This window comes from Diadema antillarum, unplaced genomic scaffold, assembly GCF_040938485.1.
Source record: "Diadema antillarum isolate AM-2024a unplaced genomic scaffold, OU_Dant_1.0 seq00001204_RagTag, whole genome shotgun sequence".
Taxonomy (NCBI): Eukaryota; Metazoa; Echinodermata; class Echinoidea; order Diadematoida; family Diadematidae; genus Diadema; species Diadema antillarum.
In genome coordinates, this window is record NW_027271997.1 from 606,380 (window position 1) to 750,558 (window position 144,179).

The following is a 144,179-nucleotide window of genomic DNA, read 5'->3' on the forward strand; positions in this document are numbered from 1 at the left end:
AAAGATTTGAATCTGCATGCAAGTTTGTGTGTAATCTACAAACATGCATTGTAAAGCACCCTTTTGCAAAAAGAAAAGGCATTTTTCTTTTGTTATACAAATTGTAAGCCTTTCTTGCACGTTGCCTCTTTGTCTATATATCTCTCGGCTCTCAATCTCTTTCACTGTTCACAACGCTTCACTGTTTTCATTAATTCATTATAGAACTCTATAAGTTTTCATCTTGTTGTTTAAGAGTGTTGCTATCCTTACAGTGATTCAACTGAATTCTCACATTTTACGGTACTCACACACTCATTACTGGAAAAACAGCCCCAACAACTACAAACATAGATGAGAAACAGGGTTAGGGGACAGATTGTTAATTTGTGTTTATGGGCTAAAAAGAAATTCAATTCAATAGTTTATTCATTTCCATCAAAGAAGAAAAGGAAATCATGATTCAAAGCGGTACATGTTATCAATTTGACTTTCATTCATCTGATAAGGACAGTTCGTCGAACACAATTATAAGGTATAATATATATGCACGAATGATGTTGTATAAAAAAAAGAAACAATGCCCACTTTGTCCTTGTTAACAAAAAGAAAAGTAAGTAATTATAACGATAGAAAAGAGTGTTCCACTGAAAAGTCAAACTTGTAGGACGTGGAACACTGGAATGGAAACAACGACAGCACCAATATACCAATGAAATATATTCATATCAAATTCATCTATATAGTATATGCCATTGTACATTTGCTCACTGATAAGATGCTGATAATACAAGCATACTATAAACAATACTTACTATGATTTTAGAATGCATTCATATAAAATATATCATAACATAGCAAAATTTGGCACAGACACTATTTGGCCGTGAATTGAAAAAAAGAAAGGAATGTGTATAAAAGAAAAAAAAAGAAATGATGTGGTTTGTCGTTCCCCCATCAAAGTGATCAGTCATGATTAACCTCTTGTGTACAAGACTATATCTGGGGTTTTCTGCGTCGAGCGACACTCATCCCTTTAGCACACAAAGGATTAAAGAGCCTTGGGATAATTTAGATTCTGTTCTGATTGAAAAGGCAAGTTTCTTAAAATTCAATGTTTAATTGTCGCTCTGATTACTGGAATTATCTTTGTGTACTTTGTGTACTTTGTGCGTTAGTAAGCTTTGTTACAAACTTTTGTTATATGTTTCCATGAACTCTGTATCATTTCTTAGTACATTAAGTAACTTATTACTATCATCATCAAACATTATCGACATTCTGTTTCTTTCGTTATTTTTCGTGATTAATACGTTGTAGCAAACTCTTAAAATCATTACTTCGGAACGTAAATTTTTTTGCATACTTCTGCTTTTTATGGTTCCTCTACGGGTTAATTATCATTTGCTGCTGAATGATGTACATGTTTGTTTATTTGTTTTTTTAATCTGAAATTAGGTATTTTGTGAAAATATTTTGTGAAATTATATGAAATGTGGAATATGGAACAGTAATGATGATGATGATGATGATGGATGATGATAATGATAATAATAATAATAATAATAATAATAATAATAATATAAAGCACACTTCCGCCTCCCGTTGCTGACACTGCGTCACCTAATAAATACTTTATAATTGCCGAAAAAAATGGACTCCGTAATGATATTCCTTGACAGCCAATTTTCACTGGTCGTCAACCGTGTGCCATAATAAACACTCTTATGATAGAAGAAACAAAATAATATATTACATCCGGATGTGGCGGGGAGAAATACAAAATGTTCCTCATGCAACTTTTTCATATCTGGAATGTCTCAAAAAGACTTAACAGTCAGTATGGAATAATGTTGACTTCTCGTGTTCAGGTTTACTCACTGACAAAAATCAAATTACTGTTAACGATTCATGTGGCATATATAGATTGATACATTAAAACCAGAAAGGAGCGTAAAATAATTCATTGTCATTGAAACGAGAAAACAAAAATCACGAAAGTTGTGGATTTTTTAAAGTTAAACAATCACTACAATGTGCTTATCATAATATATGTATGTGATAGTGGTCTCACATTTGCTTTTATGCTCATTATCTTCAAGCAAGGACATTTTTTTTCGAAGAGAGAAGATTTAGTTGCTGAAATTATTATAAAGATGTCTTACAAAATAATTCCCAATGAGCGGGAGAGTTGTTAAGCAATGCCATAATAACCTCAAAATGATCAAATATATTGCACATGCAATTGTCAAATCTCAGATTTGTGAAAGCGATATGAAATTCAAAATTTCTGAGTTTTTGTGCCCATGACATTGTTATTGTGTTGAGCGTGAATTTGGAAGTTGTAACTTCATTCTATTTCTCATATTTCTCAAGATAAGGAAAAAAAATATTTGTGATAGTGTGAGAAGCACATAATTTTAGCACTATAAAACCAGAAAGAAAAAAATGCGTTTCTATAGCCATTATCGTTATTTTGTGTCGATGTTGTATGGTAAAAAAGCAAATGGAAACAAGACAAACATGATGAAGCCTCCATGAAAGTGAATTCGTAAAGCTGTGCAAAGGAAGCAAAATTAGGAAATGATGACCAATTGATACGGGGAGTGTAAATATCGTTTGACACAAAGTGAATAAACATTGAAATTTTTCATTCAATATAGATGAGAAGAAAGGGGAATTCACACCCAAAACAAAAACAATGATATAACAACCATAATCGCATTGGTTTAAAATCTTTATTGAGAATTCAAAAAGGTGACAATGTTCCCAATTGAGGAGTAACAATGAAGAAACAAATTTGTATAATTATATAACTGTTTTGAGAGAAAACATTCTAGCTAGCCGTGTTTATGTTGACTTGCCTTTTCTTAACGAATCCAGCTTAAAGGGAATGTATAGTTTTGGTTGAGACCCAGGTTGAAACCTAACTTCAGGTTTCTAACATTTTGGGGTGAGATAATGAGAAACCTCTTATGAAATATGAAAGAGCATGTAATTCCAAGAGGAGTTCAATATTCATTAGATGAAAATTGGTTTTGAAATGGATGAGATACCCAAAACATAGCAATTTCATATTCTTTTATTACGATAGCTTTGTTTTACTTTGTTTTTGGACGTCTCAGACATTCCAAAATCGATTTTCATCGAGTAGACTTTGAATTCCTCTTAGAATGGTATGCCTTGTACAATGTCATAAGTGCTTTCTTGGTACCTCACAAAAAAAAATAGAAGCCCAATTTTCTTCATCACCATTGCTATATACCATCCCTTTAAACACAACGATCTATATTTCCTTAATTGCCTCCTTGGTTACCATCTGCCATGGTAGTTGAATAATGTAATATCAATCGTGTTTCAGACTTGTGGTCCTTGTGAGTTGCAAGTGACAGTGACCTCTCATCCCTCATTAACCTCGTTTATATAATCATTTTCACTGATACAAACTAAATTTGTAACAACTATTTTCATTGAGGGATACCTCAATAGATGACGATTAGAAGTATTTCATTGTTCTCCTCATTGATAAACAAGTGGGTGTGCCGTTTGCTTTCGTGTCTGCATGAGTACAGAAATAAAACAAAACAAAACAAAACAAAACAAAAACAGATTTGTTCCCCTGAGATGAACATAATGTAATCTTTCGGCTATTCCAAGGCCTTCCTCGAATCCCAGAACGCTAAAGCCTTTGTTTCGAAAAGTTCGTGATTAATAGTTGTGACAAAGACCTTGGAGTGTTCCAGATTTGCACCATCGGCGTATGATTTGTAAAATTGAGCAATTCAGCAGCATATTCGATTAGAGATACAAAATAGCACCACAATCAAATGCTCCGGGCTGAAATTATCTACAAGAATCTTATATAGTATATCGTAATAATAATAAAGAATAACAATGAAGAACTTTGCATTTCGAGGGGACAATTCTCTCAAAAGATTTAGGAAACACAAGGAACAATTGACATTCATTTTGAGAGAAAATTTTTCATATAAATATATTTGATCGTAAGAAAACAATCAAGGTATACCATAGGAGCCAAAGCGTTTCTTAGGGACTTCATTTTGACTCTTGTAGCAATGAACAAATGGGGAAAAATGTCAAAGGAAACCTGACTTACTGGATTGTTTCGTTCCTAGTATGGAAATGGAAGACGGGTGCACGTCACGAGACCGACACTCACGAGTCATACAGCCCACGAGTCATACAGCTCACAAGTCACACAGCCCATGAGTTATACAGCTCACCAGTCATACAGCCCATTAGTTCGAAACTAAGCTAACAAGGCCCACGAGACCGACACATTAAGCCCCGTGTTGTATCTGTCGAACTCGTGGGCTGTTTTTACCTATCGTCAAACTCATGGGCTTTATTTGCCTAGTGTCGAACTCATGGGCTGTAAGACCCGTGAGCTGTATGACTCATGGACCTTTTTTCAATGTTGAACTCGTGGGCTGTATGACTCGTGGGTGTCGGTCTAAGTGGGATGACCCCGGGAAAACCAGCTAGTCCCAACATTCTCTATTATTGTTATCGTCATCATCACCATCATCATCACCACCACCATCATCACATCATCATTTAGGCCCTTCTCTGATTTCCTACAAGAAGCTCGACACAATTGCGTGAAATTATGATGTAACAATAATTGAGAATATAACGAGATTTTGATAATTGAAGGCATTATTTACCATTTGCAGTTGAAACAAAACCTAGTTTTAGTGCTTCAAAATAGTTCTAAATGTGAGTTAGGGATAGAAACGACCAATGTAAAAATTTCAACCAGAATAATCGATGTTACGTATTGTTAAATATACAGAATGTGAATAGTTAATAATAAAAATGTTGTTCCACACTAAACCGTCTACAATTATGGTTTAATGAGAAAAATAGTGATATCTCCTTATATTTTAAGCTTTATTGCAAAAATTTCATATGGTGGGATGTTTTGTGATACAACCGACCAACACATAAGCATCAAAAGTAATATCTTGAACGTTTTTTATAAATCACTGCTCCCAAAGGTATACACAGGACCTTCAAGGAGTAACATGCGATAAGGGTAAGACTTTCAAATGAACCTCCAACATTAGAGATCAAGAAGACACCAAAAACCATTGTTCAATACTCCAGCATAGTCTTTCTTTTTTTGCTTCATTTGAACGAATCTGAAATTATCACTTCTTAAGAAAACACCAAATTAGCACATATAGTGAAGAAATAGTGACATTAATGACTGAGATCTTCATGCCGGATGGTGACTTTATTTTCTTGACGTCCGTGATCCTTTTGGGTGAAAACAAACAAATGAACACCCAGGATGAAGAAGAATCTAAGACCGTCGTTTTTCAGTGGTCGAGAATTTGTGAGACACATTTAGCCACTATTGTGAAACAAATTTGTATCCATCAATAATGTAATCTTTTAAGGTAAAGTTGAAGGACAAACTATGACTTATTAGCATTTTCATTTGCTCAGGTCAGACGAAGGAAATATGAATGGACATTCCTGCTATAAATTGATAGGCGAAAATGTCTTACTTTCCAGTGAAATACTGCCATCTGCGTTCAGCGTGGCACAGTCGGCAAACTCGTGCATATCGAGCTGCGCGATTTCGAGTAAGAGAGGAGAGAATGTGATTCGCGGATACATTCGATTATTAAACGCCCGCCGTCTAACAAGGTCATGGATTATCAGGGATGCTCAGCAGCCTCATACAAAATAACAACTCTTAAAAAAAGATTAACACAGATATTGAAATAAGCTTTTATCACCATAACTCCTCGTTGTGGGATACTGTCAATTCGTCCGCTCTTCTTTCTTTTCTTTTTCGTTCTTTTCCTTTTATCGCTCATGAGATTAAGACGTCCGTGTGATTAACACAGCCGTTATTACTCACTGTCTCGATTCAAATAGAGTAACTGCAAATTTTACATATCCCTCATACATAGTCACACTCGTCTAGAAGTCTAGGAGATATAGAGGAGCCAATGTGAAGAGTTCGAGCCATCAAAACTAATTACATGGCTGAGAGAGTGACGTTCTACAGCAAAAGGCGTGTGTTCTGATGTGTCTCCGATGATGTATTAAGAAAACTAAAAACAAACTCGATACTCTCGATCAGCAAATCCTTTCCAGTCTGTAAACTAAATTTATCACATGACCACTTACGTTCGTTTGAACACATGGTGCAGTTCATATATCATCTGTTTGTATATAGCTAAGTATACCACGAAAAACATTTCCTTTACTTCTTTATACTCTGGAAATGCTCAATTAATTTCTCGAAGTAAATAGGAGCTATATCATACAGAAATACGGAAAAAAATTTGACTTTAATAAAGAGGGTCTCCACTCACTTACAGTACTAATCATTTTGTGTCACTTATTTTTTTTTGTCACTTCTCTAAGAAGATAGGTGAAAAAATACGCAATAATAATTTGTGATTTGACGAGGAACTTTGTTATGACGAATTTGTGCCAGAAAAATAATCCCGCCATGCGATATGGACGAGAGTCCGAGAAGTTGGCGGGAAAATAATCACAATTACAGTATACGGTGTACCATAGTGAGTCGTGCATGCCTTTGACATGCGTGTCCAGATCAGCAGCCAGTATCCGGGTGCGTGGGCGTGACAGATTGTAGGGGCGTGGCTTTAGGGGGTGCTTACATCGCCCACCTTCTCTTATTCGTTTATTTTTTTCTCACTTTCTCTCTCTTGGAATCGTCTTGAAGTTGTGGACATTTTCATACAGAAAATAATCATCTTGGAAGATCGTGCCGATTCCTCTTTATGACGTCGTTCATAATATTTCTGTCCATTACACGTCTAGCTCGGAACTATGTTCAGGTAGATCACTTGACTGAAACTGGAAGAAGCTTTGAAACACCATCAAATTAAGCTGATTCATGATGGTGTGAATCAATCAATCAATCAATCAATCAATCAATCAGTTTTGGCACCGCCTCCCTTCCAGAAAAATCAGTCATCACTCCCGAAACTTACCTTATTAGGGAATGTGAAAAACCAATGAAAGAGAAAACACAGAGTAATATGAATAATAACAACAAAGAAATCCCTTTGCTCTTATACAGTTCCATGACTTTTCGTAGGTCGTTATAGATGAAGAAAAGAAGAAGATAGAAACAGTGTTATATTCCACTTTCGTGTTTGATATGAGAATAAACCATATTCATTTATCGCTTTTATTGAAATTCAAAATTATAGCCAGATAGGATGCACAATATGTTATTATATAGGGGCCTGGCTATTATATAGGTTACAGGGGAGACACGTTCCATGAAGTATCCCAGAATGTAAATTATGAAATTTAAACAACACACACACACACACACACACACACACACACACACACACACACACACATACACACACACACACACACACACACACACACACACACACACACACACACACACAAACACACACACACACACACACACACTTTACAATATAAAAATGTATAAGAATATTGTGTATAAGAATTAAAGTACTGCCAGTCGAATATCCTGTGTTTTATATGCATCAGGAATCCCTCGCTAAACAGGCCGCTTTTTTTTTTTTCCGGATTACAATGTATTTATGATTCCTTTTATAAAGAAAGAGAAGACCTTTGATTGTATATAAGAAAACCAAATAATGCAACTATAAGTTTTTAGATCTGTCACCTTAATGATGAGAAACATCAAAACATAAAGACTGTGCTCGGAAATCTATGAAAAAAAGTGGTTTGTTTTAAATTTTGCAGCAACATCATGCAATAGTAATTTTCCTCTAAAACAAATTGAAATGAAAATATTGTTATAAACTCATTTCAAATGATACAAGTAAATAGAAAAAGAGGGATCGATATACACGGAACGAGAAATGAGATCTCCATATTTCAATGTTCAATAGGAATCCCTCATAATTGCAGGTATCATGCATGCAGGGAGTCCTTCCGGAACGGTGCGACGTCTATCACCGTAATTGCTATTCGGTATTTGATGTCCAAAGAAATAGTAATGAGATTTTAGGTAAAATGTTTTCAAAGGAATGGTACTTAAATTTGAGGTAAAATGTTTCCAAAGAAATGATACTTAAATTTTCGGTAAAAATTTTTCCAAAGAAATGATACTCAGAATTTCGGGAAATTAATGTTTCCAAAGAAATGGTAGGCCTAGTATATACTTGAATCCCGAAAGGAAGTGCGACACTCGGATGACCCACTGTATGCATGCAGGTGTATCAAGTCGAACAGTGACAGATGGTTATGTTACGTGGTCTCCAAGAGATCAAATGACTGGACAACAAAAAATACTGTATTCGAAATCTTACTGAAGGGAAATCAGTGAGTTTCGTTCCTGTATATGCTTAAACAATAAGGTGATTTTGACAATTTTTGGGTCATAGCCTTTAATCGATTGCAGTGAAGTATGTAATAGGTCTATATTTATGACTATTGTGTCGAACAGATGGTTATTGTGAAGTGGTCACAATGATTTCCAAGTCATATCATGACTGGACAAAAACCATTCAAAATCTTATTTTTATTAAAGGTGGGAAAGAGTGTTTCTGTGGACAGGGTGATGTTGATATTTTCTTGATCGTATACTGTAATCGAAATTGCAGTGAAGAAAGTTACTTAAGATAATAACAAGAATAACAACAACAACAAAGCCCTCCAGTCAAGGAATATCATGACATATACTTTTACTCGCTCAATCAGACTCCTGGTGCCTACGTACAAACCGCACACGCTTCCTGCACTGGCCCTTCGTGCATTCAACCTAACTCACAATTTAGGAGAGTAAACCCTCTGTCATCATCGCACGGCGCCACGAATGCCGCGCCCTACCCTTCACCAATCTGTCCTGAAAAAACTTATTTAGAAATAGATCATGATCTAGATCTTTTTTTCCAAAATATAGTATATTACATTTGGAGAATTTTGTGAAACTATTTCATATACCATGCAGACCAAGATTATTCTGGAAGTGATCGATATAAAGTTACGTTATTGCGTGTTCATTGTGTAGTGTCTGTGCAATATTGGGGGGTAAAGCATAATGTGGACGCTTTTAAAACCGATGTACATTTTGTAACTCATGCCTGATGGTGGTGGAACCCCCCCTCCCACCCCCCTAGTTTTAGGTCACGCACAACGAGTGCCCCTTCCCTTTGAAAGCACCCCTTTATATCTCAGGACTTGCTACCAACGTATATATATATATATATATATATATATATATATATATATATATATATTATTTGCTTTGGAAATTAAGGGGTTGCACCGGGCGCAACTGCTGGCAGTTGCTGGCAGTAACATCAGGAAAATTGCATAACGATTAAATGCGAGCGAGCGAAGCGAGCGAGCTTGAAATTTTGACATGAAATTTTTACAGTCCCCAAATAGTAGCTATATTTTTTCGCTTTGGAAATTAAGGGGAGGGGGCGCACCGGGCGCAAGTGCTGGCAATTACTGACAGCAACATCAGGAGAATTGCATAACGATTAAATGCGAGCGAGCTTGAAGATTTTGACATTTTGCAGTCCAAAAACTGCCGTTTTTAGCTATATTTTTCGCTTTGGAAATTATGGGGAGGGGGCGCACCGGCTTACCGGGCGCAACTGCTGGCAAGCTATACTTCTTCGCTTTGGAAATTAAGGAGAGGGGGCGCACTGGGCGCAACTGCTGGCACTTGCTGGCAGTATAACATCAGGAGAATGGCATAACGATTGAATGCGAGCGAGCGAAGCGAGCGAGCTTGAAAATTTTGACATTTTTACAGTCCAAAAACTGCCGTTTGTACCTGTTTTCTTCGCTTTGGAAATTAAGGAGAGGGGGCGCACCGGGCGCAACTGCTGGCAATTGCTGGCAGTGAGCGAAGCGAGCGAGCTTGAAAATTTTGACATTTTACAGTCCCCAAACTGCCATTTGTAGCTATATTTTTTCGCTTTGGAAATTCATGGGGGGGGGGGGGGGCGCACCAGGCGCAACTGCTGGCAATTGCTGGCAGTAACATCGGGAGAATGGCATATTATAACGGTTACATGCGAGCGAGCGAAGCGAGCGAGCTTGAAAATGTTGACATTTTACAGTCCCAAAACTGTCGTTTGTAGCTTCATGTATATATATATATATATATATATATATATATATATATATATATATTCACTTTGGAGGGAGGGGGCGCCCGGTGCGCCCCCTGGATCCGCCACTGGTAGTCAAGGGTGTCGGTTTATGTTCATGACTGGGGAGGGACCAGCGAGGGGGCGTTGAAGTGACCAAGCGCGAGAAGGATGTCCAAATCTGCACTTTATAATATGGAGCGTCCCCTAATTTGCTTGTGTTTGTGAGTGTGTGTGTTTCATATAGATGGAAAAGTTAGGAAATAGCCAAGGTCAAGTCTTATTATGGCAATGCAAGGCATTTAATATAGACTAGTATGTAAAGCAACACTGCAAAATCAATGATCAAGCTCTGATAGCAAATGTGCACAATCTATCAAACATCACATTGCGTAACATTGCAGCGACTCTTTTTTTGTCATTCCGATGTTCTGAGTACACTGCGCACATCCTGTTTATATATTCAAAATGCCAACCAGGAATCACGCTGAATCACAATCTTTTGTCGTCTCCGGGCTTTTTGAACAATGTTTCACTATGATACCTCTTTAATTATATGGTTAAAAGAAATCTTAGAAAAATATCTTTTTTTCTAAATTGATCATCCTTTCATGTCGATTTCAAAAGCAGTTTACTAATTCAACCCTTGAATTACCATTTTGGTAGTTACTATTATTATTATTATTTTTTTTTTTACCAGCGGATGGGGGGGGGGGGGGGGGGGCACGTGCCCCCATGCACCCCCCCCTCCGTAGTTACGCCACTGTATAGCACCAACCCGACCAGGATAAAGAGATGACGATCTAACTTTGATCTGTTAACTTCATTCTGTTCATAACAACTGTAGGACAAATCCTACACGATATCAGGTGTAATCATATGGAATGAAATAAAGGTATTTCATTGAGCTTCCTCTGCAAAGTTCATCTTAATCTGTATCGAATCTCGAGTTTGCTAGGCTGGGATGCAAGCTTTCTACGTCAATATCGATCACAATTTTATTGATCACACAATGCGCTACTAGTATTCAAGACCCACCAAACTTGCGTTCTTCTGACACACCATCTCGTCTGTAGAGCTGATTCTACCACCACTCACACGCCATGCTTACGGCGGGCTCGTGGTTCGGTACGCTGTTTGATCGGCAGCACGTACAGCAGCACTACATGCTGTGTGCGCCGCTTGTGCTTGTACTAAGAATAAGATTATTCGTTGCAAAAGATATCAATAAGCAAATATCGGTACTATACGTGGTTACGGTTGGGGAGGAGATGGTCTTCCGTAGGAAATTTTTCAAAGTTCGCGATGACAATATCAGTGAGAACAATATTCTACTGACTGTAACAGCGTGAGAAACGAGTCATAAAGGTGAGATATAATTAGTGATTCTAGCTGTCAAAAAGAAAAGAAAGTCAACAAAAGTTGATTTTGAGTTGGGTAATCTCCTTTTGCTTGTCTGGCTTTACAGAGCCCTCTGCGAGTAGGCATGGCACATCACAGCTGTGTACGAACGGGCTCCCACCCGCTCAGTTCGCCCGCAGCTTTCCGGCAAGTAACGTCGTTAATACTCCTTACACTAGATTGTACCAGGCCAGGTGGACCAGGCCCTCCAAATTGTGTTGAGGGACTTGAGGTTATCTTCTTCTTTAACGATCTAGAAACTGGGGTCTAACGTTAGATTCTATGTGAAGTTTTGTGGATGCATTATGAGTGACACATACGTTCATAACATTTGATTTATTGCGAATTGAAATAACGTTAGTCGTTAGAACCTATTCTGGTTCTGTGACTGATTTTCACAGGTTACCAGCTGTATCAATGATTCAGTGTCTTCAGATTAAATCATTTTGGCTTTGTGGCCACACGTCCACTGCAGACAGTGTTTAAGGAGCTTTGGAGCTTCTTGGTTTACTGTAAAAGTATGAAAGAGTCCTCTTGGCCTGTCCCTGTGAATAGAACACAATTTCATTTAGGCCCTAACGTTAGATCTAGGTCTTGGGTTTGGGGTCTATTGTATTGACCAGTGAGTGTAACTAACGTTTAAGTGTACGTAGATATCTCCCCGAATTTTAACTGCTTGAATGGAGAATAAAGCTCATTGATTAATAATATGATTGAGTGATTGCAGCAGTATTTAAAGGACAAGTTCACCTTCATAAACATAAGGATTGAGAAAATGCAACAATATTAGTAGAACACATCAGTGAAAGTTTGAGGAAAATTGGACAATCGATGCAAAAGTTATGAATTTTTTAAATTTTTGTGTTGGAACTGCTGGATGAGGAGACTACTACAGCTTGTGAGTCATATGCGTACAACAGTATAAAGAAAATATAAAAGAAAATTCAACATATTTTCACTTTTTTCGCATAATAAAAGAGCAATTGACTTGCCTCTTTCTAAAGGCAGGGGGAATTATATTACCCATAACATTTATCGGTAACGAGTCAGGGGAATGTGTTCTTTTTTCAAAAGATGGAATTTTGTGAAATTCTCTTTATATTTTCCTTATATTGTTGTACGCATGTGACATCTAACTTATTCATACACTGCAGTAGTCTTCTCATCCAGCAGGTACTGCACAAAAACTTCAAAAATTCATAACTTTTGAATGGATTGTCTGATTTTCCTCAAACTTTCAATGATGTGTTCTACTAATATTGCTACATTCTCTCAATCCTTATGTTTATGAAGGTGAACTTGTCCTTTAATTGCTTGAACATATTGATGTTAGAGGAAAACCAAATAGCTCTAATCCGTTCCAAAGTTAGACTTAGAATTTTTAAATTTTTGATGCTGCCATAGCTGGATGAAAAGACTGATATCATACATGTAGACAACAATATAAAAAAGAATTTGAATTTAGACCCTACACCTTAATGAAAAGGCATACAATGTATGACTTATTGTATACCTCTTTCAGAAAACAGGGAATCTTATTATGTAATCTACCATGTGATTGTGTCGGTATGAAGAAAAAGGATGTGTATGGCAGGGGCCCTACTTACACACACACACACACACACACACACGCACGCACAAAAAAAAATATTATGTATATTTGAATTATCGTTCTGTTTTGCAAACTTGTCCAGTTGTGTCCTCTCATGTCAGCATGTTAGACTTCTCATCCAGTGATGGAAACACAAAAACTGGTTCTAGATTCATAGTTTTTTAACAGATTGTCCTATTTTCCTCAAACTCTCTTGATAAGTTTTTAAATATCAACCACATCCACATGCTGAAAAAATTGTGTTATGTGCAGACCCCCCTTTTTTTTCAACTTGAAGAAATGATGCAAACCCCCAGAGTGACAAGCTGAGTTATCCTGCCCTACTTTTCCATAACCTACTGTATATTTTTGCAGATTTAAAATCAAATGTTTGTTACACTACAGGCAGAACATGCACTCTCTCCCTGTCTACCATGCAAAGGCCGTTACTTTCTATCCATACATAAATTTGAGTTTTGTACAAATTGAAAGGCTCACCTACACTACACATTGCGATTGTATCCCTGGACACCAGGCAAAACCCTTGATGAAAATCGACCTGTCTTTACTTTGGGTAGCACCTGTCATTCAAGTACATTGTATTGCTGTAATGGAATCATCTAAACAACCACAGGTGTTATCTTTTGTGTGAGAAAAGCTACCAGTATAGTGTAGTCCTATAAGTTGTACATTTTGTTTGAATGTCTTGAATCCCAATTCTTCATTGTATAGAGTTAATTCTGTGAGGGTGCTTTAATATTGCATATTAGTGCTTTTCTGACATGAAATCTCACAATGCATGATGTCAATTTTGCCATGTCAGAGAAAACAAGTGACATATCATTTGCTTTAGAATAACTGACCCATTGACATGACCAAATAATTGTCATTTTAAACTTGAAGTTGAAGATGAAGTTAAAGCTACCTCATAATGTAGATTCACATTGTCCTTGGCAATTTCTTTCCAATTCAGGCAAAATGTTGGGATAGAATTATGTTAATGCATACAAACTGACCTGCAGTGTACGTGGATAGTAATAGTCCATCACCTCTTGTGTGACTTTGCTATGAAAGATACATTGTGCTTATATGTTGTTTTTATTCGTATGGTGATTCCTTTGCAAATATATATGCGTGATTTTTTGTCTGTCTTATAAGCAAAACTGTGCAGCTGTACAATTTGTGAAGAAGTGAATTCAAAGAAGCAATTACAGTGCCGCACATGATTGAGTATAAACAAGCTACTGTTCAGAAAAACAGCAAGAAATAAAAATATTTCCAGTCTGCCCTTTCATTTCCTACATTGTGTGAGACATAGGCTCATTTTTAACAGTTACGGTACTCTTTGACTTTGAATTGATAATTGTTATGACAGTCATCAATTTTCCATTTGTATTGCTGGTAGAGAATTCATTTATCCATGTACAGCTCTTGAGGGTAAAGGCTACTGTCTTTAAAAATCTACCACTGGTGACTAACCATAGAACTCAATCTTAAAAAGGCAAGTTTCATAGACATTAATGCCTTGAGTAAATCTACCACTATTGACTGCCATAAAAATCAACCTCAGAAGGCAGTTATAGACATTCTTCCTATTGAGACATGTATTCATCTCATGACATTGAACCTTCTTGCAACAAATTTCAGTAATATGATTTTGTTTGATTTATGGCGTAATATCATACTGATCCCATATGAGAGCTTGTATAACTTTATTCTGCAACTACTCAGATTACATATATTGAAAGATGTAGATTTTACTATTTGTAGTTGCTCAATCTCAACTATTATTCATAGGTTGCTGAATAAAAAGTTTTCAATTCTCCCATACTGATTGAAGGGTTGCAGAAAGCTCCACCCACATTAAGTTTGTAGAAAGTTGATTGGCTAGCTCAGTGCTCTGCAGGGTTGGGGGTGTGGCGAAGCCTGTTGCAGGATTGCAGTTCCATAACAATGGTTTGCCGTGTGCAGAATAATGAACACCACGATCGTAGACTTCTATGGTGCATGCATGGAGCTACAGTGATTTCTCACTACCATAATAGGCTACGTGTTGGCTTCTTGACGTCAGACTTACTAGAAGACAGAAGATTATTTGGACGCAATTCGGCCTGTGTGTATTTTGGAAGCACATGTAGTAAAGACAACATAAAGTGATTAACTTTTGACAGCTGAGATTGTTGTGTGAAATACATAAGCCGCAGACTGCTGAAAGGATAACATTTGTTGTTTGTTCTCAGGTGTGCCACTAGTACCTTCAGCGTTGCAGTTGAGGAAGAATATTGAAGCGTAATAGGAAGGACATAGAAGAGAGATTCAAGAGCTGGTGCTGCTACAGAATCCCGTACAGAAGGGTACTTTAGGGGGGTTGCCGCAGTGTGGAAACTTGGAAGAAAGACTGGGGATCACAGAGGCAGAATGAAGGCGCTTGGGTTGTTGGGAGTGTTATGTTTCCTCGTGGCAGCTGTCCACCCATCATTGCAGCAAGTTGGCAGGTGAGTAGGGCCACAAGTTTCTTGTCTATGTCAGTTTAAAAATGATTTGATGGAAGTATAAAGGAGAGTGTTAATTTGGGATCACAGTGTAATAGTTTTGATTATTAAGATGGGGGTGTTGTTTCTTGGCGTTGAATAAGAACAATATTCTGAGAAAGGCGTCATGTCTAGTTCATTGTGATGCTCTGTAGATACTTACTATGACTGTGCTTTTATACATGTAATCTATTATGTGAGCATGACAGTATGTAGTGTTTCTAATGCTGGAGTATTATCATCATTGTTTTTGAGAAAAACAAAAACACTCTCCACAATCCAAACTGGTATGAATATGAATTGCATTATTGTATGTAGCTGCACCCAGTAGAGAGATAGATCTGGAGAAAGAGATATATAGAGAAAGAAAATGTTCAAAATCATGCATAAACCTCTCAGAAAAAATGCTTTGGAAAGAATAGGAATGACAGTGAAGCCACAAGTCTAAAGATATTCAATGAAATTAGACACATGAAGAAAGTCAATACGCATTTGAAAGTTATACTAATTGATGATGGTACAGTTCTATATCTGTCAAAAATAAAAAGAACAACAAGCTCAAATGACCACCTTACCATAATGTCACTTGTGTTGTATTTTTCTTGAGTGCATCTTGACTTTAAAGTAATTGCACACACTAATTCAACCCTAGTTTGATTGATATTTCTTTTTCAAATTTTTGGAATGGAACATTTTTGTGTTTTTGATTCACCTTCTATGGGATCAAGGAAATGTATTTAGATGGGAAACCTAGTGACACTTTAGATAGTGCATGAAAGTATGAGGAGTCTTTAAACAAGTCATGCTTTAATAGCAGGCATGTTTGCCTGATTGATCTCCCTCAGTCCATCTTTAATGACGCATATGAAAGCCTATTAAAGTTTATTAATTTGATAAACATGCTACCTCCATGCACGTCAGATTTGTTCAGAGTTTTGATAATCTGTTGCTGTCATCGTGATCATTATGACTTTGTGTTTCTAAAGGAGGCCTTCTCCTTCCATTGTAGTTCCTATTTTTTGAGCACCTCCCTGATTATAGACAAAACCTGTGGGTTCTGTACAATTGGGCGAGTCCAGTGAGTACATTTATCACAACTTAGGGAAAGAAAATATGTTTTGTGCAACAGAATTAGAGTGGATATCACTGCCGAGGAAAACACTGAAATAATATGAATAATGGATGACTTGGTGTACAACTATCATGACAGTACATAGTGGAATATTTACACTGATTACACACATATCCCACAGAAAGGACGGAAGTGCTATTGTTCTTCAGAGATAAGCCATCATACAATAGGGAAAGAATTTGCCCTGGGGCTTTGAAACGGAATTATATCCCCCACAGGCATGAGGAAATCAATACAATTGATTTATAGCATTGCAGGTTTATTCGTGTGCATGTTGTATGCATCATGAATTAATGTTAAATACTTACATTAGTTACATGTCTGTCTCTTCAAGGGTCTCATTGATGCGAATTTTAGTATTATTCTGATTTTTTTTGTTTCAGTTTTAAAACCTATTGTAAAACAAGGTTTAAAACAGAATTAGTGTAAACTGGAATCTTCATTCAGTTTTTGAAGAATCTTCAGGTAGCATCTTCACTAGTTTGCTTTTCTAGCTCCACAAGAATTTCCAATGGCAAAAGTGGTATCATCTTTGATTTGGAAAGGAATCAAACGAATGAGTAAAACTAAGATGCATCATTAAATTCTATTCTTTGATTTTTTTTTTTGTTGATATCCTGTCTTTTGTATCAAAGCATAGATGTAGAGTGTAGCCCATCTTATTGCATTGGAGCCTAATTACTAAAAAGTAGTTGTTTGTTGCATGTTAAGAAGATGATATAATTTTCCCTCAGCTAGAAGACAGCATTGTTGGGTAAAATTTCTTGTTTTTACTGGTTAACTAGTATTCTCAACTTTTCTTGAAAGCCAACCTGTAGGATTTGATATCGATGACTACAGTAGGTAGACCTGAAGGTGAATACAACTGATATTGTTTCTTTCCTCATAGATTGAAATACAGAAATTAAAGGGAGATTGTAAAAAACAGTTACTCTTTTTTTTTTTGTCTGTAGTACCAGTAAATGCCTTTATTTCTCAAGCTGGAAATTAACACATGCTGTTGTTTATTCTCTTGGCTGAACATTTTGAAACCAGTTCATAAAAAAATGTGATGATTCACAGGATGAAAAATGAAACTTAATTGACAAAGGACTGGCTGACTGAACTTGACTGTTTAATGAAGTTATGACTTGTTTGAAAAATGTGTTTAAGATGTGTTCCCCTCTCTCATTTATGGTATATGGTCACACAAATGGATCATTTTTATTTTTTTTTCTAAATGTTCCCAGGGAGGAGCATGTCAAAGCAATAGAAGTATCTTTATCATTGAACAGCTCTTGCGACACTACTATATTCTACTCTTCCGACATGGCTGTATTCTACTCTGTTTTCTTCACTTTCTAGCCATGCTCACATTTCTGGTTTCTTAAGGGCTTTTTACACTTGTAAATTTTTGCTTAGCCCCAGACCAACGGTGGGGCTAAGGGGGGGGGGGGGGGCCTTAGCCCCACCGTTGGTACGGGACTATCCTTAGCCCACTTTCTGTTTACACTCGTTTTTGCCAAAGTGGGCTAGCCCCACCGATAGTACGGTACTATCTGGCCCTGCAAAATAGCAGGGGTTAGCACCGTAATTGCGGTGCTAGCACCGCAATTGCGGTGCCAAGCAAGTGAGTGTAAACAGAACGAAAAAATAATCCTGGGCTAAGCGACGGAGATGAAGTCCGACCCTCACTGACCAATCAGAAACGAGGTAATCAAGTGCTGCCGGTGCGTGCGTGTACGTGTACAGTACACAGCGTAATTATGAATATTCATGTGGTTTGGAAAGTCCGGGGCTAAGAAATACGAGTGTAAAAAGGTCAGTTTTCTCCTTAGCCCCGGACAAGAGATAGTACGGGACTAATTGGCGAGTGTAAAAAGCTGAAAAAATTGGTACGGGACTAACGATAGTCCTGGGTCAGAGAAAGTCCGGGGTTAAGAAACACAAGTGTAAAAAGCCCTTTTGTAAACTTGGTTTTTCATACTGCCTCCTATGTATGTTTCTATTATCAGCCGACCTCAATTGACCCTTGCCGTCTCCCCTCCATATGGAACAGATAGAGGGTTCACAGAGGGTGTCCTGGTAACCTTCTGTTTCTGGTTCCCACCAAGATCCACCTGTTTTCTCAGACTTGCTAACCGTTACCTTTTCATCATCTATTTGATTTTCTCTTTTATGGGGAATGTAGTGATTTCCACAGTTCAGCTTTCGCCTAAAATCACATCAATGCCAGTGGGAGGCACTTGAGATGTTCATTTATGGGAGGCAAATAACTGATCGAAGTCTGTGTGCATTTTCCTCCATTCTATGAAGGAGAGCGCTGCGTATTGTTTCAATCGAAAGGAAGCATTAAAACCTTTCTGTACACTATATGAAGTATAGAGAACTTTTACTGTAAATTTTAAGGGTTGTTTTTCAAGTGCTTTATGCAAAGGGTTATTTGCACCACAGAGCAGAGTTGCCATGAGCTGAACTCTTCATTTTGCTTGCTGATCATTGGCTGAACACTTTCACTTTTCGGTCAAGGAAGCAGAACTTTTAAATTGTGAAGGATTGAATTGAGCATTTTGATTAAAGCATATTTGGATTTGAAATAACGTAGAAGCCACTGTAAGTTTTTTTTTTTTCATAGTAAAGCAGGCAAATGAGGCTACATGTAACACGACAATAACAAAGTAAGAATATAAAGTATGAACTGTTAGCTATTAAAATGTGTTGTATAGGAGAGAATTATTCACAATATGCCAGTTGATATTCCTCTTGTATAGTTACAGTTTAAGGTCTGAAGCCAGAAGATTTCCTACAGAACAAATATAGATTCTAGGAATAACAGGGAGAGGAGCTAATAGATTGGACAAGTGAGGCTTCAGTCATAAAAGGTATCGGCAATATGCTTAAAATGTTTTGTTAACCTCATGGTTGAATCTGTATTGCATTTTCTGTGTTTGGCCTATTTGGTTTTATCTGTCCAAGTAGGCCTACCGACAGATTATCTCCCCCTAAATAAGTAAATAAAAGGGACAGTTACACCAGCTAGGTTGAGCTTTGTTCATACAGGATGAGTGATGATAGGCCTACATGGTAATATGGCTAGGACAGTTGATTTAACCTCGCCTCGAGCCATTCCATTGACCAACCTTTCCAATATTCTTCTCCTTTGTGTAACTAATACCCGGCTTTAGTTCAAGCAAGAAAGAGTTTGGAAAACTGAGTAAACGTTTTATTGCAGTGTGGTGTGCCTAAAGGCCTTTTTATTGGAGGATATACAATTGTAGTGCTTTTTGTCCCCCCCAAATGTCTAGTCTGTCTGTGTTCCCACCACTCCACAGAGCAGAACCAGTCCCACTGAGGAGGTACGAGGCGAGCATTGTATTGTGTTTCTCAATGGGGTACTTCTCATTCGCCTGCAACACTAGCTTGACGCAGCTAGAACAGTCTGTAGTCTGTGATTTGTGGACACTGACAGCATGGGGCACTCAGAAAATTGACTTTGCGGCGAATTTCAAAAGAATTCATTGAATTGTGGCTTTACAGTAAACTACAATCTGTCACTTCAGTGAGAAGTTATAGAAGTATTTCACTTTCTGAATAGATACAATAGATAGGAAATACTCCAATTGACAAAAACCTTGAAAGTTGATACCACCATATGAAGCTGGTATGCAAGTTCTTGTACTGCTAGGTTTCTTTCCTGTCTTTAGTACATATATAGCTATTCTGTTAAGGGCTTTTTACACTTGTAAATTTTTGCTTAGCCCCGGACCAACGGTGGGGCTAAGGGGGGGCCTTAGCCCCACCGTTGGTACGGGACTATCCTTAGCCCACTTTCTGTTTACACTCATTTTTGCCAAAGTGGGCTAGCCCCACCGATAGTACGGTACTATCTGGCCCTGCAAAATAGCAGGGGTTAGCACCGCAATTGCGGTGCCAAGCAAGTGAGTGTAAACAGAACGAAAAAATAATCCTGGGCTAAGCGAAGGAGGCGAAATCCGACCCTCACTGACCAATCAGAAACGAGGTAATCAAGTGCTGCCGGTGCGTGCGTGTACGTGTACAGTACACAGCGTAATTATGAATATTCATGTGGTTTGGAAAGTCCGGGGCTAAGAAATACGAGTGTAAAAAGGTCAGTTTTCTCCTTAGCCCCGGACAAGAGATAGTACGGGACTAATTGGCGAGTGTAAAAAGCTGAAAAAATTGGTACGGGACTAACGATAGTCCTGGTTCAGAGAAAGTCCGGGGTTAAGAAACACAAGTGTAAAAAGCCCTTAAGTGTAATTTGCTGAAGCAATAAGAATAGATTTTATAGTACAATGTATCTTTGAACTCTATTCTAGAATGGAATGTAAGAGCACTAGCAATACTGTTGAATGATAAAATCTTCTGAAACCTTTGTACTTTCAGGCCTTGAGTGAGATTTGGTCTAATTTTTCTGATTAAAAAAACAAACAAACATACAGAAGTATTTTCTCTTTTCAGTGCCCTGGAAAAATATTTGTAGACATGTGAAGCAAAATCCATCAGTTCAAGATAATGAACATTACTTCTACACTGTAGCTAGTTAAAGGCATCTACAGTAGTCCTTTGTAGATGAAAAAAAAGGTTGGGTAAATTACTCAGAAAAAAACCCAGAATGGCACTGTGACATAAAAAGGTTTGTTACATTTTAGAAATTGAGATACATTCTACCTTGAGACAAGTATGCTATAACTGTTTGTAAAAGCAAAAATCTCCGTGAATCATTCCTTGATGTTTACAAGTTATTGGGTTGTTCTTGTAGTTATTCAACACATTATTCAATGCAGCTTCAGCCAAGTTCAATATAATTCCTGCTTCCATGTTAATGATTCAGCAAAATCTTTCCTCACATTTTTCAACAACATCTGTGGAATTACCAATGTCATTTCATGGTATGTTGTTACAGTTACTCAGATTTGTGTGATTTTCCATTCCTACCTAAATACAGTGTAATACAAGTTTGAAGAGAAGAGTATCATACATGCATGACTGTGGTATTTGTATACCCAGTATTCTGTTCAGCTCAGTGATCAGTGAAGTGTGATCTTGTACTATTTGTCTGGATCAGCATGAATAGGTGCTTACTAATTACAGTAGCAAGCACAGATTTTATCTACCAAGTTTGCTTTGTAGTGTCCTCCAATGCCAATCCTGACAGATCTGACACAGTGTTCCCATGAGAAATACATGTACTTCTTTGCTTGCTGATCACTCCCATGTTATAATGTTTGGTTATATCCATCTTGCATGCTTCTTTGCACTTATCAAGACATTAGTCATTACTGTCTTTCTCTTGTATTTCATTGTGACATGGTATGAAGCATTATTACAACCACAACTTTTTGTTTCATGTGAAGCTCCTGTGAAGTGTTTTTCTGGCAAGAGACAAACTTAAAGGGGAATTCCAGTGCAGTTGAAAGTTAGTCTGAAAAGAAGAAGTAAAATTTTTGTAGCACAGGTATGAAAAATTCATCAAATTTGGATGAAAAATTCATAAAATTTGGATGAAAAATAAGGAAGTTAGGACATTTTGAAGTTTTGATATTTTTTTTTTTCAGAAAATAGTCAATATGAATGCAAATGGTGAAGTGATGATGTTATCCCCTCACAACTTTTCATATAGTTATCCCTTAATTTTTCATTCAGATGCTGTTATGCCCAAGTCTCAAATCCTGATTTTGTTCTGAAGTTATTCAACCAGGAATAATCATGTTTCACATTTCCTTCGTGTTTGCGCCTTGAGCACTCTACAGAATGGATTTGGTGCAATATTTCAATAACAGAAACATTTAATTTCGTCATTTTTTTTTGGCCATGGTCATTGGAAAATTGTGAGGTGATAACATCATCAGCTCACTCATTTGCATACAAACTGCAGAAATTAGTGAAACTTCATAATTTCATAACTTCCATAATTTCCGTCCGATTTTGATCTAATTTTCACTGTTGTACTCGTAAGATTTTACTCTTTCTTATCAGGCTAACTTACACTGTAAAACACGATATATTCGCGGCATGAAATTTGCGCAAATTGCCACTGGCATTCAATGCATATAGTGTAGGTAAGAACTTTCACATGCATTTTAATTTCCCGAATTTTGGCTAAAATGCACGCCAACATTCTTCGTTTTACAGTAATTGGACTGAAATTCATCTTTGAGATGTGAGACCAGTTGTAACTTTTAAGGCCATTAATATGTCGGGATGACCATATCTTTCTATGTACAGAAATGTTTTTTATTTCATTGCCATTGTTATTGTCATGAGTATTTCTTTTTATTGTGCAATGATGATGATTATTATTATCATCAACAGTATTAATAACACTTATTATTGGTGTTATGATTTCAATATTTAGTTAATATTACTATATCTCAGGTTTATCATTATTGATATTGATATTAATATTGATTTACAGTGTATTATGATTTTTTTTTATCCCCAAGAAAAGCCAAAAAAAAAGAAAGAAGAAGAACTAAAATAACTGGAGTATTGTATAACTACATTAAACTGATATTAGAATTGATAGCACGTGGCTTGTTCAGTCAATAGTTAGCTGCCTAACTGGATCTTCCAATGTGCACTTTGAATTCAGGAAGCATTCTGTAAAACACAATATTTTCGCGGCATGAAATTTTTGCGAATTGGAGCTGACAGCCTTTTTCATGGCATGAAATTTCGTGGGTTGCCTCTAACATTCAACGCATATATAGCGTAAACAAGAACTTTTGCGTGCATTTTAATTTCGCGAATCTTGGCTCTCGCGCAATTAAAATGCACGCAAACATTCCTTGTCTTACAGTATAGTGGAGTTCAATCAAATACTGAACCAAGATTTGCGAAGGTATCAAGCCGGCGCTGTTTAGCGATTGATATCTAAACAGACTTCGTGAAATCAGAGGCAGAGATGGATATAAGATTGATTATTTTCTGTCTCCGAAGAGTTTTTCAAGTATTTGATGCAAGCTAATCAAGCTACAATGTACCTGTCAGCAAATGATTTGGTACACTTTTATGGATTTTTTTTTTTTTTTTTTTTTTGGGTCGGGTAGAAGGTAGTGAAAGTAAAAAAAAAGAAAAAAAGAAGGAAAATGAAAGCACTGAAGCTCAGTGAAACAGTATGAAATCAGATACATGTGATTAAACAGTATGATTGCACTTGAGTACTGCTCTGTAAGGTACATTCTATTGGCATCTGGGTATTTGGTATTACTAGTGTGAATGGTCTGGTGATTCTTTTTCTTTAAATATAAGTTTACAGAGATTACAGTTTCTTTAGTGAAAGTGGCATAGCATCTTTTGTGATGTGTGACTTGATATAGGGTCTGCACTTTATTAGGGTATCTATAGTAATTGTATAGGGCCTACCTCTTGAGGGTTTGTCAAGGACAGATTATGTTTGTGTACCATCAAAATTACCAGGTACAATTCAGTTGTACCTGATAATTCTGATGGTACACAAACACAATCTGTAGAAAGGAATTGAATTGAATGACAAAGTCATCATGATCATGTCGTGGAAACTTGAGCATAATAAAGAAAACAATATTTTTTTTTTTACCATAGTATGCTTAATGAGAAATGTTTTATCACTTTTATTTGCCACTAAACTCATATTTTGGCAATAGCTTTTGCTGAACTTGGCTCAAATCAGAACTTTTAGAGGCCTGGTATGACTTCAACCAATGGTAGTCATACAGCATAAAGTCTATGAATATGTTAGAAGATACATTTTGACTTGTATTTTTTCCCCTTCCAGTATGATATGAAATGGACCTAATTTTGCTTCTGAGATACTGCTTCACAATATTGCACCTGCTATGAATGAGTTGATTCATAATAACTCATGACTGCTTGTGTATTATTTTTTTTTACCCCAGGGAGAAGATCGTCATCACGGCTCCTAATGTATTCAGGGTGGGGGTGAATGAGACGGTCACAGTGGCTGTGTTCAACACCAATGAAGACATCTCAGTGACGATTTACTTGGAGAAACGAGAACAGAGCTTAGCATGGCCATACTCGTCTTCAACCGTTACAGTAAGACATGGTGAGTCAGACTTTTTTAAAAATCAAATCATGACCAGCCAGTACATATAATGACTTTGACTCTTACTTTCAAATCACCCACACCATCAAAGAAATTGTATGGAAGCCTCTTTTATTTCCTTTTGCTATGAGTTGTTGTAATTTTGAAATAGATACCCAATAGTAGAGGAGCATCACCTTGTATGAGAAGTCTACAAGGTGCAGGGGTTAATGTAATATCAGAGCTATCAGATACCAGCTACAGTTGTAAGTGATGAAACCTAATGCAGGTTGCAGAGGGATTTGGCGGTTGCTTTTTGTGAAGACCCGATGTTCTGAAGAGAGCAAACTGTAGGAGAAGATGAAGGTCAATTGAATTTTGTGGAAGTAGGTCTGGGTTGCTGCTTCTTTGCCTTCTGCAAATCACACCGCAGAGAGAGGAGCACTTGGTAGCAGAGAGGATCCCTAGAGTAGATTGGAAAAATGTCAGAGGTGGGCATGGGCTCCCGCCTCACAGTTCTGGTAGGACAGCTCTCTGATATCAAATGGTGGCTTTTTCAAAAGTACTAGTTTCTACTGCAAACTCTGTATGACTCCATAAATTAGTATTTCATTCTTGAATGGCATGTAGGCATGAAGATGTTCTTCTGTAAATTTTATATTACTGGTCTCTAATATCAGTGATAATCATAGACTCCTCATTGTAAGTACACATTATTTCTGTTCTTCCTTTAATGCATGATTACCCTGTAGTCTGTTACCACCAAAATATTAAACAAAACAAGCAAGCTTTAGCAATAAAAGAGCAGAGCAACGTTTACCCATGCATTAGTTTATTTGACAGTATTACACTTTTCAAGGCATAATGTAATTGAAGTTGCATTGAAAATGAGTATTTAAATTCTGTTGAGAGAGTGTTCTGATTAAAGTAGCAACAAGAAGAAGCCAAAGGTTAGCTAAAAAAAAAATGAGTGAAAGCTGATGAATTATGAATTATGAAAGTCAGGACCAGTTGAATATATTATAATCCAGTAAGTTGCCGGAGCATAGCTAAAAAAGGGAAGAAATATTCCATATAACTTGTGAAATCTATAGGGCCTACACATTTGTACATAACAAAATGAATGACTAAATTTTGAAATGTAATTCAGTATCATCAAGAAATTGGTCTTTCAATTTTAGTGTAAAGCAAACTTTTTATTTGATAAACATCAGTGCAGAGAGTGATGGGCCTTGTATTCATTCAATGGTATTAAAACACTTCATATTTTTATGAAATCATAAGGCTAATCTCTCATGTGGCTGCTCTGAGGATCCCCCCTCCCTCTCAAATGTTTGAGGATTATTAAGTACACTCTTGAAGAATATTGAAAGAATAACTTGCTCGATTTTAAGACTAAAGTCTTGCCTTTTGGCACGTAGATTTGTCAAATTCCATGGCTGCCTCGCAAAAGGTCATTTTGGTTAACCCAGCCTAGTAACAGAGAATTCTGCGTAGAATTGTGTCTGCGCAAAAATCACAGGGCCAAATCACAAAAATAAACATTTTTCGGCATGTTTTAAATTGAATTACATTTTGCCAATGACGTCAATTGGTGTGAGGACTCTGGGAAACTAGGAACTTCTGGAGGCTAGCTGAATTTCTGAAGTTCTCCAAGAGTGATTCACATTTCCCCTGAAACAAGAATGATTTTTATACCCATGATTTTTCGTATCCTTCTCCAAAACTAGATAATTGTACTTGAGACCTATTTGCATGTAAGGTCTCAGTGATGACATCTAAATTTGGGTAATGGTGAGTGTCCCTTTTTTTTTCTTTTTTTTTGAGATTGAGTTCATGACTTTTTGTTCAGTTAGCACTGTACAATTCCAAATTTGCTTTATTTCCAATTGATGATTTTTTCCTTTCATTTTTTTATTTTGTTTGTGAAAAGTTGTTACTTGTCTGTTATTATGAGACATAATTTAATGTTGATCATCCTCAATGAGTTGGAAGATTAGATATTTAGTTCTGTGTAAAGTTCAAATATGATCAGAATTGAAAGAAATTACCTGTGTATTTTGATATCCAACAAATATTACTGAATATGTTTGTGTGTGTGTATGCATGCATCACTGTGTACGGGAGCCTGCAGGGCATATTTTTCATGATGCAAATTATACATTTTTGATAGGGATAGAAAATACAATGTAGCATGTTTAATGAGTTTTCTTGTATTCAGTAATATAATGGTAATGTCTTCTTGCTGAAAGATGGAAAAGATGAATATCATCTTTTTAAATGGGATACAATTATCATAAATCTAGTATATTCATGGGGGGGGGGGGGTGGTATCTTCACTGTATCCAGCAGATCTGATCTTTTGAAAGACCCCCTGTCTCCCTGTGCAAATTGGGACTACTCCTTTCTTAGAAACCCTCTTGAATAAATTTGGTTCTATTTACGTTGTTTTGATCTGATTTGTGTGCTTAAACTCCTCGATTTGGTAAAATATATCTTCAGCAGTTTTAGGTTTTGGAATGTGAGCCCCCTACCCCCCCCCCCCCCAAAAAAAAAAAAAAAAAAAAAAATCCCCCAAAACTAGGGGAAAAGAGTTTGCCTATTGGAGTATGTGATTGTGAGTGATGCATGTACTGGATGTTAAGTATCAAAACATCAAATACAAAAGAGTTTACTGCATCATGTTGATTCTTTATTGGTTTTTGCTTATTCTTCTCCTACCCCCAAGGATCACCGGTAACAACCACAGTCAAGGTGGAGCCGGAGCACATGCCTGCCCAGCAGGAGAATGGCGAGCAGTACGTCTACTTGGTGGCAAGATCCACGGATCTCAACAACTTCCAGGAGGAGAAGCAGATCCTTGTAAGCTCCAGGGCCGGATACCTTCTGGTGCAGACGGACAAGCCAATCTATACCCCAAACCAAGAAGGTTAGAAATCTCCACCTATTGATGCAGAATGGAAGAAAAGGAAGCTCTGTTGTAGTCACTATGGGACCACCAATAAGGAGAAAGCTATGTGCCCACTGTATGCAAGTGCTATGGATTAAAATCCTTCATTGAAATCTTTCAACAAGAGTAGTGGTCCCCTTAGAAGTGAAGAAAGGTTTTTTTTTTTAAATTTTTTTATTTACCCTGAGTGCTGCAATTGTATATTTACCTATTCACCCATCTAATTTACCCTTTAAAGTATATAATGTCAAGTAGTTTCCTTATTCAAGGCCACTTGAAAAAAACAACAACTCAGTGTCGACAAAGAAATGAAGATATCTGCAGGAAGAAAAAAAAAATACCGGTACATTGAACAAATTGCCATTCACCAGAACATGCCTTACCCATTGAGGACGGGCGGATTTTGCTACAACACATGAATTATTTCCCATAGACACTTGCCCAAGTATACTCGGACTCGTCCTTAGCGGGTTGAAAGTGGCTTCTATGAACTTTTACTGTGTGGGAAATGCATTCAGAATTTGAAAATATCTGTTACCAAAATGGGTGGCCCAGGAAGATTTGCACTGTACTTTGACACAGCACAGGCACAATACCTTTCTATCCCCACCTGACTGTGGTCCAGCCCATCTCCTTTTCAGATTGACATCACCTTCTGAAAAGTGTGGAAATATGTTAAATGATTTATTATGGCAAGTAGGATCGCAATGGTGAAATGTTGTTTTTGAGTTTTGTCAATCTCCATGAATTGTTTTTATGGTGGTACTGTCCCTGAAAAAGAAAACAGCAACAACAAAAACAAAATATATAGAGGAGGCAGGGATAGATGAATAAAGAGAGAGAGAAAAAAAGATTAGCAGAGAAAGGAATGATTTTCTAAGCATAAAGGGTATTATAGCAGTGGGGAAATCCAACATCTGCCCTGTCAGGGTCGTGGGGTCAAACACAGTTGTTAAGGTGCAGATGTGCAGAGCAAGTGTATGTGAACACCGGTTGGCTGACAGGAAGAATGTGTACCTGTCCCTGTTTTGAAAGGTAATGTAATAGATGCCAACATAAGATTGGAGGTGCTTGATACAGTAGTCTGCAGGGGAAAGTCCCCTGTGAAATTCTGCAAAATCCAGAATGCATCAAGATAGCAAGATGTAGCAAGAAAAACACAGGAAGTATTCTTTGTTAGGTTAAGATATTACAAAATATTAGTTTTCAGTGGAGCAAGGATTTGTTCAAACAGTCTTCTGACTACTCACCTAGGTGAACCAAACGTTCTCTTGTTAGTCGCCAGCTGATAAAAAAACTTTTACTTTTACAAAGTATAACGTCTTGGGACATGGAGGAAAGACATTCTTTCAGACTGTTAGATAAATATTTGTTCCCACATCCCAGAGGTAAGGTGTTTGTGCCATGTCTCTTGCCTGCCTCATGAGAGGCATAGACTGGCTCAAAGCCAACTCTAAGGAACCCCAGACTGCATCCTCCCTGGTGGAAAGTATGTGCTTTGTGAAAACTGTTCTAAAGTGTACAAGTGTTTCTAGATACATTTGTTCATATAATTTGAAATATCCAATATGTCCTTTAAATGGCATTAAGTAGGGAAAAAATGTGTGAAAGAGGAAAGAGATCAAGTGCATTTCACTTTCTGATGAATGCACCCCCTCACTGTGATGATATTGTGGTAAAAAATAAAATGTATGCAATCCTAATTCTTTGTGGTCATACATGGAAACCAGACTGAACATACAAGTACCAACCGGACACGGGACCAGATCAGTTTCCCACATTATGTGGTAGCTTTGGACTAATATGAGGGTGACCCAGTTTGGTGCGTCATGTTGCCGGCTACCTTGACTCCAGGATTCTGGTTGTTTCCAGTCATGTGATTTGGATGGGAAGGGTGTTCATTGGTTGAATGAATGGGAGCGGGTGTTATGGTATGGTAGTGTTAACTGATTGGTTGAGATGAGAAGAATGAGAATGGGGTTCACTAATGCATGATGATGATGATGATTGTGATTGCAGCAACAAATTTGTGAACAAAGAAAGTTACTTTTAAAAAAGTCATCTGTATACACATAGGAGAATAGAGTTGAAGCAACACAATTTTTAGTTTATGAAAGGTCTAATGTTCACATGTGAAATTATTGGCTGCGGTGCGGTGTATTTCGTTTAAAAGTGCAAGTTTTTGGAAATTTTACATACGATCTGTATTTGAACGTTGCGTGAGCGTTTCCGTGAATGCAATGTAACCAAAGACTCAATAATGCCCTCCAGTGCATTCTTTCCGTGGAATATACTCAAGTGTGGTCTGAGAGTCTTTGTATATCCATTGTTAGATTAGCAAGCGAATATGCAGTGGTTGAATTAAGTACCGGTAATCTTGCTGGTGAGGGGGAGATTTGAATTCAAAAGCCATGCTTTTGTGTGCCTGCCAACAAGCCAGATTGGTCCGACTGTTCCACTGGTTACTGGTATTAAGTTTAAAGGCACCTGAAATATTGAAGGAAGAGGGGGTGGGATTTAGTTTAGTTGGAAAGGACAATCATCCTTAAAAAAACAACCCGACATTAGTCCATGATTGTATGATACCATTCACACTTGTATATGATGAGTATGATTATATGGTATGCATGAAGAGCAAACTTATACAAGACCTCTTCAGCAGTTTACATCTGAAGTTTTACTGTCAGTTCATTTGTTCTCGTTGTTGCCATGGCAATACATGGACTTTTGATAGCTAGTTGGAAACTGCTCAAGAAATGTTTGTATCCTCATGCTATTTGTGAAGTGAACTTTGATTGATGGAGAAGACCAAATGGGATTAGTGCAAATGGGATTATACCAAGCTGGATTATAACCAAGTGGAATTAGAACCAAGTGGTGTTAAACCACAAGACCATAGGGGTTTATTGAGAGGAATGCTCCTAGGAAGCATCTCCCAGTGTGGATTTGTTGATCCCTTCACGAATGTTAGGTGTCAAGCAGCCTTATTTTTTCATTGTGATTGGGTCCATGTCACTGTGACCCTGTAGACAAGAATGCAAGTGTGATGGGATTTGGTCTGATAAACACATTGAAAAGGGGGATTAAAAGCCGCCGAGGAAATGCAGAGTGATGAGGCTACAGCAGGGCCATGTTTCAGGAATGCATGGTCACTCCTTTTTACTGTTTCATATTGTATTCCATTGTAAAATGGTCATGCCTGCATGGTTTGCCGGTTTTCACATCACAACAGAGCTCTGTGTTGTCAAGGTATGATATCCCAGGAAAAGTTGACAGTGTCGTGACAGATGCATCTATCTACTGTTATGACACTTTGATACTTCCTAGACGCTGTAGTATATTCCATCTGAATTAGTAATAATAAATGACATTTATATAGCACTTGATACAAAGGTTTTTCAGCACTTGTAAAGATGTAAAAAAAGCACATTTATATTGTCTAAAGATATATATTGAAATTAACACAAAAGATACTTCAGTCATTCATTGAAGGTCCAATGTTTGACCGAACTGGTTGATGACATTGGATCTACACCAGTGTGATTTCAAATGATTAGAAAGTGTGTAATTGCAATTTGATTGTAACCACTCTTGAATAATGTTAAAGTTTTATAGACACAGTATGAAAGTTCAGGTGACATTTTGTTTAGGTCTATGTGACTCAAAAAGTTTAGTTTGATAGTGCAAGCATATTGCATGTGAAATTTTTGTAAACACTTCTTGAATGACATTTGAAGTCTTGTAGGTGATATTTTGTGTACGTGACTCCAGAAGTTTATTTTGATAGTAAACTTGTTATTTCTGTAAGACTGCCTGGGCTGACCCCTTGACTCTGACAAATTAGTGATTTAGTGCCCATCCTAGTTCTGTGTCACTACTCCAGTTTTGCATGAAGGTATAAACAAGTCTAGTATCCTCTCTCCACTGGACATTTTCATAATGGCAAACGGGAAGTAAGTATACAAGTGTATCAATTACACAGAATCCAGTGACTAGTTTACTGACCGTTCTGATGATCACATGATGATCTTGTTGTTTTGTGGGAGACAACTTTATCTGAGGCTTGTGGTGATGAGTTAAAGGGACTCAAGAATTATTATCCATAAGGGATCTTTCATCTGGGCTCAGGTCCACTTTGCGACTTTCTGTGACTTTTCTATGCTGAAGCAAATGCAGCGTGCACTGAATAATTGCTTAGTCCCTTTACTCTTTGAAGCTGGATACTACACAGAGCCCTGGTTAACATTACAAACAGTAGTATAAAATGTAGTAGTGTTTCACAATTGAGACATTTCTGCTAAAGTAGTAGTGGTGGTAACAGTATTTCTTCTCTATTCATGATGTCTTTTTTCTTTCCAGTGACCTGAATTTTCTAAACTAAAAGTAACTGCACTTTCTGCAGCAATCACCTATATAAAAAATTGACCCATGACCCAAGCAACCCCCCATCCCACTTACAAACATTCTGCAGCCCCTGTTCCCCCTTGTACATTAGAAGGTGAAAACATGACTAGATTCAAATCTGCTTCAAATCAGCATGAAAACTGGAAGTAGGTTTGTACTTTTGACCCTAGCGGTAAATTTAGCTTGGAGTAACTTCAACACTAGAAGCACTAGGGGAGAGGAGAGAGTAAACCTTCACTTTGGCCATAGGGTCAATAATGCCTTAGAACTGTATGTGCCTCCTTCTAAACCTTGGATCCGGATGTCATGATTAAAATCACTACCCAAAACTGATTACTTGGTATTTTTGTCACAACAGACCTATTCTGAAAATTCATTTTGAATCCTTTCAAAACCTCTCTGAGTAATATTCGTAATAGGAGCGACAAACAAACAAAAATCACTGGCAACAGTAAGTTAAAGTAACATCCATTGCAGAGGCAATTACAACTGCAATACTTATCGGGTATACAAAGGAATGAAAAGTATTCCAATAAGCACATTATAAAGTGTAGTTTGCAAATGTGAGAGAGATTCAGTGATGAAAAGGCAGGGAAATCAATGGATAGATAGATGGATAAATTAAAGGAAAAAGAGAAGGAGAGATAGAGCGGAAGAGAGAGGAAGGAAGCAGTTGGGGTATTATTATTACCTTTTATTTTTAATACTTCCTCTTTGTGTTTACATGAGGAAGTGATAAAGCTTGTATTCCGGTGACCATTCAGACATGGCAGGGAGCTTGCGTCTACTCTTTCTGTTCCTCACCGGTTCAGGTTACAAAAATTATTGCTGACTGTGTCACAGAAATTAGCAAATGTGTCGTGTGTTTGTCTATCTTGAATATGGCTAACGGTATCCAGCATAAGTATTGAGTACACTGCTTAGTTTATCCTTTAAACTGTAATTTCTGGTACTTCACACCATTCATTTTTATGGAAAATATGAATGATATGTCAGTTGGTGCATTGCTGTTTGTGAAAGCTCATAAAATGAACAGTGTGAATCCACTGCTTTTGCTGCATATCACTCTGACCATCAAGAATTGGCCTTCAAGAGTTGACCATCAAGGAGTAGTCCACTTTGATATCAGGAGGTAAACAGGATATATGGTCACTGTTGTTAGCATGTGGTATGGTGATATAGTATGTATGTATGTATGTATGTATATGAAGATACTATCAACAATCTTATTCAGCCCCTGGCAATTGTGTGTGCATGGTCAGTACTTTGAAACAAGTCAACATAACTGGGTACGATCAAATTGTACATTTAAGCCTAAGATTTTAATGTGTAGACTTGACACATACTGATTTTTTTTTTCATCAATGCCAGCTGAAGGAATAGGCTATTTTATATATAAGTATTTAAATTCACCCTTGTTTTCGTGGTTATTTTTTTTTCTATTGTGCTGTCTTCCCTCTTGATTTCCTCACACTTTTGCCCCATCTTCTTTTCAGCTCTGTGCATATAGTAGGCATCTCGCTTTTCTACTTCATGCTCTAGTCACTCTTTCTGTTTGATCTGTCTGTCCATTTCTCCCTCTGACATTTGTTCACATTATAATCTCCCTTTTGTCTTTTCCCATTTTCCATTTCTTCCTCCCACTATGTAAATGCAAGCACACACATTATCCAGCTAGAAAGCCTCCTACTCTCTCTCCCTTTTATCCCAGTCACATGACTCCTTCCCCACTTTCCCCCTCACTCTCTTGTCTGTCATGGGCCTCACTGCCTGCCTCTCGGCCTGCCTCTGTGCCTACCCTCTGTCCCTGTTCCGAAAATTATGTCTTATGTATCGTCCGACAGGACCACATGATTGGTGTGGGAGATGGTGATGTCACAGGTGCGTAAATGTTCGGCCTGCCTGGCAGTGGAGCACGATTCCTGTGCCTCCCTCTTAGCTGCACAACATCAACATTCTGTAGCCCCACAGTCCTCCTTTGTTGCTGGTTAAGGGGCACATCTCCCAATCTCCTGTGTTTAGTTCATATGGTTGAAGTGCTCTCACTGTCAAGGTCGTGACCCCATAGTGGAATATCTGCTGATGACTGGGTGGTATTTCATCACTAACTTAGTAGTATATACCATGTATCAGTCACTCTCCATCCCTTTCTCTTTCTTATTACAGGCCTACAAGGCATTTCCTCATGAATCAGAGAGTATAATGTAGATTTTGTTTTTGTTTTTGATGTGGAAAGCTACAAAATGTATATAGGGTGCTCCCTCAAAGTGGCATTGTATGGTTTGCGTTACTGCACAAAACATATAAATTTACTAATGATGATGATTATAGCTTCCCACTCCTTCATGTTATGTGCCAATGACTATTATAGTGGAGGAAATTACATTTTTTTCACACCCAATTACTCACCTACTTAAAACAAAGCAAGGCTCAGTCACAAATTCCACTGATATTCATTGAAGCAGGTACTTTTACTACTAATACACCTGATTACACATAAAAGGGTGTTCAGTACTTGTGATAATAATAGTACTAATAAAAAAAAGAAAGCAACGTATAGAGTGCTCTTGAATGTGTGTAGTTCATTTTTTTTTTGTGTGTGTGTGTATGGAACTCACTACTTTACCTCAGTTATCATTTTTCTCCTGTTTTCATGTCATGATATTTAGGGATACTCAAGTAAAGACAAAGTGAAACATAATGAAAATAGATCTTTGCATTCCATGTTGTCTGTGGCATAATGTTACAGTGTATCAATCTCTGCCGTTGACTTTCATTTTCATTTTCAAAGAAATAAGATTATAAACACTTTAAAGAGGAAAAGTAGTGAGGATGATACATTGATTTATGTTATGCACATCATGTTAAAAGAAGACAAAGTAACCCGGTAGGTGATTTCATTTCTTTGGCATGGATAGTACCAGTGGTAATACATTACAGCATTTTCACAGGGATAAGGAAAAATTGTTGTGAAGGACCTTGGATAGAATTCTTTGTACAGACCATTGTAATCTATTTAGCAGAGATCCACGTGTCGTTGGTCTGAAGTTATTACATTGAAAGCAAAGTATTCATGTTTCTTTTTTGTCTTGTTGTTCATGGTTACATTTGTACATGTGGGCATGACAAATGCTACTAGTGTGAACATGACAAATGCTTCCAGTGTGAACATATTGTAAATTCTCACTATGTGATGCCTCCCAACATTCATAGGGGATGGTTGCATTGTCTTCCTTCCCTAAATTTAATTTCCAGAATCTGGGTGCCGACTTACCCTGTGACCTCTTAATTCATATATTATGTCCATTGGGATTCTTTTCCTCAAACCCTCCCCTCCCCTACTTTGTTTCCTGTAGATTTTTACACTCCGCTTAACTCATTCAGGACCAGAAACCTCCTATAAGTTGTAATTTGTGTAAAGTTCAATTGTGTCTGTATTCTGGCATTATATATTTACCTAGAATCTTTGTCAATGTTTATATTTCTTTGTCCAGCAATGAAGAGATTGATTAATTAATTCCATTGGATCAGTATTTCAAGGTATAACTGGATATTACAAAAATTAAGAATCTTGTTATGGCTTGGGAGATTAGTCTGTTTTCTAGTTGTTATGGTTTATATGGCGGAGTCTGTGATCAAACCTTTAAAGTTTGACAGGAAAAGCATGTGACGAACAATGCCTTTTTCTCTGTTTGTCATTCCAGTGAAAATACGTGTGGTGGCAGTTGACCAAGAAATGAGGCCTTCTTCTGAGCTGGTAAGTCTGGAAAAATGTTTTGATAGTGATGAAACTGCAATTGTAGTAGAGGGCTCAAGAAGAACATGTCACTACAATTTTGTTTGTCCTCTCACAAAGTGCATTTTTCCTTTCGCAGGGAGATTGGATTGACATGATGCACCAACAACAGCATTATAGCATGCTACTCTTTTGTCAATGGTAGTGGTGGTGTTACCAAGCTGGAAGGGGAGTGGTTTTAGCCGCCAGATAGCCAGAGAATGTTTTTTTTTTTTTTTTTATAGTTTTTTTTTAATTTTTTTTTTTTTTTTGGGGGGGGGGCATGAAGTCATGTTGAAGCACAAACAGGATAAGATTTTATCTGTACAATTATGTCAGAATATTCTTGCTGTCAATTGTGAAAGGTTTGCATTTACATCTGTTCTCAAAGCAAAAGTAAAAAAAAAGTTGCAATATGATGAAATTTTGATGTGGCTAGAAACCACTGTCTTGATTCACAGAAATGTGACAAATTATGCCACTGAAGGGGAAGAAGTGGGATTGTCCCCAACATGTTGAGCATGGTCTGTGGTAGCAGGTGCATTGTAAGTTGATCTTTAGATTAATGTGCAAATCTGTTTCTGGGCACAGACATAAGAGTTATACAGTTTGTGGGTACCACTGGAGTACCATTACTGTAACTTGTATTCAGAACATTTATTTACCGGTAGTCATATTCACTCAAATTTTGCAAAGCAGGATTTGTAGAAGGGACTAATTGCAAACTGTATCCTTACAGTAATATTCTAACGTAATCGTAATTCTATTGATCAGGAATTTCAAGTAAAAAAAACCCTTTTGTGTATATCAATATGTATGCAACAATATGCAAAAAGACAAAAGAAAAAGAAGAAAAATAGTTAAAATCTCAGTAAAACTGAGGGAAATTAGGATAGAATATTTCAAGTTTTTGTTAATTTCAAGTCCCCCACTTTCTGGATGTCAATTCATCGACAATATTTGATGTTACAGTAATGTAACTATCCAGAATATGTCAAAATGAGTACCAATGTAAGTATGTGAATTTCCCCATTTCCACGTGAAGTATACCTTCACTTACTAATTCACTGGACAAAAAGGTAAAAATTTCCAATCTGAATCTGAAAATGCAAATTGGGACTTGTAAACTTTTCTTTTTAATTCATTAGAATCATTCTGTTTGTATGGTTTGTGATGTACATGTATGTTTGTCCATTCCTGTACATTGCCCATTATCTTTTACACTGATCTTGAAGTGATTAAGTAAAACTTTGTTGAAATATTTGACAATTTTACAGGCCTTTGAGGCATTCAAGAGCTTCACTGTGTTGATTGTCTCTAACTGGTTGAATAGGTCATTCATTATTCTTGGGACTAAAGAGTCTGTGGAATAATTTGCATTTTTCTGGTGATGTTTGTAACTTTTAACAATTGCCAGTTGATGTGTTTTATATTCTTAAAAAAAATGAAAAAAGCCTTCATGCACTAGTATCCAACTATGATAAAATATGTACTGAATTGTAGGAGAGTGAATGGATTAAAGGGAACTTAGGTGAGCATCAATGCTAACCCAGTCAGTCAATTAAGGCTTTGGAAAAGAATTCAATCTTTCCATTCTGTTTCTGTTCCAGCTTCAGTAAGGTCATTGATTTTGTCCGAGAATAATTCACTCATGTGTGCCACAGCACTGAGTTCATAAGGGGTGATAATATTCTGGAATGCAATATTTTGAGTGGAGAAGAACTTGTAGGTTATCTGTCAAGCATAGTCGATGTGAATTTAGTTTTTGATGAAAATAAATGAGAAATTGTGGAGCAATACCTGATAAACCGTAGTACAAATGTAGCTTTGGAGATGATTTTTGATAGTGTAAATTCATTTACCATTACCGCAAGTGTCCAAATAATAAATATATGTCAGACAAATATCATAAACTTCACCAGAGAATAGTTGAATAGAGATTGCTCTTGAAATTTTACATTAGTACTATTTGGGGCTCTAGGGCTTATTTTATTATTATCTTTTTTTTTTGTCTAGTTGCATTTGGTTTAATAAATGTGTAGAAAATGTTGTAGAAGAATCTTGTTTGAGATGGCTTTTGCATGAGAAGAATGTTCAGTAGAATGTTCAGTCTTGCATATCAATTGTTGTCAATTTTAAACTGTAGTGATCTTCTCCTTGAGTTACATGCAAGTTGCTCACTGCTGATAGATGGAGTCAACTGTGCTCGAAAGGAGCCCAGACAGCGTGGGGGGCTGTGTCGCGCAATGTCTGCTCGTAGCATTGAGAGTCAGTCAACCAGGCGAGCGTCTTGGCTTTTCAGCGCAGCTTCACTGGCGGCAACAATCTCCCGTTTGCCTCCATGAAGGATGCCATCCAAACATAGTTACCTGCAGCTGTGGAACTCCTGTTTGTGCTCTGGGGCATGTCTAAGTCAGGACATACAATGCACATAATATCTGTGTGTCCCTCTGCCATGGTCTCAGGTGCCCCCGAAATGTGGATTAACCTGTCATCTCTATGCAGTGTGTCACCTCAACATGCTCGTTAAAATCGGTCTAGTCATTGGAACAAGAAGAGGGGTGGGGGGGGGGGGGGGGGAGTGGGGAGAGGCATGTGAGAAAAGTTCTATCAACTCAAACAAGTGTTTTCCTGAGCTCTCTCCTCTCTCTCTAGCAAAGATATGGGAAAAGTCAATGAATTAGTAGGGGTGCTCATTAGTGACTTGAAGGCTATGTATGTTGACAACATGTATAATGTAATGAGTAAGAGCTGCTCCGAAAGGGTGTCATATTTCTCTGGAGTGTGACTGAGTAGTTGTGGAGGAGCAACTGTGTCCACTCAAAGACTAGAAATTAATGTCTGGGATATCCTATGCCATGGTCCTACTCGTTGAGTTCATCAAAGGTGCAGACTTGGTGCGGAGCGTCATGAATGCCTGTCAGTGCATGCATGCTGACTTCTGTCGAGCAGAGTGCCGGTGGGTCCGCGGAGTTGGGGAAATAAGCACCAGTGGTCCATTGATGACTGTGTGATGAAAGTGCAAGCATGTATGATCATATGCCCCTGTCATGTCTCTGTTTAGAAAGCTGTGATCACAGGCTTTTTTTCATTCCCGGGGGCCTACAGACTGTTGCCACTACTCTGCCACAGTTGCTGAAATTTGTGGAGGCAATTGTGCACACTGGATTCATTTGCGCAGTAAAATGTAGGCCTATATTTTGTCATGACCCCACTCATTCCGTATGATTAGTTTCAAGTAAAATGTTTTTGAAGACCATGGCCCCATTTTATCAAAAGATAGATCGATTGTAAATTCCCTTACCACACAGGCTGGCATAGGCAAATATGATAGAATCAATCATATAATCAATCATAACTCTGCATTAAACAGGGCTCATACATATGTTTTGAATCAAAGATGATGGATGTTTAGATGTAGGCCTGAATATAAGAGCCTGTATTTCTGTTCAACTTTGCCCATTAAAGATGTAGTTCAGATTATTGTTTCTCGTAGGCAAAGACACAGGATTGCATGTGATGACCAATTTAGAGCTAGTGTGTGGACATGGATGAAACATTACTTGTTGAAATGCAACTTAAATTTCCTTTTGGTTCGGGGGGTGGGGAGTGCAGTAACTGTGGTTGTCACCCAATATAGATCTGTCTATACTTGTTCTGCTTTTCTCTTTTCTATAGAATTCCAAGACAATCCTTTGAACAACTTCGAACAAAAGAGATTAGGCACAGTCTCTGCTTTTTCATATCACACATGCTTTTTTGCGTGTTTCTGTGTGATGTGGAGGATAACTTTAGGTATTGGCAGTCTCATGTTTTGCCACATGAGATAGCATGCTGTGACAGACTTAGTCACAAAAGATATGCAAACCTGGAAAATTCCAGCTATAACAAAAACCCAATATGCTGCATCCATTTTTTTCTTAATGGCATTGTGGGCTCCCTGTTATCAGGTTCTCATTATGATGAACCTGAATGTTGACCCAAGCATCGTAAACCCAATTAGATTAGTAAGACTCCATGTAACCTAATTCTCCCCAACTGTTGTGTCCTTGACACTATTTCTCTGGACTTGTGCTGTACTTGATGTTGAGGTATCCTACTACTTTCCAGTCACACAGTAGAAGCATATAGGGGCCTAGGTCCATGGTAGAAGCTTGGCTTGTGATTCAGACTTTGTAGGTACATGCATGTACCTGTACATGATTGTGAAAAATTCTCACACCTGGGCCCCGTTGCTAGAAACTTTGTGTTTAAACGCAACTTGCAACTGATTGTCACTGGCCAATCAAAATCATTGTTGCATGCATGTCTTCTTAATAGAGCACACCCTGAGCCAATCAGAATGGTTGTTTCAAAATTAGCAATTATTTGCAATTGATTGCAACTTTCTTGCAACGGGGCCCAGGTAGTGTGGGAATACCATGCAGTGGGAAGTCTGGCCTGGCTCAGAAATATTAGAGAATCCCTGTTCCAAATTGTGTCTGTTCAACTTTATCACTGATCTCAACATACAGGTGTAAGTACATACACAGCTGAAGAATCTCCTCTAAAGTTGAACATTGAATAACAATGAGCATACGCTTTGATGCACATAGTTCTCTGATGGGCAGTTCTATTCTAGCAGGGCTGTACTAGTTGTGGTTCTTAAAAGGACCCCGATGGGCAGTGAATGAAGGTGGATTCAATTTTCAGTATTGCCAATGGGCAGAAAACTTCAGTGCATGCTGAAGCGCCCTGTCACAGATGCACTGTTGGATTCCTTGGGAGCATTGTCACTTCTGGTTGTTTTGTGCATTTCTCAGTTCCCATGCGATTCTGTGCAGTTTTTGTCTGCTTTTCTTTCATTGCTCCTTTTTTCTTCGGTCAAAATCAAGCCATTAAAAAATAAAAGAAGAGTTCAAAACTTTTAATTTTTCAGATTTGCGGTCACTAGAGTCATGGTTCGCTACTGCAAGGCTTCAATGTGATGGTCACATGATGGAAAGAAAAGAAATCTTCAACAAAAAAATACCCCCTGATTAAAGACAGAATGTGACCTGAATGCTTTTGCAGCCGAAACGGGATGCAACTTTGTCCTTTGAGAGCTACTCCATAATGCATCTAAAATGCTGCTTGCTGCACGGCACCCAGGAATTGGTGATATGTGTACCAAGAATTGGGTCAACCTTCTCTTCCCACACTACAGGGTCTTTAAGCAGAAAACCAGTCTCAAGGGCACAAAAAGTTTTATAAAAGTCTAATTTTAAGTATTATAAATGGCAAGATTTCCTTTTTGCCAAATAATAAAGACAAAGTACAAATAAAATAAAATGTCATGGAATTTTGAAACTTGACTACTTGTACCACTCACAAATTTAAATAGATTGCAAATATGTAGGCGCATAGGTTCATGTCTGCTCATAGGTACAAGTATCTGATCAAATATGATATGTTTAATGTGTGATTTGTATTTTGTTTCACCCTTTTCTTGGATGGAAATTAATGATGATTGAATTGAATTGATTTAGAAGTGACCTGATACTTCGTAAGAAAAAGGGAAAGAGAGAGAGAGAGAGAGAGAGAGGGAGAGGGAGATGGGGGTGGGGGTGGGGGAGGGGTGGAGAGGTGGAGGGGAGTTTCAGAACTGAACTCTAGTACACTGGTGTACCATAAAAGGAATATTCCATCAGATGATGAGTAAATTAAACAAGGCATAATATCTTTGTGAAACCACAGGGAGATGGAGTATTTGGCTACCCCAAGCACAAAACCTTTGATAATGAGTGATAACAAATGTCGTTAATCTGAAACTGATGCCATTTTCCGCTCAAGGGAGGGAGACTGGTGAAGATCGAGACCTTTATTTGTGAAAGGAACTTGGCCTTGGACGGTGAATTAATGCAGACGGAACTTAAGTTGACATGACGATAGGATAGTTCCGAGAGGTAATGGCACCACAGGGAACTGAAGTGCAAAGACACAGCCGTAGACCTGACCCTTGACACACCCAGGTTCACAGCCCCATTCTCTCTTTGTCTTTCCTTGACCTTCTCTCTCTCTGCACTCATAAACCTGTTTTCTGTTAGTGCAACAGAGCTTTGAAGGTGCCCCATGTATACCTGGGCAGTATTACCATCTAGGCCTACTTGGCTAGCTTGGTTTCCAGGCTTTTAAATCATTTTTGAAATCATTGCCTATGTAACTCTTTGTAGTTTGTAAAACTCAATACTATTGACCACATTCCTGGTTATGGGTGAACTGGTAAAAAGCTCACCTACTTGTGTTTTGCTACCTTGGAAAAAGGAAAAAGAGATTGACCTAATGAAGAAAAAGATTGCTTCATATATTGTGGTTGAAAGATTTGAGTGCTTCAAATTACTGAATTTTGCCATTTTATTTTGTGTTATTTATTTCAAGAAGATGGCTGTCATTCTTACACTAATTTTTGCCGAACAGGAGCATACTGTATATACTTCGTATACAGCTGTACTATGAGAAGGGCCATACAATGTAGGTCCATCATTTCACATAAAGCTGCTTTTAGAAGACTGGGCTGATTATAACAAAAGTGAGTGTTTCAGTAAATATTGATCCAGTACCTATGCAAGCCCTGTGAAGTAGGAAATGTTTGCTGAATGTGGCATGCTCATATGATGAAAAAAAAAAATGAAGAAAAAAAATAGAAGACATATTGGTCCTGGGGGATGTTTTTTTGTTCTCAGAAATCATTCTCATTAAATGTGTGCCTACAACTCTTTTCTGCATCTATATATTTGAGAATTTTGAGAAATAGAACTTGTTTGATTTATTATGAAATCAGACAGAAATGTACATACCTAGATTGACCCATTTTTAGAAAGAAGAAGGAACTTTACTTGTCTGGAATGTGTTGCCATTGTAAAGATCAGTCATGAATGCAGCAATCATAAAGTTTTAAAAGTTCAGAAACTGAAACATACCATTTCATTGGAATGAAATGAACCATTTTATTTGAACACCCAAAAGCTCAAATGAAAGAGATTTTCTTACTCTGCCTTCTGAAATACTACCAACAAAAGTAAGAATTCTTTGATAGTAAAGAGACACAGCCAAAAACCACAGAAATGTGGTTTCTAGGTCTTTTATAATGGGATAATGTGTAAATATCTTGAAGGAGTGGGAAGATATTCTGTATATTGACAAAAACTCGGCTGCATTTACAGTGTGCTGAACTTTAGTCTAAGGGGTAGTTTTGTTTGAAGTGGCCAACATGAGTGTACGTATTAAGCATGTGGAATCATGTGGCAGCTTTACATAATGTATCCTTCCAGTGATATCTACAGTGTATTTCTTAGCAAACAAACATTCAGAAATCAAGCTCTTCAGTGTTAATATGCCTATGTTTGTATGTGTGACAGTGCAAAGTGTAAGATAAGAGTACAGTGATATTGTGTCATTAAAGCCAAGTGGTGTTCATATCATCTGTTCCTGGAAATTAAAGATAATTCTCAGCACCAACTAGAAGTTATTCTCTCTTGAGTTAATCTATATATTTGAATTGTGACATTTCATAATGCATCTCTGGCTGTCAAATATAAACCGCTTGTTGTATGAGGACTAGCTTTAACCCGTTGATGATTGACTGATTTTGCTACAACACACATTTCCCATAGACTCCTGCCTGAGTATACTCGGAACTCGTCCTCAACGGGTTAATGTTACAGTGGCCATGACAGGAGACAGTTCTCTGACAGCGATGTTGTGAATCAGTCAAATGAGAAGTTTACTTCCATTCAAGTGTGTGATGGCACAATAGAAAAAACAAGCAAACAAGACAAAAGCCTCCTACATTGTACATTCTGGAGGCCCCTCCATAACAAGCCTTGTGTGACACAACACAAACAATGCCCTCACTTAGACCCCAGGTTGAATAATGTAGAGATTGATTGTTGGCATTGTTGTGGGAGATGGCATATCACGTTTATACATATGTAGGTTAATTTTTTTTCCAGACAAAATGGCATCTTTCTGTAAATAAGCTCATACTTGTTACAATTGAAAATTAACTGTAAAATTCATGCTGTAATATCATGACAACTGGTGAATTAAGAATAAAAATGGGTAATTCATTTCATATTCAATTTGTCTTCATTTATATAGTATAGTACACTTAAACAAACAACATGATAGCAATTTCATCAGTGTTAAGATCCAAAATGAAGTCAGGAAATTTCAATGTTTCACATGTTTTTGTTGAACAATGATGTAATGGTAGCAACTACACTGAACATATTCTAAATAAATCATAAGGACTCCAGTCTCCTGTATATCTGTACACAAAATGAGTATAAATTTCCCTTTTCAGTTTGAATGAAAGGGAGAACCCCCCCCAAAAAAAAAAAGAAAGAAAAAGGAAAAAAAGAAAGAAAACCCTTTATCCTTAGCATCAAGTTTTTGGGGTTGTTTGACAATAATTGAGCAGAATGACTCTTTGATGGGCAAAGAGTTGCGAATGCTTAGCATCAACCAAAACATGTTTATTGTCAATTCTTTTACAAACTATAAATATGAGAATATTGAGTTTATTGCATCATCACCTCAACCAGTTTGCATTATATGTGGTCAAATTATAACCAATATGATTATTCTGTGAAAACATATGATGTTTTCAACTTCCTTAATTTTCTTACTCTTTGATTGCTAGTGATGAAACTTGTACATGTCCATTCATTGGATTTATTCTGTTCTAATTCTAAGGAACTCTAAGTCAACTTGAACATGATGTGGAGAGAGTGGCTAAGAGACTCAGGTTGTCCAACTCAATATACTGGAAGGCCATGTTTGCACACACCTTAAATTAGGGATTTTTGAAAATCTGTTCTTTGAAATGTGATGTGAAAACCATTAATTCTTTTGTGTGAACACACAACAAAATGGCTAGCTTTCATGATACCCATGGCAATGCTATAATTATTTTAATTTGATTAAAAAAAAAACCCTCTTGGGATAATTTGCCCAGCACAGGGTGTGTAACAGAGAAACCATTGATTTTCTAAAAATCCTACAATGCAACTCATCACACTAGCTAGGTCCGTGCACTTGGGTGCCATCAGTGTACTAGAGAGACAGAGGTCTTAAAGGACAAGTTCACCTTCATAAACATAAGGATTGAGAGAATGTAGCAATATTAGTACAACACATCATTGAAAGTTTGAGGAAAATTGGACAATCCGTTCAAAAGTTATGAATTTTTGAAGTTTTTGTGCAGTAACCGCTGGATGAGAAGACTACTGCAGTGTGTGAATAACTTAGATGTCACATGCGTACAACAATATAAGGAAAATATAAAGAGAATTTCACAAAATTTCATCTTTTGCAAAAAGTACACATTCCCCCGACTTGTTACCGACAAATGTTATGGGTAATATTATTCCCCCTGCCTTTAGAAAGAGTCCAGTCAAGTGCTCTTTTATTATGCGAAAAAAGCGAAAATATGTTGAATTTTCTTTACATTTTCTTTATATACTGTTGTACGCATATGACTCACAAGCTGTAGTAGTCTCCTCATCCAGCGGTTCCAACACAAAAATTTTAAAAATTCATAACTTTTGCATCGGTTGTCCAATTTTCCTGAAACTTTCACTGATGTGTTCTACTAATATTGTTGCATTCTCTCAATCCTTATGTTTATGAAGGTGAACTTGTCCTTTAACCAAAACCTTTGAAAAATGCTTGGCATGTTGATTGTTACCTCTCTACTTGGTATTTTCACTAACAGTCATGACAAATGTCATCACTATCTCTTGCCAACAGATGCACCTTCAGGTGCGAAATCCACAAGGGATCATCGTCCAGCAGTTCCGGGAGACGAGAGTGGTCAATGGATTCCTGGACAAGACATTTGGCTTCAATGCTGAGCCCATGTTTGGCAACTGGTCAGTCACTGTTCTGCACGGACTGCAGGTACATGTAATCTTGATTTCAAAACTTTTGTCTTTATGTTCCTTTTCCTGTGATCTTAGAAAGAAATTTGATGAATTTTGGCAGTAACTGCTTCAAGTTGTTAACATGACATTATGAAAGCACAAATTGGAAAATGATAACTTACCCTTGGTCATTTTTGATGATGCATTTTTTGTTCCAAGCCTGCAAGTATGTCATGTTAGGTTTCTAACAATGCAACATTGCAACATATCTGCTTGAGAGAATGTAATGATAATTGTGACTTAATCCAACAGAAGAAAGAAATATGATTAGAGTATTAGAAAGTGTGGAAGGTGTATTCTAGAGGCAGTGCAGTGTATTAGCACTGTAGTCGAAATACTTTTGTGACTGAAAGAGATTAATGTAGGTATTTAATAGAATGGTCAGAATGGATGTGAAGCATGTCATACAAAATGTATCTGTGTCTCTCAAGTCATGTCATACTGAAGTTTACACAATGCTGTGTAAATGGCTCCATGGAAGGAGCAAAGTCTGAGTTTGATATTACGGGCTTGTATAAGACTTGTGTTGAACCAAATTACATTTCCTTGCATGATATTGCATAGTCACACCGGAAGTGACAGGCAAGGGGAAAACATTGTATTGGCATAGGTCCAGTGAGAGGCAAACTTTTTCGCACTTTTGGGAGAGAAAAACATGTGTTTGATGTAGTAAAACACTTTTTTTTTTCATTGCATACAATGTAGCAGAGTGCCTTGATGAGCAAATGTTCAATGTGACGTCAAGTTTGCCCTTAACTTGTGTTTTCCTCATTAGCTGTACACAAAGCAATCCTTTCTAGAGAGACCACATTTTTTTTTCTTGCCAAGTTGACTGGCACTAGGGTGTTAAGCTACTGTTCCACTTCATAGCCCAGAAACTTGAGTGACCATTGGTGACAGCTTTGTAGGATGTTTACTGAAGCATTGGTTGAACCTGGCACCTTAGCTGGAATGAAAGAAAAGCATTAAAGAGACAGATACTAGTACATATATCCTGTATTAATGTATGATATATATCATAATTAAATGGGACCTTCATGTCCCTATTATCCAAATACTGTGGTGCCACATTATTGCAGATGTGGTATCGATATTGTCAGTCCCCCTGGATGACCTGAAGATACACAAGCTATTCTTTACCTATATTCTTCTTGTCAAGCTTGAGATTATGTTTGTGATTTCTTTTATTGTTATGTCTTTTAAATCATAACATTGTTTTTTTTTTTGTGTGTGTGTGTGGGGTTGGGGGAAGTATTGTGAAATTTTGAGGGAATTACCCTGTATGATCATTGTAATGGGTATTGCATTAGAGTTGAGAAACATCAGTGATTTTTAAAGAGTGGCCACTAGTTGTTTCTAATCTCTATTGGGCTCTTACCATTTCAGATAATCACAGAGAATATTTATAGATATCATGTGCAATTATGTATGTTCTGTATGGTGAAAATACTGGAGGTAATCTAACTGTAACCATATCCATATTTGTTTTATTTCTTTGCAGTTTCAGAAGAATAAGACAATACTTTTCGAAGTCAAGGAATATGGTAAGTGTATCAAGACTTGATGCAGCAAGCATAACAGTAATCTGAGGAAATACCACTCTCCAGTGCTTTCAGACCACTGTCTACCATCAATATTGTGTGAACTAATTTGTTTGTCGATGAACATCATATTCAAACAACAGTAACAAAAATCACAGCAGAGATAAGAGCAAGAGTTATCATTAAATACTCTTAACTCTCAAATACCAAAAATGGCCATTTGAAAATTCAACTTGCTGTAATGTAATGGCCAAGAATATCAAATGGAAAGAGTTATGACTGTATGTGGTTTTTAAAAGTGGGCAGATGTTTCACCATTTCCTAACAAATCATCACATACATGAGTAAGTACGGTAGAAATTGCATCACCGGCAAATGTTTGCTACATCCTCTGGGATCATAACAGGTGAGAGACAGGAAAAATATTTAGTGGTAGGATGTGACAGCCCTTGATCCTGGAAGCAGCCATGAGAGAGGGGAACATGGTGAGAGGGCTTTGACGCACAGTGGCTTGACCTCTGACAGGTGGTAGATTTGGGGGCCCTCGCCGGATCCGGCTCCAGTCTGTGGCTGTGATGTCATACAAAATGCTGTTTTGGTGTTTGTAGTCATTCTGGACGGGCAGGGAAATACTAACCCCCCCTCCCTACTTCCCTGCTCCCTCCCCCACCCCCATATATACCCCAAGCCCACGCATGATGTGATTCTAATTCTTGGTGCGTGAGCGTGGTATTTGTCATTTCAAATTACTTCAACATGTGTGCATGCTATCTTCCAGCCGCATGCCATAATACTGAGACATTTTCAGGAAACTTCAGCTCCAGATTATCAGACTTTCAAGGTGTACTGTATGTAATGCTGAATTATACAGAATAATGAAATACCACAAATTAACACAGGTTTATATTTTTGACATTAATTTTCTGTTCATGTATATGCATGCAGTGAATTTTGCAAATTGCAGTGGAAATTAAAATAATTCTGTTTCAATTGAAATATTCATGCACCATGAAGGTAGAAATGCTACTGTAGGATAGTATCTGTCGACTTGTTCAAGTTCATGTGTATTCATGTGAGTGTTGCATGTTGAAGGTTAAAGTGTACCAATACCCTGGAAATCAAATTTGTGTACAGCGACCTGTAGAAAACACAAAAACAGTGATAATTCACCTGTGATAGCTCCTGTTATCAAAGTATACATATTTCAGTAGATCAGATCATATCTCTATAACAATTTGGCACTTGTGCCCCACATGTTTTTATTGGTATGCAGTCTTTAAAATTCACAATTAAATCCCAATGAACAAAAATTGAAGTGACAAATGATTCTAATATTTTGCACAGAGTACAGTGTATGTCTCCACTATATTCTAAAAATAGCAATCATAACACTCTCTTATAGCTTTCTCTTTCTTTTTTCTCTTGTGACATGTCTCAGGTGCAAGTAACCTACTGTTTTATTTAGAAAAATGCTGTCATAGTATTTATGGCATGGATTGCACAAAGATAAACATCATTTCCTGACCATAAACCACACCTGTAAAAAGAAGATTACACATACTTGGTACCTTTGCTATGAGTTGAGTATTTATGAAAATGGCATTTCATGTGACCACATACCAACTCCGGATATTTATCACACTGCATCTATCGGTCAATCTTGGAATGTGATTTTTTTTTTTCTCCAAAATTGGTATGGTTTGAATTGAAGACTTGCACATGAAGACCATAGCATTAATATGCAAGTTGATGAGAGCTGTTTTCTGTAACATACTTCTGTCAATTAAATGACTCTCACTGAGTTTCAAAAATTCCTGGCAATCTTGTCCACACCCCCATTCCATGAACTGTGGTACTTGCACATCTTCACATTTCCAGAGAGGTCGTGGAGTGGTTCTGTTATTCCCATACTCAGTGGCATGACCACTGCATAACGGATAATATGGTCATGATGATGATGAAGATTTAGGGTTAGGATTACAGGCAGATGTACAAAACTATTGTGCCATTCACCACCATGCTAAAGTTAGTTCTAAGAAAAAAAAAATTAGAGCTAGATCAGACAACTAGTGTGGTGAAAATTGCATTAGAATCGGACTACAAATAAGAGATTATGGAAGCTTGATGTTTCACATGTCTTCTCTGAAAGTATGATCCATGACCTCACAAAGTACTGTATAAAAATGATGTGTTTGTTATAAACTGTAGCAATTACAACTACCTTAACCCAAAAAAAAATCATATTGTTTTTTTTTTGGTGTGTGTGTGATTGTACGTGTAGAACAGTAATTTGATGTGAAAGATGCAACTCACTCTTGTTGATTTCATGGCAAAAAAAGTGATATAGTCATGATTTATGGACAGTTAAACAAATACTTATGAGGTGATGGCATTCAACTTTTCCAATTGTGCTTGCGATTGCTCCTAATATAATGATATACTGTATAAATAATGTAATAGTACGTAATTCTCATAAACACATGAAAATTTAAAGGGGCATGCGAGACAAGTTATAGTTTGACATCATGTACTGTAGTACATAGAGATAGTGCTATGTATTGTAGATTTGTGGAATTTTTTTTGTGGTCCTTAGAAAGATATACCAATACTGTAAAAAAAAAACAACAACAAACAAACAAAACATTCATGTACATGTACTTCACTGACAAGGATATTGACATAGGAGGCCTAAGGATCACAGTACCGGTTCCTGGAATGTAGCAATGTAATTCCATTACAGTACAACTTGTCACTGTGTAGAATGTAAAACGTTGTATGCATGCTTTCTTCTTTTGTTCTGCTTCGTAGAGCACACAATCATGCATTCTTATGTAAAGCTGCTATATATATGTCATCATCCCTGTGGGTATTTCCACAGCAGAAGGGTACTTTTGAGAGACGTCATGTAATTTTGTGTTTCTAATGTACATTATACCCCCAATACAATATAATCTTTCAGAAAACTTGAGAGATACCTTTGCCCTAAAATTGCTTCATACAAGCAAAGTATCAAAATTTTTGCCAAAATAGAAATGTAGGGAAGCATGAGTGCATTTATGTAATGCTGGACAGAAATCTACATGTAGGCCCTCTGTACTAGAACACGACGGTAAAATAATAGATGTTCATTGAAAATGTGTTGTTTTTCAAGTGAATAGCCCAATATTGATTAGAAAAGATAAGAACAGCCCTGAAATTATGTTGAATGCTGTGTGTTACACAATTTCTAGACCTAGAGAAGAAAGTATGTGACGTGGTCAGACTGCAATACGAAAGTTGTGGTCATCCCAGCTTCAATCACAGTCAAACTATCGATCCCTACCAATTAGTTCATATCAGTATATTTTGCCTTTGTTTCACCTCTTTGCTTTTATAAGCAAACTGTGTGGCAGCCATCCTAGTTCTGACCAGGCAAGTTCATAAATCATCATCTGACAAGACTTTCAAGTCTTCATCCTTGCTCATATCGAAGTATAAATCCCCCATCGGTTTATGAATACAAGTGTATATTGTTCTGGTAGTAATTCTCAAGTGATGTCAGTACAGAGAGTAACTGTTCATTTCTGTTTGCACCTTGCCTGTTATTTCCCAACAGTTCTACCTAGATTCACAATCACAATCAACACGCCAGACTTCATTGTACGAGGTACGCGACAGACAGTAAGCGGAACCATAGCCCAAGATATGCAGGAAATAGACATCACCTTTGAGGCTAGGTGAGTTTATATTTCTAGTTTCTGCCTTAAATCCATTCACTTTTGATTAAAAAAAAAATATCATTAGTATCCTTTCTGTGTATATTACTAATTACATGTGATGATATTCTTCAGCCCCAATGATGTGAAATGTGTTTGGTACAACTTCAGTTGACTCAAGATGCTAGGCCAATGTGGGAATGCCATGCTCTGATCTTGGCATCTAGAGATAGACCAATGCAAAGAATCCACCTGCTACCAGATCATCTCCTTGAGGTGTCTTCAAGTCTTTTATTTGGTGTAAGAATCACAGATATGTCTTGACAGTCACATTGATCCTTGTATCGAAGACTCTACCGGTAGACGTCTGATTGTGCAGGTGTGAGCAAGAGCTTGTTTAATAGACATATGGTAGAAAAACAGCACAGAGGCAAGATCATTTTGTTAGTATAATATTTCATCATACCATGAAAATGAAGATTGAAGATAAATCCTACATGTATGATGTCTGTGCAATTTATATGCAATAAGTGCTGTTGATCTTCAATTTGCACCATTTTTGTGATGTTATTGATAGACTTTTTTGAGGATCTGCAGGAACACTGGATTGGAGAGGATGCCACTGTGTAGTTCTCTTTGGTTTGAAGGTGTTCTGAAAATATTCTAAATGACGGACAAAGTGTTAAAAAACAAAAACAAGAGAAATTGAAGATGCATGGAGGAAGTGTGGGTACAGTCTGTATTTATGCTGTCAGCATAAAGCTGCATGTAATATTTGACACGTTCCATTAACACTGCTATGTGCATGCCACCTCAACCATGTTTAGACTACCCACGATTTCTTAAGGTCAGGGCCAATGTAGGTGGGTGGAATATTTGCTATTGTTAGTATGTCTGGGAGACTCTACAAATACCAAAGTGAAATAAACACACTTTGAAAGGAAAAAAATATGAGAGAATGATAAAAGAAGTAATGTAGTACTTACCTCTGTCTAAAGCAAAAAGACTTCCTCATATAAAGGAAATAAGAGCAAAACTGTGCCAAATACGGCTTATCTACTCTTTTCTTGTTAGTCAATTCTCAGTGCTCCATTTAGATTGAATGGAGGAGAATGGGTGAATAGATTTTTATGAATTTCATATAGATCCATCACCTTTAGAATACTTCAGTTAGAGCTAGTGACATTAGACTGATAACATATTTGAGTTACAAGCTGATGACAAACTGGACCTGTTCTTATTCTACAATTTTGCGATATAATCAGTCAAAATTATGACGAAAGATACTATTTCTTTGCAAACTTAGCCAAGTTTAGTGACATGTATGTTGTTTACTATTGGAATGCTGCAGACTATCTCTTCACAGTTGCTGTTGGAAAATCAGTTGTCTTGCCCATGAAATTAATGTTTTAATACATACCCACAAACTCCTTTAACATTTTGTGACAATTACAAAGAATCTGTACATTGTATATTGGAGGACATGACAATGTTCATTTTTCATTACTCATAGTCGTTTCATTATGGTGTTCCATGATTCTTAGTGTGAACTACATTACGCTGTACACTTCTTTCTTGGTTAATAGTCCATGCTTTCTTATCAGTTGTTCGTAAGAGATATATAAAGTATCTCCTTTCTTCCCCCTCTATTTTGGTTCTCCTTGTTTTTAGCTCACCCGAGCCAAAGGCTCAAATGAGCTTATGTGATAATTAATCGTCAGGCATCCATCATGCATCGTCTCTCATGTGTTGTCCATCGTCCGTCAATCATTGTCCACTGACCATTGTCCATCATGCTTAGATTTCATTATCTTCTTAAAAACCCCATGACCGATTTTCACCAAATTTGGCAGGTAGCATTCCTAGGGAGATATGATGTCAATTTGTTCAAATGAGCACATAGTGCGCTGAATAAGTAGATTGGTGACTGTAGTTTTAAGTGTGTTCATGGCAGATCTGGGCCATGGGGTGGGATGGGGGACCAAACTGGGCCTAATTTTTGTATTTTCATCTTTTTCTTTGAAACACATATATTATTTTTATGCAAATGGACACCATGGACACCAATGGTACGGGAAAAGATTTTTAGGGTTATGCACCTCAACTAGATGTGTGATTTTTCATGTATAGGGCTACGCACTGTGAAAGTTGAATCACTGTCATGGTCTCTTACTCCCATCCCCTATACAGATACGTGTACAAGAAGCCGGTGGAAGGAACGTTTCACATGACCATCGGCATTCTTCAGAGCACTGGGGATGTAGTGCACGTGAGAGAGGTAGTAAGTGCTTTGGCTTCCTTAAGGGCATGGGTAAGGTGATTGGGAAAATAACAGACATCTGGCACTGAAGACATTCTAACACACAAAATGTATGACATTCAGATGAGTTCATCTATTGCCGGCCAGCTCTCATTTTGGGGTCATTTTGAAATATTTGAGAAGCAGCCCGTTTGGTGTATCAGAAGTGACTCACTGCTTGAATGGAACGTGGACCCTCCACCTTCAACATTCAATGCCTCACCCTTGCATTCAATATCGCGAGAGCAGTGCTTATTTTAAACAAAGCTCAGTCAAACCATCGACCAAACAAAGCACCAAATAGGCCTGATGCTGCTGCCAAGCTGTCTCAAAAGATATTTTTTTCCTTCCAGTTTGTATGAAGTCACTCGTTTCAAAACCTTGACTGTACTGCACCTTCCCCAACAGGCTGCATCGGGAGAACTCATCAATGGGGTGGGTACTTACATCCTGGTCCCCTCCGTGGAGTTTGGACCAAACTGGTTTGAGATGTACAAGGGCTGCAAGCTCATTGTGGAGGTCAAAGTTACGGAGCAGACGACCGGAGTGACAGAGAAAGCAGTAGATGCGACGACTCCCATCGTCAGCACTCCATACCGCTTTAAGAGGGAGGAAACTGTGATGTACTACAAACCAGGTCTGCCCTATGTTCTTCAGGTATGCCTCCCTTATTGTTGTTGTTGGTGTTGTTGTTGTTATTATTATTATTGTTATTGTATTATTATTATTATTATTATTATTATTATTATTATTATTATTATTATTATTATTATTATTATTATTATTATTATTTAGTATTTTAGCAAGAAATATGAATACCTTCCATACACAAGTCCCTGGCCACTGCTTTTAGACATTTTGTCACATCTTGGGGAATATGCCTGAACTGTCTGATTTTTTCCCCTGTAAAGACATGCTTCAAACTCATGTTTGATAGGTTGAAATTCTGCACATACTTTCTTCAAATTTCTTTAAGACATAAGAAACAGGGAATTCTACACTTTTCTTTGATCGGTCATAACATACACATATGACTCAGCTTGGGGTGTTCAAAAATTTTCAAGTGTATGCTATTATGACAATCTATTATTCTTGAGCAATGAAATGATCATTCATACACCTTATACTAAATCTTCATCATTGCATTATAAGAATAACCTATGTAATCGTGTTTCCCTAGAAAAAGTTGATATTACCTGTGCTGTTTACTGGTTCCTTACCATACCAAGCCAATATCCTTGGGTTTTTCGTGTCTTTGCAGTTTGAGTTGGAGACAGTTACAGGGAACCCTGCACAGAATGTCCCAATCAGCTTTGAGGCTTTTGCCCAGACCAGGTCAGCCTATCTGACTCTTTACAACTCCATGGACAGCAATAATCAGCAGCTGCAAACAGACTTCAATGGTAGAGTCAGAATTGTGCTTGATACAACGCTGGATTCTCAAATGATCTCAATCAGGGTAAGTGTGATACTCAAAAGGAATAAACATTTCAAATGAATCCAGTTGTGAATTTAGTTTGCATACTGGGAATCATGCACCATGGAAAACTGCAAGTTTTCACACACAATATTGGCACAGATGTAGTACAAGTGCTTGAGGTTCCCTGATGATTACATTCGAGGTTTCCTTGTGATGTCACTGTGAGGTTCTCTGGTGATAACATTAAAGGATCTTTCTTAATGTCACTGAGGTTCTCTGGTGATCACAATCAAGATTCCTTTGTGATGTCACTCTGAGGTTCACTAGTGATAGCTAGTGATGGCGTCCAAGATTCTTTAATGATGCCACCGTGAGGTTCGCGAGTGATAACATTCAAAATTTCTTCTTGATGTCACTAGTAAAGTTCACTTGTGATAACATGTAAGGATCTTTCGTAATGTCACTGAGGTTCACTGATGAGAACATTCATGATTCCTTCTTGACATCACTGAGGTTTAGTAGTGATGACATTCAAGATTCCTCTTGATTTCACTGTTAGGTTCACTAGTGATACCATTCAGAATTCCTTCATGATGTCACTGTGAGGTTCCCTTGTGATCACATTCAAGATTCTTCTAGAAGTCACTATGGGGTTCCCAGTGATAACATTCAGAATTCCTTCATGATGTCACTGTGAGGTTCCCTTGTGATCACATTCAAGATTCTTCTAGAAGTCACTGTGAGGTTCCCAGTGATAACATTCAGAATTCCTTCATGATGTCACTGTGAGGTTCCCTTGTGATCACATTCAAGATTCTTCTAGAAGTCACTGTGAGGTTCCCAGTGATAACATTCAGAATTCCTTCATGATGTCACTGTGAGGTTCCCTTGTGATCAGATTCAAGATTCTTCTAGAAGTCACTATGGGGTTCCCTAGTGATAACATTCAGAATTCCCTCATGATGTCACTGTGAGGTTCTCATGACACATATCTCTCTCCTGCCTCCCTTGTTAGGTATCAGCAAGGAAACCAGATAATCAGGACGAGAATGTCGAGTACGAGGACACCGTTTTTGATTTTGATGCCACACCATATGACTCCGAGACAGAAGACTATCTGGTCTTGCGTGTTGATCAAGAAGAGCTTAGGGTAAGTGAGAGGATAAAAGATAAGGTCATTCCCTCTATCCTGTTGGGATGAAAATGTTTGTGTATATTGTGCCTTCTGGATGACTTCACCTATATTTATTGCTCAATATGTCATGTTATGACAAGCGACATACTTTTGCTTCTGGAATTGTATTGTTTCCAATTCACATTTTCAGAAGCTGTCATGGTGTGTCATCCACCCATGCGTATATGTGTGTATCTTCACACATACAGTAGATAGATGAATATACAATAGGTATACATACAGATGTATAGATAGATAGAAAAATAGATAGATATTTATTGACAGATAATAAGATAAATAGTTGTATGTATAGATAGGTAGGTAGATAGATGGATAGATAGGTAGTTAGATAGATAAATAGATATATATAGAGAGAGATAGGTGAATTGATGGATTGATAAATAAATATTTTTACTTAGGAAACTAAAGAATCAACCATTATTGTTTTGCCAACAGGTTGGAGACGGTGTATACGCAACAATTCAAAGCTTGGGACGTAGCGTCATCGATTATGTCAGTCTTTTGGTAAGTATTTGTATTACTGCATCAACTTACAGTAAGCAGTGTATTCTCATTCAGGTAGTGTATAGTGTGATGTCAAATGAGGAAATTACAAAAATCCATTGCAACTTTAAGTTAATGTAGCCCATCTCTTTCGTACTTCATGGCCTTATGACAATTTCTTACAAGTGAAGTAACTATGATCTTAAGTGAAATTTGATTAGCTAAATCATAATATCATGAAGCACTTCTCAAACATTCACATATTTTTTTTGACATACTCCCACTCTTCTTATGTCACACCCCCCCCCCCCAAAAAAAAAATAGTTCATAGCACAGGGTAAAATACTCAGTGCAGAAACCGTCCTTCATGGGGGAGGTGAGCGCCAAGAGGTGTTCTTCCGTATCACTCCTGACATGGTACCGACTGTGCGAGTAGTGGCTTACTACATCCACCAGATGGGTCACATTGTGGCAGACTCGGTATGGCTCAAGGTTGAGAAGACATGCAGACATCATGTAAGTTCATTGTTATATTGATGTACATTCTTCATAGAGGTTCAAAGGTTATTTCCACCCATCTGAAAATTGATAGCACTCTTTGTTGAATCTTGACTTGAAGCAACTATTGGTTATGGCATGGTGCAACTTTGTGTTGTCAGATACAATGTATATCTCTTACAGATCACACTTTATGCTCATTATATGACCATTATGCAAGAAAGAAAAATTTCTGTAGAATTCAGAATGAACAAGCTGGAAGGATGTAGAAGTGATGCTATGAATTCTGTTATCAAATTTCAGTTTTCAAACAGTGTTTCCTCTTTGAAAAACGTGGATATTAGGAGGATTTGAGACAATTTGATACATTTCTGTGATCAGTACTGTACTCCTCAATCGCGAATTAAACCTCTCGCCAAATTAACGGGAAATCCCGATTCACAAAAGTTTAGACTCACTAGATATATGCCGTAGACAGTGATAGGGAGTCGCCTGTAATATGATTTGCCTCTCCTCCTCCAGGTTGGCGTGAATGTGAGGGGAAGTGTTGACGAGGATGGGTCCTACCTCCCAGAGAGTCCAGTCACTCTGCTGGTGGATGCCTTGCCCTCTTCCTACGTAGGCATCCTGGGTGTGGACAAGGCAGTGTATGCCCTCAACGATGGTCACAGAATTACGAGAAAGAAGGTGGGTTTTGCTACAGATACACACGTAAAACTCTAATTTAGTTTTGGTGCGGAAGTATTCAGTTATAGATATTACCTTTACTGAGTTGCGATATGAACAATTCACATCCCCGCAGAAGTTATATTTTGTCCAAATGTAAAGAGATGATTTTTTCTCAAAGCAAGGAATGTTGAGGGAAAATACTGTCTTAAGGGGAAATATGACCCCCAATGGACTGGCAAGTGCTATGTTACAATGATAGACAAGACAATGTATGCATGATACAATATAGTCAACATAAATTCATATAATTTAATTCTAGCCCTGTCTGCAGCCAATCAAATTCTTTAATTGTATTACCTGACGTGATATCACTCCATGCAATATTACAGTTTTGATCCTCATCACATTATTTTAAATATGTGATTGCAATATGACCAATTATCTACCAGTATTTATGTAGACCATTTGATATGGGAACCTCTCTAACAGTTGTTGTTATTGATCATTTGAGCAATTTGCTTGACTTTAAAAATCCTTGGATGCCTGGAAATAGCTTGCTTGTTTTAGTGGACAAACACAATTTAACCCGTTGAGGATGAGTCCCAAGTATACTGTGGCAAGTCTCTATGGGAAATGCATGTTGCAGCAAAATCAGCCCGTCCTCAACGGGATAAGAAATTGCAAAAGAGAGAAAAAATTCTAAAGACTGCCTATGCCACAGCTGCCGTGGAAATATATTGGAAAGATTTGATGATAAACAGTTAGACTTGCTGACAATTTTGAAACCAAAAAAAAATTTTTTAATGGAAATCACAGGTGAGGCTGGTAGGAGGAGTGAGGAGTGTGTTTAATTCTTCCTTTCACATTTGAATGCAGCAAGCAAGTGCCTTTATTTGACGAAAAGACATCAATATCTAGAAACCCACTGTGATTTTGCTAATAGTTTGAAAGTAAGTTGAAATCTTCCACAATCAGGGTGGTAATCATAGCTATATTTGTGTGAATATAGTCAGTGTGTATTATATCAAAATTGCACAATCATTCTTATGTAAATCTGTATTTGATTTTCATAGATGTTTGACATGATGCAGTCCTATGACTTGGGCTGTGGACCGGGAAGTGGATTAACAACTGCCATGGTCTTCAAGGTAAGAAGCTGTGACCTTTGACTGTCACTGATGGCAGTAACTCTTATTCAAAAAATAGCTTAAGTTCTTCATAAACTGTGGTATTCAGTCTGCATATATGTGATATATGACAAATTATAGATAGAGACATCTTCAATGAAGTGAGAAAAGTGATGGTTACCATAGTAATATGATGTAAATCAGGTGTAATGATAGCAACATCATTTTTATTGTAATTTCATTCACCATGATAAAGTTTTCTATGTTTAAAGCAAATAGTTTAATGTAATCTTCAGCTAAATTTATCATAATGATCAAAAGGATAGAGCATCTTTATTTTGTACATTGGTTCCATATCTTAATCTTAACTTTGAATATTATCTTCTTTTCACGCAGGATGCAGGGTTGGCTGTACTGACCAATGCCCAGCTAGCTGTTCCAGCACGTGAAGGTATTGGGAGCAAAGGAAACTTTTAAAGTCATTAGGAAAACATTAGTTGAGCATCTACATAGTGTACTTACTTTTTTTCCTAATTTTGATATATGGTCTTTTATCATGTGAGTGGCCTTTGTGCTTGGAGGAGGATTTGTGGGTGGAAAAAGAAAGTGGAGCAATTTTCTTTTTGTGTGTATTTTACAGTGATAGCACAACATGAAAAGTGAACAGATAGACATGTGGAGAGAAATATATAGATGGATTCATAACGTTAACTGTATACGGCATATATTTAGTGAGTCTAATTTTTCATGAATCGGGAATTCCCGACAATTTTGCGAGTGGTTAAATTTGCAATTGTGGAGTACAGTACTGAATGGAGAAATGTACCGGTGTGTGTGCGCACACATCACATTCATGCTGGGGTGAGAGTTGATATTCTGTGTGTTTTTAATTTTGCAAATAGCACCCAACCCGTGAAATTCACAAAAATAAAAACCTTGCAAAATATTCGGCGTACACAGTAGATTTAAAGATGAATATTGCCTGAAATGGACAGAATATAGATAGAATATAGATAGATAAATATATACAGAATGAAGGAGGGGAGGAATTATCTTTTAAATGATAAGATTCCTTCATTGCTCTTTAGCTGTGTTGTTTTGTTGTCTCTTTTGCAGCACTTTCTTGCACACAACCTTCCACCAGGAGGAGAAGGAATGCCATAGATGGAGAGGTGTCCCTTCAGGATAAATGTAAGTGTTAGTTTACCAGTGTATGGTGATGAGGAGGAGGAGGAGGAGGAGGAAGATGATGATGATGATGATGATGATGATGATGATTGAGATGATGATAGTTATGGTGGTGGTGATGATGATGATGATGATGGTGATGGTGATGATGATGATGGTGGTGGTGATGATGGTGATGATTTAGATGATTAAGATGATGATGATGATGAAGCTGATGATGTTATTCATGATGATAATTGTGTCAGTGGTGACCAGTTTGAAAAAGGCAATGGCTGTGACAGTGAGGATAATCATCATGCTTGAAAATCCTGACGTCTGATGATGAGTAGAATGTCAATGGTGATGTTGGCAAAAGTGGCAGCAACTATCATAACATTGGAAATTTTCATGTGAATAACTTTCCATGCTCTGCTGGGTAAGATGAATTTTGTGTGCTTTTAACTTTAAGGAATAAAAAATGTCTAAGCATATCAGATATAAAAAAGGAAATAGTTACACTATTTTCATGTTACACACATTGCACATAAATTTGCGTTTTTTTTTACTTTATGAGCTCACTAGTGTTGATGACATCATTGCAAGAATGATGAATCCCTTGATGCAAACAAGTGATGTCTTCTAGGTTGGTGCTTGTGATGGTTTTTATGTCAATGATGATGATGATAAAGATTATGATGAAGACTGTTTCAGTGGTGTTAATAATGTTCACTTTGCAGCTGGTGGTGGCATAGGTGATGATAAAAGCCTTGCTGATAACTACAGTATTGTAACAATGAAGACAATCATGACTGTACGTACGTTGTATTTTAAAGACCTGGCAGAGTGGGGATACATGGAGTGGGAAGGCTGGCCCAGCTTGGATATATTAGAAAATCCCTGTAATGGATTGTGTACAGATTTATCACTGATATCTGTGTTAAGTACATACACAGCTGGAGAATCTTGACTGGAGTTGATCATTCACGATGAATGCACGCCTCGATGCACGCATTTGTTGATGGTGCTATTTGTGGTTATTGAATGTACCACTATTATAGGTGGGTCTTCATCAGCTCGAGCTTGAAGAATAGTACGCTTATGGGGGATCAGAGAAGTAAGCCCAACATCAGCTGAAATGTGCAATCTCGTCTTCACCAGCTCAAGCTTCAGGCACGGTGAAGTTTATAAGCTCGATGCTGGTGCATGCATGCGCACTTAAACGAACGGTACCGGCGCGAACACACTCTGACCTGATATGACTGCCTACGTTCCTGCGTGGTGCAGGGCGCATGCAGTGCTGATGTTTATAAAGCTCAAGCTGATGAAGACGTGTTAAGATTATTGTGCTATTTTGCAAATTAGCTGGCTATTCTGCAAATAAGTGTAAGATTTAGATGGTTTATTTTCGGTCTTCATTGCAAAATTAGCGGGCTATTTTCTGATCAGGCTAGTTCTTTGGATCAGAAATAGCGGGCTATTCCTCAAGCTCGAGCTGATGAAGACCCACCTTATGGGCAGACAATTGAATCAGGCCAATCATAAATCCCCATGCTACATGGGTTTAACCCAATCTTTCATCCAGAAATGTCCTGTCCTTATTACCACATACTACACTCCTATTCTCACAGTGGCAAGCTGCCTGGTTCGTCTGCAGTCTCTGTGTGATGACAACCTCTCCGATAGCAAGATGGGCAACAAGATACAGCGCTGGAACTACTGCTCTAAGATTTCTACCAAACTAGGAGTGTTCTGCCCCAGTGCATCTGAGGCTGACCTGCTGGTGGGTATTGCATATCCTCCACCTGAAAATTTTGTTCTCCTCTGACATGTGACTCCAGCATTGCATTGTACTCTTCCTCAAAATTCAGATATAAGTATACAGATCAATGTGTAGTGCCTTTCAGGGCACTGTTGATATCATTGTCCCACCCGTGTATAATGAAACATTCTCTTCTCAATTGATGAGAGATTTTCTTATTTGAACATTACTTGGTTCAATAAAGGTACAAATTAAAATCATATCATCTGGACTTACTGTTTTAAATTCCAGATGCCATGATTTAATTTTGTACCTTTATTGAATGTTGCTGTGTGAATCAAATCTTATATCAATCGATCCTTGGTTAAATCTTCATATTTTGTTTCTGAACTGGTTGCAGCTCTTCCGGGAGTGCTGTGATGAAAAGAAGGCCGTGCCGATGCCCAAAGAAAACATGCGATCATTCCTACCTGTGTCTGATGATGATGATGTCTTCTCAGTGGATGTCAGGACTGATTTCAGAGAGACCTGGCTCTTTGATCTGGTCCATGTAGGGTGAGCTCCATTTCTTAGCTGTCTTTTGTCCATCGAGGAGACCAGCTGTCGTCGAAAAGGACCTCTTCCGTTATTCAGGGAGACCAAGTTTCTCCACAGATTTTTCATACACACACAAAAAAAAATGAAAGCTTAAACCAACCTTCATTTTTGACTGGTTATCTTTTGTACACTACTTAGGACTCTCCCAATCCTTGTGATTCTTCGTTCCCCAAACTGATGCAACTTTTAGGTATCACACTTTGCAGTTTTTCAATATCCTCTTTGAGACCTTTTTTGAACTGGGTTTGTCCTATGTAGAGCCTAGAACATTTGTAGAACTGTTTTCTTTGAAATCTGGTTCCTATTTCCGTATGTTCACAAAGATGGACATGTCTTTTCAAAGCTAGGTTCTACTTCTAGGCTAATGCGTATGGAGGCGGAATCCATCTCATGGACTTTTGTTTATATGATGTCAGTATTCACTCAAAGTGGTCCATTAGTGATGAAAGGGATGGTATAGTTTTGATTGACACAGGGGATTAAGATTTGAACATTTTATGAGATAATTAGAAACCACTGATATGAAATATTAAAGAGCATACAATTACATACAAATATTTGATGAAAATCGGTTTTGAAATGACTGAGATATCCAAAAACAAAGTAAAACAAAGTGGTCCAAATAAAAGGTGGGTCCCACCTTTTATGAGGACCTCTTTGTTTCTGTTTATCTCAGCCATTTCAAAACCAGCTTTCATCGAATAAACTTTGAATACCTCTTAAAATTGTATGCTCTTTTACATTTCATAAGAGGTTTCTCATCAATTCACAAAAGCAGTTGGCAACCTGAAGCCCCATCTCAAGCAAACCTACACCATCCCTCTAAGCCTACTCGTCTCATTTGCTTCTTGGTTTTAGAGCCACGGGGCAGGAGTCACTGGAAGTCGTCACACCGGGCAGCATCACAGAGTGGAGTCTGCAAGCCATCTCAGTCACACCCAGCGGAGGGTTCTGCGTGGCGGAACCAGTCGACGTCAACGTCTTCAAGAAGCTCAGTGTGCAGCTGCAGCTGCCCTACTCCGTTGTCCACCTGGAGCAAATTGAGGTCCTGGCCTCTATCTACAACTACCACTCACAGGAGGTGGAGGTATGCCTTATTTCATCCCAGAACCCCTCCCCCCCCCCCCTGAAATTTTATCAATTTGGTTTTTTGTTAGCTAAGAGGTGAACGTTGAGTCATTTGTTATTGCAACGCTGTCTGTAATTCTTAGAAAGAAAAATGGAGCTCCACTCACTTTCAAGCACCAAATGTAAATATCTTCAAACAAGTTACTTCATGTTGTCTGCCATCTCTGCCATCTGTCATCTGGATGATATTACAAGTGTTCCTCTTGTAACACCCTTCTGGTTTTCATTAGGTTGAAGTTTCCTTCTATGGATCCAAGACAATGTGTGGTGAGTCCACTGACCCCAGCCAGCCAGCAAGGCGAACACTGGTGGTGGCTGGGAATGACTCCCAGTCACTGAAATTCGTCATTATTCCCTTGGAGACCGGTGATCTGCCCATCAGGTTTACGGCATTTTCCGACATTGGCAGCGATGGTGTGGAGAAAATGCTTAATGTCATTGTGAGTACACTACATTTTGATTTCTTCTTTGAATTTCCAGTTGAAGTCGATTTGAGACAAAGAAAGCTGAAGATTTACTGCCCCAAACTTGTCTTGAATCTATTTGCAGGATATGACTGCAGTGATGGCAAACACTGGCCCATTGTAGGTCGTATGCAAGCTTCATCTAGTGCCCAATTTATATTAGCTTGACTGATTAGACATGAGAACAGGTATTTTTGCAGGAATACATACATGGAAACCAGTCATGATAAGTTTTGATGGCAATAGTGTTTTGATTTCAATTTTGATATTGCCCCCAAATAGCAATAAATGACAGTATATACATATACTTTAAATAACCAAACTCAAAAAGATAAACAAACCCTGAACTGCTTCACATTTTATGCAAATATATGGAGATGCAGTGCTGATTTTTCTTTCTTTTTTATTTGGCATTGTACCCTAGCCCCAAGGCACACCCCAGTCTATGGATCATACTGTATTGCTGGATCCGTCTGGTGTCTATCGCCAACCCCGCCACTCAACTCGGCTGAGGGCAGCCATTGTTGATGACCTGCAAAGTGACCGTGAGTTTCCATGAAATTTCTCTTTAATCCATGTGCAAGAGTTAGTGTCTCCAGCATAATTTTGTGAACAATGGGCTTGTAGCCCCAATTTTTCTGTACCATCGAATGATTGAATATCTGTTTTAACTATATTACTAATGCTTTTCTCTGTGGCATTATCCATACATGTTTTAATGAGGTTGTAGTGTACAGGCATTTTATGCTGTATCATGCTGAGGTCTCGTATTGTGGAGATGATAATATAATTTTTTTAAAACTTTGTTTACGCATGATTATGATCACAGTCTTACTTTTGATTTATAATTTAGCTTGAACATAAAGCAGTCAGTGAGTCTCTTTTCATAACTTCAAATTAATCAACCTGTAGTATAACGTGGGTATTGCACAAAAGCTTCACATTACTTCACATTACTTTATATTTTAAATTCACACTGTGTACTTTGCAAATTGAATAACTGATTATTTCTTTATCCCTCAGACTGTGCTGATGTTTAACTTGAATTGAGGAAACAATCAGTGAATGTAATATGCAATCAACATCTTTTTACCTGGTGTACATGAGGTTCAGTATTGTCCATGTGTTGATTATCAAGAAATGTAAATAATGTCTGCTTGTGTCATACAGAGGTCGTGTACACTGAGAGCAGGAGGCAGTTCAACGTGGTTGACCTTCGACCCCCTGAGAACGTCATCCCTGAGACAGTGTCGGCCTTTGTTAGCCTCATTGGTAAGCTTGAATTCATCTCTGCTTTCTACATCTTGTTGTCTCTGTCTTGTATCAAAACAGCCATGTTCCATTGTAAGGTCTGTATCTCATCACATGTCATGCTTTTCCTCCATTTTAGGCAGCCTAACTTAGCATTAAGGGAATGTTAAAGCCACATTTACTGTAAAGCAAGGCATTTTTGCGGCATGAAATTTTTGCGAATTAAAGCCGGCAGCCTTTTTCACGGCATATGAAATTTTCACGAATTGCCACTGGCATTCAGTGCATGTAGAGTAGACAAGAACTTTGGCATGCATTTTGATTTCGGGAATCTTGGCACTCACCAAATTCTCAGAAATAAAATGTAAGTGAACATTTCTTGTTTTACAGTTCTTTGAAGGGACGGTGAGTATGTTTTTGTATCTTTCATGAGAAAGTTATGGATAGGATAAATACACATGAACAAGCAGGTAAAATAATAATGGTAAGAATAAACACAAATTAAAATAAAACAAGTGATGTATTTCATAGACTATAGGATATACTCAACCGGATGAAGGTTACTACTGTATGAGCTGAAATTTTCGCGTACAGATATTTTCGCGAATTGCTACTTGGAGGACATTTTCGAGTGTTGTTAATTTCGCAGTTGCGTGGGTCTAACTGAACTTAGTTAGTCGCGCGTTGTTATTTTCACGTGTTGTTATGTTTGCGATTCAAAGGCGATTCGCGAAATTAGCGAAAATAAAACCACCGCGAAAATTTCAGCTCCTACAGTATTGTATTCAATGTATTTAATGGGGCACCCTATAACTCTGTGGACTGTAAATGTTGTATTCTCTATAGTCAAATACTGTGAAGTTAGAAATTTTCACATTAGTAATTTTTCACGTTTTGTCAGGTAAAATGAATCTTGCATGTTAATAATTCTGCAGAATCAAAGAAAATAAAACATAATTACATACTAAAAGTATAATCATTAACATGTGCTTATATTTGTCACTCTGGTTTCATGTCGTGCGATCACAAAAGATTTTACTTATACAGTAGGCTACTGCAGTGTTTAAACTGCATTAATTTGTGTGTAGTCGACTGTGAGAATAGTGCACAAATTCCGATCATTCCAACTACAGTACTATAGGCACGTGCACGTATTGTCCATGTTAATACAATGTATGTCATTCCTCTCTCTCTCTCTCTGTATGTGTTCCTGTCCATTCAGGTAACATGCTTGGACCCATTGCTGTGGATCCTATCGAAAACTTTGGAACCTGGCTGGACTTGCCTCGGGGATGTGGGGAGCAGACCACCAGCATCGTGGCTCCGGCCATCTTTATCCTCAAGTACCTCAAGGCCATGAAGCTGACCAATACCACTCTAGAGGAGCAAGCAATGGTCAAGATTTCTGAAGGTCAGCCACTCCTACCAGTTTCCTTTTAATTACACTGCACCTCCACCAAGAAAGGAGGAGGTTGGTTTGTCTGTTTGCAAAATAACTCAAAAAGTCGTTTTCAAATTAAAATGAATCTTGAATAAAAAATTGATATTGACACAAGGAACACTTCATTCAATTTGGGTAGTGATCCGGGAATTTTTATGGATATTTGAAGGATTTTTCATCTTGTAGCATATAAGGTCAACGAACTTGGGGTTCAACCTGCGCGTAATGGAGGTTTACATACGTGCACTAAAGCGTACTCTGTGCTCGGACAAAGCGCTGTGCAATGATGTAAACAAAAGGGTTCTGTTTTGGGAAATTGCATGCGTGTAAGATGGAAATGAATTGCTGGCTTGGCGTAAGTCTGTGCTCTTCGAGTGCTTTTCTAGTTAGTAGCAGTGATGTTAAAAATGATAATTTTGTCTTTCTGATTCAATACAGCTAGACCCTGGCTATGACCAAGAACATTAGTTACCAGTAGAAGTCCCTTTCTGTATTCCATCTCAGTTGATTCGTAATCTGTGTTGAATATATTTACACAGTTCCAGGAGTTGTTAGAAGCATAGACTTAGGAAGATGTTCTAGTGTTGCATTCTTTTGAAGTCTAAAGTAGCCTAGAGCTGTAAGAAAGAGATGAGAGGAATATGATGATAGTGATCTGTGATATTGTTTTTGCATTCATCACCTTTTCAGGTCTTGGCAACACCCTGGTTCATCGTCGCACTGATGGATCCTTTGCCATCTGGGGAAACAACAGCAATTACAACAGCAGTACTTGGTATGCAGGTTCAATCAATTCTTCGTTAATTACTAGGTGTACATGTATGTTTTTGTCCATTGAGTGCTGTGTCATTCATCTTTGCCAAAGGAGTAAAAATTGTAATTCATTCTTGTCGTCTCTATTTTCTAGAGTTTTTCTTGTGACGTGTGCTCACTCCTTTGTACTCGACTTCTGTGATGCTGCATCCATCCTTATGACTGGCAAAGACAATCTTAACTACCTTCTACTTCTCATCTTATCTTACCCCAAAACAGAATTCCTTTTATGCAATTACTTGTAGATGTATCATATATTGATCACATACGGAGAAAAAGTGGCTCCACCTTTTCTCTAGTGAAGGTGAAAATTCAAAAGATCACAAAGGCTAAAAAAAACAGTCAATAAAGTGATAGCTCATGTAGTATTATTGTCATAGATTTTATGTCAGTATCATGATCATACTCTTGTGATGTTGATGATACAGGCACCTCCTGTTATAACGAAGTCCTCGGGACCGGCAATTTTCTTTTGTAATGTTGAAATGTTGTTATATTCAAACAAAAGTGTATAAAGTTATATAGAGGGTAAAGTTTGGGCCCTGAATTTTGCTTAAGTGTATCCAAAATTTTGTTGTAACCTTGTTCTTTTTAATAATGGGAGTGCACTGTACAAATGGAGATGCTCTTGGTGATAGTAGTCTTGATAAATCTGATGATACCATTGATGAATTGTGTATTGCTGTTAATAACAGACAATATGTGGCATTTTGATAATGAATATGACTGACTGTATTCAAATGTCAGTAGCTTGCTATTCATCTTTCGTACTTGATTCCTTTACCAGGTTGACAGCCTTCGTGCTGAAGGTGTTTTCTCACGCTGATGAACTGACCCCTGTAGACAGAGCAGTCACTTGCAATGCAGGGCATTGGTTGGTGAGGAATGCCCAGAACCCCAACGGATCGTTCTCTGAGCTTTATGAAGTCCACCACAAAGAGATGACGGTTAGTTTGAATTCCCATCATTCAATGTCACTAGCTTAGCAGTCCAGCTTTGATGAATATCCATATGTACACTGAACTCTTAGTTTCGTTTTCCTGTTAAAGTAATGAAAGGGATGGTATAGGATTAGTGGAGATGAGGATTGGGCCTTTAGCTTTTTGCGAGATATATCAAGAAACCACTGAAATAGTACAGAGCATATCATTCTAAGAGGAATTAAAAGTTTATTTGATGAACATCAGTTTTGGAATGGCCGAGACATCCAAAAACAAAGTAAAAAAAAGCGATCCTAAATAAAAGCCAGGTCCCACCTTTTATTAGGATTGCTCTGTTTTGAATATCTCGGCCATTTCAAAATCAATTTTCATCAAATAAGTGTTGAATCCATCTTGGAATTACATGCTCTTTCATATATCACAAGAGGTTTCTTATTATCTCACCAAAAAAGTTAGAAACTGAAGTAAGGTCTCAACCAAAACTATAAGATACCTTTAATTGTATACACCATACATTTTTAGTGAGTCTAATTTTTCATGAATCCAAGACTTCCCGACAATCTCTTGAGGGATTAACTTTGTGATCATGGGGTACAGTAATTAAGGAAGACATGTATGTGTGCACTTTGCATTCATGTCAAGATCAGAGTTGATAATTTTGTGTATTGCTAAATTCTCAACAGCTTCTCACTTGCGAAATTTGCAAAAATAGAAACCTTCCAAAATGTATGGTTTGTACAGTAATGTGCCAAAGGTTGTCAGATGCTGAAATATTGAATTGGCAATAACCCACCTATAAGCAGTGATAACCTCATGAAAATTTGTGTTAAACATTTTGATATCTTTATTGACAGTGGTTAAAGTCATTTCAAAAGGAAAAATGGACCACTTGATAAATGATAGTTCAGTAATGATATTTGATTTTAACTTCATAATGTATCAAATAAAATGAATTCATGTGACATGATGATATGTACAATGTACAATATTTTATCACATAGACAAGAATTAGAATGCATAAAGTTTTGCTTTTGCAGAGAAGACCAAGTTGAGTCTTACGTATAATTTGATTTTCACTGCCCATGGACATTATCCATTGTATTATGTCGCTTTCCTCATGTGATTCCATATTTTAGGGTGGAGTCAGTGGGGAGGCGGCCATGACAGCATACGTCCTGATCTCTCTGCTGGAGAGCCCCTGGTGTGATGCAGTGGAGCAGGTGAGGAGGGTATGCAACTTGGGAGGGGAAGAGGGGATGTAGGGATCTCCCCTTCATTTTATATGTTGGTGATATAGATGAGGTTCCAGTAACATCATCAAGCCATGCTGAGGGGCAAAACGCAAAACCTGTGTATGGGGGGGGGGGGGGGGGGGAGGCTCCATACGTATGTGCAAGCTTGTAAGCATTACATCGTACGTCCCATGATAGACAGGCGGATATGCTGATATGCGGTTTGCACACCGCACGCCAGGGCTATTTGATTAATATACACGTGATCTGTTTTTTTCGCCCATCAGGCAATGTGTCATTTAACGTCACCTAACCTTGTTCCTTGTCTATTCAGCAAAGATGTTGCACTAAAGGAAATGGGTTCAAAGTGAAAAACCCTTGTTTGGATTCCACTGGAGCATGGTGTCGAGCACACTAACTACTAGACTACAAACCATTTCCTGATGTACACTATGTACACTGTACCATTCATAGAAATATCTCCCTGCATTATGAATAGAATTGGGCTTCAGTAGCAACAGTACAGTTTATTCAGCCATGTTAAGAGTTTATAGACCAATTTCCATCAGCTGTGTGGATTCCATTTCCGTAAATCTAGCCTTTCAGTAGTGTACCCTATTTCCCTCCACATTGAACCTAAAGTGATTAAGTGTTATGGCCTAAACTAAAGACTGATGTGAATGTATATAAGATCAGTAAGATAGGTATTCTCTCACCTTTAAGTTTTGCCTGATAAATAGCATTCCAACCACCGAAACATTACTTGCTGTAAAACTGAATTATTATAATTGTTAAGTTTTAATTAGGTTTTAGTATTTGAATGTGATGTGCTGTAAATATTTGTTGTACAGTGTACTCCTCTGATTTTTTGTTTTTGTTTTTTGTGATGCATTGGTGACACACACACACACACACACACACACACGCACACACACAAATAATGTGCTGTTTTTTCTTGTTTATTGAGACAAGTGTTTCATTACCATAATCTATTGAGTTTGTATAAAGACATATTATGCATTCCGTAAAATTAAATTGCATAAACCAGTACTATATAAAATTGACCAACTCTATTTTCAAGTGTTGATCTTCAAGCTATTTCCCTAATGAATCTCCATTCTGGATGTTCATATTTGGTGTTGCTGTGCAGGACCTAGGGCTAGCCATCCAGCGGGCCAAGAGGTTTCTGGAAATGCAGGTAAATCTCCTGACCAGGCCTTACTCCAAGGCCATCGTGGCCTATGCCCTTGCCCTCGCTGACAGCGAGTATGCCACTGAAGCTAACAGGAGACTGAAGAGTGATGCTTTCAACAATCAAGGTAGGGGAAACTCTCTCATGTATCTATTTGTGATGCTTCGTCATACAAGCCATATTATGTTGGGAAAATAATTGTCTGGATTTTGAGATATGAGTTTACCAGGTTGCTCAGCTTTAAATTGATATACAATTTGTTGATTTCATCAAAAGGAGAGAATTTTTTGAAAACAATTACAAATTAGGAAACTGTAACAGTTGTTTTGCCAAAGTTAGCTTAACATGCATTTGTCTTCCTCGTATGATCTCTGACTTTAAATGGGTAACATTATGATGCACCTTATTTTGACAAAGAGTATCTGTACTTTAAACATTTTGAGTAAACAGTCGAATTACTACTGTTCGGATTGTCAGCTGATTGAGACTATATGCTGTCCATTATATATGTTGTTATGTAGCGTAATGCTGTTGGGGTGACAAAAAAAATTGTCAAGTGTTGAGGAGAGTGAAAAAAACATGGTAGCCATAGCGCTTACTATAACGAATGAGATTACCTTTCCTTTGGCATGCCGTGGTGGCTTTTTTTTTTTATCATTATGAGACAACTAGGATTTTGACAGGACATACAGTGTAGCTTAATTGATTAACTGACAATTATTTAAAAAAGAATGATTTTCACCCAAATTTGTAATACAAGGGGCCCGTTTTATCAAAAAATATAATTGATTATAAAGTTCTTTAACACACAGGCTGCCATAAACTTATGATAGAAATCAACTATATAATAAATTACAATTTGTATAACTCTTCATAAAACAGTGCCAAGGTCTTATCACCCGTGCAATGATATAGTGCTTTAAAGCAGTAGAGGTTTTCATCATTTTACTGAAAAAATAGCAATAAGATGAAGAAAAGTTTGTATTTTGGTCTATAAGCATCTGAGAATGTCCATTACATAAACAGATTAGCATTGATACATATTTTAACCATGATTGACCGTTTTTAACAATCCCATAGATGGTAGCCGCCACTGGGCCCCGGCAGAGGAGGACACTCTGAACCAAGACATGCCCCACTGGTATCGAGTCCGTCCCACCGCCATCGCCGTGGAGACCACGGCCTACGCCCTCCTAACCCAGCTGGCTCTCCGTGAGATCACGTATGCTGGCAGTGTCGCCCTCTGGCTGAGTGAGCAGCAGAACTACCAAGGAGGCTTTGTCTCCACCCAGGTGAGCTGTGGTAGACAGATTCTAGAGAAAGAGTGATACTTGATGTGATCTTGGTAAAATACACCATCTTATTCTTGAGTTAGTATTCATAGAAAGCCAGTTTAAGGATTGATCTCATGTACTCTGTTTTGAGATAATGTGATATATCCAGCAGTGTTGTGTGTTGCACAGCTTTGTAGACTTGAAAGAGTGTTGGTTTATGATAGACCCAGATTTTTATAGCAGCTAGCATGGGATAGCATCCTGGTGTGTATCAAGTGTGATAATACAACAATTATCAATGGTGTATGGTATATTATTACTTACATGGACATGCATGCATTACAATTGGAAGGGAATGAAAATATAAGATTGATTTATGTTTTAGAAAGCTTACATGCAGATGCTGTCAATTTCATAGGCATCAATACACTTCGTGTCATCGAACCTTTTGTTCTGGCCTCGGAGGCCCCCCCCTCGACATTTCGCACGATTACTCTGCAACACGCAATGCTGTCGCCGCGATGCTCCATGACTTTTTTCTTTTGAGTTTCCCGCACATTTTGACACCAAATTTGTGACGCCTGGGGGTACGGTTCTGAAGTTACATGACTTGTTGTACATGCACGCGAGGCCAAAAATGGCTAAAAAATGTGATTTTGTGTACAAAGAGTTTTTTCGCATGGTTCATATAAATATGCTTATTTTTACTCTCAATGGCTAAAATTAGTTTGTTTAAGGAGTATTATGCTTCAAAAAGTGTCTGTGACAAATTTTGTTACAAAAAACAACAAAAACAAAAGGTTGAAAAAACAAAGAAATACATAAGAAATTCATGAAACAATAAAATAGATAAGAAATTAATTTTGATACCAAATTTTTTTTCAAGTACATTTGCTAAGAATGCCACAAAGAATAATCATACCAAAAATGAGCACTTTTGGAGCTTTATTTACTGATTTAGATGAAAGATTCTGATTTCTCGCATAAATTATCATAATTAATCAAAATAAAATAAAAGAAGACTATTTTCTAAAATTTAAAAACACAATCTTGTAGATTACATTGCACACTACCATTGTGCAAAGTTCTGCGGCGATCGCGCGATCCACGGCCGAGATCTTGGGGGGGGGCCCTTGAGGCCCCCCCCCCCAGTCTTTCGAGCTACCAAAATAGCCCAGTCTTTTTAGGGTTAAACCAGATTAACACCAAGAAGCCTTAAAAACTTTCACTAGTCTTTCATACGATTAGAAACTTGTTGAAATAGACACTGCTTAAATTCTTGATATTATTGTTATTATTATTATTATTACTACTACTACTACTACTACTACTACTTCTACTACTACTACTACTACTACTACTACTACTACTACTACTACTACTACTACTACTACTACTACTACTACTTCTACTACTACTACTACTACTACTACTACTACTACTATTATAAGAGACAAAAATTAAAGGTTGATGTGCATCTTTGATACCTTTCTACACTCAGGATTCTGTCATCGCCCTCCAAGCGCTCATCAAGTACATGGAGATGGCCCATAATGGAGATGACATTGACCTCAACTGTGTCCTCACTTCGGACGCTGACGAGTCTTTCCGCTTTGAACACCACATTCTTCCCCACAATGCCCTGGTCCAGGAAGAAGTTATGGTAAGTTATGGTGATCATACATGTATTTCTCCTCTTTCTTCTTCTTAACATCAGTCATGCATGAGTCAACCTAGACAACTGAATGAATGCCATTTGAATGTATGTATATAGAGACTTAAATTTCCCACTTATATATATATTACTATATAGTCAATCCTGTCTTAGTGGCCACCTGTCTATAGCTGCCACCTGCAGTATATAGACATTCTCCTACCTACCTGCATTTGTTCTGGACAGTGACTTTGGTATCCAGTATACATAGTTGTGACAAAGAGTTTTCATGTTGTATTTTTTTTCTCTCAATCATTCGTCCATACTCTAGGTTCCTATCGGTGGTCGTCTGAGGAGCGAATGCTCTGGAAAAGGGACTGGCAAGCTCATGGTAAGTGTCTTATTCCATAGAAAATCAAATCTTCAGTGCTGATACATTCAAGTTTTTGTAAATTCAGATAACAGCATATACATCTCACTAGTGTGATAAGACCAACACATTAATTCCCAAAGGAAGAAAAGGCCAGACAGAAAGAAAGAGAAGGTGTGATACTAAAAACAATGTCCACACTACTCTTGTGTTGTGAGGGTGAGGTTGCCTAGTGACCTCGCTAAATTGATTTCTCCATTGTTTTGGATTTGTGTGCCATGTCTGGATGATCAGTTCAAAATCAAATGCAAACCTTTACTTTGGATTGTCTGCTATCAGCATATTATTATATGACCTGCACTCCTGCGTGTGAACTTGAAGTGTACATGAAAACAGGGTTGCCATTGTTAAACCCTTACAGGATGGGCTGATTTTGGTACAACACACATTTCCCATAGACTCTTGCCTGAATATACTCGGGATTTGTCCTCAACGGGTTAAAGGAAGGACTTTACTTCTGCACTTTCTGCATGTTATACTGATATCTTACAACATGATATTGTCATAATATGAATTTACGCATGAAGAGGCGTATGTTATGAAGTACAACCATGACAATCAATGATATGCTCAAACCAGAGTACAATGTATACATACACTTGTACATTGTAAAAATAAAGTTGAGTTGTGCTTGCTTTATAGCAAAACATAGTTATCGGTATAAATAACAACTAGAAAATGCAAATTGCTGCAACGTTACATTGTAAGTATTACGTAGAGAAATCGTCGGCCTTATTATTATTCACTATCCAAACCCATGAAATTTCAATCATTTACTTTTTTCCCATTTTTCGTACAGGTCAAGATGAAATTCAATCGTGTGGCCAATTCAGCCGAGTCCTGCCCATTTGAGGTGACATACGAGGCCCATGAGGCCCGCAATGGTGCCATGCCAGACCCCGTCAACTCCCGATCCAGGGTAGCTGTGATCCGCCGCTCCACCACCACAGCTGCCCAGATGGCTCGGGCCAAGGGAGACTTTGTGGCTGAAATCAGCTTCTGTGCAAGGTAGGATTCAAATATTAACCCATTGAGGACGAGTCCTGAGTATACTCGGGCAAGCGTCTGTGGGAAATGCGTGTTGTAGCAAAATCAAACCGTCCTCAACGGGTTAATAATAACTCCATATTCATATTCATTCATAGTTTCTCTTTAGAATATTTCATCACAGACAATGAGGATAAGAAGCAAAATGATTAAGGTTGATGACAGTGATTATAAGAATAGCAAATATAATAGCAACAAATCTTGACAGACATTTCGCTTCTCTCAGTTTAGGTCACATGTAGACAGATATCGGTGACTGTCCTGTTTTCAGTAGGTGATTCGAAGCTTTGAAGAGAAGAAAACTATTATTGTGTTTTACTCTCAGCATTAGTAATGCAGTAATGCCTCAAACTAGAGAAGCATGTATGGTGTGTCACTTTCATTCCTTCGATTATAAAGTTGAAATGAATGTCAGTCATTCATCAGTGGAGAGAATGTATCATCTTAAAGGGATAGTACAGTATTGGTGGAGATGAGAATTGGGCTTTTAACTTTTTGCGAGATACCAAGAAAACACTTATGAAATAGTACAGAGCATACCATTTTAAGAGGAATTTAACGTTTATTTGATAAGAATCAGGTTTTGAATGACTGAAACATCCAAAAACAAAGTAAAACAAAGCGATCGTAATAAAGTGCGGGTCCCACACTTATTAGAATCGCTCTGTTTTGGATATTCAGCCATTTTAAAAGCAATTTTCTTCAAATAAACATTGAATTCCTCATGGAATTATATGCTCTTTCATATTTCATAAGAGGTTTCTCTTTCATATTTCATAAGAGGTTTCTCATTATCTCACCAAAAAATGTTAGAAACCTGAAATTAGGTCTCAACCAAAACTATACGATCCCTTTAACTTTAATCCATTGCCACTACATTGTAGGTACACTGAGAACACCAGGACCAACATGGGTATCATTGATGTCGGTCTCTACTCAGGCTTTGTGCTAGTTGAGGACCAGCTTGAAGAGGTGAGTGGTGGTCATTTGCTGCTGCTTCAGTGCAGATTTTTTTTTTATATCTGTGCAGACAGACACACAGACACACAGACACACACTCACATATATAGTCACCACAGAGTGTGTGAGTCACAGTGGCTTAAAAATGTATGAGTGTGACAGTTTACAGTAAATACACAAAATGTCTTATGTATAGATGGTATCATATGCATACTTTCATGACATCAGATGAGAAAAATTTCAAATGTGGCATGTTGTAATGATTGTAGAAAGTATTATTAATTGTTCAGACTTTAATGACCATGTGACCCTTTGATTTCCCTCCAGATGGTGAATGCAGATCATCGTCACTTGGTGCGAAGGTTTGAGGTGTCTCAGCGATCGGTCATCTTCTACCTGGACAGGGTGAGGGGAACTTTGCATTCTTTCTTTGAAGTAGCTTTTTTGTCGCATGGCAATATTATTTTTGTTTTGTTTTTCTTTCATGCAGAGTCGGAGAGTAAAGTAGACAAATCAATTAATGGGATTTGACAAAGATATGTTAAAATGTCCTAGTTATCTTTAAAATATCAGTAAAGACTTGAAATAACTTGACACTGTCAAGATTTCACTAATTTTAAGAAACTGAAGTATACACTCTGTAACTATCTGCGGCTATGTCTACCGAATGACCTGCATGTTTTATTTTCATATATCTCTTTAACTTTATATCTATTATCTGTGGATTGAATATATTCGTGTGAGTAATTTTTTGCGCTCAGCCAAGTTAATTTAAATGAATTTTGCGTATTTTTAATTACGTGGAATGAAGACATTACATAGTGGTACATGTAACCAATAAAAGTATTACCATGGTTTTATTTGCGCACTAGTTTCGGTATCTGTTTTCGAATATGCTTCTGTATTATGGATAAAAATGATGCATTCTTTTTTTCCTCCTGTCTAAAACAAATTATTACCAGATTCCTGCAGACCAGAGCATCTGTATCCGTTTCAACGCAAGGCGTGAGATGCACGTTGGTAACGTCCAGCCTGTGGCCACCAGAGTCTATGACTACTACTCGCCAGGTTAGCCAAAACTACTCCCAATCATATTTTTTTCCCCTCATTCCTTGGCTCCAGATTGATCTTTGTGATAATGTTGTGGCTAACAATGTGTTGAATGAACTTGCTGTTAGGTTTGCAACTTGTTTGGATTACATACTTGTTTGGATCTCATACTTGCCTCAAGAGTATTTCAAAATAATAGAATTGTGATAAGGGATGGTATCTGGACTGAGGAATGTTTCAGACTGAGTTATTGGGAGCGGACTAGTTGAAGAAATACAGTAGCAAGATAGAGCCACCTAAGATTGGTTGGAACTTGTGCTTATTGCCATGAAGTCACTTTCCACAAACTAGAGCAAAAGCAACATACTTTTTTATCTATTAGTGGAAAATTGAGCAAAGAAAATGGGATTCCATCGGGAATGCTTTTTATTATAGGCATCAAGGATTGCTTACATGCGTGATCACAGTGAGTATACCTGTCATTATGTACGGTTGACCATATGTGTGAGTTGTAACAGTTTGCTGACCTTTCTTAATAGTGAAAGAAATTGAACTACAGGTTCCTCTGTTGTCTTTATGTAGTGTACTATTTTGTTGCCCTGAAGAGAGAAGTACTTATAAGATCTTGAATGTTTGCACATTGATTAATTTTGTGCAATTGTACCAATTCTCCTCTTTTCCTGAAAACAGATAAATCCTGCACCACATTCTACCACCCACTGAAGGGTTCGTCTGAGATTCAGACCCTGTGTAATGATGAGTCTGAATGTGTGTGTCCTACAGGTGAGTGTCACTACCATTACTTCTGTATCAACTCTCGGGCCTGCTTCATTAAGATTGATCTTAAGATTAATTGGAAGATTAATGCAATTCAGAAAAGTCATGCTCTAGTCTGCCAAAACTTGTGCTAAAAATCAAGTGTAGGTATCTCTGTGAAACAGAATTTAATGATGTTGATTTTATGCTTGATTCACCGAGTTATGCTTGATAAATCAAGCATAAGATCAATCATAACTCCTTATGAAATAGGCCCCTTATCTTACAAAGTTCCACTTAGGTGGATAGTTAGCTTCTTTCATAAATCCCTCCCCCTGTTTAACTGCAAAAGGCCACAGGTAGATGCTGTGTGAAAATCAGAAGCCTTGAGTTTTTCTAGAATCTTTTCTTTGCCTCAGGGTAAGAAGGTTTTCAGAAAATTCATCGAAGTTTTCCCCATGTTTCAATTATCTCAGTCTTGATTTGATTGTAAGAAAGTCAGTATATAATCAATGTATGGGGCAAGTTATTGGTCAGATCTGGGTCAGTGGCTGGTAAGGCAATGTCTGAAGCAGCTGAACTAAAAGCTGTTGAGTGATGGCATACACGGCCACAATGGTAGTGCCATATAAACAAACTCTGTCAATTTAATCTACATCTGTCATCTACACTAAATGATGGTGTCTTCATACTGCAATACAAAGCATGCTAGGCAGTGTTCAGCAGAATTCCAGACAGTAGTGACAACTGTGTGCAGTTTATTTCTGTGTGTGTGTGTTTTCTTTTTTTTCACGAGTTAAGTGATATTCTTGAAAGTAAGATCTCCAAAGATTTTGCCACCTGAAACACAAATGTGTTGTACATTATGTTTTAATCTAAGGTGGCAGATCACTTCCATTTCTCCTGAAAAGGGATACTTATTTCTCTCTCCGGCATTTTGTACGTGATTGAATTCAATCACTCACAATTTTTCAACATATATGTTCATTCAAAACCGTGATCTTAGATTGTAGTGTAAAGGAAATCTCAATTTTCAAACCCCAAGCTTGTGAGTGATTTCCTCCTTTAACTCACACATCTCGGTGAATATTTTGAATGTGATTTCATGCAATGATTGATGACTGAATTTAAAATTTTTTGTTCCTTAGAACGCTGCACAAGTTGTGACCGTGAGTCTCAGAGGAACTTAGAGGAGGCGGCATGTGCTTCTGATGAACATTTTGGTAATTATCACCCCAAACAACAGACAGGTTCTGTAATGTATTCAAATTGTATGCATACCTTGTTCACAAAAGTTACCCTTTACAACGGTAAAGCTTGCCAGAAGCTTGCCCTACCTAGCACCAAATAAGTGAATTCCTGCCCATGTAACTTATTGGAAGGAAGCAGATGAATGAAATACTTCGTTACTAGGCTGTAGGAAAAGAAACATCTATAAATTGTCACACATTTCAGCAGTGGTTTATTTTCACAGTATCTCACTGACTCATAGTGAATCAATGCATAGTGCTACATTTACACTACAGGCTTCACTGTTAGTTTGTTGTGTATCAATTACATGTTCATGTACCAACTGATATAACTGTTATTTTAAGATTTAATTTTTCTTCTCTATTGTTGATGGGCTGTGATTTTTAGACAAAAAGATGAGCTGTTCACTGACATGCTGTTCTGTCATACTGCAAATCACTGTAATTTTGTCACAAGATCATCTTACAATAGTATAAAGCATGACATCTCAGGAAAGTTCAAGGAAGAGAAATTGGGAGAAAAGAGCCTCCCCCCTCCCCCAAAAAGAATGAAAGAAATCACATACTCCACTAACCTAAAATGAGGGAAAGCTGAAAAGAAATGGAATCTATCAGGGACAGAATAATACTGTCACTATGTGGTATGTGTAGATTAGGAATTTGAATGAAGAGGGAAAGTGTTGCACACTGTGCATGAATGAATTCTAGCCTGCGGCAAACAAAGTTTTGCTCAGGAAAAGGAGGGGCATTTTGCCAGCTGGTGATTACTGTACGTAGAATTACTTTGATGTGATGAAGACATGAAGTTATTATGGTTTGATTATGGTATATATGTACTCTGTATTTATTACAGCTCTCAGAGTGAACATTACAGGCCAAGATCATGATAATGGCTACACTGTCCTGACCGGTAATGTGACCAGGGTTTTAAAAACAGGTAAGTACGGAGGAGATTGAAGCAAATGTACTTTTGAATGTAACTCCTGGGTTACGTACACTACAAAATATATATTATGAGACTGTTCAACAAAGTGAAAGAAATCGATTCTTAAAGTTCTTTGCGCAAATATTAATATTCATGATTATGGTAATCATTATTGTTTGCCTTCTATTTCCCCTGTGTGTACATTAGGTGGATTTCTGTTTGCTTCCTCCTATTAAAACTAGCAACACAAACAAATAAATGTAAATATGAAAATGAACCAATGAAGTTAAGCCAAACTGGTGTACTTTCACGTCAGGTGGATATAAGAAATTCTTTGCCAATGAAGATGAATTGAAATTGGTCTTGATTCTTGAATCTTCGTAGGACCTTTTCCAATAAGAAGAATCAGGGATATTGCCCTCTTTTCCACTCTCTGTAAAGCATAGAATCTGTTGTGAGAGCAGATGTCCGTATGGCTGGAAGTGATGTGTAGTAGTCAAGTCTTATGTGCACTGTTTGCCTTTTTGTCTCATCCCGTGCATATCTATTATAGAGTGAAAGTCTTGTGACAGTTACTTCCTAACAGCTGTGTATAGTTCTCCAATATGGGTTGCACCAGTCTGTAGACCCTAACCTGGACATGATGTGACCTGACATTACACGACCCGACTTTACATGTCCTTCCCTTTAACATGTCCTGACTTTTAATACATGACCTGACCTTAACATGACCTGACCTTAACATGACCTGACTTTCAATGACCTGACCCTACATGACCTGACTGTAATTGAGCTATTCTTACATGTCCTGAACTTATCACCTGATCTTACATAACCTGACCTTACATAGCCTGACTTTTAGTGACCTTACCTTACATGACCAGACTTTACTTGACTTGACCAATAATGTCCTGACCTTATATGACCTGATCTTTTATACATCACCTGACCTTACAGTGTTTATGACCTGAGAGCATTACCAGACCTTATCATCTCCTGTGAACAAAATAATTTCATCTGTGAGTGAGAATTTCTTCCACAGAGATACGGCTAAATCAGTTTTGTCTGCACTTGAGATATATCTAAAACTGAAATGTGCCTTGCTTTGCTGTAATTTACAGGAGTGGATGCTGTGCTACCTGGCTCCTTGAGACTCTTCTATGTCAAGGAGCAATGTGACTGCCCCAAGATTAAAGTAAGGAATGAGTACACCATCATTGGTTCTACTTCACTCCGCTATGTCAGAGAGGATGGTTTAGAAGGGTAAGATGATTCAACCTTTGTATATTTTGTGTCTCTGAACTATTGCAGACCTGTCGCAGACTTCTCCTGTCATACTTTTGTTCATGTTACCATGATTAGTTCTTTGAAAGACGATAGTATAGGAGCAACAGGCAAGGCTTATAGAAAGTTATTCTCTAGATTGGATCTCAGATTGTAACCTGCATGTTAATTAGAGCTAGATATGTACCTTAGTATGAAGAATATTCAATGAAAGGTATACAGTATTGATGAAGGATTGTGATATTTTTTTATGGTAATTATCATAACCTAGTTGCTCAATGAATGTTGTTTCATTATTGCATTTATTTCTGCTGCTATGATTATATTTTGTGAATTCTTAACTTGAATGCTTGCTCCTACATTGATTTGCAGTTACAAATACCTGCTGGACAAGAGAAGCATCGTCGAGTCATGGCCTACGAAACTGCACAAGAGGAGGAATCGAGACGTTGTGACCAAGCTGGAGGAGTTTGAAGATGCCATGATGGAAACGGGATGCACATGACTTTGACATGGAGGAGACTCTGAGTTTGTCGCTGGAAGACCTGATCACAAAGGAAGGTCTTCTCACCACCTTGTCCTCATTTTTATTCCAAATAACTGAAAACTTGATTGTGGTACTGGCTAACTTGAGGATAGATATATATTTTCTTACAATGCTCCACTGTATGCCCCATGTTAATCACTCATAGAAAGTGAAATTTGGCCATTTGCAGGGCTCGACATAAGTGGTGGCCTGGGGGCCTCTAAAAATTGATTTCTGGCCACGAAATTTCCCAAAAAGTTATCTTTTGGTGGCCTGACTTGGCATGCAAGATTCAAAATGGATTGTTAGCTGGGGTGAGCTATTGCGATCATGCATCGCCCGGTTGTGTGTCGTCCATCGTCCATCATATCTGTCGTCCGTCCCGAGTTGTGCATCGTCCGTCATCCCTCATCTCTTGTCTATCCTGAGTGATGCATCTTGCTTCTTGCAAACCTTTTTACATTTTCATCTTCTTCTTGAAAACCCCATGACAGATTTTTACCAAACTTGGCAGGTAGCATCCCAGGGATAGGATCTCAGATGAGCACCATGTCTCCCCCCCCCCCCCCTCCTTCCCATGGGGGTCCCACGGGATCCCAAATCCCCAAGTTAAGGAAACTTAAAAATCTTCTTCTCTGGAGCCAAAAGAAAGAGCTGAGTTAATGCTATTAGTAAGTGCGTTGATGACTGCCGTTTCAAGTTTGTTCACGGCGGATCCAGGGGTTCCGTCCCCCCTTTGGGCCTGGTGGGGGGGGGGGGGGGTTCCAAAGTGGGGCCTTAATTTTACATTTTCATCTTCTACTTGAAAATGCGTGGTAAAATTTTCATAAAACTTGACAGGTGTTATTGCTAGGGTGATAGTATACTAGTAAGTACTGGTATAAATTGGTACCAACATAATAGAATATACAAATGGACACCATGCCCCCTGGAAGCCGCAACCACACAACCCCCCCCCCCCCCCCCCCAGCTTGCTAAATGTTCTCAAGTAATAGTCTGCAGGAATGTGTGGAAGGTGAACTTGCGATACGTACGTGGGTTAGCGTGAGACCCCGAGTCTCTTGTTCCATTTTCATTTATTTCAGGCCACCAAAATGTCAGATTTAAAGATTTTAGTGGCCCGAATGGCCACCTGGCAGAAAAAAAAGTTAGTGTCGAGCCCTGCTATATGCCTTATATTCTTTCACCCCCTAGATATTTATTGGTACTGCAGAGATTTTCACTGTATGTAGTCCTGTATGTCTATCTAATGTAATCTCATTTGACTGTCTTTAAATCTTCGTCCACCTTGATAATCTGTAAAGATCATAATCTATGAACTCTTGATTGCCCCACCCTTCCAACGCTATCAGACAATCACAGACTCATGTATACTTGCCACTATACTACCAAGACTTTACCCATGTGGGGAAAAAAAAATCCCCTCTGCCTTCAGCCTCAAATTTAATAATGAAGTTTGACAGTAGTCAGAAAAGATATCGTGTATGATGTAAGCAAAGATCCTGAATGGTCAGGAAAAAACGAGAAGAAATTGTGAAGGAAAACCCAAGATTTGTGAAGATTTGTGATTGTCGTCAAATCTTCGGTGAGATATTATGTTCATTTCTTCCAGTATACATGCAGCATACCTTTAAGTCTTCTTCCGATGTGGATAGAATGACTGACTTGAATAAGAAGCAATAGAAAACTGTTAATAGGGCCAAATTGCACACTATGTGCTTCAAAGTGATTTCCGCAGGAAATACAAACTGTATATCTTCACTGCTTGTTTGAATCGTATACGTTTAGCTGCCCATTTACTGCTGACCAAATTATATATTTTATATCCTTTTGTACAATATTTCCACGAATATATTTGTATGTTATGCACACCACTACGCACACAGGCATATCATTTTTAAGTTTGCTAGAAAGCATGCTATCTTGCATCATGTATATCCCAGGCTTGTTTAAAGTTGTGATCTGCTCAAAGGTACAACTACTGCAGAAATTGTACGCTTTGAAAAGTTGTCCGTGATGTTGACCGTGGCCAAAAGCGTGAAACTTAGCAGTCAGTTGCTGATCATGGTGATCATTTGGAATTTCATACTGCTCATAGCTAAATCGCTGATTATTGAGAGTGATTATTTTCTTTTTGATGGCAATTGTTCACAAAGTTTGATGTTTCAGGCCCCAGCTGTATCATTAGGATGGAAAGAAATCGTATTTATACACAGTAGATTAAGTATTTAAGATATTTAAGTGATGTATTGAGTACATTGAATGTATCCAGGCGTAATCGTTGAGGTTTGTGCTTCAGGTGTGATTGCCCCCTCTTCCTCGAATTGTGAACTCTAATTATGTGGGTTACTTCACTAGCTTTTATGTCTCTTGACTCTTTTATGACTCCAAAGCATCTGTGTCTGTGCCAGCATGAACACATCACGCTGTCTTACCTTTGAGTTTGTGACTGTACCGCACTCGTAGAAGGTGATTTCTCTCTTTTGAGTACCCTGACAACACTGTACCATTATTCTAAGCTTGTGACAATACCACGCTAAAAGCGTGTGCTGAACAACTTTGGGGCATTGGTTATCTTGATTTATGGTATAATATCAATGTGTGAAATGATTTTCAATGAGCAAATGATGTTCTCATACTTAAGTGGACTAATATGTAATCTTACTTGGTAAAAGAAGGCACTCCCATTATCCTTGTAGAGCCAGTAGGAAAGACTTTGCCCTCTTTTCCACTTTCTTTGCAGTGTATAGTGTAATTCAGTTGAATTATAATTGATATTCTTCTGAACTGTAATACATAAGACAAATCATTGCATGCTGGGCCAGTAAGTATAATTTGTCACGGTGCTGATTTAGGTGGAAAGCCCCACATTGACTACTAGACAAACTAGTGTCTGTTTGGGTCTACTCAGATCTTACATTGTTCAGCAAATTTTGGGTAATGGATATTTCGTATACCTGCTGAAATAAAAAGTTGTGCTGGTGTACTAGTTTGGATTCTATCAGTCATTAAGTTTTAGGCAAGATGTCCCAGATGACATCAGATGCAGGGTTTCTCCAGCAGAGCCAATGAACAACATAACATTATCATTCAAAAAATGTTGTAGATGTCTATAACTTGTGCTTCCACATCATTTTTCTCTCGCAACTCAGCACCCCTCCTCTTTTATGTATGTTTTATATTGCAATTGTATATGTAAATATAATCAGTCGAGACAAAAAAAATGTACTATTTTGTGGCTGAATTGAAATATGTATCCTGATTTTAAGGAATTGTGTAGCTTTATGTCCCTGGCATTTTAAAGCAATCGTAGTTTTCCAAACATGATTGGTTATTATTATCATTAATCTTTTTTAATCATGTTTGTAGGTGTTAAGAATGTCTCTATCATGGATTTCTGTAGTATGTACAGATTTTTATTTTTTCCCCCAATGCTTGCACTTTGCTTTTGAAACATTTTGGAGTGAATGTTGACATTGAAGTGTTAAAAAAAATGTTTTGTTATTGACAAGTTTTTATTGTCCAATATCAGTCATGTAAAGTGTTATGCTTAACTGAGTTAATATGCTACATTCACCGCGAACAACAGTGAACAACAGTTTGAGAAATGTTCTGTTTTGCAGTTTCATTTTTGTAATGCAATTGAGTATTTGTAAAAGGACAGAAAGAGAGAGAGCGAGCGAGAGAAAGAGGACAAGACGAAGAGAGAGTGAAAGAGAAGGGATGTTAACGGAAGTTTCCAGAATGTTTTATATTTGTCTGGTTGTATCACTTATGTTAAATTATTCTCTCTCTTTTTTTTTTTTTCTAAGTCACTTGTCTCTTTAATAGGTCGTAGTCAAGTGAAAATTGTAGCCTCTTTTTTTTTTTTTCAGAAAGATGCCCCATGAAAATGTGTGATTTTGCACATGTTCATTACAGCACTGACCAGTTTTATCCGTACAGCCGGCGCCAAATATGATTTGGATGTTCTTAAAGCAAACATCAGTTAATATCCCAAATTTAATTTTTACTTGTACTGTACATGTATTTACCTTTCCCAGTCCCTGATTACAGTGATCGTCTTCCTACCATTTATTGTCCAATCTGTTGAAAATTCATTTTTCAAAACAATTGCTCAGTGCTAATGATGAATCAGCAATGTAACAAGTATATTTTTCTTTTACTTTATAGTGATTATATTTGATATTTAAAAACCATTCAACATACCAGAAATTCTTAAATTACCAGGTGAGTGGCTACACTCTGTGTTTTCAGTCTTGGTGGACTTAAGTGCGATGAAGCTTGTGTGGGCAATGCACTCATTTGATTTTATATTTATTTTGATATTATTTTGACATCATCTTTTACAGAAATGACAACTATAAACAAAAAATCTGACATGGTGATTTGGTAAAGGAATGGCAATAGGTTTAAATAATTGTGTAAAAGAAATGCAAACATATGTTGGTATGGTATGGAAGTGCGTGTCATCTCTCAGCTCATACTGCATTTTAAAGCATGTTATGACAGTCAAATGTGAAACAAACATTCTTCGGCAGTTTTGATGTTTCCACAATATTAATCCATACTACCTATTTTGATCTAAACAGACTTAAGAAGTTTTAACGTGCTCATATTGTTAATCCATGTAATTGATATCTTCAAGGGTTGTATGTTGTATGCAGGAAAGCAACTGGTTTGATATTGCAGTGATGGAAAAGAATGAAAAAAAAAACAGAATTGGAATTGAACAAAATTGGAGTCTAACTGCTGTTTTGAGGAAAGCATTTTTGTAACTACATTTTAATTCAGCATTTCATGAAGTGTGATACTATTATATTTAATGTTTTCAAATTTGATTTCAAAGGGTATTTATGATGGATTGCTTCTCCCATTTCATTAAAGTTGCTCTGAAATTTGGTTTACTATTTTTTGTTAAGGAAATGGAAGTGTGTTTCCATTGGTTAGTACTTTGTTTCATTTCAAATTGCCTATTGTAAAATAAACAGTATTCATAAATAAACACTTTTAACTATGCAAGTGAATACAAATATTTGAGTGAATTTTATCATTGATATGTGCTCCTACACCGATGAGAAAGAGGTATGAACTTGATGGAAATTGAGATTTGGTGCCCGTTTCAAGAAACTTGGCTTGCGATTAAAAGAAAAGTTGTGTGCAATTTGTGAGACTTGTGTGTTATTTCTTTAGTTGCGTTGAAAAGCAAAGTTTCTAGCAACAGGGCCTTGACTTATTTAAAGTGTACCAATACCCTGAGTACTATGTTTGCTATATTTGTAGAATATACTTGACAAATGCCCTCTTCAAAATATGTATTATAATTTTTTTGTCACTCCAATTTTTATCTATTGGGGTTTAAATGTAAATTTTGTATACAAGAACAAAAATGACTGGAAATAGACTAGTCGATCACCTGATCCTTTCAATTACACAATTGCGCTATTAATATTTAAAAAGAAAAAAAAAAACGTCTTGAACGGTAGTGATATGTAATGCGTGGGCGTGATCAACTAACCAATCGACATGAAATCTCGATATTTGTAAAAACGTACACATATAGCTAGAATGGGCACACATCGGTACCGGTGCTTTTGGAGTAGAACTTACACGCAGAGCACAAGTGCCAAATTGTTATAGAGATATGATCTGATTTATTGAAATACGTATGCTTTCAGGGTCTATCACAGGTGAAGTATGGCTGTTTTTAGTGTATTCTAGCTGTACACAAGTTTGATTTTCAGGGTATCGGTGCACTTTAAAGTGTTGCAACACTTCTACTTGTAAAGAGTCTTATACACTTTAAATATCATCCAACGAACAGCATGCTAACATGGACATGTATTTTCATGAAACCATCCAAAGAAATACCTACATGTAATTCTGGCGTGTGGGAAAATGTTGCCATATTGATATATTTCTTAAAGGGGCATTCCAGACGATTTTCATAATTTCACATCATGTAGTACATAAATCAGCAGCTCCATGTACAGACGTGGAATTTCTTGTGGTCCTTGAGCAGAGAAACCAATAATCTGAGCATTTTAAACAAATTACACTGAACAGTGTTGACGACATAGGAGCCTCGTATATTTCACAAATGTAGCAGTGTAATTCCATTACAATACTGCTTGCTTAACAAGTTCACCTGTGTAGAATCTATGCATGCCTTCTTCATTTGTTCTGCTTGTTTGAGCCCCAACTCATGCATTCTTATGGTGAGGCTGCCATGTCATCATCCTTGTTCATTGCAATTTGTTATAAATGTTGAAAACATTATTATTCCTCATCCCAGTCACTATGAATTCTGAAACTTTGTACTCAGTATAACTTATTTATAGTTGTTCAAATGAAAAAAAAGTCTGAAAATCTTCTGGACGTAAGAAGTAGGAGGAGTGATAAAAAGAAAAAAAATAGGACAGCAAATTAAAAAAAAAGAGAAAAACATAACATAGTGTGTTTGTATCTTTTATTACACAGAATATCAGCACTAATCCAATCATCTCAGATACATAACAGAGGAATAGTATGTACATTCAAGCGGTGTATATGCAACAAATACAATGTTGTCAAGAGAATGGAGGAGTGCATTCTCTGTGTTCATTTAGAACAATTGTAGTAAAATGACATTTTCTCACTCCATTCATTCCACTTGGGCAAAGAGAGTGAATTCAAGTCAAAAGATGTAGCTTAAAAAGGTCACCCTGTCTCACACACATGACTTTCGTTGAAGAAGTTGGACGGTAAATTTATGCGGAAGGAATCGTTAACCAAATAGCATTCTCTTAGATTAAATATTATATCATCATATACAGAACAGCATGTACATATAGGAACTATCACAAATTCATGAGTTTATGTACATATGTACAATTTGATATATCTGTTTATTTTACACAAGCTTGAAACATTGCTATAAAGAATATGCAAATCTGACAAGGTGGTAAGCTTTCCTGTGGGTGCTCAGTTTGGTTTGCTTGCATAGTGACTCTTGGTGCTGTCAATACTCAAGGTGATAAACATTCCTTCACTCCTTGGAGTCTGTCCGAGTTTATGGATCCTGTAATCACCTTTCGATAGGACACTCAAAGGCCAGTCAGTAAGGACAACCTTTGCTTGTTTTCTCAGTATAGCGTTGAGGTCTTGACAAAGTAGGCTTTTCTCATTGCCACAAATCTGCATCCCATAAAGATATTATCTGGATGAGAACCTTTCTATGCAAAACCAAACATCAAGTAAATCTCATCAGTGGAGAGCAAAAAGGCCATTACCTGTGATAAATGCCTTTGCATTTTCCTGATGCATGACAGTAATGCCCTTTTGGTTCTCAGTATCTTTGCTAAGGTTTATGCAGACATAATATATTCCCTACAATTTCTAACACTGGCTTTTCCTGACATCAGTTGTGCTTGAAAAGGTCAGCAAAGCCAGATTGATGCAAGTTAGGATGTGGTCTGCCTGGTCCCACACAGTCAAGGAGGACAAGGGTCAAAGGACAAAGGTCAGGCCCTTGTCAGTAGAGGTCCTTGACCTTCTGGACGGCAGTCTGCCAGCTTCCTGTCCATCTGTTCTCTGCGATGGTTTCCTCATCTCGCTTGGTGGCAATCTGTTTCAGTCGCTGCTGGTAGTCAGTCACACATTGCTGTCAAGGACATGGAGGTAGGGTGTGGAAGTAAAAGGTCATGGGTCAGTGCTATTAAACATATAACTCTAGAAAAAGCATGGGACAATCCTATAAAACATATAACTCTAGAAAGAGTGGCCCTTGTACATGATCTCTATTCCCAGCCGCAGTGTCCGTAGACGGAGAAGGAAGGGCTTCTGAACCCTCTGCCAATTGTGCATTATTTTACTGTTTTCCGCCTACGGATATTACTGCTTCACCAAACTGTGATTTTTATTGGATTTTAACGTTTGCACATGTACAGTTTTTAACGTGTTCTCCTCGTTTCTGTTGCGGTACTCAGTTGTAATGAGTGTAACACTTTCTCTCATCGAGGCCATTTTCTTGTCGGCAATTTGCATATTTGGCACCATGGCTCAGCAGCAGACACCGGCCTTTCGGAAATACACCTGCCCGCAACTCTCGCCTGAAGAGTGGAATCACATTGACGATGACATAAAAGCCGCTACACGTTTAATACATCATGAATTGGCCAGTGATTCAATACCCGCCTCACTAGCAGGGGACCGTTTTACCGAGATTTTACAGGAGTATTTTGACACGTCGCCACAATCTAAGACGCTGTTGGAAATGAAAAAAATGAAAAATTCTCTACGCAAAACGGCCTTTTCTCCAAACGCAAATTCTGATGATCGTGCTAAATTCTATGAGGCATTGCATTCGTATAACTTTTTGCGGAAGGAACAAAGAGCCCATGAAAAGCAACGATCAGCAAAATATGAAGAAAGTAAATTTAGGAAAAATTTTTGGTCTTTCAGTAAAAATGTCGTCAATGATACCTTGTACTCTTCGGCATCCGATCCCACCTTTTCGCGACAAACAGCTGATGACTACTTTTCAGCGAAGTACGCAGCCGAACCCACGCCGATCGACCCGGACAAGCTCGACTGGTGGACGGGCCCGGAGGCTGATGAGATTCACCATCAATTCAACATGGGACCAATCAGACCGAAAGATATCAAGCAAAGTCTAGGTCACAAAAGTTCAAACTCTGCACCAGGGCCAGATGGGATTCCCTATGGGATACTAAAGAAACTGCCCAGTATTCATCATTTCTTGGCAACTCTCTATAGCAAGCTATTATTGAGCCCTAACCCCACCCCACCGCAATCTTGGACTCAAGCAAAAGTTATCCTTCTGCATAAAAAGGACTCTTTGGACAATCCTGAGAACTTCAGAATGATAGCACTCTCCAGCGTGTTTGGTAAGATTTTTCACCAAATAATTGTAAATCGCCTTGAGAGCTATCTAACTCAGAATGATCTGATTGACACTACAACTCAGAAAGGTTTCATGAAAGGTGTTTCAGGGTGTGTTGACCATAACATGATTGTTCACGAGGTAATCAAACATGCTAAAATCAACAAGAGAACCGTCCACTTCACATGGTTTGACCTACAAGATGCATTTGGGTCAGTGCCTCATACACTGATCGAGTATATACTCAGCAGTTATTTTCTTCCATCAGAATTGAGAGCCTACATTAGTAATTTGTACTCTGTTATCTCTGGTACAGTAGTAACAAAACATTGGAACACTGAGCCATTTCAGTTTCGGAAAGGGATCTTTCAGGGGGATCCATTATCGCCCCTTATTTTCACAATGTGTATTAACCCCCTACTTGAGTATTTGAAAACAAATGATAAATTTGGTTATATGTTGAATGAGAGTAAATATGAGACTTCATTTTTCGCTGATGATTTCTGTCTGATCACCTCCAACAGTAGATCCCACCAGCGAATTATGAATACGCTGTCTTCTCATGTCACTAGTCTCGGGCTCAGACTTAAACCGCAGAAGTGTAGGTCATTGTCAATATCTAGTGGAACTATTAACAAAACTACCGCATTTCACATTGAGGGCCAGAATGTTCTGTCGCTGAGTGACACTGATAATCGTTTCAAGTTTCTTGGGTCATTGGTCACTGATAAAGATAATTCTAAGTCAGTGTATGATTACCTGAGCGAACTTATATTGTCAGGTTTACGTAACATTGATGCTTCTCAAGTACGCCCTATGTACAAATTGGAAATGTATTCTCGTTATTTTCTACCATCAATCAGATTCCATGTCACGGTCAATGACCTTTGTCAAACGCATCTCAAGCAGCTCGATGCTCTCACGAATAGATATGCAAAAAAGTGGTCGGGCCTCGCCCATCCAGCCACCATGGCAATGCTTCACATGCCTGAGGGACTTGACATTCCTTCCATTTCTAATTTGTACATTGAATGCCATACTTTTGCACATGTCCAAATTCGGGAAAAGAGTGACTCTAAAGTCAATGAATGTTTGAATTCAAAAGTTCAAAGGGAGAAGAAGTGGACAAGAAAAATATCTGCCACTGTCCAATGCGAAAGAGATTGGAACGACATTCACATGCAAAATCTATCGGCCCCGCAACAAAAACGAGCGGCGAAGAATTTGTGTAAACAACGAGTGTCAGAATACTGGCGCAATCATGTAAAAAATCTGGCTGTACAAGGAAAAACTCTTGAATTAATTAGCTTAGAAACCGGTAACGCCCAGTGGAAAAGTGTGGCATACAATTTACCTGAAAGAGTTGCAAAGTTCATGCTTAATGCTCTAACAGACTCGCTGAATACGCGGGCAAATCTGCTTACATGGGGTAAGAGGTCGAGTGATAGGTGCACAAAATGTGGTAATCGTGAAACACTTCATCACGTGCTCAATCATTGTTCGGTCGCTTTGGAGCAAGGCCGCTTCACATGGCGCCACAACAACATTTTACATCACATTGTTGAGGTCGCCCGGTTAGGTATCCATGGGAACGGTGAAGCTTCACCGGATCCCATCATACAAAGTGATCTTGCAGGTGAAATAAGGCCCGATCTGTCCACTGTTCCTCTGGAATGCACGCAAACTGACCTAATCCCGGACCTATGCATCCTTTGGAAAAGCGATAAGAAACTCGCAATTATTGAGCTCACAGTCCCTTTTGAAACAAATTTGCTCAAGGCAAATGAACGGAAGTCAAACAAATATGCATCTTTGGTATCTGACATCGAAGCAAATGGTTACACTGTTGTCTTTCTACCTATTGAAATAGGTTCCCGGGGCTTTGTTAGTAATGACAATGTGCAAAGGCTGAAGAAATTTCTCGCGTTATGCGGAAAACCAGTGTCTTTCAAGATGTTTCGGGACAGATTGTCGTCACTTGCCATCACTTCTTCATTTGTAATTTATTTGGCTAAGGAAGAACCAAAGTGGGAATGTCAAAATACATTGTTTTGACATAATTCAATTCTAATCCTTGGCCCAATGTTTAGGTTGAGGCCACTGGATTAATTGTGTATCGGATTGATATTCGGGAGGGCTTCATGTCGGGCATGAGTTTTTTTTTTTTCCGAGATGGGCTATCATTATAACATATAATTATGAAGTAGTTGAGATGTGTGTAGGGTTTGCACATAGTCGAGTTTATTGCTTTATGTGATGGGAGTGTTCTGCCGTCGGATGGGCTCTGGTTTGAGGTTTGGAAAGGGTTTTTTTTCTTTTCTTTTGTCCGTTTAGTCTGAATAAACTTTGTTATTTTGATTTTGTGAGGGAAACCAGTGTCTTTTAAGATTTTTCGGGACAGATTGTCGTCACTTGCAATCATTTTTTTTTTTCATTTGTAATTTATTCGGCTAAGGAAGAACCAAAGTGGGGATGTCAAAATCCATTGTTTTGACATAATTCAATTTTAATTTTTGACCCAATGTTTATAATAGGTTGAGGCCACTGGATTAATTGTGTATTGGATTGATATTCGGGAGGACTTGATGTCGGGCATGAGTTTTTCTGAGACGGGCTATCATTATAACATATAATTATGAAGTATAGTTGAGATGTGTGTAGGGTTTGCATTTAGTCGAGTTCATTGCTCTATGTGATGGGTGTGTTATGCTGTCGGGTGGGCTCTGGCTTGAGGTTTGGAAAGGGCTTTTTTTTTTTTTTTGTCCATTTAGTCTGAATACATTTTGTTATTTTGAGTTATGTGAGGGAAACCAGTGTCTTTTAAGACTTATCGGGACAGATTGCCGTCACTTGCAATCATTTCTTTATTTGTAATTTATTCGGCTAAGGAAGAATTAAAATGGCAATGTCAAAATTCATTGTTTTGACATAATTTTATATTAATCCGTGGCCCTTTGTTTAGGTTGAGGCCACTGGATTAATTGTGTATCGGATTGATATTCGGGAGGGTTTGTTGTCGGGCATGAGTTTTTGTGAGACGGGTTATCATTATAACATATATATATATATATATATTTTAATGTATATGAATATAAATTAAAGGTTTATAATAATGGTGCGTCCCCATCCGGGTCTGGGCTTTTCCAGGGTTTTTCCGGTTCCCCGGGGCTGAGTTGTCTCATGTGATATTAATAATTTATGTAATTTATTGTTATTGTTATGTTAATGTGCGCGGAATGAATGACCGTGTCTCATTGTGAATAATTTATGTATGCGGAATCGCCCCACTTTATTATATAGGACTCACTGGAATACAAAATAATGCAAATGTTTGTTAAAATTCAATAGGTATGTTAAATGCCGTCAAGAGAAAAGTGTATCATGTATGTACTACACTTGGCCGAGTTTTCTTCTTCTTCTTCTTCGTCTTCTTCTTCATGCTATTTTACTTTTCTCCTTTTTTCTTTCTATGTCTCCATTTTCTCTACTCCTAATCTTTCTGGTCTCATTTCTTATCCTTTTGCCTGCTTATACAATATTTTTCACACTTTGAATATGTGTAGGATTCTGTCAAAGTTATGTGTATTTATGTTCGTAAATCTTCTGTAACATTGTGTGATATTTATGTATATGCCCTGCTTATTCTGTTCATCCAGTTATGTCCTGGGCTTTTATGTTTTGTATTTATGTATTCCTTTGTTCGATTTGTATATCAATAAAGTGATGAAATATATGCTATCCTTTACTTCACTGTATTGACCGATTCTGTGACGCGCTATGTGTACTTTTGGCATGGGCAGCGCTATTACGTGGTGTCTTAGCCGACGCCCCCCCCCTCTCCCCCACCCCCTTCTGCGCACGGAATGAAAAACTGATGCATGGTTGTTTTAGCCAATGGGCGTCTCGTACTGAGTGCGTGAATGCTTGCTTAGTGCGCGAACCTTTGTTACAAGTGCGCGATAAACATGTTGCCCGTGGGGTGGGGGAGAGGGGGGTCGGCTAAGACACCTCATGGCTGCACCCAGTGCCACAAAATGTCTGTTGCCCTCAACGAACCCGAATCGGTCAATAATTCCACAAGCCATTGCTTGGTAGACGTGTGGATATTACATGTCTTCATTACTTTTTAGTTTCTGATTGGTGCAAATCTACAAGGGCAATATTGCTGTTTCACCTGAATTAAAACAGAAGAAAGAAGCTGCATCCATTTAATTTGGTATTGAAGCAAAATCCTTTGCGATTAGTACCATTTACTTGCTTAATAGACTTAAAGGGGATGGCTAGTAACTGATCAGTGGGAATCAGAGAGAATGCTGGGGGATGATTGTTCCAATCCTTGTGGGATTCATTCAAGAGTGCATTATATATCTATTGTTGTGTGAAAATTATTTGCTTCAGAATGGTCTCATATTCAAGTAATGTGCAGTTTAATGTTTCCAGGTTAGCATGCCTGTACAATGACGGGGCATTAAACTGCACATTACTCGAATACGAGACCGTTCTGAAGCAAATAATTTTCAAACAACAATAGATATATAACGTACTCTTAAATGAATCCCATAAGAATTGGAACAATCGTCCCCCAGCATTCCCACTGATCAGTCACTAGCCATCCCGTTTAACAAGCTGATTCCTGAAAAACTGAACCATCAGGCAGCACACAACAGTCGGGAATGTGAGATGTCCTCTTGAAAAACATTTGGACACTGAGTTGACATTTCTGGGATGTAGAATTTATCAATATGTGATCTTAGTTCCTATGGTGTAGTTCAAAGATTTTGATAAACATCTGTAAAATGAGCAACTTTTATTAAACAAACTACGAGAGAAATCCTGTAAGAGGTTCCAAACCCTGCCTTCTGCAAGACAATGACAAACTTTGTTTTTGTTTGCTTTCCATGTGTGTGTGAGTGTATGACTGTGCGTGTGTGGGTGGGGTTGCTGTATTCTTAGTTACATGGGAGTTTATGAAGTACTCTATGTGGGCATGGAATTTTTCTAGAAGACTCAACTGTATCAGGGCAATTACCCCCTGAGGGCAATTACCCCCCCCCCCCCCCCCCCCCCCCAGCTAAATACTTGTTAGTGATAAGGTTAGAGTAAAGATTAGGTTTAGGGTGTGGCTTAGGTTCAGGATTTAGGATTAGGGTTAAGGTCAGGGAAAGGTCTGGGGTAATTGCCCAGGGGGTACTTGCCCTAGAACCAACTCAACACTGTTTGAGGAAGCTGAAGACTCACCTGGAGAGCATCATTGCGACAATCAAATGCTGCCTGGTGGGCCAGGGTGGTCTTTTGTGTGGTGACGGTGGCTGTTGCAGTCGGCTTTGGTGGAGGCTCACTGGGCTGACCCTTCGCCTTCTGCGCCCGACTCCGGCTGCGCGTCGGCGTGGAGACAGGGTCTGGCCTGGAAGTGGGAGGGGCTACGACCGGCTCCGGCTCCACGCTGAGGGGTAGCCCCGCCCACTGTCGGCTGCCCCGCTTGATGAGAGGCACGTACTCGTTGTCCTCCAGAGGGAGCCCCGCCTGCTTTCGTCTGATGAGGGCACTGGTCTTCATGCGTTTTGGGTCCACGCCTGCAAAAGAAAGGGAGAGAGCTCAACATGTAGTTCATACTTGACATGGAAAAACACTGCTTTGATGACCTTAATCCTCAGAAGCAATGCTTCCTAGCAGTCTCTCTCAATTACACAAACAGAAATACTTTAGGAAATGACAACTAGTTATAGAGACTACAAATGATAATTTCATTTATCTTTTATGCTTTTGGAGGATGATTTCAGCTCATGTTATTGCAGATACATTCATGTTTAATATTTTCAAATGAAACTTACATAAAAAACAGGAAGGGTATGTGAGTGAGAGCTTCAAATCATAGTATGATTGTCCTGCCAAGTTACTGGCATCTCAAACTTAGAAGACATAGGACATGCAAATGAGGGAGAGGGGAAATTTTTCTTGCCTGATCTAAAGGCTTCCAGCTCCGAAACTTTTGAAAGAAAAGAAGTTGATTGCTGGGCTTAACCACTTACTGTGAATATGCTATTACAGACAGGTTTGTTTTGACATTCCAGAAAATTCTCGAAAATGTAAACTGGTACCATGATAGTTGCCAGCTTTCTGCAGTACACAAAACATTGAGAGGTCACTTATAAAAATTACTCTTTGACAAGAAGAGGTTAATGCATGAAACGGCGCTAAAATAGAATGAATATACCTACCAGGATTGGTGCAGATACCCTAAAATACCAATAGCTTGTCCATGCAGGTATATACTGGTCAGTATGCATGGCAAATTCGTAATGCAATGACAAAGCCCTACAGTTAAAGAAAAACAAAAACGAAGATGCAAATGAGACTCACGTCCTGTGATGACATCATCAACCACCAGCTCAGAGTCGAGGAGGAGAAGAAGCTGCTCTGTGGTTGAGGCAAGGTGTCTGACAAACTCATCCCCACAGGCCTTCATCTCTTTCTGTGGGGTTTGGAAGCAGACATACTTCAATAAGAATCAATATTAATGTGGTGTCAGTGCAACTGATTGACAAATTACCCTTCCGCGGCATGAAAAAACACTGATTATTCACTGTTTTGGTAATAGCTATGATAAAGGGAGAAAAAAAAGGTGTTTGTTTATGTCAATGAAGGGCAATTTGTCACTAACTTACAGAGAAAAAAATCAATATATCATGTGTATCTACGTGCTGTGAGTTTATACATGAATGTATAAATTGTACAGATGGTGCTATATAATCTTTGAGACGTGCAGATCACATATGCCAAGGTTAGTTGGATCCATAATAGCAGTGACATAATCAGTCACTATTGCTTCTATAATGTTAATTATCTACCTAAAACTTCAAAAAGTTACATATAAAACTTTCTTTCTTTTTTTCTTTTTCAGGTGGGTCAACAGTATAGCTATCACGTGATTTATCAGAAGAACTTTTCCATGTCATTACACAAGTCATTGAATTATTGCTGCGTTTTGCTTATCTCTGAAGACTTCAGTTCTGCTTTGGCATGAGAGTGAGGCATGGGCGCAGAATGGCCAATATCAAGCACTTGATTAAGAACCTGAGATATGCGGACAGGAAAGACATCACTATAATTGATGTGCTGAATGAGGAGCGGCACAAAGAGCATAAAAATGGCTAGCATGAGAAAGAAAATAGAGCAATGAGAGGGAGAAACAAAAAGAGGAAGATAGAGAAAGAAGAAGAAGAGGAAGAGAAAGAGATAGACACACCAAGAAAAAGAAGAAGAAGAAGAGAGGGAGGTATATACAGAGAGAAAAACAAACTTGCCTCCAGAGCGGTGGCATTCTCCTCAACCCCCTTCATGTACTCTTTGCGTCTCTCTTCCTCCTGCTGACAGAGAGCCTCCAGCTCCCTGCGATTGTGGGGATGGCCCAGGGTGGGGCGTAGCAGATTCTTGTGATGGGTCTGTGATGGGGAGGAGAACTTGGCTTTAACTCTTCATCGGACACAATAACTGGTGATTTACTCTAGGCTGCAAAGATCATCACAAGTAATGATCCACTTTAGTCAGCAAAGATCACCAAATCAATCAAAGATGAAATAGTAATATAATCAAATCTTTATCTCCTCTTATACTGGTTTACTTACCAGAACTTTTCAAAATAATCATGAGGGAAATTATTCCACATTACCTGTAAAAAGCAAAATGAAGTTTGAGTACCCTTTGTATGCCATACTCTCCAGGCATCTTTTTCTATCAAACATGAGAAGTATGCAAAGTAAGAACAGGACTTGCTCACTCTGATATCTTACAGGAAAGATGCGCTGTGTTTACATCATGCAGGCAAACAAAAACAATATAAGACCATACTCCATTTGGTTGTGTGAGCACTATTGCTTGATATGTTTCATACAGTGATCAGCTCAACCATGCTTGATAGTCTTAATCAAGTATTCTGTCAAAAGCCTTTTTTTTTTTCCTTTTCTAGCTGACCCCTCACAGAGTTAGAAATGACTAAAGTGAATAAGATGGAAGACTACACTATTGGTTGCTAGCATCATGTTACTATACAGACACCAGCTTTTTTTATTAAACACCGGAATTCCTCCTTGATATTAAAGGTGTTGGTGCAAGTAAACCAAGCACTACTCCTAGCTGCCTTACCCTGGCCTTCTCCCACTGGCCCTGTTTCTGGGTCAGCTGTCCGCTGCCTCTCTTCATGAGACTGTCAGCCTTCTGGATGTGGTGTTGGAGGAGCTGGTTGATGACCAGAGGGGGAACCTTAGCCACCTCCTTCTCAAGTCTCTCCAGCTGCTCACGGAACTCTGTTACCATAGCGACAAGGAGCCAGGGATGATGATCAAAATGGAGGAAAAGTTTGATGATTTTTATTGAAACAGTCTTTAGATGGGTAGGCAGTATATCTTTGTTCATGGAAAGATATTGTTCTTTAAAGTGTCTTCAGACTGTTTCATTTCTTTTTGTCTACTCCATCTCTTATGTTGTTTTTTGTCTCTGTACTGCTGTTATCACAGTTTCCAGCCTACCATCATGGTCAGCTTGCTCTTGGTGATGATGAGCAAAATCTACAACTGCCTTGACAGATGAACTACTTTATCACCTGTCAAATGCATTGATGGATTGCATGACAATGCACAGCAGTCAATGTTCTCATTACCTCATAATGTTATTTCCAAACTCAGCCACATAATTTTTTCCGTGGTTACCACTGCTGTAGCTTAAATCCTCTTCCCTCCTAAGGAAAGTAACCCATGTTGTAATCACATGAGAAGTTTTCCCTCTATGTCCCAGTCATTCCTTCATCAATCATGTGAGTCAATAGAGTACTGAAGTAATGAGGTAAAAGTGGATATTTCATGCAAGTAATTTTTCGCGCCCAGCCGGGTAAGATGAATTTCACATGTTTTCAATTCTGCAGAATCAGAACATTAACTACTGGAACCTATGATGTGCAAAAATATCTGCAAGCTTTTATTTTTGCGCTAACTTATGGTTGAGTGAAATGCGCGAAAATTTCACAACCGCAAAAATTTCCACTTTTCCATTAGCTTGGGTTGGAACCAGGTGCGCACACTTGTTAACACTCGGGCGAGGTGAGATTGCACAGAAACAGTTTCCATGGTAATAATTGAATACGACATCACACTCTGCTTACTCTACAAAGTCACAGTACATGCCACGCCCCCTGCTCCACCCACCTTGCAGACACTGGTTGTGATACTGGTCTGCCTGTGTGTAGTAGGATTGAAGCTTGGTGACCACCACGTCAGCGCACTGCTCAAAGGTCTCGTGGATGGCTTGAGGGCGAGTCACAGGACGACTGCTCTTCTGTCGGTAGTATAGCTATGAGCAGGATAGAAATATTTCAGGGGTAAGACACTACCAACACTACTGCCATTACCCTCTAAAAAGTTTTATCAAAGAAAAAAAAAAACAACAAACTTGTGCTGCAGAGTGGCAGGACAGAGTTATAGAAATTTTCCTGCCAAATGAAAGGGTCTACTCTGAGCTGGGAATAAAAGGGTTATAGAAATTGTCCTGCCATATGAAAGGGTCTACACTGAGCTGGGAATGAAAGGGTTATAGAAACTGTCCTGCCAAATGAAAGGGTCTACACTGAGCTGGGAATAAAAGGATTATAGAAATTGGCCTCACTAATGAAAGGGGATAGACTGAGCTGGGACTAAAAGGGTTATAGAAAATGTCTTGCCAAATGAAAGGGTCTTCATTGAGCTGGGAATAAAAGGGGTATAGAAACTGTCCTGCCAAGTGTAAGGATTTATACAGAGATGGTAATAAAAGGGTTATAGAAACTGTCCTGCCAAATGAAAGGGTCAACACTGAGCTGGGAATAAAAGGGTTACAGAAATTGTCATGCCTCATGAAAGGGTCTACACTGAGTTGGGAATAAAAGGGTTATAGAAACTGTCCTGCCAAATGAAAGGGTCAACACTGAGCTGGGAATAAAAGGGTTATAGAAATTGTCCTGCCATATGAAAGGGTGTACTCTGAGCTGGAAATTAAACTGTCCTGCCAAATGAAAGGGTCCAGTGCCGTATATAAAGAGAGTCTGGCCAACTGCTAAATTGGACGCCATGTCGTTACTGCGCATATTACGCATTACAGGGTTAGCGTGTACGCTCTGATGTAACAAAATAACCAAGCCAAATAAGGGGTAGTTAACAATGGGCACTGCGTATGAGCGCACTTTAGTAACATGGCTCCACAAAGATCACGGGACCTGTTTTGACCAATCACAGGCTTCAAAACTCATGAGCCGAAAACCGAGTTGGCCAGACTCTCTTTATATACGGCACTGAAAGGGTCTACACTGAGCTGGGAATAAAAGGATTATAGAAAATGTCCTGCCACATGAAAGGGTCTACACTGAGCTGGGAATAAAAGAGTTATAGAAATTGTCCTGCCATATGAAAGGGCCTACTCTGAGCTGGGCATAAAAGGGTTATAGAAACTGTCCTGCCAAATGAGAGGGTCTACACTGAGCTGGGAATAAAAGGGTTGTAGAAATTGGCCTCACTAATGAAAGGGTCAAAACTGAGCTGGGAATAAAAGGGTTATAGAAATTGGCCTGTCACATGAAAGGGGCTATACTGAGCTGGGAATAAAAGGGTTATAGAAATTGGCCTCACTAATGAAAGGGTCTAAAACTGAGCTGGAAATAAAAGGGTTATAGAAATTGTCCTGCCATATGAAAGGGTCTACACTGAGCTGGGAATTAAAGGGTTATAGAAACTGTCCTGCCAAATGAGAGGGTCTACCCTGAGCTGGGAATTAAAGGATTATAGAAATTAGCCTCACTAATGAAAGGGTCAAAACTGAGCTGGGAATAAAAAATGTTATAGAAATTGTCCTGCCATATGAAAGGGTCTACACTGAGCTGGGAATTAAAGGGTTATAGAAACTGTCCTGCCAAATGAAAGGGTCTACACTGAGCTGGAAATAAAGGGGTTATAGAAATTGTCCTGCCATATGAAAGGGCCTACTCTGAGCTGGGCATAAAAGGGTTATAGAAACTGTCCTGCCAAATGAAAGGGTCTACACTGAGCTAAGAATAAAAGGGTTATAGAAATTGGCCTCACTAATGAAAGGGTCAAAAACTGAGCTGGGAATAAAAGGGTTATAGAAACTGTCCTGCAAAATGAGAGGGTCTACACTGAGCTGGGAATAAAAGGGTTATAGAAATTGGCCTCACTAATGAAAGGGTCAAAACTGAGCTGGGAATAAAAGGGTTATAGAAAGTGTCCTGCCAAATGAAAGGGTCTACACTGAGCTGGGAATAAAAGGGTTATAGAAACTGTCCTGCCAAATGAAAGGGTCAACACTGAGCTGGGAATAAAAGGGTTACAGAAATTGTCATGCCTCATGAAAGGGTCTACACTGAGTTGGGAATAAAAGGGTTATAGAAACTGTCCTGCCAAATGAAAGGGTCAACACTGAGCTGGGAATAAAAGGGTTATAGAAATTGTCCTGCCATATGAAAGGGTGTACTCTGAGCTGGAAATTAAACTGTCCTGCCAAATGAAAGGGTCCAGTGCCGTATATAAAGAGAGTCTGGCCAACTGCTAAATTGGACGCCATGTCGTTACTGCGCATATTACGCATTACAGGGTTAGCGTGTACGCTCTGATGTAACAAAATAACCAAGCCAAATAAGGGGTAGTTAACAATGGGCACTGCGTATGAGCGCACTTTAGTAACATGGCTCCACAAAGATCACGGGACCTGTTTTGACCAATCACAGGCTTCAAAACTCATGAGCCGAAAACCGAGTTGGCCAGACTCTCTTTATATAGGGCACTGAAAGGGTCTACACTGAGCTGGGAATAAAAGGATTATAGAAAATGTCCTGCCACATGAAAGGGTCTACACTGAGCTGGGAATAAAAGAGTTATAGAAATTGTCCTGCCATATGAAAGGGCCTACTCTGAGCTGGGCATAAAAGGGTTATAGAAACTGTCCTGCCAAATGAGAGGGTCTACACTGAGCTGGGAATAAAAGGGTTGTAGAAATTGGCCTCACTAATGAAAGGGTCAAAACTGAGCTGGGAATAAAAGGGTTATAGAAATTGGCCTGTCACATGAAAGGGGTTATACTGAGCTGGGAATAAAAGGGTTATAGAAATTGGCCTCACTAATGAAAGGGTCTAAAACTGAGCTGGAAATAAAAGGGTTATAGAAATTGTCCTGCCATATGAAAGGGTCTACACTGAGCTGGGAATTAAAGGGTTATAGAAACTGTCCTGCCAAATGAGAGGGTCTACCCTGAGCTGGGAATTAAAGGATTATAGAAATTAGCCTCACTAATGAAAGGGTCAAAACTGAGCTGGGAATAAAAAATGTTATAGAAATTGTCCTGCCATATGAAAGGGTCTACACTGAGCTGGGAATTAAAGGGTTATAGAAACTGTCCTGCCAAATGAAAGGGTCTACACTGAGCTGGAAATAAAGGGGTTATAGAAATTGTCCTGCCATATGAAAGGGCCTACTCTGAGCTGGGCATAAAAGGGTTATAGAAACTGTCCTGCCAAATGAAAGGGTCTACACTGAGCTAAGAATAAAAGGGTTATAGAAATTGGCCTCACTAATGAAAGGGTCAAAAACTGAGCTGGGAATAAAAGGGTTATAGAAACTGTCCTGCAAAATGAGAGGGTCTACACTGAGCTGGGAATAAAAGGGTTATAGAAATTGGCCTCACTAATGAAAGGGTCAAAACTGAGCTGGGAATAAAAGGGTTATAGAAAGTGTCCTGCCAAATGAAAGGGTCTACACTGAGCTGGGAATAAAAGGGTTATAGAAACTGTCCTGCCAAATGAAAGGGTCAACACTGAGCTGGGAATAAAAGGGTTACAGAAATTGTCATGCCTCATGAAAGGGTCTACACTGAGTTGGGAATAAAAGGGTTATAGAAACTGTCCTGCCAAATGAAAGGGTCAACACTGAGCTGGGAATAAAAGGGTTATAGAAATTGTCCTGCCATATGAAAGGGTGTACTCTGAGCTGGAAATTAAACTGTCCTGCCAAATGAAAGGGTCCAGTGCCGTATATAAAGAGAGTCTGGCCAACTGCTAAATTGGACGCCATGTCGTTACTGCGCATATTACGCATTACAGGGTTAGTGTGTACGCTCTGATGTAACAAAATAACCAAGCCAAATAAGGGGTAGTTAACAATGGGCACTGCGTATGAGCGCACTTTAGTAACATGGCTCCACAAAGATCACGGGACCTGTTTTGACCAATCACAGGCTTCAAAACTCATGAGCCGAAAACCGAGTTGGCCAGACTCTCTTTATATAGGGCACTGAAAGGGTCTACACTGAGCTGGGAATAAAAGGATTATAGAAAATGTCCTGCCACATGAAAGGGTCTACACTGAGCTGGGAATAAAAGAGTTATAGAAATTGTCCTGCCATATGAAAGGGCCTACTCTGAGCTGGGCATAAAAGGGTTATAGAAACTGTCCTGCCAAATGAGAGGGTCTACACTGAGCTGGGAATAAAAGGGTTGTAGAAATTGGCCTCACTAATGAAAGGGTCAAAACTGAGCTGGGAATAAAAGGGTTATAGAAATTGGCCTGTCACATGAAAGGGGCTATACTGAGCTGGGAATAAAAGGGTTATAGAAATTGGCCTCACTAATGAAAGGGTCTAAAACTGAGCTGGAAATAAAAGGGTTATAGAAATTGTCCTGCCATATGAAAGGGTCTACACTGAGCTGGGAATTAAAGGGTTATAGAAACTGTCCTGCCAAATGAGAGGGTCTACCCTGAGCTGGGAATTAAAGGATTATAGAAATTAGCCTCACTAATGAAAGGGTCAAAACTGAGCTGGGAATAAAAAATGTTATAGAAATTGTCCTGCCATATGAAAGGGTCTACACTGAGCTGGGAATTAAAGGGTTATAGAAACTGTCCTGCCAAATGAAAGGGTCTACACTGAGCTGGAAATAAAGGGGTTATAGAAATTGTCCTGCCATATGAAAGGGCCTACTCTGAGCTGGGCATAAAAGGGTTATAGAAACTGTCCTGCCAAATGAAAGGGTCTACACTGAGCTAAGAATAAAAGGGTTATAGAAATTGGCCTCACTAATGAAAGGGTCAAAAACTGAGCTGGGAATAAAAGGGTTATAGAAACTGTCCTGCAAAATGAGAGGGTCTACACTGAGCTGGGAATAAAAGGGTTATAGAAATTGGCCTCACTAATGAAAGGGTCAAAACTGAGCTGGGAATAAAAGGGTTATAGAAAGTGTCCTGCCAAATGAAAGGGTCTACACTGAGCTGGGAATAAAAGGGTTATAGAAACTGTCCTGCCAAATGAAAGGGTCAACACTGAGCTGGGAATAAAAGGGTTACAGAAATTGTCATGCCTCATGAAAGGGTCTACACTGAGTTGGGAATAAAAGGGTTATAGAAACTGTCCTGCCAAATGAAAGGGTCAACACTGAGCTGGGAATAAAAGGGTTATAGAAATTGTCCTGCCATATGAAAGGGTGTACTCTGAGCTGGAAATTAAACTGTCCTGCCAAATGAAAGGGTCCAGTGCCGTATATAAAGAGAGTCTGGCCAACTGCTAAATTGGACGCCATGTCGTTACTGCGCATATTACGCATTACAGGGTTAGCGTGTACGCTCTGATGTAACAAAATAACCAAGCCAAATAAGGGGTAGTTAACAATGGGCACTGCGTATGAGCGCACTTTAGTAACATGGCTCCACAAAGATCACGGGACCTGTTTTGACCAATCACAGGCTTCAAAACTCATGAGCCGAAAACCGAGTTGGCCAGACTCTCTTTATATAGGGCACTGAAAGGGTCTACACTGAGCTGGGAATAAAAGGATTATAGAAAATGTCCTGCCACATGAAAGGGTCTACACTGAGCTGGGAATAAAAGAGTTATAGAAATTGTCCTGCCATATGAAAGGGCCTACTCTGAGCTGGGCATAAAAGGGTTATAGAAACTGTCCTGCCAAATGAGAGGGTCTACACTGAGCTGGGAATAAAAGGGTTGTAGAAATTGGCCTCACTAATGAAAGGGTCAAAACTGAGCTGGGAATAAAAGGGTTATAGAAATTGGCCTGTCACATGAAAGGGGCTATACTGAGCTGGGAATAAAAGGGTTATAGAAATTGGCCTCACTAATGAAAGGGTCTAAAACTGAGCTGGAAATAAAAGGGTTATAGAAATTGGCCTCACTAATGAAAGGGTCTAAAACTGAGCTGGAAATAAAAGGGTTATAGAAATTGTCCTGCCATATGAAAGGGTCTACACTGAGCTGGGAATTAAAGGGTTATAGAAACTGTCCTGCCAAATGAGAGGGTCTACCCTGAGCTGGGAATTAAAGGATTATAGAAATTAGCCTCACTAATGAAAGGGTCAAAACTGAGCTGGGAATAAAAAATGTTATAGAAATTGTCCTGCCATATGAAAGGGTCTACACTGAGCTGGGAATTAAAGGGTTATAGAAACTGTCCTGCCAAATGAAAGGGTCTACACTGAGCTGGAAATAAAGGGGTTATAGAAATTGTCCTGCCATATGAAAGGGCCTACTCTGAGCTGGGCATAAAAGGGTTATAGAAACTGTCCTGCCAAATGAAAGGGTCTACACTGAGCTAAGAATAAAAGGGTTATAGAAATTGGCCTCACTAATGAAAGGGTCAAAAACTGAGCTGGGAATAAAAGGGTTATAGAAACTGTCCTGCAAAATGAGAGGGTCTACACTGAGCTGGGAATAAAAGGGTTATAGAAATTGGCCTCACTAATGAAAGGGTCAAAACTGAGCTGGGAATAAAAGGGTTATAGAAAGTGTCCTGCCAAATGAAAGGGTCTACACTGAGCTGGGAATAAAAGGGTTATAGAAACTGTCCTGCCAAATGAAAGGGTCAACACTGAGCTGGGAATAAAAGGGTTACAGAAATTGTCATGCCTCATGAAAGGGTCTACACTGAGTTGGGAATAAAAGGGTTATAGAAACTGTCCTGCCAAATGAAAGGGTCAACACTGAGCTGGGAATAAAAGGGTTATAGAAATTGTCCTGCCATATGAAAGGGTGTACTCTGAGCTGGAAATTAAACTGTCCTGCCAAATGAAAGGGTCCAGTGCCGTATATAAAGAGAGTCTGGCCAACTGCTAAATTGGACGCCATGTCGTTACTGCGCATATTACGCATTACAGGGTTAGCGTGTACGCTCTGATGTAACAAAATAACCAAGCCAAATAAGGGGTAGTTAACAATGGGCACTGCGTATGAGCGCACTTTAGTAACATGGCTCCACAAAGATCACGGGACCTGTTTTGACCAATCACAGGCTTCAAAACTCATGAGCCGAAAACCGAGTTGGCCAGACTCTCTTTATATAGGGCACTGAAAGGGTCTACACTGAGCTGGGAATAAAAGGATTATAGAAAATGTCCTGCCACATGAAAGGGTCTACACTGAGCTGGGAATAAAAGAGTTATAGAAATTGTCCTGCCATATGAAAGGGCCTACTCTGAGCTGGGCATAAAAGGGTTATAGAAACTGTCCTGCCAAATGAGAGGGTCTACACTGAGCTGGGAATAAAAGGGTTGTAGAAATTGGCCTCACTAATGAAAGGGTCAAAACTGAGCTGGGAATAAAAGGGTTATAGAAATTGGCCTGTCACATGAAAGGGGCTATACTGAGCTGGGAATAAAAGGGTTATAGAAATTGGCCTCACTAATGAAAGGGTCTAAAACTGAGCTGGAAATAAAAGGGTTATAGAAATTGTCCTGCCATATGAAAGGGTCTACACTGAGCTGGGAATTAAAGGGTTATAGAAACTGTCCTGCCAAATGAGAGGGTCTACCCTGAGCTGGGAATTAAAGGATTATAGAAATTAGCCTCACTAATGAAAGGGTCAAAACTGAGCTGGGAATAAAAAATGTTATAGAAATTGTCCTGCCATATGAAAGGGTCTACACTGAGCTGGGAATTAAAGGGTTATAGAAACTGTCCTGCCAAATGAAAGGGTCTACACTGAGCTGGAAATAAAGGGGTTATAGAAATTGTCCTGCCATATGAAAGGGCCTACTCTGAGCTGGGCATAAAAGGGTTATAGAAACTGTCCTGCCAAATGAAAGGGTCTACACTGAGCTAAGAATAAAAGGGTTATAGAAATTGGCCTCACTAATGAAAGGGTCAAAAACTGAGCTGGGAATAAAAGGGTTATAGAAACTGTCCTGCAAAATGAGAGGGTCTACACTGAGCTGGGAATAAAAGGGTTATAGAAATTGGCCTCACTAATGAAAGGGTCAAAACTGAGCTGGGAATAAAAGGGTTATAGAAAGTGTCCTGCCAAATGAAAGGGTCTACACTGAGCTGGGAATAAAAGGGTTATAGAAACTGTCCTGCCAAATGAAAGGGTCAACACTGAGCTGGGAATAAAAGGGTTACAGAAATTGTCATGCCTCATGAAAGGGTCTACACTGAGTTGGGAATAAAAGGGTTATAGAAACTGTCCTGCCAAATGAAAGGGTCAACACTGAGCTGGGAATAAAAGGGTTATAGAAATTGTCCTGCCATATGAAAGGGTGTACTCTGAGCTGGAAATTAAACTGTCCTGCCAAATGAAAGGGTCCAGTGCCGTATATAAAGAGAGTCTGGCCAACTGCTAAATTGGACGCCATGTCGTTACTGCGCATATTACGCATTACAGGGTTAGTGTGTACGCTCTGATGTAACAAAATAACCAAGCCAAATAAGGGGTAGTTAACAATGGGCACTGCGTATGAGCGCACTTTAGTAACATGGCTCCACAAAGATCACGGGACCTGTTTTGACCAATCACAGGCTTCAAAACTCATGAGCCGAAAACCGAGTTGGCCAGACTCTCTTTATATAGGGCACTGAAAGGGTCTACACTGAGCTGGGAATAAAAGGATTATAGAAAATGTCCTGCCACATGAAAGGGTCTACACTGAGCTGGGAATAAAAGAGTTATAGAAATTGTCCTGCCATATGAAAGGGCCTACTCTGAGCTGGGCATAAAAGGGTTATAGAAACTGTCCTGCCAAATGAGAGGGTCTACACTGAGCTGGGAATAAAAGGGTTGTAGAAATTGGCCTCACTAATGAAAGGGTCAAAACTGAGCTGGGAATAAAAGGGTTATAGAAATTGGCCTGTCACATGAAAGGGGCTATACTGAGCTGGGAATAAAAGGGTTATAGAAATTGGCCTCACTAATGAAAGGGTCTAAAACTGAGCTGGAAATAAAAGGGTTATAGAAATTGTCCTGCCATATGAAAGGGTCTACACTGAGCTGGGAATTAAAGGGTTATAGAAACTGTCCTGCCAAATGAGAGGGTCTACCCTGAGCTGGGAATTAAAGGATTATAGAAATTAGCCTCACTAATGAAAGGGTCAAAACTGAGCTGGGAATAAAAATGTTATAGAAATTGTCCTGCCATATGAAAGGGTCTACACTGAGCTGGGAATTAAAGGGTTATAGAAACTGTCCTGCCAAATGAAAGGGTCTACACTGAGCTGGAAATAAAGGGGTTATAGAAATTGTCCTGCCATATGAAAGGGCCTACTCTGAGCTGGGCATAAAAGGGTTATAGAAACTGTCCTGCCAAATGAAAGGGTCTACACTGAGCTAAGAATAAAAGGGTTATAGAAATTGGCCTCACTAATGAAAGGGTCAAAAACTGAGCTGGGAATAAAAGGGTTATAGAAACTGTCCTGCAAAATGAGAGGGTCTACACTGAGCTGGGAATAAAAGGGTTATAGAAATTGGCCTCACTAATGAAAGGGTCAAAACTGAGCTGGGAATAAAAGGGTTATAGAAAGTGTCCTGCCAAATGAAAGGGTCTACACTGAGCTGGGAATAAAAGGGTTATAGACATTGTCATGCCTCATGAAAAGGTCTACATTGAGCTGGGAATAAAAGGCTTATAGACACTGTCCTAGCAAGTGTAAGGATTTATACAGAGATGGTAATAAAAGGGTTATAGAAAATGTCCTGCCAAATGAAAGGGTCTACACTGAGCTGGGAATGAAAGGGATATAGAAACTGCCCTGCCAAGTGTAAGGGCTTATACAGAGATGGGAATGAAAGGGTTATAAAAACTTTCCTGCCAAATGAGGGGGTCTAGGGGTTTATTTCATGTTGCAGGACAGTTTCTGTATCCCTTTTATTCCCAGCTCAGTGTTGACCCTTTCATTTGGCAGGACAGTTTCTATAACCCTTTTATTCCCAGCTCAGTGTAGACCCTTTCATTTGCCAATATTCCTTGTGGAGTGAACTACTTCCACCGTATTTAAGCAATTTATTTCGAATTTGGTATTTATAATGATCTATAAGTGTAGTTATGCAAGACATATATTGCATTTGTACAAGCCAAGGCATTGCCATGGTAACGGTAAATTTTCTTGAAAATCTTGTGGAGTGAACGTCTTCCACAGTTTTGAAGCAATTAATCTCAAATTTGGTGCAATGGTGGTTTTGCTGTCAAAATCAAGTTTTTAGGTTATTTAGAAGCTGATATATTGAAGAAAACCTGTTTTATAGTAGCCATTTTGGAAAAGTCCAAGATCGCAGCCATATAGGTATCGGGGGAAATGGAAATGTTGCTTTTCTGATTTCATATACAACAAGCTTTCCAAAAATGTATAATGTTGATACTCTCCCAACAAATCTGGCAAAATTACGTAAGGAACCTGACTACACTGTAGATGTCATTGTTGCTGACTGGACTTTTGGTTTGTACGGCTTTAAGGTTTTATACTGTCATTATTATTTGAAATAATTTATATTTAGTTCAGAAAACTTCAATTTATAAATTTTGTTTCATAAAAGTTCTAAGAAAATGCTACATTCCATGATGATACACTGGAATAAAAGAATTTGAACTGAACATTATTCTTTTTCATCGCACACATAGTGCGAAACTAGAACTTTATAAAATTCCCCTCCCCTTACTTTTTTTTAAAAAAATTTGTTGAGAATGGAATGTGTTACATGACATAATTGATATCGAATTAGAGATATGTAAGTTGACTGAACAATTGCCAATTTCCGAAGTATTTTTTTTTTATAGTTTTTTTTTAATTCATGAAAGAACCAGGGCAGGAACAGTAAAATATGAAAGAGGCTGCAGCTGATAGTTGAAGGCAATTATTATTTATTATCCAGTGAAAGACCCTAAGAAACTGAAGAGAGATGTCTGATACTAAAGAATTGAAAGAAACTCACATCGGCTGTAGTGAGGAGACCATCCAAAGCATCTTGGAGTGTCTTCTTGATGAGAGCCAGGAAATGTCTAGGAGTGACAACAAAGTGTGATTGTTTAAACTCTTGGAGATACAGAAATACCCATTACATACACATACACAAACACAGACACAGACACAAACACATCAAAGGCACATATTCAAACACATACCGCAAACACATGCACAAAAAAAAAAAGGCTACCCAGAAACTTACACAGACACATTCATTTCATATGCATACACAGACAAATAAACAGAAACATACACGAGAACATACACAGACACATACACACATTCACACAAATATTGACAGACATATTAAGCACTAGCACAGCAGTGATTTCAAGAAGACATCCTTGTCGAAGTGCAATTCTCTACACTGCTTGCTATTCACGTATACTAAAAGGAACATAATCAAACTGTTTCACATCTAAATGATACTCTTTCGGAAGAGACAAACTTTGACATACTCCATTGTTTCTGTCAAACCCTTCTGAAATTTATGGATGCTTTTATTATGACTATTTGATTAGAAATCATATTTGCCAACAAAATTTAGAGGATGGCTTGCAAAAATTGGGACCACTACAGTACCTTCAAACCAACAATTCATTGAAATGATATCTATCATCTTAAACATCCCCAGCTAAGAATGTGGCAGGTTACTTATAAATAGACCGTACTGATGAGAGTACATCCCACATAGGTTCTCAAGTGACACTTAAGTTATGGTTGCAGGTCACGATGCTACGACACAATCACCATCAAAGGAACAATTTGTTCTGTTAGACATAATTTGTTTGTAGTGCTGTTATTAAGATAATTGGATGTACAGTTCAGCATTTATTTCATTCACCTATCAAGTACATGAACTCTTCAGGTAAAAGTCAAAGTGCTACTGCATAGCTACTTACGTTTCTCTCTCAGGCTTTTCTCCAAAGACATAGTACTTGGGGTCAAACTTGAGGGCAGAATTCTTGTTCTTCTGGGTTCTGTATAAGAAATGTAGGATTCAGCAAAGAAATATCCACAGTAAGGCCAAAATACGTATGTATACAAGTCATACACACAAGAAAAATAAACACCAACTAAAAAGCATGATACCAATATCTGAGATTGCAAAATGACTATTATCCATTTTGTTTACTGCATTTGCTTTCCCCCACTCAATGCTTACCCCACTTCCCCTCCACCCTGAAGTCAATTTGACAATTTGACAGGGTATCATGTTAACTCCTATATTTCTTTTTCTTGCTTCGCTGAATGACAACTTTTACATTATGGCATATTGCTGGACAGCACATTTTTAGGGAAGAGGTCTAATCAATAATTTCTTGATAGACATGACCCTGGAGGTGAAGGGTGAAAACTTACCCTGATGCACTGCGGCGAGGATTGTGCTCAGAGGTTGTAGATGTAGTGCGCTTGATGCTGCCCACCTTGGGCCTGTCCTTGTCCATGAGTTTGGTCCCTGGGGGTCGGGTGGGGCACTTACCGCCGCGCCCGTCATCCGTGGTAGCAGTCTGTCGTTGGGCGTCGGCTCCAACGCCCACTGGTTGTGAAGCTACGATACGGTTCACGGCTGCCAGGGGAGGGAAAAGAGACATTAAGGGTTGTTTACATCGTCAGAAGAAGGTAGAAGACAGCAATTAGACAGTGAAGGGTAAGGTTTAGTCAGATAGGAAATTACTTTACACGGAATAAAGCCAAACACAATATGCCAAATGCATAATTTGCTCAGCCCAAGATGTGCTTCGTGTGATCACTTTTCATCAATTACTGGGTGAGTCAACAAGGAGAGTGACTGCTTTTACAAGTAGTTTCTAGTCCTTCATCACTTGCAGTGTGCAGAGATGAAGATCTTGGTAATACCAAATACATGATTAATCTGCCTCTATCAGGTTTTACTGTGAAATGAAAAACCTACATACTGCATACCCTGAATATTTTGTGAGGTTTTATTTTCACAAATTTTGCGAGTCTGGTGATAATTCGCGAATTTAAAAACATGCAAAATTATTGATTATTGACCTTGATCTGGACATGAATGCGATGTGCATGCATACATTTCTCTGTTCAGTACTGTCTCAACAATCAGAAATTGTCCCGAAGTCCCGAATCACAAGATATTAGACTCGCTAAACATATGGCATACACAATAACAAGATATGATGGACACAAAAACTGATTGAATTCAAACATGAAAAGTTTTTATTTACCTTTCTGTATAACTCATCCTACCCAAATACACTGTATGACTGAATTAAATACTATTTACCTCAGATGCCAGTCAATTCTGTACAGACATTTTCAGCACAGATATAGTACTTATCTGTGATACACAAACATGAAGTCAACTTACAAGGGGTTGTTGATGGCATTTCTTCAATCTGACCACTCCTTTTCTGTTTCTGAGATCTGTTAAAGAAAGAGAAAGAGAAAGAGATAAAATAGATCATCATTTTCATACTTTATTCATTGACATCACTATATTCTAAATAATCATCAGTTGAACCATCAGTTCTCTATGATTTCCAGCAATAATGTATATCTGAAATGATTTGATCTCCTAGCATTGATAACTTGTATTTTATTCTCAGCAAACATGTCATATGCAGGGAAAAGAAACAACTACTTTGACAAGATAAGCACAAAGACATAATGCTGAGTCTATAATTAATGTCCTCAATCAAAACACATAAGTTTCCCCAACAAGAAAAAAGAGAAAAGAAAAGAAAAGAAAAGAAAAAAACCAACAACAACAAAACAACAAGAACTGCCTCCTGTGATACTGAACAACTCTTAACTTGTATCTGCAAATTTGCCCTTTATTGTACACTCTCCAGTCTTCTACACTGAGCTTTGTACTTACGTTAAAATGTTCTTGATGATGGAGACAGCAGCATCTTCAGACTGCATCTTACTGGCCTTGAGGGCAGCGGCTGTGGTGGAGGTCATGGGGGTCTGGGCAGTGGCGGTGCTAGGGGGCTGGGGTCCTGGGGCTCCCTGGTCACCACAAAACCCAACCTGTGGAGAGGCAAGACAGACAGACAGACAAGACAGTGAATGGTCAGCTTGTCTGGATCAGAATGACTAACATGTTTGCTTTCAAGAGAAACCTTAAGGATGAATAGTAGAGTACTGACTAAGTAAAACTTGAAGGGCCTTGCTACAAACTAAGCTAGCTAGAGCTTCACAGACACTGAGCTTACTACAGAGTCACAATGACTGTTGAAAAGATTGATACTAAAAAATACCAATCATCTTGGAAAAGCAAATTATTTGTGACCCTGCACCACAAAACAAACAAAAAGTCGCCAGACATGAAATTCTAGTTAAGAGCACATTCTGAAAGAACAGACTTTAAGCTTTGAAATGATGTACAACTCAAATCAAATGGACTTTCCTAATATGGGAGTTGAAAGTGGAGAGTGTGTATAAGGTTATTAAGAAATGAAAAGAGGACTCTAAAGACGCACTTAATCACACTATTCTGCCAAAAAATATTCGAGATAAACTGCTAGAAAACACACTTTTCTGCCTGTTTCATGATCCCAAATTTTAGCATAATGTAGACGAAGACTTGCTCTTCCAGAAAATATTGAAATAAGTTAAGATCGGCTCCGTTGACCCATTTCACCTATTTTCAGTCCTCACACAAAATCAGTGTGAGCGACTTATTGTTCGTTTTGTGATGCACGGTCACATTTGAAATGCTCATGATATTATCTGATATATTCTTAATTTTCCAAGTGTAAGTACTTGTGGACCTTTTTTTTTTTCATCATCTTTGTTTCTGTTTGTCGTAGGCCTTGAATATCTTCTTGTCAGAAGTGGTAATAGTCTTTAACAACCAAAATGATAATAGGTTTTGAGAGACAAGTTAATTGCAGAAATGTTGTCATGTGGAACGTTTAATCAATCTCAAACAAAATCCATTTCAAAATACCTTGACGACGGGGTTCTGGTTGCCACGTGATACCGGTGCTCCAACTATAGAGGGTGGGTTGACCAGGAGGTGCTTGGCACAATTCAGGTACTGGGCCCTCTCATCAAAGGCTTGGAAGGTTGCTGGGAGGGTCTCCAGTAGCTCTCCAGGGGTGATTTGCTGCAAAGAACATGCAAAGCACCATAGTCACGACCACTGCTTCCATAAAAAAAAAATGAAAAGTAAACTCAAACAAGGAAAAGTAGAAATTACGCGGGTGCGTAAAATATGTCCCCCGCCGGAAGTAGCATTTAGAATCAAAATGTACCATATAGGTCAAAAGATCAAGGTCAAAGGTCAAAGAAGTCAAAGGTCAACATTCTGTGTAGAAGTTTTGAAGCCCTCACCTAGTGCCATCACATAAAGCAAACGGAATCGAAATCCGGTTAGAAATGGCGAAGGAGTAGCATTTTGTAGCCAATGTACAATATAGGTAAAAAATCAAGGTCAAAGGTCAAAGAAGTCAAAGGTCAAAATTCTGTGTAGAAGTTTTGAAGCCCTCACCTAGTGCCATCACATAAAGCAAACGGAATCGAAATCGGGTTAGAAATGGCGAAGGAGTAGCATTTTGTAGCAAAATGTACAATACAGGTCAAAAAATCAAGGTCAAAGGTCAAAGAAGTCAAAGGTCAAAATTCTGTGTAGAAGTTTTGAAGCCCTCACCTAGTGCCATCACATAAAGCAAACGGAATCGAAATCGGGTTAGAAATGGCGAAGGAGTAGCATTTTGTAGCAAAATGTACAATACAGGTCAAAAAATCAAGGTCAAAGGTCAAAAAAGTCAAAGGTCAAAATTCTGTGTAGAAGTTTTGAAGCCCTCACCTAGTGCCATCACATAAAGCAAACGGAATCGAAATCGGGTTAGAAATGGCGAAGGAGTAGCATTTTGTAGCAAAATGTACAATATAGGTCAAAGGTCAAGGTCAAAGGTCACGACTGAAATTCTGTGTGGAAGTTTCAAAGCTCCCATGTAGTGCTATCATATAAAGCAAACAGAATCAAAATTGGCTCATAAATGACAGAGAAGTAGCAAATTGAAGATTTTGATCACACACGGACGCACACACGGACGGACGGACGGACGGACGGACACACGGACGGACACACGGACACACACACGTACGGAGCCGTTTCATAGTCCCCTGCTCGAACTCGTTCGGCGGGGACAATTAAGTCAAACTAGAAATATCACTGAAGGTGATTAATACCCCCGCCCCGTGACGACAGTCTTACCCAAGGAATGATCTTTCCTTGATCTTCTGCCATTTAAATGCCGTTACCATGGCAACGCAGCTTCCGACACGTCCGAAAAATATGTCTTGCACATCTTCCCAACAAGACTATTGTGTGTGCCACATTTCATAAGCTTTTGTCAAAAACTGAGGAAGTAGTTCAATCCACAAGATCTTTCCTTGATCTTCCGCCATTAATATGCCGTTACCATGGCAACGCAGCTTCCGATACGTCCAAAAAATATGTCTTGCACATCTTCCCACCAAGACCAATGTGTGTGCCACATTTCATGAGCTTCAGTCGAATACAGAGGAAGTAGTTCAATCCGCAAGATCTTTCCTTGATCTTCTGCCATTTATATGCCATTACCATGGCAACGCAGCTTCCGACACGTCCGAAAAATATGTCTTCCACATCTTCCCACCAAGATCAAGGTGTGTGCCACATTTCATAAGCTTTGGTCAAAAAACTGAGGAAGTAGTTAAATCCGCAAGATCTTTCCTTGATCTTCTGCCATTAATATGCCGTTACCATGGCAACGTACTTTCGGGTACTGTCAAAAAATGCGTCTTGCACATCTACAACCAAAGGCACACATCTGTACCAAGTTTCATGGAAATTGGGCAAAAACTGAGGAAGTAGTTTGCAACACAAAATTTTCCATCATTTTGGTTCATAATATGTGAGCTGTTACCATGGCAACATACTTTTTGTCACTGTCAAGAAATGTGTCATGCTGACCTATATCCTAAGACAAACATTCAATATGAATTCCATGAGAATTGGAACAACACTGATGAAGTAGTTTTGCCATGAAGCATTTTGTCCTATATTTTACCAATAACATGCCGTTACCATGGCAACGCACTTTTTGCCACTGCGGAAATATGTGTCTTGCACATTAACATATTCAGATGAACATCTGTACCTAATTTCATAAAAATTGATCAAAAACTGTGGGAGGAGTTCGCGACGCAAGATTTGTACCCATTTTTGCCCATAATATGCCGTTACCATGGCAACGTACTTTTGGGTACTGTCAAAAAATACGTCTTGCAGATCTACAACCCAAGGCAGACATCTGTGCCAAGTTTTATGGGAATCGGTTGAAAACTGAGGAAGTAGTTCACAACGCAAGATTTGCAACGGACCGACCGCCCGACCGCCCGACCGCCCGACCGCCCGACCGCCCGACCGTCCGCTGATTCCTATATACCCCCTTCAAACTTCGTTTGGCGGGGGTATAATAAGAAAGACACCATTAAGTATGACAACAAACTCCAACAACAATTCAACTGACCAGAGAGAGCCGACATGCAATCTTGTCAACAGTGCAATTGATTGCCATTCAGTTGCATTACAATCTGTTGCTATTTCACATACTAAAGGAACCTTTTGCAGTTAAAGCAAATTGCCAATTAGACAGCTGACTGAATTCATCAAGACCTAATTAAAACAACTGAAAACAACAACAAATCTCAGTCTTTTGATATCATGAAGGCACTATCCCTAAATCGGTCAACTCCGGAGCTTTAACCAAAGGAATGACTACGCTAGTTCTATAATGTGTAAACTTGGCTATCAGTAAGACAGATTCCATGTGTTCTGTAGCTCTGACTGGTAGGGGTGCTCTGCTGCATTCATTTTATTCTCCAGAATGTGGCTGAAAGAATCAGTGACTGTTGCAGCAAAAAAAAAAAGAGGAACCCCCCAAGTGACTGAAAATCAAGGTAACAGCCAAGACGTACCTCCTTGTCCAGATTGGGACGCTCGCAGGCATCCACTCTGTTTTCCAGTGTGTTGAGCAGCCTCATGAGGTTCTGTGCCTGAGTGTTACTAGCGGCCACCTCTCCCTTGATCTTCACCTGGGTGTTGTTCAGCCATCGGCTCAGCTTCTCAATAAACGTCAGGTCAAACAGGTGACTCTTGAATCTGGAGAGAACATGGCGGCGAATGTGACAAAGAGGGCATATGTTAACTTGTTGAGGACAGACTGATTTTATTTTAGCACGCATTTCCCATAGACATCTGACTGAGTATACTCGGGACTAGTCTTCAATGGGTTAAAGATGAAATGAGATTATCACTGACAAATGATAATCATCGATAATCATCGTGGCACATCGCCAGAGTCACTGGTCTAATTCTATCATTATTTGTCACTTTAATACAATGTTACTATCAAAACTCACTGGCTACTCTGATTGTTTGAAATTTTTTTCACAATAAGATTAGCACTATATCACCAAATTTTTTTGCAACATTGTTAGATGCTGATCCCTCACCATCCTATATGTATGTAGTCACATATTCTTGAAGTATAACAAGTATGCAAGAAACTTAATAGCAGACTTACGCAGAATGAATCTCACGAGACAAGAGGCACTTAACTACCTTCACAAGCCAGTAACAACCTTGCAAACGTGAGACAACGATAATATTACATCATCACGAATTATCTTTCCTCTTCACACTCTTGCATGCCTTCTAATTTGACAGCCATGTTCAAAGCCTGTTGTACAATCTGAGGTTTCTTTCAAACAGCCGGCACATGAGAAATCTTGCACCAGAGCCAAATGATAGAATTGCAACTGTAACGATACAGAACAAACACCAACCAGTATCTTCCCACCACGGCCTCACCTGTCTTCAAACTTGCCAGCGATGTTGGTGGCCTGCGTCAGTCTCCTTGCCTCCATGCCTTCCAGGTCGGCCATGACGAATCCCTCGGCCGAGTCTATCTTGATGGCCAGCTTCTCCAGTTTCTTCTTGTAGGCCTCCACCTCCTCCGGGGAAAAGTTGCCTCCGTCGGAAAATAGCCTGAGGGTAAACGTTTTTATGAATACAGCCAATAGAAGCCTTGTTAGGCATTGCAAAAATTGTGTTCTAGTTTACTCAGACAAAGTTATCTTTGAATAGGTTTGTATCATGGCCAAATATGTTTCAAGCGTGGAAAGAATAAAGAAATTATACAAGGGAACTCACATAATATATTGAATGAACTACATTCTTGAGACTATACAACTCAATGTTCAACACATGAGCATTGAAAGTTTTGGCAATGCATACAGATAAAAAATTAGAAGACTGCATTACAAACATATGAGTCACACCTACATGTATATAACATATTTCAAAATAGTGTTCTTAAAGATATTGGTCGGACACAAAAACATCAATCATGCTATCCATGTATATGTAACCACATAACATACACACATTTATGCACATACATACATGCATACATACATGCATACATACATGAACACATATATACATACGCACATTCATATAATATTAACTAATAGATACATAACAGACAAGATTACAGACTTACTTGAAGGACTTGATGAATCTTGCGTTGGATTCCCGCAGCATCTGCAATGTGTCATCCAGGTACTGCCTGAATTGCCTGAGGGATGCCCTGATGACATCCATGTGGCTCTCCACTTTGGTGTTGACTTGGTGTGACAGCGCCACCAGGCTGCAGTGGGAAACAAGTAATCACTGCATGAAAGTCTATTATGGCAAATCTTTTTTTCAGGTGGCTTTAGGTACACTAGTCCCTCATAATTCTATTTCTTCATTTCCCCACTCATTTAATGAATTTCTTTACAATCTAAAAAGAAGGGATGCCAAAATAACATATTCTACAGGCAAAAGTCACAGTTTGATTTATATTGAGAAAATTGCTTGTACCAAGCATGCAACATATCTCTTACTTTAAAAACATCTTCTTCTTTTTTTGTCTTGTGAGTAATGATAAAAAAGACAACAAAATACAGAATATAATCTTTTATAACATCTTCTACAGCCCTGTTGGATCTGCCACCATGTAGGAGGATCGACGCAGTTTTTACTCGCACTAAGCACTCATAGTCACATTTAATTGTATGATAGTGAGACTGTTGTACATACATTGAATGGCACCCCCTCACGACACACTGCTCAAGTTCATCCCAGTATAGCTTCATATAAGAGCTACTTCACGGGATTACTGCATCAAGGTATCAAGGTATAATGAAAACATCCTAGTTTGCAGCTTTGTGAAACAGTGTGTTTGTGTTACACTTTCTGGAGATTCAATTTCATTACCAGTCTCCAGTTATCATCGTTTTGATAATCATTTGGTAACAGGTAGTTCAAGTGTGTATTAGTAGAAGGCGGTGCTCACACAATGGGATTACACGCATTATTTTGATTTCTCTCTTTCTTCTTTTTTGAAAAACCAATTTTGAATAGTCAACCACCTAGAAAAGAAACAAAGAAACTATTTAGGTATTACAGCTAAACCCAATTCTAGTTATTAGCTAATTTTCTCATTTGATCAAGAGCTTGCAATATAGCATGTTAAACATCAATTACAGTATAATATATCCAGATATCAAGGTGATCATGATGACAACTGTGCATTAAGAAACACATTGGTGTGTGAGTGTGTCTTACTCGGCAGAGCGAGAAGCATTGATAAAGACGTTCTCCATGGCGTCAATGTCTTGGCGGAAGCGCTCGACAACGCCGTCGTGTTCCTTCTGCATGGCAGCAAAGCGCTGCTTGATCTCCGAGAGGGCGCCAGACACCCCTCGGGAGTGTTTGGTCACTCGCTCCTGGTGGAGCAAAAGTTCGGCGGCCCGCACGTTGTGAACATCCAGCTCTGTGCGCTGGGGGCGGGGCTCGTGTAGGTGGAGACGAAGGTCCAACTCACTCTTCAGCTCTTCCATCTGTCGGCCGTCAAGAAACAGGGTGAGACCATCAAGAGTGAAAGTTTGATTGACATGATAAAAAAAACCTCACATTTTCCCCTCAAAGATGACAGAGAAACACTTAGCCATGTCTCCACTCATGGAGCTGAAAATAAATGCAAGAAACACCACAAGCTTTGTTTTCCTTTTTCTATCACTGAGTTTTTTCTTCTAAAATCTTCATGGTTCATGTTATGATGGGGAACATTGGCAGCCATTTTATGTTAACTTTGTATCAAACAGTAAAAATATCTATAAGCAATTTGAAACCTTCCTTAAATTCCATGTTTGTCTAAAAAGCCATATAATCCAGTTGACAAAACTGTGGGAAGAATATGTGAGGTTGACAAATAACTGCTGTGACTCATATATGTAATATTAAAATTGATGGCCACAAACTCAATATGCAAAGAAAAATCACAAGTTCTGATCAATCCTGTATTTCTATTTCACATTTGAATTCAGCAAATTTCTTGACAGACAATTCACATCTACAGAAGAAAGGAACATTCAATACACGATTTCAAAAGGAGCAATGCTTTATGTATTTGGCACACAGAAGAAGTAACAATTCCTAATGCTTCACCACTCTCAGAGTCTATGAAAGCAAGAGTAAAGCACTGCTTCTCCCAAGGGTTTTAAATGCAATGTTTGGCAGACAATTTTTCCTGGATAACAATCAATTTTCTCAATACATGCTCATTGATGGAATTATATACAGTCAAACCTGTCTATAGCGACCATCCGCCATATGCAACCACTAAACAGAATTCCCCTCAAGAGAAAAGCCATTAACGACCCTGTCTATAGCGGCCACCTGTCTATGACAGCCACTTTTTTTCGTCACCTTTGGGGTGGCCGCTATAGACAGGTTCGACTGTACCATCATAAAATCATCAATTATCATTATTTGGATGCTGTATTTGATTGCCATGTACCACCTGACACCACATGCTCCATCTTACCTTAGCAGCCACCACACTGTGTGCTCTCTCCATGGCATACACCATCCACTCTTCCAGGTGCTCTAGAAAGGAGGCCCGCATGCTGTGAAAGCAAAAGAAAATTTAATAAGGAGCTGGTTTGTGTTCATAATGCCCCTGTTGTTTCAAATATTCAAGGAATATGGGCAAATGTTTTCATGATCGCTCTCCCCACTTTAAGTAGAATTACACATAAGTATAAACCTTTTTTTTTTCTTTTTTCACACATCATCTCGTTCAGTTGAAAGTACAATTACACACAAGTACAAAACCATTTTTTTTTCACATATCGTCTCGTTCAGTTGAAAGTCCTTACTCTTTGTCTTAACATTCATGACCATCTATTCCCAAACACTATTATGATGACACTCATTAAAAATCTCATGGTGTATGTTCTTTACCTCCACAAAGTGTGATTCTTGGTGTATCAGACTACTATGACAAATCAATAAATGACTTATGAATAAATCAATAAATCAATAGATCACTTGTAAATACAGAAAATAAAGACTAATCATGTGAGACAGTGAGAGATTCTGAAATATCACTCACTTCTTCCGCAAGTTCTGCAGCATTTCTGCCGGAATGGTGACGTTTTGCAGGAAAACTGGGCGTGACCCTTCCTCTGGCACCCCTCCCTCCCAGGAGTCCCCGCCCTGTCCTGGCTCCTCCTCCTCCCCTCCCAGAGCTCCGCCCACTGTCAGGACGTAGAAGTTGGTGCCGTTGGAGGTCGACAGGACTTCCCTGACGACAGGGGGAACCGAATCCTGGTCGATGGTCTCTGAGGCTGAGTTGCCTGGTTGTGCAGAGGAGCTCTGTATATATGAGAGACACACATGAAATGTACTAACCGGATTGTGGAAAGGGTAAACTTCATTCATAATTCTTGAGGATTCTTCGGAGTAGCTTTCTGGCTGTGAGATGGATCAGTGCATATGAAGGTCACCCTCATTATGAATCACTCTTTGAATGATCTCCTAATGAGTGAATTTTGAAAAAAAAATCACAATCTTTGCAAAACACAGGTTGATCGAGTGTTAACTTGTAGGAAATGTCAGTTTAAATAAAGTCTGTAAGATGATGTAGGCCTAGATGATTTAGCTGCTTCCAGAACTTCACTAGATATCTGACCTTGCAAACTTGAAAGTCAGCATTGTTTAGGAAAATGTGTATAGTTTGGTCACAATGACACATACATCCATTTCAAATGCTAATGTTGTAAAAACAAGGATCAATAAGACACGATAAATCCATAACACATACATTATGAACACAACAAGAAGTACTATTGTATCTGAACTGAATTAATGGATGGACGAACATTCCAACCGCTTGAAATACAAGAGGTACTATATCTGAATGAAGAGGTGCAGGTTTCAGACTGGACCAATCCTAGACTCACCCTAGACTTGAAGTCAGTAGAGAGTGCTGTCCTTCTCAAACTAACACTTTTCTTGTTGGCAGACTGGTGAGTGGACATGAGTGGACACAGGTGGACACAGGTGGACATAGAGTAACAGGTGGTTAGGACATACAAGACATTAGTGCTTCATGCATGGAATAGCAGCATGGTGCATGCACAGTGACAGCAGGAATCAAATACATAGTATGCTCACGACTTGGTGGGATCCTTTGGTAACATACCCATCCTGAGCTAACTTGTCTATTGGTGAATGTCAAACCAAACTCTTTTCCCCCCAGTTTTGAGGCATCTGATGTCATGATACCACAATGATGCATGGTCTGTTTTTGGACAGTGATTTTCAACTACTCAACTTTGCCTTTCAGAAAGAGAAACAAACCTCACTCTGAAAAGTGTGTGGAGACTGAAGTTTGGGAAAAAATTCAAATAATAACCAGTGTGATGGCGAGTGAAACAAAGCTACAGAGAGAGTTTCTGAACATTGAGCAAATATCTAAGGTCTTGAAAAAACGAAAACAAAAGCAGAGCAATGGAATATCTGAATTTTCCTTTTGTCATTCTCTTCAACCACATAAATTCAAGTTTCTTGAAATACTATATTGCATCTTCTTGTCAATTCAGATGTGATAATTTATACTTATCAATACAAATTAAGACTAGTAACCGTTGTGAATAAAAGTATGGCTGACTTTACCCATACTCTGCTTGTGCTTACTAAAGCTGAATAATATATTCTTTGTGTAATTACACCAAATATGACTGAGTGTATACCAAGAGACAAATATATGAAGGAAGACACAGGGTGTCTAATGCTATGATACAGGAAAGTAAACCCTAGTTGTGTACATGAAGTGGCTGTAAACAAAGAAAGAAGACTAAGAGACCTTTGTGGGCACACAAACAGCATCAGAAAAAATTATAACACATAGCGCACATGCATACATCAGACAAGAGGCCAAAGGACTCTAGGGTTAGACGACACAAGCAACATGTGCATTGACCGTAAGTTATGGGTGCATACTTTAAAGCAGCCTTATATTGTAAATAGGATAGTTTAAGCTGATTGCAATGAGTGCAGCAGGGAGAGCAATCTATGTTAAAAGACATCAGAGACAGAGCTTGAAATTGAAAGGAGACAGAAAAGTAGATGGGGAGATTTTAAAGGTCTGGAAAGATTTAGCTGGTTCAGGATAATGAAGAAATCAAGGGGTATGAAGTCATTTAGGGCCCACAGTACAGAGACCCTTTAGCTTTGAGCTGAAGACCAACTACATCAATGACAGGAAATGAAGGCAATGTCCCTTTTGAAAGATCTAGATGTTTCTGAGGTACATAACCACAACATCTCTTTAAAGTTTAAAATCTTGAAATCAAATTCCTCATTGTACTTTCTTGTCCTCTACAAAGGGAATGAAATATAAAGGGATGATATGATACAATGTCAGCAAAGGGAAAAGATGACAAGCATCTGGCTTAGCTCACCGATTTGACAGAGTGGGAGCTCTCTGGCCGACTCCCTGATCCCTCCTGGCTGCTGGCTTTGCTCCCAGCTTGTGATGGGCTCTGAGAATCCTGTTGGGAGCTACTTGTCTCCTTCTTCATCTCCTCCTTCTCCTGCCCTTCTTGCTGCTGGTTCTCCTCACCAGTCTCTCCTTCCTTCTTCTCAAGTACCAGGAGAAAACAGCCATACATTAAAAATGATTGAATAGTTACAACAATACACTGTCAGGTGGGAGTTGCTCTAAACTCCTAGTGTCGCAAATTTCAAATTGAAATATGAAATTATGATCATGTCCCTCAAAAGGAAGTGTCAATCATGCTTGTACCTTCTACCGTGGTCTGAACACAGGGGTATTTAGAATCTAGAACAGAGGTGTGTTAAGTCTGAAAACGTCAACCTGAAAGTTCTGATTGCAAACATTGCCAAAACATGAAAAGTCCTTCACACATATTTGACAAGATTGAAATTGCTTGGCCAAAAAAAAAAAAAAAAAAGGTAAACAAATTTGATATCAATCAAACTAGATGGCAAAAAAATTAATTGTATATTGAATGATGGTAGATTCTTCAGATTAAAATGAATATAAAACTTATATCCTCGTGAAGATACACTACAACTGATTATCAGTAACAAGCAAAACAAAAGTGAAGCAACAATGTTCCCGATGAAACATGTGATGAAATTGATTGATTAATGCCCTTTCTAGACCTTCTGGCTTCAAACATGCACTGTATGTCTCAACAAATTTGACCTGTGTTCAGTCAAGATATGTGGCTAGTATACATACTACTGCTAAGATGTGCATCATCTATTCTAATCAGAGTTACCCCTCCCCCTGTCTTACAAATCTAACATCAATATCTTGCAGGATAATATGCAAATGACTTACGGTGGGATCCACTCTGTCCACTCCAAAGAAAGTGCAGAGAGAGCCATCGTATCTCTGGAGCTCCTCACTGACCATGTCTGGGTAACCCTTGACAATATCCTCTTGGTCCTTGTAGAAGGTGAAGTAGCTGTTTCACGGAGGAAGCAAAAATACAAATATGAGCTGACAGCTCACTAACTACCGGACTAGAGCAGACAAATTATAAACATAATGAAAGCTGGTATTGGTAATTAGAGAGGGATATATGTGTGACCCTGCATCACAAAACCAACATAAAGTCGCCACACATGGAGTTTTAGTTAAGAGCAGATCCTGAAAGAGCAGACTTCAAGCTTTAAAATGATGTTTAACTCAATTCGAATGGACTCTCCTAACCTATCCTAATATTGTAAAGAAAGCACACACTTTGGAAAGTGTGAACTGAGAAAAGAGGCTCTGAAGTAGAGGGTCTATTCAAGCGCTTAATCTTTTTCAAGCCGTGCTAGCTGTGCGATGAATGGAACAAAAAAAAAAAATGTTAACCACCAGAGCAACAATAATGAAGGGATTACTGCAAAACATGATATATTCGCGGCATGAATTTTTCGCAAATTGGAGCCGACGGCCTTTTTTGCGGCATGAAATTTTCGCGAACTGCCACTAGCATTCAATGCATGTAGTGTAGATAAGAACTTTTGTGCATTTTAATTTTACGAATCTTGGCGCTCGCGAAATTCGCGAAATCAAAATGCACGCAAAAATTCCTCGTTTTACAGTATTAGATTAAGCTGAAATTAAGCATGCTTTATAAACACAATCTGTAAATGATTACTGCCAACTTTCAAGGCAGTAGCATCATTCTTTCCAAAGTTATTGGAGTTGAAAGTGAAGAGAATAGACAGGGTTTTTAAGAAATGAAAAGAGGACTCTATGAGAAACACCTAATCACACTATTCCACCACGAAGTGTTCAAGAAAAACTGCTAAAAACACAAGTTCCTGTTCCTTTTATGATCCCAAACTTTAGTATAATGTAGAAGAAGAGTTGCTCTTTCAGAAACTATGAAAAACTCTAGATTGGATGGGTTGACCCATTTCAACTTTTTTCAGTCCTAACACAAAATCAGTACATGCGACTTTTTGTTTGTTTTGTGATGCACGGTCACATGTGGTCTATATGACACAATAAGGATTTGTCACATCATCAAATCTGGGATGCTCCCACTGGTATTTCCAATGCAATCCAGGAGAAGAATTTTGAAGAATATCTTACAAAGACATCAAATATTCAACACAAAGGGAAAGATGATGATTCTTGATTATTAAATCCAACAGACTATACACCATAAGGCGTGAAATCTTGCCATCAATTTTCAGTCTGGCTTTGTGCGTCTTTTTCCAGTGCACAGTACATGGGGATGGTACGGCAGTGATGTGCTATCTCAGGGAGCTAGGGTTGATAGACGGCAGACTGTCTTACCTCTCCTTGACCTTGTCCAGCATCTGTCCTGCTTTCTCTAGCATGTTCTTGAGGGCCTCCTCACTGCTCTCCTGCCTCAAGCGATCCATCAAGATGTCAAGGTTGGCTTCCATGTCCTAGAAAGATGAAAGGAGTCAAGTCACAGGTTGTAGGGAGAAACAATCCACTGATTTCTCACAAGGAGTCTGTTATTCCAATACATGTCATTACCTGATCTATTTGTAGCCATATAGACATTATCTAGCCTCACAAAAAAAAAAAAAAAAAAAATCACCAGATAAGCAAGTTCATCTAAGATGTTGCTTATACATAGAGCCTACATCCAGATCTCGTCATGAACATTGAGGCTTGTGATTATCAGTCAAAGCTCATCTTAAGAACCGACTGGATGTCACAAAGATAGCTTAGTGTATAACATTTGTGTACACTTTTATCACAATTACCACTTTGATTTTCCAGGTTGTAACTGTTTGTGTCACAAAATCTGCCGTCAATGATCACATCAAAATATAATTTCATGATGGAAATTCAAATTACACAGTAAGGTATCAAAAATTCCACATTTAACAGCATGATACAATAATGAGGATGGTCATGATGATGATCATCACTACTGTTATCATTAGCATCGTCACCACAATCATCATTGTTTGCATTGCAATCTACATCATCATCATCACCCCATCACCATCATCATCATCATCATCACCATCATCACCATCATCATCATCATCATCATCATCATCATCATCATCATCACGGTTGATCATTACCACCATCATCTTCAACACTGTCCTCATCACTATCTGCATAACCATCATTATCATCATCAGTGTTTCAGCAATCATCATTATCATCATCCTGGCAGTAACAAACCTGGTTGAGGTTGTCGTGTTGCCGACGACACTCTTCAAGCTGCTCCTGTAGTTGCCGCTCCTTCTTTGCCAGGTTGATCTCATGGACGTCCCACAAGTGGGCGGCGCCCTGGGTGAACTTGAACAGGGAGCGCAGCTGGTGGGCGTGGCGCTCTGCGAGCCTCTCCAGGGATAACTGGGAGTGAGGGAAAGAAAAGTGGTTTCTTTCCCAGTCATATCTATCTTTCTATAACCACTTGATGTGCATAATGGATCAGAAATCACATTCATACATCTTTTACAAACTGAAAATGGTGGAAAAGAGACATTGAAGGTACTGATATATACCTCGTCAAGAAATTAACTGTGCTTGACTAACATATGCATACAATGAGTTTGTACGATAATACCAGTATTCTTCTTCCTACTGTTGTGACCGATGTAAGGCATGATCCATAGATGTGAAATAAAGTTTAGAATTTTCCTGGACTTTCTGTGATGTGTTATACTCACATCCATGTCTTCCAGTGTGTGCTCAAATTTCTCCTGGCATCGGCCGACCTCAGGTAAGATCTCATCGTCAGTGACCTCAACCACTTTCTGGTCCGAGCAGACTCCTGCCTCTATGAGCTCCGTCTAAGTGGGGAGAGAGAACACAAAGCTTGATGAAAATCTACACCTTGTTTCTGCATCAAGTAAATATCCATATTATTCCTAACGCAGGTGCAGATACAGTGGTATGTAAATTCAAACAATACAATTGGGAAATTATGAATGTGATTCCAACCCTTTGTCTGACACTAAAACTAACTCCTCCCACTGACCCCCCCTCACCCCAACCACTCCCAGTGGGTTTTTTTTTTCTTTTTTCATTTGAGAGGCATCAAGAACTTTTGTAGCTTTCTGATCCAGCAGTAATGGCACATTAAGTCAACCAAAACATTAAAACTTTGTAACTTTTGAATGGACTGTCAGATTTTCCTCATACTTCACTGATATATTTTTTGAACATTTCTGCATTCACTGAATCCACCTATATACTTGCAGTAAATTCCCCCAAAGTTATGAGATGATTTACCACAATGTGTCACATTATGAAATAATCATTTTGAAATCATCACCATCATCACAACAACAAGACAATAATAATATGGTCTCCTTTATCAGGGATAGCCACTTCAGTGTTGCCCCTGCTCTACCAGAGGGCCCTGCCACTGTTATAACCCTGGCGTTGGCCAGGCACCCATTTATACACCTGGGTTGAGAGGGACATGGTGGGTAAAAACAGCTTGTCCAATTTGCAACTTCTAACTGTCAAAATTTTACATTTCCACAATGACAGTAGTAACAATCTGTAACAGTTCCATGATGCTTTCTACTAACGTTTCAAAGACCGACTAAAAAGTTACTATACCTGGAAGTTCTCCACGTGGTCCAAGCACTCTTTGCACACACTCTCATATTCCTCATGGAGCTGATCTAAGTAGGTCACATGAAGCTGTTCAATCCGCTGACAGGAGCTCACAATCTCCTTGTTCCACTGGTACGCTGCCGTCTTGCTGGATTTCGGTGGCTTCATTTCACTGCTCACAGACAAGGAGACAAAGAGTCCACATTTGATCTGAGTCACCTTCTTGGAGACATTATTTCACAAAAGTTATCCATATGAAAATAATGCTAATTGTCAAATAGAGTCAATTTGTATTCTATGTCAACACAATATCAAGACTAAAATATCAAGATTATTCAAAGCATGGAATAAAGACTCATGACTGATCCTTTATGATGCAGCTCAATATCACAGAAGGAAACTTATGAGTAGTAGATGCCTACAACCTAGTAAAGTTTATAAATTAAGAGGTAGACCATTCAAACATACACACACTTCAAACAAAACTTACTTGAGGTTATCCAGTATGTCAAGACGACCTTTATTCAGCTTGACCTGCTCCGTGTACAGCTTGTCCATCAAGGCATTGATCTTTGGTGGGTTGATGATTCTCTCACTCTGCATGAATTCCCTGTCAAGGAAGAAGCAGTGCAACTGAATTTCAAGACAGGTCCTCTGCTGACAGGAAACTTATGATATTTACCACAAGAGAAAATGATAATTGGGGGAATGAAACAACCCTAAACAAAGATGGAAGGAAGAAGAGAATTAAGCTTTCTGTTTTTTTTTTCCTACTGTGATTTTTTAACTGTCATCATCATTTTTTCAAGACAGAATATCATCAGTCTTGCTTAGTTGTAAGTTGTAAGCAGTAGCTGTAATTTGCTAATGCTCACAAGCTTCCACACTGTTTGATAAACAGACAACTTTTGGCAAACGTTCGAACGAAATGCGTCCATGTTTTGAGGAGTGAAATCAAAATTTTCTCTGAATGACCTATGTGCCCCCCCCCCCCCAAAAAAAAAAAAAAAAGTCTTGGGACATTGTTTGGGCATGATATGTTAGCAAATGCTTTAATAAATTAGTGCAAATTTGAAAATCACTCACAAATATCAATACAAGTAAACAACTGTACACACAAAAAGGCTGCTTGTCTGACTGTCTGTTCTAGGATGGTACAGATTTAGAGAAAGAGTTTAACTTTCAACACTTGGATAGTGAGCAAACTTTCTACTTAACACCTAGTACATGGATGTGATGGAATTATGATAAGTCAAGTACATTCTTGAAATAGAATATCCCCAGCAAAGGCTGTACATTAAGAAGATTATAACCATAATCTTGTAAACTATTGAACAAACTCACACTAGCTATTCATAAATGACAATAGGCAATGAGACAGCTTATTTATTGTAACAAGGTATGCGGGACATAGACCCTCCCCATGCAAGATGGTGTACAGGAAAATCAGGGATTTCTAAAAGTACGTACATGAACTTCTTGATGGCGATGTCGATGTTGAGTTTTCTCCAGTCTGCGAGGCGGTCCTCCCACACACGGTGGTGGTTCTTGTCTCGCTCTATGTCTGTCTTCATAAGGCGGGCCTGGAGGTCGGTGTAGGCACGCCGGTTTGACAGGAGCGTCTGATTGATGATGGTGGACTCCTTCTCGATGAGTCGCTGGACGTCTGGTGGCATCAGATAGGCAATGCCCTCCATCTTCTTGGCGTAGGATTTCAGCACATTTTTCAACTGTGGATGGGCATTGAAGAGATGCACACATTCTGTCATTTTCAAAACAGCTCTGATAGTTTTGCAAGTTTTCTACAACAATGTATGGATTATTTTCGCAAAGATAGTTTGTTCTTGAAGTCAGCCAGGCTCCAGTGATGTTTGGTGCATCATAAAACAAAATCATGTCTAGTCTGAGTAAAAAAAAACACAACAAACACACAAAACAAAACAAAACAAAACAAAACATTAGGCCCTTTTCAGAACCAAATGATACCAAAACATCATTGGTACCAGAGCCTCTTGCCATGGCAACTTCAGAAAATACTTTGAATTGATAACGTACAAAGTAACAAATCCCACTGACGGATTTGTGCATGCTGCATCTACGGCCGAGACGTGAAATTAATACTGCGCTTCATTTGGGTGAAGGGACGTAGCAAAGGAAAATGAGATGACGAATCCTCAGATTGCTACTCACTAACAAGAGAGTCTGAAACAACTACTACTGGAAAGACAAAACATAAACACATAAGCAAAATGAAAATGTGTGCACTCTCAAAACTGCACACACTTTACCTTCTTTAGTCTGTCATCTTCAAGGGCTTGAAGAGTGGTGTCCATTTCAGCGATGTACTGTCTGCGTATGGATGCCTGCTGCTCTATGTCATCCCACAAGCTGACTAGCTCAGAGAGATGGTAACCTTTCAAATCCTGCACATTGAGAAAGCCATGAAAGATTCAGATTTCTTTTTTTGAAAACTGGAACGACTAGAATTGATACTTCAAGGTAAACACTGGAAGAAGTGCATTCTTCTATTCGTACTTAATGACTTCCTCTTTCAAAGTCCCTAGAAGTGTAATCTACATCCCTTAACTTCCACTCTGTTACCTATATTCCTTGACATGATTTTGATAATAGGTAGAAAACATAAATGGTATTATTATCATTATCATCATCATTATTTATCTGGCCGTACAATTGCAATATACCATATTTACATGAATAACATTGTACAAACAGAGAGAAATATATTGCAATAATTTCCTCTTTCAAGTCTTGAATCGTTTTGATTTCACATGTCTATCAACAAATAACAAGCAAAATACCCTCTATTCACTCACATACCAGTACACTCTCAAGCTAATATTATTGTTCCTTCACCCAGTGACAAGTAGAATAAGTCTCCAAAAAAAAAAAAAAAAAAAAAAAAATGAGACAGACAACTCCATTACAGGCAAATAGACACTGACTAACTGAATCTCTCAGTGGAGTTATAGCATTCATTCATCAGTATTCAGTTTGCATCCACACATGCACACATAAAGCTGATAAATATGGGATGTTGCTCAAAGCTTGGCTGCAAAACTGTAACACACTGCAATTTGGATCACATATATGTCTAAAGGAAAGTGTCACAAGAGATAATTCTATGAGCTAGGTCAAGGTCTGCTTAGTTCAAACAAACTTACATCATCATCAGCTATCTTTGCCAGCATCTTGTCAATTTCTGCAGAGGGAGAATGGAATAAGAACAAACATGATAACATCCAATAATGAAAATTATTCTTCATGTGAGGAGTAAAACAATACAGTGTTTGGCTGTACAATTTGGTGTGTTTCATTTTTCTGGTAAAGGGCTGAGTAACCCTTGTCAGCATTGGTGTCTCCATGCTGAATTTTGAAATACTTGGCATATTGTACAAGTATCAGTACGTAGCATTATTTAGCGAGTACACACATGCAGCATTCCCCTTGAAAATGTAATGTCATTGTGAAAACAACAGAATAGTCTGAATATCAGCTGTAACCACCCAAAATTTCGTCTTGAACAAAATGGAGGGGACATTTAAAAAATCATACTGTTTGTGGACAGGGAAGTTAAGTCTATAGAGCAGTTTGACATGTGACTCGCTGTAAGTAATAAAGAATGGATAAGCTGACATTATAACTACATCTATAGACTGCTACCCACAGATACTGTGTGTATCTTTAGATTCAACAGATTCAATGACAATTAGTGAAACACTAGTGTCATAGGACAGACAAATGTGTATTTGCACAGCATGACTCGGTTTTGAATCCCAGTTTTTCCTCTCTGAATATTTCAGCACCAACATTTTTTTTTTTCTCTAAAGAATGACATGGTGCATTGCTAACTTCAGACATAATTCAAAGAAGGGAAATACTTTTCCTTTTATACATGTATCCACTCTTTGATTCATCTGCAACCAATGCCCCTATCTGTTTCCCGCACACACTTATCATGACAAGTAGTACTGAGAAGGTTGTTTGGCCAGGTTGGAACACAATTCTTTACTGGAGAGATATTGTTGGCAAAAACCTCAACAAACCTTGCTTTTTGGCCAAAGAAAAGAACTACTAAAATGTAAAATACTTCAATTCTTAGTATTCCCTCAGTTCAGTCTCAGGATACAGGCAAATTTGGATGCTAACCTTTGTCATTTTCTTCAAGTTTATTGAGAAGTATTTCCCCTGCAGCAGCAATCTTGGGTTCTATATCCTGTGTGGGATGAAGAGTGATTCAAGAAATAAGAAGGCACAATTATTCAAAATCAAGTAGTCCATGAATTCTAAGATAAATTGCAAAAGGTAAACAGTACAAGGTATACTATTATGGCCATTATAATGATATTATCATGATTATAATGTCTTTTCATTACAAAAACAAAGCCTATCAGGTTGTGGATGTAAAGCAGAATTGAATTCAAAGCAATCATATTCAATTTTCATTTCAAAGACGACTGTAAACACACAAACAAACAAACAAATGATTAATACAATCCATATACAGACGATAAGATATAAAAAGGAATATGTGCCCAATAATAAAATGAAATTACACAGAAAATTTCACATGTAATATAATTCTGCAGTATTTTGGTGCAATGTGCACAAAAAAAAAAATTATAGCTGTATTGTCCAGCACTGTTTTGGGCATTCAAATATGCCTGAGAAACATATACAGCTATGATCTACCTCACTGCCCCTCAGAACTGGCTGAACCATGTACTATATCTATGGAAAATTGCTATATTACAGGGATGATGGGTTAGCAATGCTCCTCTGCACAGGGTACAGGCAAAAATTTGATATGAGTAATCAATAGCTGATATAAAGATAAAATTCACAAATGCAAATCGCTACCATTAGTTTCAAAGGACCAGCAACAAAACTGAATATGAGAGATATAAAAATAAAGAAAAGTGAAAGTGCTAGAGGATGGATATGGGATTTGAGAGTGATGGTCTCACATTGGCGATGATGGTGAATTCATGGTGGAGATCCTCAGTGGCTTCCTCATGCCTCACTCTCCTACTCTCTGCTAGTCGGTCAATGATGTCTGATCCCAACTTCTCTGCTTCTATTCAATCAAATGAGCAAAAGGAGACAATGAAACTGTCAACAATGTGTATTCAATTCATTCATTTTGTATGAGTGTAAATGTTGAAAAAAAAAACACACCCAGTAACATAGCTGTATATTGCATTTGATATGAGCTTCAGCTTTGCCTTATTCTGAAATATTACCACAGTACAGAAAAATAAAGATCCTAAAGATCATACTACATACAAATCCAAAAAATTATTGGAAATTCCTTTGACATGAATGTTGGATGGAATAATAATTCTCAGACCATAACAATTCATCTATGAAACACACACAGACACACATACACATACAATTTCAAGTTTGTACATGAGTGATTTTGACAAGCATAGAGTAAATCAGCCATTCTGTTTCATTTTTTTCTTTTATTTGCAAGAAATTGGAGGAGGAGGTGTCGCAATGACAAACTTTTTGTGCTTCAGGCCATTTAGTTTACAGAATGGAGGGGATTCAGTGTGTTCCAAAGGATTATCAAAATATCATTATGGAACATGAGCATGTTACTAACCGATGTTTGTGACAACATAAACACATACAAGGGTTAAGAATGTGTGCGAGTGCCAGTCTTGACTGCCATCCAACTACTCCTTCAGGGAAGAAGGAGAGTGGTTCAGGTTGGATTAAAAGAATACACAGCTTCTGTCTGAGCCTACTATCTGGACATGACTTACCCACAGTGCTTGCCAGTCCTCTGACCTCTCTCCCAGCAATCACAGAGACTGGTTCCTCAGCCTTTTTCTGGGCACTCTCAATAGAATGTCTGAGAAGAACAACACAAATCATCAAAGGCATACCATGGGCCATCAGGTTCATTTTCTAGCACCTGCTCATGCACATACCCACTACTTTTACAGACTTACAACGTATACCGAGTCTCATGACCCATCTTATCCTCACCTGCCCAACTATCATTTCCTAATGCCTTCAAGGAATTTTAAAAAAAATAGCATGTTGCTCAATAACAAACATCAAATGGGAAGCCAACTAAAGCTGAAGAGAGTAGACACTGTACACTTTTTCTTTATTCTCTTTTTGTCGGCTACAGGAGACCTACATGGCTGTATCTTACAAATCACAGCTATCTACTATTCTACATGAATAATCCAAATAGGTCTCTACAAACTGTATCACCTATTAAGTCACGTCAATCATACAAAGAACAACAATTTTGATGGAATTGATTTTGAAGGAATTGAGCTACATCTGAGAAATGTAAACATTCTGATATTATTTACAGTAGGTCAGATCCACCTCCTGGTAATAACAAACAGAACTGCAAACGCTTGAAAACATTTCTGTCGCAACACTTTGCATTTAATTCTTGGTCTCACCTGTACAGCACAGGATTTTCAGTGTCGCGGTTGTTTGGCAGACTCTCAAGCCATTTGATGTGCCGTGAGGGGAGTAAACTCTTCCCCATCTCTGTTCTGTCCTCATGGACGAGGGGAATGGATGTAGTCTTGGGCTCACTCTGCTGCTTGGGATGATCAGTCTGCTCCAGGGTCTTCACCAGTTGCACCTACATTGGTGAAAATTATGAAGTTGCATGGATTTTTGAGCAATTGGCACTACTGACATTTCTTCCACCCTCCATCCCCCCCCCCCCCACTTGTAATTGAACTACAATGACAGTTCTCTATCACCTTTTTGAATTTTTCATTTCATGCTCTGATATTACAGCAATATGGTGATGTTTTGTTGAAAGCAGTGGTCATTTATATCAGAGGTCATTTATCAGACAGTCATGACAGCTTGTCATGTAGGATGTAGATCTGTCTGGACATTTCAAAGAATGTATTTTTAGGTCTCTGAGACAAACTAAATTGATTGGAAAGGAAAAATCAGCAGAAGTTCTCGAAATGACTGATATGGACTGGCTCACAGTCAAATTCTTCTTTTTTTTCAGTCCATTTTTACCATTTTATCCTTCAAGGCATTTAGGTAGAAAATTAGTTGTACCTGCTTGAATAACAAAGATCTTTTTCTAATCACACTACACTCACCTGTGCATCAAATATTTGCTTGTATATGTGCCCTGAGGGCACAACACGGACCGCCTGTGCCTCTGTCATGGTACTTATCTAGTCAGCAGAGAAAACAAATTACAGAAATATGGTAAGACAGGTGACATGATAAACAACCATGAAACAAAGTAAAAAAAACAAGCAAACAGACAAATTAAAAATATTGTTAAAAAATGTTAAAACATACAATGTAATAGTAAATTAGTGCCATGCATATTGGTACAACCCTTGATAGATTACAGAGACTAAAAGAAAATTGACTCCCGGTGCAATTCCATGGCACTTGTCACACAGATAGCTTGTGTTGCGTGGTGATCGAATAACAGTGTTCATACACTGTTTTTTTGTTGTTGTTGTTGTTTTTTTTTTGAGTAAATTCTAATTTTCTGAACTGCTGCAGTTTTGCCTGCAAAATTTTTACCTCCCTGATGTTAGACCTGGACAGTAACATCCAAAACTAAAAAAAGGAAAAAGAACAAAAAAAGAACACACTCACACACACACACAAAAAAAAACATGGTAAAATCGTGCAGAATATGGCATAGTGATAGGCCTAGGCCTACTTGTGAAATAGGCCCCACCACTGCCTGCGCCTGTCTCAGTTACATCAGTGTCTGTACTATGGCGGCTTGCCTGTTTATACTTGTGAATTCAGCCCCACTGCACTGTGTGGCATTCAGGGGTACATAAGCACGGTTACAGTGTTGTACTGTTAGCTGTATAATAATAGTATGGTTGGGTGTTCATCACACCGACCACCTAATGTTTTTCTATCAATAGAAACGTGAAAAATCTCACAATTTGCCTGAAATTTTAGTCATGTGTGGAGAAAATACTCTGGATTCACAAGCGCACAGTGAAAATGCGATCTGAGGTACGCGCTCTAGATGGCGGCTTCGAACGCGTGGGGTGTCATTTTTTCCGCACTCAGTTGCCCTGTACATTTCAACCGACCACCCTGACAACACGTATCAAGCGCACTTAAATGCGTTTTTTCGACAAGCTGCTGTTTTTTTCTAGCTGTCATTTTTTTCCCCAATAATATTCTGATATATTTTGAATCCTTCGATATTACTTTTGAAGGACTGTTTGATGAATTTGAATTGATTTTCATTAGGAAACTTTTCATTGTAATTGAAATAAATTAGATGAGTCGGTTTGTTTTTGCACATTTATTTCTCGTTTCTGCTTCAACTCGTACGGTCGTAGCGGGCGACAAAATGATTATGTCAAGAATGTGTAACGTGTGTGCACGATCGTACAAGCAGTGGAGTTTGAGCTGAGAGCGGCATAATGACAATTTTGCGGTCAAAATCGTCAAATTTATTACGGAAGGATACTCTACATCTAACAACGAGTCAGCAAAGGTAGGCCTAATTATATGCAGTTACACAATAAATCTTATTCGATTTTGCTAAATTTCGGTAATTTAGAGGGAATACTTATTTATTTTCGCCTCATATTACTCGGTAGCGTAGCCCAGTGAAGAATCGAACACCGTTGCGCGTAGTCCCATGCGTACATTTTCTTTCTGTACGCGCAATGCCATTATAGAGCGCGGTCCGTAGATATGGACCCGGTCGGTGTGTTGAACACCTACCATAATACTTGTGAATGTGGCCCCACCGAATGGCGTTTACATGTGTAATGTGATTGAAACAGTCAGTGACAGTGGCAGGGCCGAACACCGATTTCCATACCTGAATCCATACTACTACCATAGCATTTTTCACCCTTCCTGCTTTCATACTTTCCCCATTGTTCTTTCTTCTTTTTTCTCTCCCTTTTACTATTGGAAGAACTTCCTAAATGTCTCCCGACTAAAATAAAGTAAACCATAAATACAACCCTAACCTAACCCGCCGCAGCCTAACGCCACGGGAACACGCACACTGCACTGCTGCGGTGGGAACAATTCCACGATTTTTGCCCAGAATAGTCTATGTACAAAACTGACAAAAGCATATTGGGTTATTGCATATCAAGACAGCCCAGACAATGATGGTTTTCACTCCGCTCCTCCACTAACTACATCAGACACTGCCATCCATAAAGGCAAGCCCTGTTGAGTCTTGAGTTGAGTCAACATAGGAATGTCCACTGCAATTTCTGCACACACACACACACACACACAGTCATCTGCAGTAATCTGCAGGACTGAAGGATGCAGAATGAACGAGAAGAAGAAGAAGAAGAAGAAGAAGAGTCTTAACTGGAGTTGAGACATGCATGCATGAAGAATTTACGTAGCTGGGACATTGGGCCTTGCAAACATATAACCTAGCGTATGGGACTACACGTCTACTCGCTCGCGGATTCGATATAGCACGACTGACCATACATAAATGTAATATTTCACAGGAATACGAATTTTTTTCTGCAGTGAAACTTACCATCTAAGATTTCTAACTTTTCTAAACATCCTCCATTCCAATCTAACGTAACAAATTGGCTGAAAGCATCATTTTATGCGTGTTTTATAGAACTTTCCTTCGGATATTGACGCCTGTTGCTTGGTAACCGTTGCCAATTTGACAGGCCTCCCTGGTCGGTAGTGATCAGTGATCACCGCGCTGATATGGGATCCGCTCACAGAACTCCTTTAGAATACTGTGGATCCGCTAGAGCGCTGAGTGATAAAAGATAAGTGGTTGAGATCAAAGAATCTAAACTGGTATGGGTATTGCAGCTCATTTCATTAAAAAAAAAGTTACGATTGATTTCGCTCGATTTATCCAGATTAATAGTATAACTCAATAAATCTAGCGTAAGATCAATTCTGATCGTGCTCCATAAAGACACTTAGGCTTGATATAAAGCACGGATTTATAGATTAACCAGATACCAGCGTATTTATCTATTTATCTATTTATTTATTCATTCATTCATTTACTTATTTGTTTATTTATTCATTTTTTATTCATTTATTCATTTATTTATTTGTTTGTTTACTCACGTATTTGTTTATTTATTTATTTATGTATGTATGTATGTATGTATGTATGTATGTATGTATTTATTATTTTATTTATTTATTTATTTATTTGTTTATTCATTCATTGATTGATTCATTTCTTTCTCTCTTTCTTTCTTTCTTTCTTTCTTTCTTTCTTTACAGTATTTACTTTTACAGACCATCCATTGGATAAGTTTAATCTTTTATGAAACTGGTCCCTGGATATTATACGGTCAAGAACAATGAAAGAGATGGAGGTCTAATTGGCTTTAATCATTCATCATTCAAACAGCGTCAATTTTGTGTGGATGCCCAGTAGAATCCCACAGGTACATTATTTTGTGCCTTTGATGATGGTTCGATGTAACTGCAACCAGCCCAATCTTGTGTATAAGGAGCCCCCCAGGGTTAGGTGCGATGCTGCCATCTTTCTGCGCAATGTCACTTTTTATTGAACACTACGATGATATCAAGTATATTTTGCCTGTATGTAAATATGCTAAAAATGAAAGGAAACTTCACCTAATGATAAAGCATATAAAACAAAATTCAATCGCATCCAGAAATATGTGTAATATTTACGTGCAAATTTAAAGGGAATGTACAGTACTGGTTGAGGTAGGGATTCATGTTTTGAACATTCCTCTATAAGTGAGATAATGAAAAGCCTCTTATGAAATATGAAAGAGCATGTAATTCTAAGAAGGATTCAACGTTTATTTGATGAAAATTGGTTTTCAAATGGCTGGGATATCCAAAAAAGTGCTAATAATAAAAGGCGACATGCCACAACTTTATTAGGATATCTTTGTTTCACCTTGTTTTTGGATATCTCAGCCATTTCAAAACCGATTTTCATCGAATAAATTTTTGATACCCCTTAGAACTGCAAGCTCTTTGACATCTCATAGAGTAGTTTCTGAATATCTCGCAAAACATTAAAAGCTAAATCTTCACCTCGACCAGAACTGTACACACCCTATAAGCTGTATATGCTGTGAAAGTGCACCCTCCCTGTCATAGCAAAATAAGGCTGATTTTTATTTCAGCAATATTTGCGCAATATATTTCTATTCGCGCCCCCACTAATGTCTTTGCCATTATCTGCTGCTCATCTTGTAGTAGCGATATGGCGAAAAGTATACTATACATTGCCATCATAAAAACAAAACAAAAACAAAAACAAATACAAACACACACACACACAGACACACACCGCAAACAACAACAACAACAAAACTTATATTTCATTATAGAGGCTGGCTGGTAATTATCCAGTGACTGTGATAGGCCTACTTGAATTCATTGTCTATACCTATATCTGTGGGGAATATCCAGTCTGGCACATGATGGTATCGAAGATCGAAGGGAATAAGATTGGACATTGTGCAAGCCTCCACCTGAACCTTCTTGGTATAATATACAACCATGTCTACTGGAACTCTTACCTACCAAATGGAAGAGTTTCTGACCCTCGCAGGCCTTCATTATTCTACCACAGGGGCGGATCCAGGAATTGGGGGGGGGGGGGCGTGACTAATTATTTCTGGTGCCACTTCCGGGTTTCATTTCATTGTTTTCTTTTTATTTCTTTTGTTTTTAACGAAAAATAAAGGGGGGGGGGGAGGCGCGTGCGCCGGTTGCGCCCCCTCTGGATCCGCCACTGTACCATGCGTATTGTATGTTCAGTTCAGTTCAGTTCAGTTCAGTTTTTATTTCTGCATTTCAAAATCAATACAAATCAACAAATCAACAAAATACTTACATAGTCATTTACACAGCTAATATTCGTAACGTTTGGATCTTACATACATTTTCTTTTTCTTTTTTTTTCAAGAACGAATATCATATATGAAAGGAAGCAATAGGAAATGATAAAAATGAAATGCAGGGGACCATCATCATAAGCTAAGCTTGACGAGGATGATGGCCCCAGGTAAAGAGATACATAAAGAAAATCTTGCCACTCACTGAGTGGGGGTAATTGTGCAATGGGCTCAACGAAGAGATACATAAAGAAAATCTTGCCACTCACTGAGTGGGAAGTAATTGTGCGAAGGGCGTGCGGTGCAGTGCGGTGTGCATTGTGTTGGGATGAATCTTGGTTTGTACGTTGAGTGTTATGTTGTGTATCAGTGTGATGAGGTGAATGTTACTTCAGTTATGGCCGTGAACTCATTGTTTAGGGTGTTTGTTGACCAGGTGGTATGAATATTTATGTGTATGAATATTTATGTGTGGGCCTACTGCATGTAATGCATACACGTGGGGTGTATGTATGTGTGTGTGTGTGTGTTTGTGTGTGTGTGTGTGTGTGTGTGTGTGTGTGTGTGTGTGTGTACATAGTGTGTGTTTTTGGTTGGGAGTGGAAGGGTTGGTTGTTGTTGTTTTTTGAATGAATGATTTCATTCTAGATTTGTATAATGTATTTTTTATGTATAATTTATGCTCTTGTAAGTGAGCATTAGTTACATCATTATACTTTCTCCTGAAGGAATTATTATCAGTAGGATTGATGCATAATCGAGTTATTTATGTTGAAGAGAGATTATTTGCAGTATAAATTGAAAAATGGATTTGTTTGGGTTTTGAATTGTATTTGTATTGTTTTTGTTCATGTTACACCCAAAATGGGATGATTCATGAATTATAATTATTAATGAAATCAATCAACATCAAGGAAAAAAGTGTTTGAACAAGTAATGGCTATGAAAACCCCGCGAGCCCATGGGCGTCACCAGGGGGGGGGGGGGTGCGTTGGGTGCGAACGCACCCCCGTTCAGACCCTTAAAAAAAAAAAAAAAAAAAAAAAAAAAAAAAATCAGTCTGCAAGCGACCTCAACGCCGGACCCTAAATGATAATTATTTTTTATCTATTTAAATTTTTTTTTGAAATTTTGCATCGGGAACAAAAAAAAACAAAAAACAAAAAAATCGTGAGCAAAAACAATTCGCACCCCTGGTTCTGGCAGCACTGATTTCATACATATCTACTAGTATACAAGTGTATTCTATACAGTGTTTACTATTTAGATAGATTTTGGACATCCTTCCCATGCTTGGTCACTTCGACGCCACCTCGCTGGTCATACCTCCCCCAGTCATGAACATAAACCGACACCCTTGACTACCAGTGGCGGATCCAGGGGGAGGGGCGCACCGGGCGTCCCCCCCCCCCGCCCCCTCTTAATTTCCAAAGCGAAAAAGTATAGCTTCAAACGGCAGTTTTTGGACTGTAAAATGTCAAAATTTCAAGCTCGCTCGCTCCGCTCGCTGGCATTTAGTCGTAATGCCATTCTCCTGAAGTTGCTGCCAGTAATTGCCGGCAGCTCCACCCGGTGCGCCCCCCCCCCCCTTACTGAAAAAAAGAAAAAAAACATATATATATATATATATATATATATAAAGCTACAAACGGCAGTTTTTGGACTGTAAAATGTCACAATTTTCAAGCTCGCTCGCTCCGCTCGCTCGCATTTAAATTCTCCTGATATTGCTGCCAGTAATTGCCAGCAGTTGCGCCCGGTGGCATGCGCTCCACCCCCCCTTAATTTCCAAAGCCAAAAATAAATATGGCTAAGAACGGCAGTTTTTGGACTGTAAAATGCAAAATTTTCAAGCTCGCTCGCATTAATCGTTATGCAATTCACCTGATGTTGCTGCCAGTAATTGCCAGCAGTACCGCCCGTTGCGCCCCCTCCCTTGATTTCCAAAGCCAAAAAATACGGCTAAGAACGGCAGCTTTTGGACTGTAACATGTAAAATTTTCAAGCTCGATCGCATGTAATCGTTATGCTCTCCTGATATTGCTGCCAGTAATTACTAGGAGTTGCGCCCGATGCGCCCCCCCCCTTAACTTCTAAAGCGAAAATATATAGCAACAAACGGCAGGGTTTTTTTTTTTTTTTTTTTTGTTTTACTGTAAAATGTCAAAATATTCAAGCTCGCTCGCTCCGCTCGCTCGCATTTAATCGTTATGCTTTCTCCTGATTTTGCTGCCAGTAATTGCTGGCAGTTGCGCCCGGTGCGCCCCCCTTTATTTCCAGAGCGAAAAAATATAGCTCCAAATGATAATTTTTTTACTGTAAAATGTCAAAATTTTCAAGCTCGCTCTCCTAGCTTACTCGCATTTAATCGTTATGCCATTCACCTGATGTTGCTGCCAGTAATTGCCAGCAGTTGCGCCCGGTGCGCCCCCCCCCCCCCTTAATTTCCAAAGCAAAAAAAAATAATATGGCTACAAACGGCAGTTTTGGGACTGTAAAATGTCAAAATTTTAAAGCTCGCTCGCTCCGCTCGCTCGCATGTAATCGTTAAGCCATTCTCCCGATATTGCTGCCAGTAATTTGTCGTTTCACACCGTCATTCCATAATCCATTTATAGGGAGACAACCCCCTCCCACAACCTCCCCCCTTAATCGTTCCGCTTGTTCGGGCTCGGTCGCGTTCATGACATCAGTGTAAGAATTATTACTAGAAGTTCATTTGAATTATACCATTTATAGGCAAATTGTTCAATAACAAT

The 144,179-nt window shown here is 38.5% G+C and overlaps 2 protein-coding genes across 2 annotated transcripts; one reads left to right on the forward strand and one right to left on the reverse strand.

The window, feature by feature from the left end:
* The first annotated feature begins 15,204 nt into the window (after positions 1 to 15,204).
* LOC139744699 (complement C3-like) lies at positions 15,205 to 78,107 on the forward strand. Its single transcript, XM_071655122.1, has 36 exons — positions 15,205 to 15,599; positions 24,648 to 24,817; positions 27,525 to 27,725; positions 35,855 to 35,907; positions 45,697 to 45,846; positions 47,371 to 47,413; positions 51,006 to 51,126; positions 53,296 to 53,386; positions 53,813 to 54,061; positions 54,666 to 54,863; positions 55,840 to 55,974; positions 56,455 to 56,523; positions 56,827 to 57,018; positions 57,523 to 57,687; positions 58,743 to 58,817; positions 59,193 to 59,247; positions 59,913 to 59,987; positions 61,592 to 61,743; positions 62,123 to 62,277; positions 63,178 to 63,406; positions 63,678 to 63,887; positions 64,336 to 64,456; positions 65,082 to 65,183; positions 66,385 to 66,573; positions 67,294 to 67,378; positions 68,204 to 68,363; positions 69,494 to 69,577; positions 70,740 to 70,908; positions 71,862 to 72,073; positions 73,557 to 73,718; positions 74,041 to 74,100; positions 74,939 to 75,147; positions 76,071 to 76,158; positions 76,474 to 76,551; positions 77,109 to 77,214; positions 77,887 to 78,107. Exons 1-36 carry the CDS (start codon positions 15,523 to 15,525, stop codon positions 78,105 to 78,107), a joined length of 4,911 nt encoding a protein of 1,636 aa, XP_071511223.1. The 5' UTR covers positions 15,205 to 15,522.
* Positions 78,108 to 89,450: 11,343 nt separating this feature from the next.
* Positions 89,451 to 139,221, reverse strand: LOC139744707 (coiled-coil domain-containing protein 180-like). Its single transcript, XM_071655131.1, has 34 exons — positions 139,092 to 139,221; positions 136,678 to 136,755; positions 136,006 to 136,193; positions 135,346 to 135,434; positions 134,539 to 134,648; positions 133,721 to 133,787; positions 132,736 to 132,773; positions 131,842 to 131,976; positions 131,024 to 131,283; positions 130,044 to 130,163; positions 129,557 to 129,725; positions 128,656 to 128,778; positions 128,165 to 128,338; positions 127,289 to 127,404; positions 125,831 to 125,957; positions 124,923 to 125,099; positions 122,570 to 122,832; positions 122,000 to 122,081; positions 120,739 to 121,013; positions 119,630 to 119,776; positions 118,936 to 119,112; positions 118,041 to 118,224; positions 115,021 to 115,179; positions 113,944 to 114,098; positions 113,434 to 113,489; positions 112,446 to 112,653; positions 111,986 to 112,063; positions 111,052 to 111,118; positions 100,019 to 100,163; positions 98,964 to 99,124; positions 98,122 to 98,263; positions 97,182 to 97,289; positions 96,060 to 96,394; positions 89,451 to 89,579 (listed from the first exon to the last, which is right to left on the reverse strand). Exons 2-34 carry the CDS (start codon positions 136,744 to 136,746, stop codon positions 89,451 to 89,453), a joined length of 4,833 nt encoding a protein of 1,610 aa, XP_071511232.1. The 5' UTR covers positions 136,747 to 136,755; positions 139,092 to 139,221.
* Positions 139,222 to 144,179: the final 4,958 nt, after the last annotated feature.

Bases quoted from the DNA above. Each gene is read 5' to 3' on its own strand.
- LOC139744707 (XM_071655131.1), bottom strand. From the start codon at position 136,746: ATGACAGAGGCACAGGCGGTCCGTGTTGTGCCCTCAGGGCACATATAC. The intron at 115,180-118,040 runs GTACGTCTTGGC...TGTTCTTTGCAG, and splicing joins GTCCCAATCTGGACAAGGAG to CAAATCACCCCTGGAGAGCT. The intron at 112,654-113,433 runs GTAAGTTGACTT...CTCCCCTGGCAG, and splicing joins AATGCCATCAACAACCCCTT to CCGTGAACCGTATCGTAGCT.
- LOC139744699 (XM_071655122.1), top strand. From the start codon at position 15,523: ATGAAGGCGCTTGGGTTGTTGGGAGTGTTATGTTTCCTCGTGGCAGCT. The intron at 45,847-47,370 runs GTACATGTAATC...ATTTCTTTGCAG, and splicing joins CTGTTCTGCACGGACTGCAG to TTTCAGAAGAATAAGACAAT. The intron at 76,552-77,108 runs GTGAGGGGAACT...AATTATTACCAG, and splicing joins TCATCTTCTACCTGGACAGG to ATTCCTGCAGACCAGAGCAT.